Raw genomic sequence first — 144179 nt, forward strand, 5'->3', positions numbered from 1 at the left:
ACTGGTAATAAAGATCATTCAACTATCATAAGAATGGAAATCAATTAAGATGAACCACTTTGCATAAAAAGTTAGGCAAAACAGTTGTGAACAGCATATCGCATAATAAGTTATTCATATATCAAACATAAATAAATGACTCCACTGTACAAAAGTGCCAAATGGTAACTCAAACATTCATTCAATAACATATAAACAACTAAAAACTGTATATCACTTTAAGAATATAAGAAGAAATGGTCAAGAGATAAAAGTACCATTTATGACTGGTCCTACTCATAAGCTTCAAGCAACAATGATTTATCTCTACTTGTTCTAATATCTAGCAAGAGTACAGAAGTGCAACATCAGTGGCAGATATCAAATGAAAACATTAATAAACCTTGATCCATTCATTCATCAAAACCTCCTCTGAGGGTGCAAAAGTGCATGTTTTGAGGACACGTTTTTAACAAATTTCTGGACCCTTCTCTAAATGCCTGAGAAGGGTTTAAATACTGCTAACTAAATAACTTAATTACATAAATTTAGGATACGGTTTAAATGACCGCCCTTTATCTAAGCAAACTTATTTCTAAAAATTGAATCTAATTTCTAACTATTTCTGCATTTTCTCCTTAGTGTTGCGAGCATGCAACATTTGCCTGGGAAGAGTCGGTTGGTTGTCTTCTGCTTTTGCTTGGGCTACGAAAATAGAAATGGCAAGCTCTGGCACCACTTTTAGTAAACTAGAAGATATTTTTGGGAATCATCTTCTGGCTGGGTGAATTTATTGTGTATATACTTGGTAACAACCCAAATTCCTCTTAAATTGCCTCTGCTTTTGCTATCTCGGTTTCCGGACTCGTGGATGACTAAGCAAGTTAGGGACTTTTCTTTTTGAACAATTTTCTTAGCGATACGCGATTAGCGCCTAGCGCTAATCGCCCATCAAAAACTGCTTCCGTTCTTTGATCCGGGCCTTTTTGGTGTGTTTTCCGCCTTTAGCGCTTGTTGCTTTACCGAGCATAAGCTTCAGAATTTTGTAAACATGATGCTTTTGTGAGCTTTTGACCTTGAGTGTCGAATCGCCTATTGATATCAGCATCTGTTCAGTAATACTCTGAAATCTTCATTTCTGTTGCATGCGGTATCCGTTTATGAGGGCATCCCTTCTCTGTTCTCCGAGCATTAACTCTTTCCCTTTTTCCTTAGATGTTTCCTGCACATTGCTTCATGTTGTTTCCTGTTTTTAATTCCTGCAGTTCATGCAAAGGAAAAGAGTAGTGATAATAAATTTTTACACGAAAGCTTTAAGCTCTACAAATGTATAAAATCATGACACCCACAGTGAACTGACTCTTCGAAAAACACAAAACTATCCTTCATGAATACTTTGGCGTACATTCATTAATTTCTTTTAAGGCGCGCGCCCAATTTTTGGTTTAGGGACAGCTTTTCTTGAATGCTGAGCCAAGGAAAATTTGAGATGGGTGATTTCTGCGACTCGCATCGCATCATCGCGGATCGCATTATCAAGATGTGTCATCGTAGAGTTTCCTGATCAGTTTAGTGCAGAATCACGCAGATCACAGGATCGCAGCATCGCAAAATCGCAGATCGCATTTATCGCAGATCGCATTTATCGTTGCAATTTGTTAAGTTATTGTGTGTTGTTTATGCGATGTTGCGATATGCGATGTCGCATATCGGCCATCGGAGATTTCTTAAGATTTTCATTTATGGGCGCTTCTTAATGTATGCGATGCGATGAATTTCGCGTCACTTCTTTGCAGTTTTTTATTGTGCTCATAAAGAAATGTTTCACCCTTCTCCGTGTGATGTATTTTTTTGAGGAGTATAATACAAAAAAATTTATAAATTTTTTTGGATCTTTTACTAAGGGTCCCCACTTCTTTAGTGTTGTTGCTAATACTAAAGAAGGAGGGGGGTTGTTAGTTGTCACAACAATGGCGATTCACTTGGAAGAACCAGTTATCTCTGCTTTTCTATTGAATTTTTTAAACTTCCAAAACAGAAACATTTTCATAAATCTAAACTTTGTTATGGATAGATAGAGTACATTATGCTTTATTCTATCAATAATATTTTGTTTCAACCTCTTTCTATTCTAATTGTTTGCTTCCTCAGGCTTGTCCTTGTATTTATATAAGCCATTACTTGGTCTTGTAAAGATAAAATAAAGTCTTCTCTATTTGCTAGCCTTAAAATATGCTCGTTTGCCGTAGGTAGAGCCTCTGCTGCCAGCAGGCGTCCATAGCCTCGACAGGGTTACCTATTACCTAGCAATGATCCTTTATCCTGTTTAAGGTTATCTACAACCTTCAAAGAAAAATCCATGTTGACACTTTTTTCTTTTTTATTCTTAAAGAACAATGTCTTGGTTTGGTAGCCAAATTATGACACAGTCATTCACTTGATTTACACTCTTGTTGAACAAGCTGGCTCGTGATGAGACCCCTTGTCTTTTGATTTCAACAATCTTGAGTCATTGCCCTGTTTTGATGGACAGTGTTTGGCAAAGTCAGCAAAGTTATAATATCTGTGATCATGATAAGCCGGCTCGTGATGAGACCTCTTATTCTTTGAGATATAGTATTTCTTGGATTGTCCCTCTGAATGCTGCGATTTTCTTTAACAGGGAGGAAATCATTGTTTTCCTTAAGAAAGCTCTGGATGACAATAATAGATTTTGAAAATAGTTGTTTTACAGAGAATCTTTATTCTTTTATTGATACCTTTCATTGTGTTGATATAAAACAATTCCTTCGCTAAAGGTTGCTTTCATCAAATTTTTTGAAGTTGAAACTAGTACCATATCTAGGCTAAAGTTTTTAACTGTATCTGTCAATAATAAAGATCAGATTTTCAAAAAATTTGTATTTATACAAGCGAAAAGCTCAAAATCTGAAAGAGAATTGGTGTCTTTTCACGAATACCGATAGTAACCATTAACAACTGGTTTTATTATGAAAAAAAAAAGAAAAAAAAAAAGAAAACTTTTCTACAAAATAGAAGAATAATCTTCTATCGAAAATATACTTTAAGGATTTGACCATTAACAGGCAAAGAATCCCTTCTACCTGCTAGATCTTGTAAGACAAATGTTGATGGACCTATGACTTCAACAATCTGAAAGGGACCAAGCCACATCTTTTGAAATTTTGTATGTTTGCCCTTTTCTTCATGAGCCTTATCCCATTTTAAAACTAAATCTCCCATCTGAAAAAAAATTCTGGTCATTATGTTTGAATCAAAAGAGGATTTTATTAGCGCTTGATGATGAGCATGGGTTTTCTTAGCTCGTTCTCGTTTCTCTTCTAATTTGATTATTTCCATTTGTCTTAGTTGTATGGAGGAAGTAGGCACTTCATCAATGTATTGTATTAAAGACAAAGAGGGAATGACTAAGTGAGTTGGAAGAAACACTTCTTTCCCATAAACTAAATTAAAGGGAGAAGTGTCGATTGAAGCTTTTTTTGTTATTCTATCTGCCCATAAAGCATTTACCAAAGCTTTATGCCAATTCTTTTGGTTCTGGTCAACTGTTCTTTTAATAATCCTGATTAGGTTTTTATTTGTTGACTCAGCTAACCAATTACCTTGCAGATAGTAATTGGCTGAATATTTTAGTTTGAACCCTCTTTTAAGTGCGAACTTAGTCATTGCATTTCCAGAAAATTATGATGCATTATCAAACATTAAAGCCGTTGGCAATCCAAACCTAGTGATTATAAATTGATCTATGAATTCGATAATATTTTTAGAATTAGCTGTCTTGAGAGGAACTGCCTCTACCCATTTAGTAAAATAATCTGTTGTCATGAGGATGTATCTATGCTGCTTAGAATAGTGAGGAACGATCTCACCTATTATGTCCAAGCCCCACTGGCTGAATGGTTGCTCGATGTTTACGGGTTGTAGTGGCAGGGACGGCTTCTTTTGTCTTCCAGCAGTAGTTTGGCAGACTTGACATTTCCTCACGTAACTGTGTGAATCTTTGAACAGCGTAGGCCAGTAATATCCTGCACGTAAAATTTTATGTGTAGTAGCATCTCCAGCATAGTGTCCGCCTGCTGGTCCATCATGGAGTTCCTGCAAAACTTTTTCAGCTTCAGTTTTCTCAAGACATCTAAGAAGAATAGAATCATAATTCTTTCTGAAAATAATATCATTTATGAGCTGATATTGTTTAGCTTTCAATCTCAGAGCTCTTTTCTTAGTATGATCCAGGTGTGATGGAGCATACTTGTTCTTAAGATAATAAATGATATTAGCATACAATGATTCTTCATCGTTTAGGCTTACCTCATACATTTTTATCTCTTCAGGTGAAATTTCAGAGATTTGCGATGCTCCAGCCAACATTTTGCAGAAGCCTTGACTTCTTACAATGTTTGCTGGTTTAATCTCAAGGTCGTATTCCTGTAAAGTAGTGATCCAATTTGCTCTTTTCTCACCCATATCCTTTTGTATTAGAAGATTTCTTACCGCTGGAAATGGTACTATGATCTTAGTGTGGGTTTTGAGTAAGAAAGGTCTGAAATATTTGATCACTTTGAAAACAGCATAGGCCTGTTTTTCTACGTTTGAATAATTGAGTTCAGCACCTTGTAAATTTGAGCTAAAAAACGCAATTGGAGCTTCCGCTTTTTCTTGATTGGTTTGAGTTAGAAACACAGCATATGATTTCTCTGAGGCAAATGTGTATAAAACAAAAGATTCTAAAAAATTTTGGGTTACTAAAGATGGAGCATTAATAATAGCTTGTTTGATCAGGTTGAATGCTTCATGTTCATCTTGACCCCATTTGAAATTTGAATTTTTTTTAATCATGGTTTGCAAAGTAGACACAATTTGTGAAAAATATGGGACAAATCTCTTTACAAAATTGATTTGACCAAGGAAAGATTGCATGGCTTTTTTATTATGAGGTAGAGATATTTCAGAGATTTCTTTGATTCTGTCAGGATCAATGTGAATACCGGATTTTGACACTATGAATCCTAGAAGTTTTCCTTCACTTATTGCGAAAAAAGATTTCTTTGGGTTAAGTGAAATCCCATACCTTAAACATTCTTGAAAAAATTGCTTTAAATATTTGAGATGGTTGCTTCGCTTCTTGGAGTAAATTGTTATATCATCTAAATAAATCACTACAAATTTATTGAATAAACCCTTAAATGTGATGTCCATGGCTCTTTGAAGTGTAGCGCCGCCATTAATCAAACCAAATGGCATCTTCTGATATGCATATGTGCCCCATTTAGTCCTGAATGTGGTTTTCAACTGATCATTGGGATGCACCAGCACTTGATTATATCCTGAAAATCCGTCCAAGAAAGACATCAGTTATGAGCTTGCTACTGCCTGTAATATCTGTTCCATAGGTGGAAGAGGAAAATTATCTTTTTGACAGGCTTTGTTAAGATTCCGAAAATCGATACAGATTCTAACATCTCCGTTTTTATTTCTAACGGGTACCATATTGGAGACCCATTTGGAATGTCTGACGGGGAAAATTATTCTGGCTTTTAATAACTTATTTAGCTCAGTTTTTATCTGATTTTCTAAATTGGGGTGGATCTTCCTCAGTTTCTGTTGGACAGTTTTTTCGTTGTCAATCATAGGAATAGTATGCTGAATGATAGAAGTGTAGTACGTCTTCAGCTCATCGTAATTCCAGGAAAAAACATTTTTATATTGTCTCAAAAGACGAATATATGCTAGTTTTTCTTCGGGGACTAGGCCGATGCCTAGATTAACGTTTTGTGGTTTATCATCGGTTCCTAGGTTTACTAATTCATAGTTCAGAGTTGGACTGTAGAGCTTTGAATTGGTAGACCTTTTAAACCAGTTTTTCAAATCGTATAAGTCTTCTAACTTAACCACCGATTTTGGTATAGCATTATCAGTGCTATTTTGTTGTATTTGTCGATCATGATGGTCTTCGTCAATTATATGATTGGAGTAGGATCCTTCAGAAGTGAGGAAATTTACAATATCAGGATCGTCATTGAATACTCTCCAATTTGTAATGTTGTCAGGGATGGACGGTCTAAAGATTAATTCTATTGAGAATCTATCTGGACTAAAGTCTTCGGAGGGAATAAGCCTAGAGGCTACGTTAGCCAAAAGGTCTATGCTTGTGTTTTGGAGTCTCGGGATTGAAGAAATATTAAATGCCATGAAATGCTCAGTCAGATCTTGTACTAAAGATTGATAGTGTTTTAAATAACCTGATAGGCAATGTATAGTGTTACGTACTTGTTTGATGATAATCTCAGAGTCTCCGAAGACTTGAAGATACTTGACGTTTAACCCGATTGCTTTGTATAGGCCTTGCACCAAGGCCTCATATTCTGCTGTATTGTTTGTGTAATTGAATTCGAGTCTGCACGTAAGCATGGTCTTGTTTCCTTCTGGACTAATCAGAACGCATCCTGCTCCTGCTCCTTCGTTAGATTTAGAGCCATCGAAATATAATTTCCAAAACAAAGATGTATTTACAGGTTCATCTACAAAATTAACACACTTTGAACTATCAGTTTGGGAAAAAATTTCGACTTGGGACAAAACTGAATTTTCTAAGTAAGGTGATGTGTGAGCATTGAAATTACCGAGAAAAGAATCTACCGAGTAATTTCCTATGATACTGTTGTTATACGATACTACTTCATTTTCTCCCTCTAATTCCATTACTATGTACTTCTGGTGTAACTCTCGTTCAACCTTTATTTGATTCGGTTTACCATTGTAGGGTAACCACATGTGCGACCAGTCGGTTGCAAAGTATCCATGGAGTTTCTCAGACCAATCCCTGTTAAGAATTAAGCCATATAATTATGGGATATCAGCCAGTAGAATGTCAATAACCTGACATACCTTCGGGTTAGATGACAATCTTATGGTTACTTGATTAATTTCACCAATCACTTCGACTTGAGATCGATCAAGCTGAACTATGCGCACTGCGGATTTTTGTGGTTGAACATTTAACTTAGCACATATTGATCTGGGTAAAATATTCGATGAAGCACCGGAATCTAACAAACAATTGTGCACATTTTTGTTGAAAATCTCGTAAGTGAGAAGAAACGGGGGAGTGTGAGATCTTGATCTTCCTCCAATCAAGGTGATATCATTTGGATCAATCTTATTGATCGTGTTAGTTGGAGGTCTTCCCATGTTGTGGGAAGGTAGGCAAAGGTACAATAGGCACAGCATGTAATTCTTTCATCATTATCTTCTGTTGATGCTTCAATTTTCTCAATTCATAAAGGGTAATATTAGCCCTAGTCTTTTTCATGTCATCAATAATATTGTACTCCATTTCATCCGACACTATCAGTGTTTTTGATGGAGTTATTTGATCTGCTCAAACTGGGCTAGATTGAGTCGCTTTAGTAGTTTTTTTCTTTGTTGCGACTTTATCTTTGTTGTAGGGCTTGCACTCTTCTACTAAGGGGTAGTTTGGGGAGGATCAAGCTGATTTTTGCTTCATGTGCTAACCGGAAATACTTCTTGATCTTCTTCTTGTGGGAGGATGAAATCCCACATTCCTTGTAATTCCACAACTTCTTCGTCATCGGTCTGCCCTTCAGTGGCGCTTTCTTCTTCTTCCTCTTCCTCAGTTTCAGCATTGGAGATGGCATTGGGTGGTTTTGCATCCGTTGAAAGACCTCTTTTAAAAGCTCTGTAGGGCTTTTTTAAAGAAGTTTCTGCTACTTGTTTTTTTATGTCAACCATCTCATTAGACATGGTCTTTAATACTTTCTGCAATCCTTCCAAATCGAAAGGGTATTTTGTTTGTTTCTTCTTGGAGTCTTCCTTGAAGGTGATTTTTTTAGACTTGCATTCCTCTATCGCGGATCTCTTTTCCAGGGCTATTATGCATTTCTCTACTGTTATCGCCTCTGTCATGTTTTCAACTAAGGTTGTTTTATTCGCTCTATCCATGAAGATTGCTATGTTTGATGGTAAAGCAGTAATATACCATTCACATCGTACTTCTTCACTGGGTTGGGAAGCAGTGGGAATTTTGTTGAGAATTTTATTGAACCCTAAATCGAAATCTTTGATAGGTTCTTTAGCTTAGGCCTTAAGATTGGATAGGTAATTAATTAATGTTGGTGTTGATCTTTCATCACCAAACTTGATAAGGAATTGATTCTGGAAGATATCCCAACTTGTGATAGACCCGGAGGGTAATGAAAACTACCATGACCCGGCTGTCCCTTGCAGTGTATAGGGAAAAAGCCGAACAACCGCATCTTCGTTAGTAACTCCGTTAATATTGATAGAAAGCATGAAATTGCTTATGTGTTCTTCTGCTAGCATGCCTGCTTCTGGATTGAATTTGGGTAGCCATTTCTCAGGATGGGCCGGTATTTGACTCAAGGGCGCAGGCATTAAAACTGCCCCAGGGTTGTTCCGTGGAGACTGGGCCATCGTTGAGCTGCTAGTAGAGAAAAGTGCAGAAGATGATCTATGTGGCTGGGAAGATTAGGATATTATGATCATAGATGATTAAAGAGGGGTTGTGGGAGTCCCGGTAGACGGATGGATGATGGTTTGGAATGGAGGTGTGGGTGGTTGACTTCGCGGTGAGGTAGTTGAAATGGGTGATGCAGACGAAAGAGTCTCACTGTCAGAGTCTTGTGGTGATTTCCTCGTTCTTTTCCTAGTGGGAAGAGGCAACTTAGTTGGCTGGATGCCAAATTTTTCACTCTTTAACCTAGTTATGGGATGAGCAGGATTGTACTGCGAAGTCACACTGCTTTGAGATTTATCAGACCTCTGAGGAGAAATGGAAAATCCTTGAAGTTTGTGAATCAGAGATTCAACTCCAGGAGGTTTAATGGTAGACTGGTCTGAAATATCAGGGTGTGTAGCAGCGATTGATACTCGAGCGACTTCTGACTCTGGATTCAAATATACTGGAGAAGTCGGGGGAGATGATGAGGGCGATTTACTCTCAGAATGGTATTTTGATTTTGATTTAAGTGCCATTCATAGTTCAGGCCCTCCTTCTAGCGCCAAATATGTTGAAGCCCTGAAAATTAGGTCGACAACAAGGGGGATACCCACCCAGTCCGGACCTTGGTTGGCAACTCCTTATCCGTTTGGTTTAGCAGGTCCGACTGGGGATAATGGGACCCGTTTCCTAATCTAATGGTGTGTGTGTGTGTAGAGTTGGATGATGCTGATCTAAGGGTTCTAATCTAAGCTACTTTAATCTAATTCTATGCTATTGTAATCTAATGAAAATAGCACATCTAATCTATGCTAACCCATGATATATTTCTTCTATTATGCGATCTAAAGAGATTTCAAATAATAACTGGTAATAAAGATCATTCAGCTATCATAAGAATGGAAATCAATTAAGATGAAACACTTTGCATAAAAAGTTAGGCAAAACAGTTGTGAACAGCATATCACATAATAAGTTATTCATATATCAAACATAAATAAATGACTCCACCGTACAAAAGTGCCAAATGGTAACTCAAACATTCATGCAATAACATATAAACAACTAAAAATTGTATATCACTTTAAGAATATAAGTAGAAATGGTCAAGAGATAAAAGTACCATTTATGACTGGTCCTACTCATAAGCTTCAAGCAACAATGATTTATCTCTACTTGTTCTAATATCTACCAAGAGTACAGAAGTGCAACATCAGTAGCAGATATCAAATGAAAACATTAATAAACCTTGATCCATTCATTCATCAAAACCTCCTCTGAGGGTGCAAAAGTGCATGTTCTGAGGACAAGTTTTTGACGAATTTCTGGACCCTTCTCTAAATGCCTGAGAAGGGTTTAAATACCGCTAACTAAATAACTTAATTACATAAATTTAGGATAGGGTTTAAATGACCGCCCTTTATCTAAGCAAACTTATTTCTAAAAATTGAATCTAATTTCTAACTATTTCTGCATTTGCTCCTTAGTGTTGCAAGCATGAAACATTTGCTTAGGAAGAGTTGGCTGGTTGTCTTCTGCTTTTGCTTGGGTTACAAAAATAGAAATGGCAAGCGCTGGCACCACTTTTAGTAAACTAGAAGATATTTTTGGGAATCATCTTCTGGCTGGGAAAATTTACTGCGTATATACTTGGTAACAACCCAAATTCCTCTTAAATTGCCTCTTCTTTTGATATCTCGGTTTCTGGACTCGTGGATGACTAAGCAAGTTAGGGACTTTGCTTTCTGAACAATTTTCTTAGCGATGCGCGATTAGCGCTAGCCGCTAATCGCGCATCAAAAACTACCTCCGTTCTTTGATCCGGGCCTTTCTGGTGCGTTTTCTGCCTTTAGCACTTTTTCCTTTACCAGGCATAAGCTTCAAAATTTTGTAAACATGCTACTTTTATGAGCTTTTGACCTTGAGTGTCGAATCGCCTATTGATATCAGCATCTGTTCAGTAATACTCTGAAATCTGTGTTTCTGTTGCATGCGGTATCCGTTTATGAGGGCATCTCTTCTCTGTTCTCCGAGAATTGACGCTTTCCCTTTTTCCTTAGATGTTTCCTGCACATTGCTTCATGTTGTTTCCTGTTTTTTATTCCTGCAGTTCACAAAAAGGAAAAGAGTAGTGATAATAAATTTTGACACGAAAGCTTTAAGCTCTACTATTGTATAAAATCATGACACCCACAGTGAACTGACTCTTCGAAAAACACAAAACTATCCTTCATGAATACTTTGGCGTACATTCATTAATTTCCTTTAAGGCGTGCGCCCAATTTTTGGTTTAGGGACAGCTTTTCTTGAATGCTGAGCCAAGGAAAATTTGAGATGGGTGATTTCTGCAACTCGCATCGCATCATCGCATAAAGCATTATCAAGATGTGCCATCGCAGAGTTTCCTGATCAGTTTAGCGTAGAATTGCGCAGATTGCAGGATCACAGCATTGCAAAATCGCAGATCGCATTTATTGCAGATCGCATTTATCGCAGATCGCATTTATCGCAGATTGCATTTATCGCAGATCGCATTTATCGCAGATTGCATTTATCGCAGATCACATTTATCGTTGCAATTTGTTAAGTTATTGTGTGTTTTTTATGCGATGTTGCGATATGCGATGTCACGTATCGGCCATCAGAGATTTCTTAAGATTTTCATTTATGGGCGCTTCTTAATGTATGCGATGCGATGAATTTCGTGTCGCTTCTTCGCAGTTTTTTACTAAGGGTCCCCACTTCTTTAGTGTTATTGCTAATACTAAAGAAGGAGGGGGGTTGTTATTGGTCACAACAGAACCCAAAGTTCCATGATTGAACCAAGCACATCAATACTGAATATCATCTGATTCGACATCATGTTGAGGCCAAAACAATCCATCTCCGTCATTGTTCCACAAATGAGAAAATTGCAGACATATTCGCCAACGCACTTGGAAGAGAAAAGCTTGAAAGATTCAGAATGATGCTTGGAATCACCAAAATCCCTTCAGATTAAGGGGGGGAATGTTGACACCTAATCCTTGTGATTGGGTGAATTATTGTAAATAAATAAGCAAGAAATGTGAACAGTCATCGGGAGATGAATTGAACAGTCTCCCCCTCATGTATATAACAGACCTACCTGATTGAATGAATATACGAATCAGTTATTTGTTTTGTGGAGTTACTGCCTGGCCTAACAGGTTGCAAATCAATAACTCTTATATAAAACATAAAAAAACAATAACTTCTATTTTGGAAAAAAATCAACTTATACAACTTTCATATTTTTATTAAAATTTTGAATATAAAGATTGTTTATTTAAATTTATAAAAAAAATAAAAAAATAAATATATTTAAGTATCTGTAAGATGTATAGTGTCGAATTTTTCCCGTATTGAATTTTATAGAGACGAATTTTTCCGTATCATATCGAATTCGAATTCGAACCCGAATTCGAATTTGGTAGAGGTGGCTACGTCAACAATCCGGCAGAGTAAATAGATTGGATTGACCACTGAGACTTAATGGATGGAAATACCAGATGGTGTGGAAATACACTTGTGGCCTAGTCAGCATAAAGCCAACGATCTAGCAAAGACGGAGGTGGCACAGTCCAGGTCCACATGCTAGATGCTAAAGGTCGGGTTTTCTTCATTTACTGCTGAGGAATCAATTAATGATCGATTCAGTCATCCCATGGCTAACTGTAGTAGCAACAACAACGGTCGTGGCAGTAACCGAGAATCACAGAAAGAGTCTTGGGCATGGAAGAAGGGGCCAGCCCGACCATCGTCGATGCTCAAGCCTTACCATTACCCCTCTACGCAAGACCACTTGGCGGAGTGGGCACTGGATCACTACGTGGGCTCTACGCTCAGGCAATGTGTGATTGTTGAAGTGGATGCAATGGTGACATTGTAGCAAATTTGAACCGTTGCGTTCTCAGATCCTTACACCCCCTCGATCCATGGCCCTCTTTTCACCACTGCATGAGATATCAAGGAGGAACTAGAATGTTCATGTAATGAAGTGGTTTTTCAGAAGCAGATGATATACACTTGACTGTATTTTCTTAATCATTCAACACTGATTTGTTGACTGACGCAGGAGAAGATGATAGGGTTTCAACAAATTCATCGACAAATATTTAGCGAACACTAGAACACATGCCTGCACCGTCGGGTTTTGTTGGTTGAAATTGATATGTATTTTGGTTAAATTGTTTCATACATGCCACTTGTACTGAGTAACGAAATATATGTGGTAAGACAATTTGGTCTTCCGGAAGTGCTGGCGATTAAAGTCCATATATCCACTTCACGGATCATCAGCCACATGTACAACAGGTTCAATGGTTTGCACTTTTAGAACCTTTTCCAATGTCTACGAAAATTGTATTAAGTGCAAACTATTAATATAGTATTCTTATACTATATTAAGAAGCACGTAAATACATTGAGATGACTCATTGGCCAGCAATGAAATTTGTTAAAATAAACTCTCTAAAATTATAGTTTTGAGGGATTATAGGAAGGCAGGAATGCACCAACCATAAGAAGAGGGAGTGCAACAGACTCATTTCGATTTTAAGAGTTGAAATTCAAATTTAAGTGCAGAAGGTAGAGAACCATTCAGGGCATCCAAAAGCTTGAAGTCACGATCCAGTCAGTTTTGGAATTTCCGGAGTCATACGAAAACCAAATGGAGTGATTCAAAAGCCTAGATAGAGCTTTCAAGGTGCTCCAAAGACACTCGAAGGGTTCTTTCAGTGAATAAAGCAGCGGAAATTCTAGATTTTAGGGAGGTTTGATTTGTAATCTCGTTTCTGTTGATGTTTGCTTGATTTCAGTAGAGGCCCAAGTCTGCATTCTAAGACTCGTTTGTTTTACTGCAATTGAAAAATTCAGTGGTTGAATTTCCATGTGAAGTTGCGAGAGCTCTTTGCACTAGAGCATTTCCATTCTAGGGAAATTGCCGCAACTGTCGCAGCAAATGTAACATACCTCTTTTTCACTGAAATAGAAGCGGCCTAGCCTTCTTCCGCAGGGCCTAGAGATGTAGCCTAAGAGGGGTGAACTCTGTCATCAACATTGGTTTTCTCTATCTTGTTGATTTGCGTAAATTTTGTTTAAATTTCTTTACAAATAATTTCATTTCTGATGAAGTCATCTGTAATGAACAACTAATTAACAAATTTGTATGAAGCATCATTTTAATCATTTTTGAAAAGGAGAGAGAACAATCTAATTTCTACATTTCAGATCAATAATTCACATTATCGGCCCCATTTAAAACAACACACTGGTTCATTTAAATCTCAACAACTAACCTTCAATGGTTTTCCTAAAAACAATCTAGTCTTCTTGCAACAATTAAGCTAAACTTCCCAAGCAATTTACCTCCCCTAGTCCGTTGGTATCCATGTCCCTTACTCAACCCATTTGAAAATTTTAAAATTAAAATACAAAACCAAAAATCATCACCTGGAATTCATAAGCCAAATACAACTCGAGTTCCACATTCCCCTCCACATGCATACCTCACTTTAGCTTTTATTCAACAGGGTTGTGCATTTGAGAACTGTCCAACTTTGACGACGACATAATCTTTAAACTATAGCTCTTGTATGTGTGTCACTAATGTTTGAAATTGGATACATCTAGCACTAGAGTATGTAATTTGTTTTTCGTACCTGGTATTCTCTATGGAATATGGATTTTACTATTAGATCCATACCCACTCTTCCAACATACCTTCTCCTCCATTTAATGGTCCATATTTTCCTCTGTCACCTCCACGTCTTCCATTTTTTGTTCTACTACACCCTTATGGCCCGACACCTAGGTTCTAGAGGCTACCCACCAATGTGTCCCCCCCAAATAGAAAAAAATCATGGAAGCCTCTAGATCCTTCCATACGGAGGCCATCGAACATGACAAAATATCCTCAAGATGTTAGAGGTAGAGCTCAAAGTTGATAGAGCTTCACTAAATGAAGATGAAATTGGATTTTAGATAGAAGAATTCTCTTGATGTGAGATTTGTCATGCCTCAGACACAAATTGTTTCCACACTTTAAAATTATACCAGCATACAATGTCATTCATATCTCATGCACTCTCTAGCTAGGAGGCTAAGCATATGGACCTCTAGGTTTATTGAATATGATGGAAAGAGAGGGTAGGATTCTTGTCACCCTCTATTCATAACTGTAAATGAAATAGGGTGGAATTTTAGTGACACGAGTAATGATGGAAATACAAGCACATCCCATTTACATCCAAACAAATTACTCAACCAAACTGGCTTCTCTAATTTCTTAGTTTTGGTGGTTTATTTCTTTGCCTTTTAGGAATTATTGATTTCATTTTTTTTACATGCCTAATTCCTCTAGTAAATAAGTTCTAAGAGTTCATAGTGGTTTTTTTTTCATTTTCAAAATTTCACCCTTCATATATTTTGTATGTATCAATCCTTAACAATGGTAAATTATATTCAATGTAGTTTCCATTAGGGTAGCCCTGTAGTAGTTACTTAATATTTTTATCAATGCTTTTCTTAGACTAGAGTGTAGACTTTCATGTTTGTAGGGAGACAAAGTAATTTAAACAACCTCAATGTCATACATAAATGCCTAAATATCTATTGATAGAATTAACATCTTACCAATGTTAAAATAAATTATTTTAAGAAAATAATAAATGAATTTATAGTGATGTTTTTATCCGTAGTGATGTTTTTATGCTCCCATTTGAGTCAAAGGGCTACCATGTTGGATGTGTTGATTTATGGAAAAAGATTAATGGTTCAACCCCAAATTCGTAGGAGTTTTCAAACAACCAACTTCATCCTCAACTTTCGTGCATATGAGAGCGATTATAAAAATTATGGGACATGGTTTTCCTCCCAGTATAGAAAATTGATTAAGGCATGGGATTTTTTCCAAAATTCATCATGATCTCAGAGATGCAATAGATTTTGTGAGGCAGATTTGTTAAAAATGCACAAATTTCCAATTGTTTTAATCATGCACATATTTGAAGAAAATCGGTAGTTACAACCTAAATTTCTAATGTAATATGTATAAAAACACCTGTGCTGGAAGAGAGGATGTTATTCTAATTTCATATTTCTGGTTTGGACCTTGAGCATATGGTTGTTGATGTAAAAGACTGATTGATTTTTATTACAAGAATCCTAATGTCAAGTTCGTCTTCTCATTTTTGGTGTATTTTATGATATTTTCTTCTCTCTTATTTAATATTTTAAAAGATGGTGCAAGCTATACTAATAGAAGAATTCTAATGTCAAGTTCTTCTTCTCATTTTTGGTGTATTTTATGATAGTTTCTTCTACGTGATTTAATATTTTAATAGAGGATGCATTCTGGACTGTAAGACACACCAGATCAACTCGACACCTCCCTAGTTGTATATTTTTAGTGTGGTTTGTAGATCTTGTGAATAGTTTGTGTTAATTTACAAGTATTGGTATATTGACCATGACGACTTTCTTATATATTTACTAGATATATGTGTGCTACTTATTACACTTTGTTTCCTTCATATTTATACAACACTTTGACTTTGCTCGTTTAGCACTTATTTCTCGAAAGCTGCAAATATAAGTGGGACATATCTCCTTAAAATTATCACATTACTCAATTGCACGGATAAAAACCATAAAATATAACAATATCTCTATTATATGCTTGTAGGTGATTTGTTAGGCAACACATTGATGCAATTTGTTTCAAGGTTTTAGCCTTCTTGCGGATCTAAGATATTTTAACAAATCGCATAGTGAAACATAATTATTATTAATTGATGCCCTAAAGAAAAAAAATGGAAACACTGAGTAAGCAATCTGAAAGTTCTAATATGACACATGCGGAAGATGATGAAATGAAACATGATATATCAATATTACGAGGCCAAGTGCAACACATTTTTCTCTCACAAAAAGTAAAAGAAGCTAAGATTGATGGTATAGAAGAAAAACTGAAAAACAACATGGATGATTTGAAGAAAGACATGGAAGGTTTGAAGGAATGTTTCACAAAGTTGCTACTAGAAATGCTTCCTAATGGTGAAAAGGTAGTAGAGAAAACTCATGATGAGAACAAAAGAAATGTGAATCATGATTTCATACCATAACGTTGTATTGAAGACCCACCATATTCTGAAAATCAATATGACGAAGTTTGATGGCAAGGATCCCGTAACATTGATACTACAGATGGAGCAATATTTTCACCTCCATAATGTGCAAAAAACACAAAATGTACACATTGCAACTTTATACTTAAAACCCAATTAGTTTGTACGGTATCAATGGATTTTCTCTCATAAACAAATTGTCACTTGGTCAATTTTTATGAAGGAAATTATAAAACATTATGAGGATACAAAGAAAAACACCTTCTTTAGCCAACTGATAAATCTCAAACAAAAGGGGTCAATGGTGGAGCACATTCAGGACTTCCAAAAATTAAATATAAGTGTAAATAATGCCTTCAACAATTCCATTAGCTACAATGTAAAGTCAATGCAACCATGGATCACATTGTATGAAAAGAAAAGAAAAAATGAGATGGTGACAATAAATAATTTATATGATTTAATGGTAGAACATGCTTTATCTTGATCTTTAAAACAAAATATGTCAAATATTTGTCTCTATAGTTGACTAGATATCTAGATCATGGAAAAATATGACATATTTGGTTGTTGTTCACATGGATAAGTGGATGTACTAAACATAAGGGTATGGTGCAACAACTTTGTAATATGTGAAATTCTTCTAAATCCATCACATAAATAGTTTTAGTATCGATGTTTCAAACTCTCGAGTTTTGTTCATCTTTAGAAAAAAAGAACAAAAAAATATGATCAAGCCAAAGGAATGAATAAAAAGAGTAACAATAAATCTAAAATATTGAGAAAATAATCAAATTATTTTTATTTATTTAAGCAATTTCATTTTTGAGATAAAATTTGATCACTTGATCACACCTCCCAACTAGGAACTTTTGGACTCCAAAATTTTACTTCCCTAGTTAATATAAAGAGGCTAGAACTCAAAAACACCCAAAAACTCAATCTAAAATGGAAAATTTTCAGTTGGTGCCCTTCAAGCCCCAATCAAGGCACTTCACCTATCTTCTTCATCAAGACCTGTTGTCTTGGAAAAAAATTAGTGAAGATCCTTATTTTTGTTGCAAGAACAAAAAATTGATGAGTGGAATATGAACATTCTCTTTGCTCCAATCTTTACATGGCGCAAAAATAGTGCATATTGAATTTAAACTTTTGAAGAAAAACTTAGCTCCATCTTGCAATTAAAAAGAAAAATAAACTTTCTTTAATGTCTTGAAGGTGAGCTTGTACGTAAGAAGTACAGTGCTGCAAAATGTTCCATAATATGATTGACCTTGCCTACAAAACATAGTCATCTTAGACAATCTTGAAAACACAGATTCTATACACACAAGTTTGAAATCGAATACTTGTATGAGTGATCATATGACAAACATGTAGACATCTTTGAATGACAATCTTGTACATTCATAAAAGTCCTATAACATGTGGACTATAACGAGAAAATACATACATCAATGAAAAACTTCTACATGTTGAACATAGTGATAATGATTGTTCCCTTTACAAAATTACCTAAATAGGTAATCACAACAAGTAATTACAAAATTTACAAAACAAATTTACAATAAATTATACCCAAACTTTGCCTTTCTTAGGCTTATGGGTTCTCTTCTTTCATCAGCATTGTCTTGAAGGTCGCTTAGGATTGTTATGAGTCTTCTTTACCACCTCTTATTTCCCTTGCATCATGTAGCACAATCTCTCTACCTTTATTTGAAAGAATCTTTGAATGTAACTTCAAACATCGTTCAATGTTATGTCCATGCATCTTGCAATGAGTACATAAGAACTTCCTCTCGTTTTCTCACATAGAAGTTCTCTCATGTGAAGGAGAGTCATTATGCTTGATGCCAAAAATTTGATTCATTCTTTTAACCATAATCATATGTTTCTCACATATATCAACACAATCGTCAAATGCATCGCAAAATGTACAAGGGTACTTATTCCACAATTATTCAAAATTTCCATGCATTGGAAAACACCTTTGAGAGTGATACATGTCTCTAGGGTTGTAGCCTTGACAAAGTGGAGTGGATGATGCCATGCCAGATCCCTTCAGGTATTCATCCCACTTGTGAGATGAATTAACATTTTCACAAGGTGGTCACATCTCATCCTCAGATGGTTGATGTTCCTCAAGCTATTTGGGGCACTCTCCAAACTCCCTTCATCCATAACCCAATCCCTGATACTTTGGTCTCCCCTGAGCCATAAATGGATTGGTAATATCTTGGCCATTTATGTCGAGGCATCCAGCTTCATAATCCATCGTGGAAAGAAAATTCATACCCAATCCTTTGGTATGTTGATCAAGAGTATTACGAATGAATTCGGTAAATTTAGAGTATTGTTGCACGAATAAATTTAGAGTTTGGATCGTCGCAACTTGATGCTTTCTTTTGCTAGGTGCCATGTTTGTTGTATCCACCAGTTGAGAGCCTTCTTTTCCTACGAAAAGCTCATAAAGTTGCAAATGAGGGCATGCTCTTGCATATACACCCTGTACGCAGCTATTTTAGGGTCTTTGATTTCTAGTGTTGGTATTTCTTAGTTTTTGGTTTGCACAAGTTTGGGGCCAATTGTTGAGCCCAGGTCCTCCCACTGGTCCATGCCAAGGTGTTGCTTGGTTGATGTTCAATGGTTTTTCCTGCCGCCCACTCTCTTGAGTGGTTGGATGAAGGCTTTTTGAAGACATTGTGATTGGTAAGTTTGGTGGAGGCCTCCATCTCTTTTAATTTTCCGGGGACAATTGTACTCAAGGAGGGGTGTCAGATCCCCCTCCTGACAGTACTATGGAGTGTTCAAAATTGAACACGTCATAGCTCTTCAAGAGGCTTTTGGCACGTTAGAGAAGTGATCACCAAAATTTACCCATAAAAAAAAAAAAAAAAAATTGATTTCTACCCATTTAAAATAAAATTAACATTATAAAATGTCATTTGAAGGGTTTCTTGTCGACCTAATATTTTAGAAAATTCAGGTTATCTCTGAAAATTCTGGTTACCTATTACCGTGGTTCTTCGGGCCGGCTGCCGGCACCGGGCTCTAGTTGCAACTTGCCTCGATGCCTTGTTCTTTGACTGTCATGTAGAGTCACTCTAGAATCTAGGGTAGTGGTATGGAGGGGAGATTGTTGCATCATTAAAAAAAGTAATGGGTAGCTTGTAATGGAGGTTGTAGCATTGAATTTGTAATGGATGTTGTCGCATTGAATTTTCGAGGCCAACATTCATAATGGCGGGCATGACGCTGATATTTTTCCCTATTTTGCATCTAGTGGGGTGTGTCTTCTCGTTGGGTGTGTCGTGTGGTTAAGAAGATTAAAATATATTTACATTAATTAGTTTTTTTTCTTGCTCTCACATACCTTTGATATACCTTGTCTAGGAAGACAACTTCTCATTACTGGAGGAAAGCCTAATTATCGATTCCCCAAGATTAGCTGATTAGTATTACTCAGGGCCAGTGACCACTGCCGAGGATTCCTTTTATATCACCACATTTAACCAGAGAATTGCGAGCAGCGAAGGAGCCATTTTCCTTTTTTTCAATTGCGAAAGACCCATTTTTACAGGTAATTATGGATAACCCAAAATAGCTTATCTATATGCCACTATTTTTACAGATATTTCTTGACAAACTGCAAGAGTATTCATTTGTATGAGAAGTCTCAAAACCCAAAAGCAAATATTTAGTCATGTCAATTCTATCGCCTTTCAACCTTGGTCTCAAATGGGTTTTACAATTCTTGCCATCATTCAATCTCATTGTGCCATAAAGATTGATTTTTGATGATGTTGAAATGGTTAATTATCTTTTTAAGGAGCTGTATCAGGTAGGTGCTCACACATTTCATGTACCTTAGCTTCCAACATACTTGCTAACATGCTTGCTCTCTTGATGAGATCATTATTGATTCTTGACATGACATTTAGTTTTATACCTAGTGGATTTCCTTGGGAAACACATTATGATAAAAAGTATTGTTTTTCTTCAGTAGTGTATAAATACCTAGTTGGTTTCTTAAAAAAAAACATATAATGTAAAAGTAAAAATAAAAATCTAGTCCACCTTGAGAAATACATCATGCAAAAAAGAGGTTCAAATTGGTCTAGCTTGAGTCATTGCAGGAAAATTATTAACCTCCCCACTTGAATTCAAATCTACCTTATGACATAAATCTCTTTTTCATGTCCTATAATTGTTATATTAATACATGTTTCCCCCCATGATACATTATTTTACCCCTTTTTTCACCAATTTTAACTCTTATACCACGCACTTCCTTTTCATTTTAACATAAACATGAAGGATTGGGTTTAATGTGTATTTTTATATGAATGAGAAGTTCCAACACTTATTTGGGGATCGATATATTGGCACATTTTCTAGAGAAAACTGAAGATGGGTTTTATCTGTAGTGATGTTTTTATGCTACCATTCGATTCAAAGGGCTACCATGTTGGATGTGTTGATTTATGGAAAAAAATTAATGGTTCAACCCCAAATTCGTAGGAGTTTTCAAACAACCAACTTCATCCTCAACTTTCGTGCATATGAGAGCGATTATAAAAATTATGGGACATGGTTTTTCTCCTAGTATAGAAAATTGATTAAGGCATGGGATTTTTTCCAAAATTCATCATGATCTCAAAGATGCAATAGATTTTTTGACGCAGATTTGTTAAAAATGCACAATATCCAATTTTTTTAATGATGCACATATTTGAAGAAAATGGGTAGTTACAACCTAAATTTGTAATGTAATATGTATAAAAACACCTATGCTGGAAGTGAGGATGTTATTCTAATTTCATTTTTCTGGTTTGGACCTTGAGCATATGGTTGTTGATGTAAAAGACTGATTGATTTTTAATACAAGAATCCTAATGTCAAGTTCTTCTTCTCATTTTTGGTGTATTTTATGATAGTTTCTTCTCTGTTATTTAATATTTTAAAAGACGGTGCAAGCTATACTAATAGAAGAATTCTAATGTCAAGTTCTTCTCATTTTTGGTGTATTTTATGATAGTTTCTTTTGTGTGAGTTAATATTTTAAAAGAGGATGCATTCTGGACTGGTAAGGCACACTGGATCAACTCGACACCTCCCTATTTGTATATTTTTAGTGTTGTTTGTAGATCTTTTGAATAGTTTGTGTTAATTTACAAGTATTGGTGTATTGACCATGATGATTTTTTTATAGATTTACTAGATATATGTGTGCTACTTATTACACTTTGTTTCCTTCATATTTATACAACACTTTGACTTGTGCTCGTTTAGCACTTATTTCTCGAAAGGTGCAACTATAAGTGTGACATATCTCCTTAAAATTATTACATTACTCAATTGCATGGATAAAAACCATAAAATATAACAATATCTCTATTATATGCTTGTAGGTGATTTGTTAGGCAACACATTGATGCAATTTGTTTCAAGGTTTTAGCCTTCTTGGAGATCTAAGATATTTTAACAAAGTGCATAGTGAAAAATAATTATTATTAATTGATGCCCCGAAGAAAAAAAATGGAAACAACGAGTAAGAAACCTGAAAGCTCTACTATGACACATGCAGAAGATGATGAAATGAATCATGATATATCAATATTACGAGGCCAAGTGCAACACATTTTTCTCTCACAAAAAGTAAAAGAAGCTAAGATGGAAGCTAAGATCGATGGTATAGAAGAAAAACTGAAAAACAACATAGATGATTTGAAGAAATACATGGAAGGTTTGAAGGAATGTTTCACAAAGTTGCTACAAGAAATGCTTCCTAATGGTGAAAAGGTAGTAGAGAAACTCATGATGAGAAGAAAAGAAATGTGAATTATGATTTCATACCCTAACATTGTATTGAAGACCCACCATATTCCAAAAATCAATATGATGAAGTTTGATGGCAAGGATCCCGTAACATTGATACTATAGATGGAGCAATATTTTCACCTCCATAATGTGCAAAAAACACAAAAGGTACACATTGCAACTTTATACTAAAATCCCAATCAGTTTGTACAGTATCAATAGCTTTTCTCTCGTAAAAAAATTGTCACTTGGTCAATTTTTATGAAGGAAATTATAACACATTATGAGGATACAAAGAAAAACACCTTCTTTAGCCAATTGATAAATCTCAAACAAAAGGGGTCAATGGTGGAGCACATTCAGGACTTCCAAATATTAAATATAAGTGTAATTGATGCCATCAACAATTCCATTAGCTACAATGTAAAGTCAATGTAACCATGGATCACATTGTATGAAGAGAAAGAAAATAAGATGGTGACACTAAATCATTTATATGATTTAATGGTAGAACATGCTTTATCTTGATCTTTAAAACAAAATATGTCAAATATTTGTCTCTATACTTGATTGGATATCTAGATCATAAAGAAATATGACATATTTGGCTGTTGTTCACATGGATAAGTGGATGTACTAAACATAAGGGTATGGTACAAGAACTCTGTAATATGTGAAATTCTTCTAAATCCATCACAAAAATAGTTTTAGTATCAATGTTTCAAACTCTCAAGTTTTGTTCATCTTTAGAAAAAAAGAACAAAAAATATGATCAAGCCAAAGGAATGAATAAAAAGAGTAACAATAAATCTAAAATATTGAGAAAATAATCAAATTATTTTTATTTATTTAAGCACTTTAATTTTTGAGATGAAATTTGATCACTTGATCACACCTCCCAACTAGGAACTTTTGGACTCCAAAAGTTTACTTCCCTAGCTAATATAAAGAGGCTAGGACTAAAAAACAACCTAAACTCAATCTAAAATGGAAAATTTTCAATTGGTTCCTTTCAAGCCCCAATCAAGGCACTTCACCTATCTTCTTCATGAAGACCTGTCGTCTTGGATAAATATTAGTGAAGATCCTTATTGTTTTTGTAGGAACAAAACATTTATGAGTGGAATATGAACATTCTCTTTGCTCTGATCTTTACATGGCTCAAAAACAGTTCATATTGAATTTAAAATTTTGAAGAAAAACTTAACTCCATCTTGGAATTAAAAATAAAATTAAACTTTCTTTAATGTCTTCAAGGTGAGCTTGTACATAAAAAGTACAGTGTTGCAAAATGTTCCATGATATGACTGACCTTGCCTACAAAACATAGTCATCTTATACAATCTTGAAAACCAAGATACTATACACATAAGTTTGAAATCAAATACTTGTATGACTGAACATATGACAAACATGTAGACATCTTTGAATGGAAATCCTGTACATTCATAAAAGTCCTATAACATGTGGACTATAACAAGAAAATACATACATCAATGAAAAACTTCTACTTGTTGAACATAGTGACAATGATTTCTCCCTTTACAAAATTACCTAAATAGGTAATCACAACAAGTAATTATAAAATTTACAAAACAAATTTACAATAAATTATACCCAAACTTTGCCACTCTTAGGCTTATGGGTTCTCTTTTTTAATCAACATTGTCTTGAAGGTTGCTTAGGATTGTTATGAGTCTTCTTTACCACCTCTTATTTCCCTTGCATTATGTAGCACAATATCTTTACCTTTATTTGAAAGAATCTTTGGATGTAACTTCAAACATTATTCAATGTTATGTCCATGCATCTTGCAATGAGTACATAAGAACTTCCTCTTGTTATTTTTAGAAGGTCCCTCATGCGAAGGAGAGTCATTATGCTTGATGCCAAAAATTTGATTCATTCTTTTAACCATAATCATATGTTTCTCACATATATTGACATAATCGTCAAATGCATCACAAAATGTACAATGGTACTTATTCCACAATTATTCAAAATTTCCATGCATTGGAAAATACCCTTGAGAGTTATACATGTCTCTAGGGTTGCAGCCTCGACAAAGTGGAGTGGATGATGCCATGCAAGATCCCTTCAAGTATTCATCCCACTTGGGAGATGAATTAACATTTTCACAAGGTGGTGACATCTCATCCTCATATGGTTGATGTTCCTCAAGCTGTTTGGGGCATTCTCCAAACCCCCTTCAACCATAACCCAATCCCTGATACTTCGGTCTCCCCTGAGCCATAAATGGATTGGTAATATCTTGGCCATTTATGTCGAGGCATCCAACATTATAATCCACCATGGAAATAAAATTTATACCTAATCCTTTGGTATGTTGATCAAACATTGAAAAATAAGTGTTATGCACATAAATGGAAGGAATGGTACATGAGATGTTGATTACCTCCTTAAACTTGTCATTCATATTTTCACCTTTTGATCATCAAGCCCTTGCTTTCATGAAAAGCATATGTTCCTCTTCTCCTCTTCATATATTTATAACATCCTTCTCAACTCTATGTTGTCCATATGAAGAGCCAAATTTTGCTCCTCTAGCTCTTGGAGACTCTTGGCTTCCCATTTTTAAAACTTGGTCAACTGCTGCTCTGATACCAAATTGATCTGAAATTAGAGTAGTTAATTTTTTTCTTTTTTTCCAAAATCGAATAAAAAAAAATTAGGACCATGTTGACACTTTACAAGGTAAAAATGGGCCTTGAAACAACAAGTTTTTCCAATGTCTCTTGAAGTCATGAATTAATATTCATATGTAACTTAACATAATGAACATAAAAACACATAATCCATGTAATCATAATAAATAGCATAACAAAATGTTTCTTGATGGAGTTCACCCCTCCTGGGCTTCATCTCTGGGCCTTTCAACATGAGTACACCACTCATATATTTAGTATCAAATGAAGTACATAAATGTTTTCTACAAGTAAAACCCATAAAACCTAATGTCCTCCTACAAAGAACTCTCACAAACAACAACAACAAAACATATCTCCTAAAAAGTGCATGTGAACGCTTCAATTCCACATTGAAGCACATAAATAAGACTTGATGTTGAGAGAAATTAAACCTGAGATGAACCCTGTAAGTTACAATTGTTGTAGTAGACTTATGAAGGTGAGAATACCCCTACAAGGTCTTCTCCAAGCCTAAATACCTTATAGAAATGCTTCCAAACCTTGACTGATCAATACACCTTTATTCTAAAACATGCACAAAGGCTACGTAGATGTGCGTAAATTAGACATTAGAGGTCACCAATGGATTCAAAACATCGAAAAAATGCTAAATGGACTCTTTCTGAGCTCAATTTGGCCTAAAACTCTAAAATCTATGAGCTCTTCACCTCTGTCATGAACAAGACTATCAATCGTCCTACAAATTGGACCTTATGTGTCACTGTTCTACAATTTCACCCAAAAATTTGTTAAATGAGTGACAATTTCGCTTTCCACCGATGCATTTTGTTGGATGATTAAATTTTCCAACCACCCCATAAGTCTGAAAATTGTGGTCATATTGGCACACGGGGCCGAGGGTTCTGCCTTAACGCCTGCCCCCATCACTTAATCCCCTCAATGTCATACATGTGGTCATATTAGTGCCATCAAACTGAGGGTCAGACTAACAGCCTAGTCTTCCCATCGAGCTTCGTATCTCCTTGTGTGCAGTGATGTAATGGTCCATAGGAGTTGGGGTTGGCCCCTTACCTCAATCTCCTATCGTTGGCACCTAAATCTGCAAACGATGGTCCTATGGGTGTGCATCAGAAGGAGTAGGGCCTTTCCCTACCCCCACCATCGAGAGCTCCTTTTGCTCAGTGTCATGGTTGCAAGTGGTGGACACAACTGAGGGCTAAGGGTCATTACCAAAACCCTCTTTGGTGAGCTCCTTCCAAAACTCAATCGATGGTTGTGTGGCAATAACGTGACCGAGGGTTGGGACTAGCATCCTGACCCCTCTTTCCAAATGACAGAGACATAATGTTTCAAGTATTGGTTCTGCCCATAATATAAAAAGAACCATAGTGAGGAGAGTTGGTAGAGCGCTAGAATGATAGCTAGGAGGTGAGGGGTCTGAATATGGTCGGGCCTTCGACTGACCCACACCAAATTTTTAAGTGACCTTGGGCTGCCAAATGGCAACCCATGACTAGGCCACGTGGCACCCATTCATTGGTCCACTTCAATCAAGCATGAACCAATCAAATACGCCCAAAAACTAGCGAACCAAAATTTGCCATGTTCTAACTTGTCACTGGGTCATACCCTACAGAGTCACCTTGGTAACTCAGCGATACAAAATCCGAGTCCGCTGCCCTTCTCAATTTTAGTTGTCTTGTTAAATGATCATCACAAGATAACTTGAGAATACAGTGTCGAATTGAGGTTAAACGAACGTTGTTTGATTCATAATGACAAGCACTTATATTTGGCAATGGTTTCAAGACTTTCTAATAACTTTTATTTTTGAGTTAAAAATTGATCACCTGATCATATACAATTGTTGTAAATTTCCATGTAGGTTATTACAAGAGTTGCTATTGTTACAAGTTCCATCATAGGCTCTACTTCAATTACTACAATTCCTATCATCCAGTTGCCACAACACCTACCAGTGAATTGCTACAACACTTATTAATGAATTGTTATAATATCTATTAGGTAGGTGTAGGTATGTTTCTTTTTCTTTTATTTAAACTAAGTTCATTCAATTTTGTGGATTTGTATTCGGAAAGACACTTATAATTCCATCCTAATTCGACATCCATTTCCATTTCCTTTCTCAAAGGTGGACACTCTCTTCAGTTTGTGAGGTATCATTACCTTTTCATTCTATAACATTCCCTCACCATTCTTATCAATCTCCACTCCAATATTCATACATGAGAAGGGTTCAAAATTTTCAATAGTAAAAGAAATTGACACGACCACACAAGAACCCATAGTAAGAATGATAAAAGTCCTTATTGGTTCCACACAAGAACTAGTAGTAAGAACAATAAAAGGTCTTGCTACTACCACACAAGAACTAGTAACCATAAAAATAAGATGGTGTTGCTCCAATTTAACCAACAATGGAAAATTAACCAGATGAAAGAGAGAACCCACATTTAGAAATGTGATATATCTCTTGTTTGTCCATGATCATTTTCAGATCTACCATTTTAAGTAGCATATCCAACTTATTAGTGTGTTTAATATGCAAGCAAAAACAAGGACATTTGACAACAACAATAAAATAAACAAGACCTATTCTTGCTACACAAAACTAAGAATAGGAAATGAAACATCATCATGTCACAAGAATTTAGCTATTAGGATGTTGTTGTTACTACTCTTATAACAATATTCCTGCTGCTATACTTTTTATGTGCAAATAAGGGTTTGTCTATATCTCAAAATTTGTGCACCCGATGGTCATGATTTGTTTTGAGGGAAAATAATAAAATATGATAACTATGCTTGCATAACTTTATACTAAATTACTTTGTAGATAATGGATAAAAGAAGTTTTCCACTACTCTTACAACACTATCAATGCAACTCCTTATACATGGTTGTTAGAATCTCATTAAATTTGTTCCAGGATGTTAATTTTGAAGTTTCAAAGATGCTATATAACAATTCCCAACAAGCATTTGAGGGAAATGAAATTTTTTCACAATGGGGATAGGTTTTCAATGGGCAAAAGAAGTGTCCCCCCAGTATGGCTAATAAGATGTATTACATTGCATGAGGACATGCAAAATTTTTAGTACGGAGAGATGACAGGCCTCGTAATGGACATATTTCTCTACACTCTTTTCCCTATTATTAATTCCTTTTCACTTTCCTATGACTGTATATTAGTCCATTCTAATGTTTGTATGTGAAATTTAGACATAAGTTGTGTTCCGTTGCATTTCCTTGGTATTTTAAATGATTTTATGATTACACGTTAAAAAGTTATCATATTTCATTTATCTTTGACTTAATCTGCAAAAACAACATGCCAAATGTTTTGTTATGAAAGTTATGATGTTTTCACAGGGGATGTTCTGTTTATAGTTGTTGCAACTCTGAACTCTATTTCTACAACTATAATTCATGTTGTTGGGGAAACTCCGAACTCTATTGCTACAACTACAATTCATGTTGTTGTTGCAACTCTGAAATCTATTGCTACAACTATAATTCATGTCCTTGCTGCAACTCCCATTGTTGCAACTCCAATTCATGACGTTGTTGCAACTCCAATTCACAATGTTGCTGCAACTCCCACTATTGCAACTCTATTTCACGATGTTGTTGCAACTCCCATTGCCACAAATACAATTCATGTTGCCACTGTTGTGGCAACTCCAATTCACATATTTGTGATAACTTCCATTGTTGCAACTTTGACTCATGTGATTGCTATAACTTCAATTCACGCCAATGTTGTAACTTAGGAATTATGTTGCAACCCACTGCCGCAACTCCCAAAACCATGAGTTGACAGTAGAATGTTGAGGCAGTGGAACCTTGCGATGGTCGGAAACTCGAATTGATGTTGTAACACAATTGTGATTGCATTATTTTAATATGGATCAATATTACTCATGGTTAACTAAGTTATCAAAATTATTTTGGAATTATGTATGATTCGTTTATTGTTTACTAGTTATTATCCAATCATGTGAGAGGCTTCTAGAGACATATTTATTATTTTCTAATTGTTAGCAAACCAAATGTGAAACTTGTGCATCTCATTTATTGGTTATTATTTATTTTTAAACAAATGTCATCTATAAGTGGAGTTCCTCTTTCATTCCATGAGGACTTTTGGAGAAATATCCATATCATAATGAAACAATAGCCACGTGGTGGCATGTCATTGCTTATTTGCATACATGAATTGTGTGCATCTAGTTTATATGGTTGAAATGATATGTGTGAACATATCATTATTTAAAATAAAAATGTTGCATTGAAAATTTATATGTTTAAAATTTGGATTATATTTTTTATTTTGAAAGTGTCCATAGCTTTAAAATAATTGATTTTAGATAACAATAGAAGTATATCAAAGCTTATACAAAAAAGTACATTGAAATGTATATAAGGAAAAATTCTTCTAGAGATATTTTTTAAAATATTTATTTGAGTAATATTACAAATAATTTGAGGGTAGACTACCAAATACCAATGCCATTACTAGTGAAATCAAATTAAAATAAAAAATAAGGGATAGTAGCTAGTACCTGCATTTAGCTTAAATATATTTTAATTAAACTAAAAAATAATAAAGACACTTATTTCATCACAAAAATAAAACAACAAATAATAAAATGTTTTTTGTTGAATGGCAACACCAAAAATTAAGAAATATTATTAACTAATATTGTTTCTATTAAGATATATACCATTTCATACACACACACACAGATATATATATATATATATATATATATATATATATATATATATATATATATATATATATATATATATATGTTGAATTTATTAAAATATGTTTTTAATATAGTAATAAGTTCTCTTGAATTGAAAAAGAAGAATTATAATTCACAAAAATAGCAAAATGAAAAGAAAAAATCAAGAAATTAAATAAAAAGGAAATAAAACTAAAAACAAAAAATTAGTAACTAGTAGAAATGGAAGTTACTAAAGAACCTATAATAAGACCTCAACCAATCACCTTACAACTAAATAAATTTAAATATTAACAAAAATTGAATTCCTAAGGTTAAGCTATGGATAAGCAACAAATTTGTTTTGTCAAAGACAAAGTAGTCAAAGCAAAGACCAAAAATTTATGACGATTATCCATAGTTTAACATTAAGAATTCAATTGTCTAATTTTATTATTATTATTTAAATTTATTCCTTTTTAAGGTGATTGGTTAAGCTCTTATTATGGGTTGTTTAGTAACTTCCATTTCTATTAGTTACTATTATTTGTTTTTTTTTAATTTAACTTTTTCCTTTTTATTTTTTTTCTATTATTTCCATTTTCATGAATTATAATTTTTCATCATATTTTGAATTAAAGATTACTTATTATTATATTAAAAATATATTTTAATAAATTCAATTATAAAAAATATATTTATTAATTAAAACAACACACACATATATTAAAGTGTATATATGCTAATACCAACATAGATCCATCTTAAGTATGAATCTAACATAAGCCGAGTGGGATCAAATTTCTTCATGTGCAAAGTTCTTTAGAGTGAAAAATATAATGTTATTTTTCTTTATTTAAATTGTATTTTTAAATGCTAAATAAAGTATATATAAGACTGAATAAGTGTTTTAATAAAAAAAACTTAATTTTTTCATGATATATACATAATTTTCTTAAAATCATATATACTAGCAACTGTACAGGAAGTTGCAAAAATGTGGTAAGCCATTAGTGTACAAAAGAGTAGCATTAAATTGTTACTCTTCCATGATGACACTGAAAGTGTCACGATATGTTGGGTCCCTATAATACTAGTGATTACCCCATTACTATTATAGTTATACCCCTTATTTATATTGTTGTGCCCCTATTACCCCCATATTGTTATTTTTGTGCCCCATAGAATCCATCGATTGTTATTTTTGTGGCTATATATTATTATTGTTAGGTTGGCTGGATTATATTGTGACTCCTTTGACTCCTTAGACTCCTATATATAGAAAGAAGGTTTTGTCATTTGAATCATCGAATAATTGTTCATTTATGTAATGTAAAGGAGGTTTCCCCCTCGAAGAGGCTGAATTCTAAGGCGTTGATCTATCTTTTCTATCTTTTCTTGAGCTGGTTTCATAACATTTGGTATCAAAGCTTTGGATTCTAGGGTTTCACTGCTCCAAACAGGTCATCATGGAATTTTCGCTATAACTTGTTTTCTGTGAAGTTTCCGAAGTCGCAACAAAAACCCATTTGAGAAGAAATCGTGTTGAACCTTGGGTCCAAATTTCAGAGATTTTGACGCGATATTTACGGAGATATGATCTGAGGAAGTTGGTCTTTTTGCAGACTCCTGAATTAAATTCAAAACAGGTGACCTGGGGAAAATCGTCATAACTTTCTCTCTGGGTATCAAATTGAAATTTCGTAAGAAGATATAGAAGGATGACTGACTTTAGTTTCTTGTATATCCTTTTTAAAACCAAATATCGAAAATTGTACACGTGGCACTTCATACAAGTTTGCTCTCTTGGACAGGTCTATAATCAGGTGATCTTGGGAGATTGTGCATAACTCTTTCTTGGAGAATCCAATTTGGATCAGACTGGTGGCATTGGAAAGAGGACACAAGGCGCTACTACAGATCACAAATTCAAAACTAGAAGATTGGAAAGTATAGAGATACATCAGAGGCAATATCGAGCTCCTACAAAGTGAAAAAAGATGTGTAGATTTTTTTAAATTTTTGCTTAAGCTTGGTTTGAAAATTTATTTTGAAGGAATTCAAAGGGCATAGTAGATAATTATTATCAGTAACTGATGCCTCGAGGAAAGAAAATGCAAACACCTAGTAAGGAACCTGAGAGATCTAGCATGTCTCATGAAGAAGAGGAAGAAATGCCACATGATATATCAAAATTACAAAAACAAGTGCAAAAAATGTCACGGTCACAAAAGTTAACAGAAGCTAAGATAAATGGCGTGGAAGCTAAGATGAATGGCATGGAAGCTAAGATGGATAATTTGAAGATATATTTGAACATAAATTTGAAGACAGGCATGACAGATTTGAAGATAGATTTGACAAATTTTCTACAAGAAATACTTACTAATGGTGAAAAGGTAGTAAAGGAAACTCATGATGAGAACAAAAGAAATGTTAATCATGATTCCATAGACGCTAATGTTGGATCGAAGAATCACCATATTCCAAAAATCGATATGAGGAAGTTTGATGGCAAGGATCCCGCCACATGGATATTACAGATGGAGCAATTCTTCGATCTCAATAATGTGCAAAAACACAAAAGGTACGTATGGCAACTGTATATTTGGAACCAAATCAGTTTGTATGGTATCAATGGCTTTGTTCTCGTAAACAATTTATCACTTGGGCAATTTTTACGGAAGAATTGATAGCACATTATGAGGATACAAAAAGCAACACTTTTTTTAGCCAATTGATAAGTCTCAAACAAAAGGGTTCAATAATGGAGCACATTGAGGAGTTCCAAAAATTGAACATAAGGGTAAAAGATATTCCAGAGGAGCATAGGATTGATGTGTTCATAGGGTCTTTAAAGGATAATATCCAACATGATGTTCGCCTTTGGGAACCTGATTCATTAGAGAAGGCATTCAGGTTAGCAAGAAAAATGGAAAGCAAAATTATGGCAACTAGGAAGCATACCACTCACAACTATAAAGATGGAAGTGTTGTTGCCCCTAGTCTTCCACAACCTACAAGGTTGACACCACAAAAATTGGAAGAAAAAAGAGCAAAAGGGCTTTGTTACAGTTGTGATAGCAAATACACAAAAGGTCATAAGTGTGCTGAGAAGAAATTATTCTACATAGATTGTGAAGAGGAAGAAGAAAAGGAGCAAGAAAGGTCAAAAGAAGAGGATATACTCCAGGAACAAAGCCTAGATGAAGAACAAATAAATCCGACCATATCTTGTAATGCATTGGCGGGAATTACCACTCCTCAAACCATCAAGATAGAAGGACAAATCAAGAAGAAAAAGGTAATAGTGTTGATTGATTCAGGAAGCACCCACAATTTTATTCATTGTAGGGTAGCAAAAGAATTGAATTGCTTCCTATATCCAGCACCAGAGTGTCAAGTGATGATTGCAAATGGAGGAACAATAAATTGCTCTGGAAAGTGCCATAATATCAAGCTATCCATGGGAGAATATGTATTGACTAGCCCAATGCTTTCCATTCCAATGGGAGGTGCTGATGTTGTACTAGGAGTCCAATGGCTACAATCCTTGGGTACAATAGCTTTTAATTTTCAAGAACTTTTCATCAAATTTTCTATGGAAGGAAAGGAAGTTGAATTAAGGGGTATTGCAGGGAAACCAGGAAAGATAATCAGCTCTAATGGCATGACAAAGCTTCTAAAAAAGGAGCAAAGAGGTGTAATTGCACAATTATGTTCGCTAGATGTTTCCACATTGGAATCATCTATTTCTCCAGATCTCCAAAAAGTCCTGGACAATCATTCCAAGGTATTTGAGACTCCCAAAGGTCTCCCACCTATGCGTGATCATGATCATGCTATTCATCTGATTCCAGGAAGTGTTCCTCCAAACATCAGGCCGTACAGATATCCCTATGTCCAAAAAGTGAAATTGAACGTATGGTTGCAGAAATGCTAGAGGCTGGTATAATTCAACCGAGTCAAAGTTCTTTCTCAGCTCCAGTAGTATTGGTGCACAAGAAGGATGGATCATGGCGCATGTGTCCGGATTATAGGGAGCTCAACAAGCTCACTATTAAAGATAAGTTCCCCATTCCTGTCATTGATGAATTACTGGATGAATTGCATGGATCAATTTACTTCACCAAGTTGGATCTTCGTTCAGGATATCATCAAATCAGAATGAAGATTGAAGACATTCCGAAAACGGCATTTAGAACTCATGAGGGTCATTATGAATTTTTGGTCATGCCTTTTGGCCTTACCAATGCACCTTCAACATTTCAAGGTTTGATGAATTCAATTTTCAAACCATTCCTTAGAAAATTTGTGTTAGTATTTTTTGATGATATACTAATCTACAGCAAGTCTTGGAAGGATCATGTTGAACATGTTGACAGGGTGCTACAACTATTGGAGGAGAAACAATTATATGCAAAAAGATCCAAATGTTTCTTTGGAGTCCAGGAGGTGGAATATTTGGGTCATATTGTATCTCATGAAGGAGTTAAGGTAGACCCTAGCAAAATTAAAGCCATTAAGGAATGGAAAATCCCCACATCCATAAAGCATCTGCGAGGATTTCTTGGGTTGACAGGGTATTATCGCAAGTTTGTTAAGAATTATGGGAGAATAGCAGCACCTCTAACAACATTATTGAAGAAAGATTCATTTTCATGGACTCCGGAAGCAACAAAGGCCTTTGAACATCTTAAAGAGGCAATGTGCCAAGCACCGGTCTTAGCTACACCGGACTTCACAAAAACCTTTATTGTGGAATGTGATGCTTCAGGAAATGGAATTGGTGCTGTTCTAATGCAAGATGAAAGTCGTCCAATCAAGGGAAAGTTTTTAAGCAAAGCTATTTATGAGAAGGAAATGTTGGCAATACTCCATGCACTTAAGAAATGGCGACCCTACCTAATGGGAAGACACTTCAAGGTAAAAACGGATCATGATAGCCTTAAATACTTTTTAGAACAAAGATTATCCTCTGAAGAGCAACAAAAGTGGGTCACAAAGATGTTGGGTTATGACTTTGAAATCATCTACAAAAAAGGGAAGCAAAATGTGGTGGCAGATGCACTCTCAAGAAAGGATGAGGATGTGGAAGCATTGTTGTGTGCCATTTCTATTATCCAACCAGATTGGATAAACGAAGCAAGGGAGGAATGGAAGAATGACGAAGAAGTGTGGGCACTTATTCGAAAGCTACAACAAGATTCCAGTACTTCTGATACATTTAGCTGACAAAATGATTCGTTATGGTACAAAGATCGCTTATACCTCTGTAAGAATTCCCAGCTAAAACAAAAGATTCTTATGGAATTGCACACTTCTCCCTTAGGAGGGCACTCAGGATTTTTTAAAACTTACCACAGGGTTAAGAAGGAATTTTTTTTGGATGGCCTTAAATCAGATATTCAAAAGTTTGTGGCGGAATGTTTGGTTTGCCAACAAAATAAAGTTGAAACAATTAAGACACCGGGTCTATTACAACCTTTATCCATTCCAAGCCAACGTTGGGAGGAGGTTTCAATGGATTTTATCACAGGTTTACCCAAGTCTGAGGGAAAGAGTGTCATCATGGTGGTAGTTGACAGACTTACCAAGTATGCACACTTTTGTGCATTATCACATCCATTTAAAGCCAGTACAGTTTCTACTGCATTTATGGAAACAGTTCAAAAGCTACATGGAAACCCAAAGATTATTGTAAGTGACAGAGATCCCATTTTCACTGGAAATTTTTGGACAAAATTATTTTCTTGTCTTGGTACTCAGTTAGCTCATAGCTCATCTTATCATCCTCAATCTGATGGGAAAACTGAGATAGTAAACAAATGTTTGGAAGGATATCTTCGTTGCTTTGTATCTGATAAACAGACACAATGGGTCAAATGGTTGCCTCTGGCTGAATGGTGGTATAACACTTCCTTCCATACAGCAACAAAAATGACCCCATTTATGGCACTTTATGGGTATCAACCACCATCCATCACATCATATTTAAGAGAAAATTCTAAGGTTCAGGCAGTGGAACATCACATCGAACATCAACAACAAGTCCTCCAACTCTTAAAGGATAACCTCGTGTTGGCACAAAATAGAATGAAACAACAGGCAGATCAACATCGCAGTGAAAGAAGTTTTGATGTAGGTGATTGGGTATTCCTACGGCTACAACCATATAAGCAAATGTCCCTAAAGCAAGCTAAGAAGGATAATAAATTATCACCAAAGTATTATGGTCTGTACAAGGTGTTGCAAAAGATTGGTACTATGGCATACAAATTGGAGCTTCCTGCAGCTTCTCGATTGCACCCAGTTTTCCATGTTTCATGTTTAAAGAAGGTTATAGACGACAAGCTCCCAATTCAAACAATATTGCCAGAACTTGAAGAGGAAGGAAAAATTATATTGGAACCGAAAGTAGTCACAGAAACAACTCGACAGCTACGAAATCGATCAATTTCAGAGTATCTTATCAAGTGGAAGAACTTATCCGCTGAAGATTCCACATGGGAGGATGAGAATTTTATGCAGAAGTATCCAGAACTACTCAAGCGTTGAGGACAACACTTTTTTGAAGGAGAGGGGCATGTTGGGTCCCTATAATACTAGTGATTACCCCATTACTATTGTAGTTATACCCCTTATTTATATTGTTGTGCCCCTATTACCTCCATATTGTTATTTATGTGCCCCATAGAATCCCTCTATTGTTATTTTTGTGGCTTTATATTATTATTGTTAGGTCGGCTGGATTATATTGTGACTCCTTAGACTCCTATATATAGAAAGGAGGTTTTTTCATTTGAATCATCGAAGAATTGTTCATTTATGTAATGTAAAGGAGGTTTCCCCCTTGAAGAGGCTGAATTCTAAGGCGTTGATCTATCTTTTCTATCTTTTCTTGAGCTGGTTTCATAACACGATATGTTCCCAAATGGTGTAAGTAGAATTTTGGATCCTAGTTAAAGAGGGGGGTCTCATGAATTACAATCACGGGTATCCACAATGTTAGGTTCTCTCTGTTTGGTCATTTATTGTATTCTCGGTGGAATGTATGCATGTGTGAAGGAGAAAGTGTTGTTGTGTTTTTCTCACGGTTTTATGGTTGTTGATTGTAAAGCAATTCATACTTTTCAATTTTTTATGACTGACATATACTTCAACATATTTCCCTGATGGGATGTTTATGATTTGATGGCAAGTGGTTGTTAACTTTTAATTGTTTTACTTTATGTAAATCACATATGCTCTAGCCTATTTGATTGCATTGATTAGCGCCATTATGATCAGGGGTGTAGTGACAAAGAGAAAATTATGGCACATACTTGTACATTAAACAAGACTTAGATGAGTTAAATTTGAACTCAGTGAATTGGCTTACAGTAGTTTCTTGCCTAGCTCAATGAATTTGGATACTTGTTTCAAAATACCTATCATTATTGTGAAATGTCCTCAATGGATGATTGCTTAGGCATGTCTTTTCTTTTAATAAGATTGGCCTGACATATGTCCTTGTAATAACAAACTGGAAACCTGGATGTAAGCTACATAAAGAAAAATCAGATTTGTGAAGTGTCATAAATGTATGATTGCTTAGGCATGCTTTTTCTTTTAATAGGATTGGCCTCACATATGTCCTTGTAATAAAAAACCGAAAACTTGGATGTAAGCTACATAAAGAAAAACCAGATAAGTATTCTAAATGCCTGTTAATCTGCTAAAGAACACCCAACGGGTCTATAAAGTAATGTTATCTTTGTAGCAAAAATTATCTTCGTTTTCTCAACAGGATGCATTGTAAATGTTTCTAGATGAGGTTTATTCATGGGTCTTCAACCTTGACATGTAGCATGTGGGAAAACAAATGCAATCTTGGGAATGGTTCTTTGTTTTCTTACTAGAATAAGAGTTATCAGAGATGCTTCTATTGAATTTGATCTTTGAAGCCACATTTTTCGTATTGCAATTGTGCAGGTCTAGTCTTTTTTGTCTTTGATTTGATGATGTGTTTGTTTTCTCTCTTTTCTCACTTCTATTTACTAAACTTATATGAAAAGAAATTTGTTGAGTTTTCTTTGAAGTTTATTTGAAAAATGCAAAGGAAATGACCATGTAAGTCTTCTCCATCTTTGCTGGAACAAGTTCTAGCATGCCATGGATAATATATGAGGACATGGCAGGATAAATGAATCACAAAACTTTTTGGATGGAAAGTTTATTCATGGCTTTTAAACCTTGACTTATAGCATTTTGGAAAATGAATGCAATATTTGGAATGGTTCTTCATTTTCTTACTAGACTGGAAGTTGTGGTAGTTGCTTCAATTGCAGTTGATTTTCAAGACAGCATTTTTCATATTGAAATTGTATAAATTATATTATCTATACAACATTTTAAATTTTTTAAAATAGTTAATTATAATGTTTATTGTTGTATAATGAAATAATGAAATAAATATTAGGTTAAATTTCATTTGATTTTTTTTAATGGTAGAAAAGAAAACTTGCTTTCATTAAAGCAAAAGTAAATTATATCTACATAGTTCTTTCTTCTATACATAGTTCTGGTTAACTTTTATTTGTTTTTAAATTCAAGAGTGGAATTTCAACCGATGATTTTTGGTACCTCATACTTTTGTGTTAGTGGATTGCATGTAATAAGAAAAGACATGGAATATTCCATGTAAGGGCTTTAGAAATGATGAGCGACGCTTACTTGGTGAGCTTGGACAAATTTGGTCAAAGATATTAATAGATTTGTTTATGTTGTAATTTTTTATTTTCTCTATTATTTTTATTACTAACAACCAATAACCATGTTTGTCAACCACTATAAAAATTAAATGGATACGTTAATGTATGTGGATCTATACTAAGAGATTTAAGACTTGTCTGCTAAAGGAAATGTTTGGAGTAAGGGATCATGGTATGGAAAAGGAGACTGTAGTTTCAATTACACTAAGAGGATAACAACATTTATAAGTGTTTTTAAAAGAAAAATTGGTATGGTGAGATTTAAAGGCGATAGCAACAATAAAATAAACAAAGTATAATTTTAATTTTATAATAGAGATTTTTTTTTTATAAATTAGATGTAAATGGATATACAACTTAAGATGTAGGATCAAAGATAAATTTTCCTCTTTGGATAAGAATATAAATAAATTTATTGATCTTAATTTTTTATATGGATTTTGCAAAGTAAAATTATTATTATTATCACTATCATTATCACTACGTTGTATCTTTTATATTCTCTCCTAATTTATAAATAATAAAAAAGTAATTTTGTTAAATACAAAAAATATATTAAAATTTTTTGAAATTAAAAAAAAATAGTTTTATAATTTATTTTTATACAATCAAACATTTACATTTGAATTAAATATTATTAAATTGTAACACCCCTCTCTTCTGTGTTAAATAATTGTAAACTTAAGTTGAGTTAAAGCTAGGTGTGATACCCTCTCTTGTGGGTTCAACCATTTTAAACCTAATCTGAGGAAAGCTAAGTGTGATATGTAATATGAAAAGAAAATATGTTATTAAATAAATAAATCACTTGGAGGGTGGAGCACCAAGAGAGATGAGATTCTTGCCAAATCCCATTACTCTTCTCACACACATTATTGGCTGTGGACTTTTTTACTCTTCTCAAACACATTATTGGAAATCTGTTTTATGTATCTCTTTGTAACCTCGCTTGATACCAATTTGTTAGAAACACAGAAAAGACAAAGCATGAATTCATACAAAACATGGGCTGTTATTCTTTTATTGATCACACAAAATATGATGATTACAATTAAACCGGTGAAGGGTATTTAAATCTTTTTGACTAGCTAACTGTCTTAAATATCTTGACATGCAATCACACACTCAAAGTCATTTATCACTTGACTTCACTCAACACTCAATCATACAATCACTCAATTAACTTTAACTAACTCTCTAGGTTTAACTAACTCTTGATGCAAGAGCAATTATCTTATTTTAACCCAAAAAAAAGTTCATTTAAAAATTTTAAAAGTAAAATACGTTCAAAATACCCGTCAAATTCCAACCCTGCTGAGGAACCATGGCCACGGAAAGCAAGGTGACTTTGAAACGCTCAGATGATGAATTGTTTGATTTCACTGAGGCTGTGGCATTTGAATCTCGACTGGCACCGCCAATGCTATTCCGCTGCCAAACGTTTCTAGTAAGATACTCTCGAAGGTCATCGAATACTGCAAGCACCATGTGGAGGTTCAGAAGCCCGCACATGAGAAATCAGCCATTTCCGAGGACGAAATCAAGACTTAGGATCAATAATTCGCTAAGGTCGATGACGCCACCTTCCCCTACCTAATCCCGATATTCTGTCAGAAACCGTTATTTAATTAGGAATTTGATCGTTTGGTATTCTTTGAACCAAACTAACGTTTTTCTTATTTGGAACCTGAATTGCCCCAACCAAATGGTTTGGAACCTCTGAGGACAGTTATCGATGGCTTCTCCAATCAATCAATGTTCCATCAATTTTTTGTTTTTTTTAATTTCTGTTCTTTTTTAAAAGCTAGAAATCTTATGTCGATGATTGTTTCCCATGTATTCTGAGATCCTTCAATTATCTTTGTTTCCCTGTAGTCTCATTCCATGTAATTGTTCCGTCGCTTTGTTTAGTAATGTTGTGCACATGTATATGCCTATCCAGGCTATAGATACATTTGTATATTTTACGGAAATTTTGGATTATTAAGCTTTTCGGGTTTTTGCAGGCTGCTAATTACCTAAACATAAAAAATCTGCTAGATCTTACATGTCAGAGTGTTGCCGACATGATAAAAGGGAAACGCCAGAAGAAATACGTAAAACTTTCAACATAAAGAATGATTTTACTCCTGAAGAGGAGGAGGTCAGGTGTGAAAATCAGTGGGCCTTTGAATGATTGTAGGGAATTGGTGCAAAAACAGTATATATATTTTTGTGCCATGGTGTTTGGTTTTATTGTAGTCGAGAATTAGTGGAGAATGGGCTCCAACTGTGTGGCATGCTATATAGTTTTTACTATAGTAATTTAGAAGGTGCCGACTGATAAAAATGCAATTTGGTTTAAAACATTTTTTAAATTTAGAATGGGGGATTGGCAAAAATGCAATTTGGTTTAGAATATTTTTTTTCCAAAGATTGTTTTAGCGAGTAGAACATAGCGTTTTATTCAAAGAAAATTCACACGTCTTATGTGGTTTTAACATTTCGAATTTTTTTTGAATCTATGTGCACTGGATGGCTTTTCTATTTTTAATTTCCTTGTATTGCACGCATGAATGCCCTCAGTTTAGAGTATTATTGCACGAATCAATGGCCTCAATTGCCTCAGTTTAGAGGATTATTGCACGAATGAATGGACTCCAACCGTGTGGCATGTTTGTATATTTTCTACTATAGTAATTTACAATGTGGGGACTGACAAAAAGGCAATTTGGTTTAGAATAATTTTTGCGAATAGAATATAACGTTTTATTAAAAAAAATTACTCACATGTTTTATCTGGTTTTAACATTTTGATTTTTTTTTTAATTTATGTGCCGTGCATGGCTTTCATATTTTTAATTTCTTTACTATTATAATTGCACAAATGAATGCTCTCAGTTTAGAGTATTATTGCACGAATGAATAGCCTCAGTTTAGATCCTAGCTACAGCTTGATGCCTTCTTTTGCCAGGTGCAATTTTTGTTGTATCCACCAGTTGAGAGCCTTCTCTGCCTGACAAAAGCTCATAAAGTTGCAAATGAGGGCATGCTCTTGCATATACACCCTGTAAGCAGCTATTTCAGGGTCTTCGATTTCTAGTGTTGCAATTTCTTAGTTTTTGGTTTGCACGTGTTGGCGGCCGATTGCTGAGCCCGGGTCTTCCCACAGGTCCCTACCGCGGTGTTGCTTGGTTGATGTTCAACGCCTTTTCCTCCCCCTCCCTGTCTTGGGTGGTTGGATGAAGGCTTTCTGAAGCCATTGTGATTGGTAAGTTTTGTGAAGAAGGAGGCCTTCATCTCCTTTTATTTTCCAGTGACAATTGCACTGGAGGAGGGGTGTTAGATCTCCTTGCTGACACTACCATCGTATATGTCAGATCTATTGGCTCCCCGTTTATGGTGGTGTATAAGGTCAATGCTCCCCGTGTGTTTAGTGGCATGTGCTTAAATCTAGAGATGTGTTTGTTTACTAACACCTGGGGGTTTTGATGTAACGGCAATGTGACTCCAACAAGTGGTATCAGAGCATACATAACACACAGAGGGCTCTCTGTTAATGGTGGTGTAGAAGGTCAACGCTCAAGGTCAACGCTCCCCGTGTGTTTCGTGGCATGTGCTTAAATCTACCGATGTATCTGTTTACTAACACCTGTGGGTTTTAATGTAACAACGATATGACTCCGACAAGCGGTATCAGAGCATACATAACACACAAAGGTCTAGAGTTCAAAACACACTGGCTCCCCATGTGTTTCATGGCATGTGCTTAAATCTAGCAATGTGTCTTTACTAACACCTACGGGTTTTGGTGTAACGGCAATCGTGACTCCAAAAAGATAAAAACCCAATTTTGCAGATGCAGTAAAGCTATTCTCTGCAATTCACATTAAATATGTGGCTAATTATATATATATATATATATATATAATTTTTATTTAAAAATTTAATGTTATTGTAACAATATCGTACTAAATAAAAAGAAATGTTACAAAGAAATCTATTTGTGAAATAATAATGACGATGATAACAATGATACTAATAATGATAATGACTATGACAACAATGAAGAAGAACACATGATGATGATGGAAACAATGATGAGAATAATGCTTGGAACATAAGAAGGTAAGAGATTACTTACATTTCTGTAGAAGTTTATTTATGTGCTTATATTATAGAATTGTCCAATGCCCAATTTCATTATGGATTTTATGATAATTTGTCATTAATTTAGCAATGTGAATCATTTTTCTTTAAATTAAGTCAAAATAAAGACATTTTTAATATTATGGTTTAGGATTAATCACTTCCTTATAATATCCTTAAGTTTATTTTTTCCTCTCCTTGTTTATCCCGCCATAACTTTTCCGTAAATTTAGAAGCAATAAATTATATGTAGAGAGATTTGTGCCTTTATTCCCTATTGGTTTAGCCGGTATCCTTATTCCATCCCCGCTTGAAATGAAGATTGTTTTGGATAGAGTTTTCTAACCTGGTGAAAGTTCTATCCGAATAATAAGATGGCCTATATTACTTATAGTTTTGCTATTATAAATTGTAAAAGTCTTTTGGATCTTCTCTATCTTTCTCCATGATCATATAAATATATTGCATCCCCAAACTTCACATATATATAGGTTATTAATAATACTAATTTTTCTTATTAGATATCAAAAAATTGTTGATTTATAATTATTTTCAAACATATAATAAACTTTTAATCCGTATTTATTTGTTTTCTCAATACCAAATGATCCATAATAATTTTAAGAAATTGCTATAAAACTTCTTTAAAATTATTATACATCTGACTACGAAATATAACTTTCATATATACATTTATAACTTCATTAATCATTTAAAAAAAAATACACATAAATTTATTATATTACTCAATATATAAATTTATTATATTGCTCAATATATATAATCAGAACAAAATAACATAATCATTATATTAAACAATATCGTATAACTTATAATAGAATTAGGGATAAAATTTCATTAGCATGTCTTTAAAGTATTTATGTCAAAAATTGATCAAACTACTTACTTTATTTTTTGTATTCAATCTTTTGTGATCCATAATGAATTAAGCAAATTTTTTAGGTAGAAATTACATAAGAAATTTTTTTGGCCAACCCGTTTGGAACCAACAAGTATGGTTTATCATCAACCCCACAAATATTTTGTAATGCCACAGTGTGGCACAAAGTCAACACTTTTAAAAGGTATTCGTTGGTGTTATATCTACTCATTTAATTTGCTGGTTGTTGAAGAAGTAGAGGTGCCCCATGCAAGTGAGTATGATGCCAGGTTTTCCCTGCTAGACATATTCTGCTCTGGTCAATATATCAATGTTAATTTGAAATTCCATACTATATATTAATGTCAATTTGAAAGAATGGAAATAAATGGTATTTTTTTTTCAAAAATTTGCATGTTGTTTGCAACAAATACATCAAAAATTAATTTCAGAATTTTCAAATTGTTTTTTCTTCTAAGTAATTTTACTATTATTCCCTATGGTGGTGTCGTTCCCAACAGTCACCCAAAACTCTACTCAAGGCTGATAACGGGAACCCAACAAGGCTGGTAACGGGAGACTAATAGTCGATGTAGTCCAATATTGTGTGCTCTTATCACATGAATGTCTATTCTTCACGGTTTGAATTCGACAGCTCGTCCTGTTGGTGATTCCTTACAAGAAAGAAATTCAATTTTCTTGAATTTCTAGGAGGAGACATACAAAGTCTTGAATGAAGTAATCCAATTGTTTGTTCGCTGCCAAATAAGGCCCATCTAGCTCTACACGGTGGATAATATAGTTTTGTAGTTTGCGTTAACCGTTGCTGCAGTGGAGCACTGGAGTGCAGCGCCTAACCAGCCTGCCATAGGGCATTAAATGCCAGGGGATATACACGCAGCTTAGCCCCATAACACGCGAAAGCCTAAATATTATTTAATGCCAAAATTCCCCGCTCCCGTGTTATCGCGTTAACCAGCGTGCATATCCCCGGGATTTAATGCCCTAAGGCAGGCTGGTTAAGCGCTGCCGCACTGGAGCAGCAGCAGCAGAAGCCTGTACAGTACCTGCAAAATCAAAACAAACGCGATCATCCAATCTTAAGTGTTTAAAGAAATTAGAACTTTGATCTTACAGCGCATAGAAAAATAGAAAAAAAATATTTAATATATATAATGAAATGGTTTTTTGACTATTATTTTTCTGGTTAATTTTTATCAATATTATATAGAAGTTTCATGCATAATTGGAATTTTTTAGGATGTTGAATCTATTTATACATTCAAATATGTATTTTGAAAAATAATAAATAAAAAATTTGTATTACCAAACTTTAGTGAAATTTGATAAAAAAATACTATATATATATATATATATATATAGATATATATAATTTTTTTTTCTATATATTTATATAATGGGAAAGACCTTTATATAAACAATACATATCTTTTCCTTCTTAGGACACTAAAACTTGATAACAAATGAAGAAGCTACGACAAAAGTAGACATTCTCCATGTGGAAATTGAATGTGGGTTTGGAAAATAAATATCATTCCTCCTAATTATTTAGAATAGATCAAACTCACTTTTTGATAATGATTATTATAATTTTTAAATTTTTAATTAATATAAAAAATAAAATAATAATTTTGTTAATTTTTTAAAATTATAGATAAATAGGTAATTTAATATATAAATTCTTCATGTATCATTAAAAAAATTAACATTGGATAATATAACAAAACATTTAATTTTATCTAATTCAATATATAATTTATTATTGGGTTGAGTCTAGAAGAGCTTTACAACCTATGAGGGAGATTTTGTGAAGTAAAATTACATTTAAAAATAAAAAAATAAAAAATACATGAACAAATTAAGAAAATATCAATAACAAAAAAAATCAATGTGCCCCATAAATAAAATATATAAATTTCCATCCTAATTTTCATGAAACATTATATAGAGAGATAAAGTAATTAAATGTAAAAAGGTTTTAATTTAATTTTCAGTATGAGGGAAATGTGTAATTCCTTGAATACCTAAAATAGATTGTACTAATGACACGTGAAAATAATATTCTTTATAATATTATTTAATATCAGTTGTATATTTATGTCGATAGAAGTTTTGAGGATGTTGGAATCAACTGACTATTGAGAGGGCACTATTGAGAGGGCGCTGGGGGTGAATTAGTAGTGATATGGTTTATTATTCTTTTAAAACTTTTTGTTATGAATATACATCATCAACACATAATCACGCACAATGAGACAAAAGGATGTCTGGTAGAAAAACCCTTTGACCCACCCGTATTTTTGTTGTTTCTCTCTTTAAATTCTATTAATCAATTGATCATCTCTTTACAATGTTTGAGTTGGACACCACCAAAATGGAGCCACTAGCTCTTCTATAATTGAGCTAGCCACCAATGTGCAACATCAGAGGAAGATTGCATACTTCTTGATTATAAGGGACATTGAATGGATCCTAGATCTGTGCCATGCGTAGTTACTACTTGGGAGAGGCCTTGGACTCCGCAATGCATAGTTGCAAGGGGAAGAGTGGCCTCACTACTAATTGTGACTATGGAGTGCGTATATGGGGACCTAGTGATTGCACAATGCAAAGTTGCAGATGGAAAGCGAGGGTCACTACTCGAAGAAATTATGTCGTAATGCACATTTGAGGAAGGAATAAGGCTTTGGGCATTGCACAATCTTCTCTAGTATATGAGTAGACTTCGGATATGCAGACTGAAAAGGGGAAGGATGTGCATTGACCCAAGATTCATAAAAAAAAAGTCACTTACATTGAGCAAGTAAGATAATGAAAGGAAATGGGCATGAATGCATAAATACACCTAGTACCAATAATCAATAATGGGCAAAAAGACAAAATGTGATGCAATGCTTGAAAATAAGTTAAAATGTCTAAAATGACACTTATAAGCTAATAATAGTAGAAACAATACTTATTATAAGAAAATAAAGGGAAAATGAAACTTGTGAAAGCGAAAACAACATAAGAAAAAGCGGCAAAAAGTGATAGTTGAGAAACTTGCCTAGAAAAATAGTGCAAATGGAACCTAAAGAACCTTTTTCTTGTGAAAATGAGTAGAGATCCAAATGAAGTGTTAGAATGAGCTTTAGGAAATATTTCTTATATAGATGAGAACCCACAACATTAGGGTTAGGGTTTTTGAGTGTGCATGCGTAAAATCAAGGAGACACTCCTAGTTAACTAGAAAATGTCAAAAGATCAAATTAGAAATGAGTGCCACACTCCTGCATGGAAGAGAACACTCCCTATTTTACAGGAATGTATACTTGTTTAACTCTGGAAATTGTGCAATTCACTGGCTGAATGGGATGCACAGTTCACTAAGAGAAGGAGTTGCACAATTTTATTTCTTAGTGGATGGCATACTTTACTGCCACATAGGGTTATACAATTTTCTCTCACAATTGTTTGTGTAGTTTATTGGTGCAAGGGATTATGCAATTCAATCCAATAAGGAATTTCACATTTCACTGTGATAGTGGATTTCACAATTCCTCAAGGAAAAGCATGCAGTCAATGTAGTTAAGGTTATACTTAGTTTTCTTCACAAAAGGTGCTTTTTCTATCTTCAGAAGCTAAGTAGCTACTATCGACAAGGACTGACTGTGATCAAGGAGTGCCCAGATGTTAAAATGAAATAACAATTAAGATAAAAAAATATTAACATTAGAAACTGCATCATTATAACACTTAGTAAAACAACAAGAAAGGTTTAGTCAAGTCCCGCAGGCAAGGGTAGGAATGCACTGGACCAAGCAGCAAGCTAGTCATGGGTAGAGGAAAAAGTTGCATGTTAACCAGACGGGGAAGGATATCAGCATTCATTATTTATTGGAGGATACGAGTCATGGTTGGTCTATGATTTACCTATGATATGAGACATTTTCATATGATATTCCATCTTGCTGACCTATCGGAGCTACAGGTCTGCGTGAAGAAGGGAGGCTCGTATATCAATGCATGGGTAAATTTTTTTAGTGGTGTTGCAGTAGCTACAATAGACTTTTAGAGTAAGAAAGGTATGCACATGGCATACAAAGTGTCACATATTATATATATTCTCTCTAGGTCTATGTAAATTTCAACAAGAATCTTGGCATGCTACGTCATGGTGAAGCAGAAGGAGGATGAATGCAACCTTGACATTCGATCAAATGCAGAAAGCTATACAGATTAGGGGGTTCCATTTTCTTGGTAGAAATTCTCCTCACATATTGTTGTACGTTGCACCTTTACACTATTCAAAAATTTCACAAGAATCCTTTGCAATCCTCCTCTATGTGCATGCTTTTTTTGATCACTTTTTTTGTGTTCTTACATGAATTCATTCTCTAATCTAAGAAAATTATCTCTGCTTATTTTTGTGCATATTTATTCTTTTCCACCCTCTCCATCTCCCCCTTCTCCAACCATGCATTTCTCCATGAAGTCTCTCTGCATTGCATACGAAGTAGTTGTGCATTTAATTTTGTTCTTTTCCTATCCTATGCAGTTCCCAAGAAAGTATGGGTTATGTACCTTCCTTATGCAACCCATAATTCACATTATTAGCCCCATTTAAAACATCACATTGGTTCATTTAAAACTCAACAACCAGCCTTCAATTGTTGTCCTAAAAACAATCCAGTCTTCTTACAAAAATTAAGTTGAACTTCCCAAGAAATTGACCTCCCTTAGTTCCTTAGTATCCATGTCCCGTACTCAATCCACTTTAAAATTTTAAAATTAAAATTAAAAACCAAAAATCATCACATGGCATTCATAAGCTAGATACAACTGGGCTTCCACATTCCCCTCCCCATGCATACTTGACTCCATCTTTTATTCAATAGGGTTGTGCATGTGAAAATCATCCAACTTTGATGATGCCATGATATTTAAACTATAGCTCTTGTACCAGTGGCACTAATGTTTGAAATTGGAGACATCTATCACTAGAGTATGTAATTTGTTTTATGTACCTGCTATTCTCTATGGAATATGGATTTAATTATTAGATCCATTCCCACTCTTCCACCTTACCTTCTCCTCTTCTTAATGGTCCATATTTTCCTCTATCACCTCCACGTCTTCCATTTTTGTTCTACTACACCCTGATGGCCTGACACCTAGGTTCTAGAGGCTACCTGCCAATGTGTCCCGCCCATTTAGAAAAAAAACCATGGAAGCCTCTAGATCCTTCCATAGGGAGGTCATCCAACATGACAAAAGAAACTCCAGGTGTTAGAGGTAGAGGTCAATGTTGAGAGAGATTTACTAAATGAAGCAGAAATTAGATTTTAGATAGAAGAATCCTCCTGATGTTAGATTTGTCATGCCCGAGACACAAATTGTTTCCACACTTTATAATTATACTAGCATACCAAGTCATTCATAGCTCGTGCACTCTCTAGATAGCAGGCTAAGCATATGGACCTCTAGGTTTATTGAATATGATGGAAAGAGACGGTAGGATTCTTGTCATCCTCTATTCATAACTATCAAAGAAATAGGGAGGCATTTTAGTGACAAGAGTAATGATGGGAATATAGACACATCCCATTGATATCCAAATGAATTCCTCAACCAAACTGGCTTCTCTAAATTATTAGTTTTAATGTTTTATTTCTTGGCCTTTTAGGAATTATCTATTTCATTTTTTTACATGCCTAAGTCCTCTAGTAAATAAGTTCTAAGAGTTCATGGTGGTTTTTGTTTCCATTTTGACAATTTCACCCTTCATATATTTTGTATGTATCAATCCCTAATAGTGGTAAATTATATTCAATGTAGTTTCCCTCAAGGTAGCCCTATAGTAGTTACTTAAGTTTTTTATCAATGCTTTTCTTAGACTAGACTGTATACTTTCAAGTTTGTAGGGAGACAAAGTAATTTAAACAACCTCTATGTCATACGTACATGCCTAAATATCTATTGATAGAATTGACATCTTACCAATGTTAAAATAAATTATTTTAAGAAAATAATAAATGCATTATATAGTTTTTATTGTTGTTTTTGGTGCTATGATAATAATAATAATATAGATGTTAAGTGGGTGTAGCTAGAGTGGTTTGGAGGAAGGGTGTTACATTCCGCTACACAAATTCAAAGCCTATTTTCTAACATTCTTGCACTCTTAATGAGGTAATTATTGATTCTTGACATGACATTTAGCCTTATACCTATTGGATTTCCTTGGGAAGCACATTATGATAAAAAGTATTGTTTTCCTTCAATAGTGTACAAATACCTAGTTGATTTCTTAAAAAAAGATAGAATGTAAACATAACAATAAAAATCTAGTTTACCTTGAGAAATATATCATGCAAAAAAAAGGTTCAAGTTGGTCTAGCTTGGATGGTTGCAGGAAAATTATTAACCTCCTCACTTAAATTCAAATCTAACTTATGACATAAATCTATTTTTCATGTCCTAGAATTCTTATATTAATACATGTTTTTCCCCCATGATACATTATTTTATCACTTGTTTTCACCAATTTTAACTCTTCTACCATGCACTTCCTTATAATTTTGACATAAAAATGAAGGATTGGGTTTAATGTGCATTTTTATATGAATGAGAAGTTCCAACACTTATTTGGGGATCGATATATTGGCACACTTTCGAGAGAAAATTGAACATGGTTTTTATCCGTAATGATGTTTTTATGCTCCCATTTGAGTCAAAGGTCTACCAGGTTGGATGTGTGGATTTATGGAAAATAATTAATGATTCAACCTCAAATTCACAACAATTTTCAAACAACCAACTTCGTCTTAAGTTTTTGTGCGTATAAGAGTGAATATAAAAATTATGGGACATGGTTTTTCTCCCAGTATAGAAATTTGAGTAAGCCATGGGAATTTTTCCAAAATTCGTCATGATCTCAAAGATGCAATAGGATTGCTGAGGCAGATTTGTTAAAAATTCACAAATTTCCATTTTCTTTAATCATCACATATTTGATGAAAATAGGCAGTTACAACCTAAATTTGTAATGTAATAATATGTATGAAAATCCCAATTCTGGAAGAGAGGATGTTATTCTAATTTGGTATTGCTGGTTTGGACCTTGAGCATATGGATGTTGACATAAAAGAAAGATTGATTTTTAATACAATAATTCTAATGTCAAGTTCTTCTTCTCATTTTTGTTGTATTTTATGATAGTTTCTTCTTTGGGATTTAATATTTTAAAAGAGGGTGTGAGCTAGACTCATCCAAGAATTCTAATGTCAAGTTCTTCTCAATTTCTTTGTATTTTATGATAGTTTCTTCTCTCTGATTTAATATTTTAAAAGAGGGTGCAAGCTAGACTGGTAAGGTACACCAGACCAACTTGACACCTCCATAGTTGTATATTTTTAATGTGGTTTGTAGAACTGGTGAATAGTTTGTGTTCATTTACAAGTATTGGTGTATTGGCCATGATGATTTATTTACAGATTTACTAGATATATTTATGCTACTTGTTACACTTCGTTTCCTTCATATTTATATAACACTTTTACTTGTGCTCGTTTAATACTTTTTTCTCGAAGGGTGCAACTATAAGTGTGACATATCTCATTAAAATGATTGCATTACTCAATTGCATGGATAAAAACCATAAACTAAAAAAATAACTATATTATATGCTTGTAGCTGATTTGTTAGGAAACACTTTGATGCATGTTGTTTAAATATTGTAGGCTTCTTGTGGATCTGACATATTTTAACAAATTGCATAGTGGAGCACATTTATGCTTAATTGATGCCCCAAAGAAAAAAATGGAAACACCTAGTAAGCAACCTGAAATCTCTACTATGATACATGTGGAAGATGATCAAATGCAACATGATATATCATTATTACGAGGCCAAGTGCAATAAATTTTTCTCTCACAAAAATTAAAAGAAGATAAGATGGAAGCTAAGATTGATGGTATAGAAGAAAAACTGAAAAACAACATGGATGATTTGAAAAAATACATGGAAGGTTTGAAGGAAGGTTTCACAAAGTTGATACAAGAAACGCTTCCTAATGGAAAAAAGGTAGTAGAGGAAACTCATCAGGGAAAATTTTAAAACCCCCCCCTAAATTTATAAATATAATAAATGGGCGAATCTTCATGATATATAGGAAAAATGGAAGGTTATTTTATCAATAATATAATATGTATATATAATTTTTTTGGCGAATCTCTCACCAGGCATGGCGAATATTTTACTCAATTATAAAATCTTGTACGATCTTCGCGAGTCTTTCACTAAATAATAAAACTTTGTAAAGTCCTAGTGAATCTTAGCATAGGCTACATGCCGGTTTAATTCCTCCATTTAAATAGGCTACATTCCAGGTGAATACCATGGGTCAATACCATGTGCCATTTTTATTTTTATTAATTCTAATATTAGGGTTAATAATGGTTTTTTGCATGGTATTAATAACAATCTAGTCCATGGTATTTGTCCCATAGTATTTTGGCCATAGGTTTCACCTAAATATAACCCATTTTTTGAGTGTTCGTAAATATAAGGTGACTTATGGAGTAAATATAAAAAAATGTTTTATTTGTTTACCATACCTCTCGTTTATTTATATTTTTATTAATTTACCATACCTCTTTTACAAATATGGTATTTGGCCCATAGGATTCACTTAAATAAAACCTCTTTCTTGAGCCTTCATAAATAGAACGAGGGTTATGGACTAAATATAAAAAGAGGTTTTATTTATTTACGATACGTCTAGTTTATTTATATTTTTATTTATTTACCATACCTTTTGAGTAAGTATAAAAATACGTTTTATTTATTTACCATACCTCCACTTTACTTATATTTTTATTTGTTCACACCCTTACATGTATATAAGGTGACTTATGGAGTAAATATAAAAAATGTTTTATTTATTTACCATACCTCTCATTTATTTATATTTTTATTAATTTACCATACCTCTTTTATAAATATGGTATTTGGCCCATAAGATTCACTTAAATAAAACATATTCTTGAAAATGGGCGAATGGATTCACTTAAATAAAACCTATTCTTGAAAATGGGCGAATGGAAGGTTGTAAGTCCTAATTTCAAGGGCTAAATTTACCTTTTTACCCTCTCCCTTAAAATAAGGTGGGCTATTTGAGGTGATTTGTAAAAATGTACTATGATACAAAATATTCGCCCACTAAAAATTTAAAACCCCTTAATTTCGCCAAAGGGCGAACATTCGCCCCTAAAATTATCCTTGAAACTGATGATGAGAAGAAAAATAAATTTTAATCATGATTTCATACTCTAACGTTGTATTGAAGATCCACCATATTCCAAAAATTGATATGAGGAAGTTTGATGGCAAGGATCTCGTAACATGGATACTATAGTTGGAGAAATATTTTGATCTCCATAATGTGCAAAAAACTTAAAAGGTACACGTTGCAACTTTATAATTGAAAGCCAATCGGTTTTTTATGGTATCAATTCTTTGCTCTCGTAAACAAATTGTCACTTGATCAATCTTTACGGAGGAAATTATAACACATTATTAGGATACAAAGAGAAACACCTTTTGTAGCCAATTGATAAATCTCAAATAAAAGGGGCCAATGGTGAAGCACACTGAGGACTTGCAAAAATTGAATATAAGGGTAAATGATGCCATCAACAAATCCACTATCTACAATGTAAAGTCAATGCAACCATGGATCAGATTGTGTGAAAAAAAAAATGCAATGGTGACAAGAAATAATTTATAATATTTCATGGTAGAACATGATTTATCTTGATCATTAAAACAAAATATGTCAAATATTTGTCTCTATAGTTGAGTGGCGAACTAGATCACAGAGAAATACAACATATCTAGTTGTTTCTCACATGGATAAGTTTATGTACTACACATAAGCGTATGGTGCAACATCTCTGTAATATGTGAAATTATTCTAAATCCATCACGTAAATAGTTTTAGTATCGATGTTTCAAACTATCAAGTGTGGTTCATCTATGGAAAAAAAGAACACAAAAATATGATCAAGCCAAAGGAATGAATAAAAAAGTAACAATAAATCTAAATGATTGAGAAAATAAATCAAATTATTTTTATTTATTTAAGCACTTTCATTTTTAAGATAAAAATCAATCACTTGATCACACCTCCCCACTAGGCACTTTTGGACTCCAAAATTTTACTTCCCTAGTTAATATAAAGAGACTGGAACTTAAAGACACCAAAATGCTCAATCTAAAATGGAAAATTTTCAATTGGTGCCCTTCAAGCCCCAATCAAGGCACTTCACCTGTCTTCTTCATGAAGACTTGTTGTCTTGGAAATAATTGAGACAACATCCTTATTGTTGTTGCAGGAACAAAATATTGATGAGTTGAATATGAACATTCTCTTTACTCTCATCTTTACACGGCTCAAAAACACTTCATCTTGAAGTTAAATTGTTGAAGACAAACTTAACTCCATCTTGGAATTCAAAAGAAAAATAAAATTGCTTTAATGTCTTCAAGGTGAGCTTGTACATAAAAAGTATAGTTCTGCAAAATTTTCCATGATATGATTGACCTTGCCTACAAAACATAGTCATCTTATACAATATTTAAAATAAATATTCTATTCTCACAAGTTTTAAATAGAATACTTGTATAAGTGAAAATATGACAAACTTGTAGGCATATTTTAACGACAATCTTGTACATTCAAAGAATTCCTTAAACATGTGGACTATAACGAGAAAATGCATACATCAATGAAAAACATCTACCTGTTGAACATAGTGACAATAATTTTTTCACTTCAAAAAATTACCTAAATAGGTAATGACAACAAGTAATTACAAAATTTACAAAACAACTTTACAATAAGTCTACCCAAACATTGCCTCTCTTAGGCTTGTGGGTTATATTCTTGCATCATCTTTGTCTTGAAGGTCGCTTAGGAGTTTTGTGAGTATTCTTTACCACCAATTGTTTCCCTTGCATTATGTAGCAAAATCTCTTTACCTTTCTTTGAATTAAGCTCTGGATGTAACTTCCAACATCGTTCAGTGTCATGTGCATGCATCTTGCAATGAGTAGAGAAGAAATTCCTATTGTTTTCTCACATAGAATTTCTCTCATGCGAAGGAGAGTCATTATGCTTGATGCCTAAAATTTGATTCGTTATTTTAACCGTTATCATACATTTCTCACATATAACCATGCAATGGTAAAATGCATCACAAAATGTACAAGGGTACTTATTCCACAAGTACTCAAAATTTCCATGCATTGGATATTGCCCTTGAGAGTTATACCTATCTCTACGGTTGTAGCTTCGACAAAGTGGAGTGGACAATGCCATGCAAGCTCCATTAAAGAATTCAACCCACTTGGAAGATGAATTAACATTGTCATAAGGTGGTGAAATCGCATCCTTAGATCCACTGGCCTATGGTGTGCTTCTTGAAAATGTTTGACCAGATACTCATTTCATTCTTGAGGATTCTCTTCCTAGTATAGGAGTAGAACATTCTGCAACTTGTTCATCAAGCACTTGGTGCCATGCAAAGCGTATGTGCCCCAAATCCTCTTCTGATATCTCTAACATCCTTATCAACTCTACGTTCTCCATACGAAGAGCCAAAATTTTCTCCTCTAGCTCTTGGAGACTCTTTTGGCTTCCCATTCCTACAACTTGGTCAGCTGGTGCTCTGATACCAAACTGATTTGAAATTAGAGTAGTTAATTTTTTCCCTTTTTTCCAAAATCAAATAAAAACAAAAACTAGGACCATGTCGATGCTTTGCAAGCTAAAAATGGGTCTTGAAACAACAAGTTTTCCCAATATTTCTTCAATTCAAGAATTAATATTCATATAACATAATGAACATAAACAACACATAATCCATGCAGGCATAATAAAGAGCATAACAAACTATTTGTTGATGGAGTTCAACCATCCTAGTCTACATCCCTAGACTTGTCAACATGACTAGACCACTCGTATATTTAGTATCAAATGATGTACATAAACGTTTGTTGCAGGAAAACATGTGGCTATTACCCCTACAAGGTAATGTTCTCCTACAAATAACTCTTACAAACAACAACAACACAACACATCTCCTACAAATATGACATACTCCAACCAAAATGAGCTAAAAAGAGAATTTGAACACTTCAATTCCACATTGAAGCACATAAATAAAGCTTGATGTTGAGGGAAGTTAAATCTGAGATGAACCTTGTAACTTACAGCTACTGTAGTAGACTTCTAAAGGTGAGAATACATCTACAAGGTCTTCTCCATGCCTAATCACCTTCCAGAAATGCTTCCAAACCCTAACTGATCCATACACCTTTAGTCTCAAACATGCACAAAGGCTACTTATATGTGCTTGAATGAGATATTAGAGGTTGCCATTGGATTCAGAACATCCAAAAAACCCTAAATGGACTCTTTCTAAGCTCAATTTGGCCAAAAACTGCTAAATTTATGAGATCTTAAGCTCTCTCATTAACTTGATTGTTAATCATCCTACAAATCATACCTTATGTGTAACTATTCTACAATTTCACCTCAAAATTCGCTAAATGAGCACCAATTTAGCTTTCCACTAGTGCATTCTCTTGGATGATTAAGTTTTTCAATGACCCCATAAGTCTGAAAATTGTGGTCATATTGGCACATGGGGCCGAGAGGGTTGGGCCTTAACACTCGCCCCCACTGGTTAAATCTATGAATGTTGGACACGTGTTCATATTAGCGCCATGAGACTAGGGTCCGACTAATAGACTGCTCTTCTCATCGGGCCCCGTATCTCCTGGTGCATGGTGATGTAATTGTCCATATGACTTGGGGCTAGCCCCCTTCCTCAATCTCCTGTCATTAGCACATAATTTTGGAACCGGTGGTGCTATGGGTGTGGATGGGAGCAAGGCTTAGAGCCTTTCCCTAGCCCAACCGTCGATGGCTCCTTTTGCTGAGTGTCGTGGTTTCATGTGGTGGACACGACAGGGGTTTAATGGCCATTCCCAAAACCCTCTTTGGCGAGCTCCTTCCAAAACTCAACCGAGGGCATGTGGAAAAAACATGACCGGGGGTTGGGGCTAGTAGCCTGACCCCTTTGCCAAATCACGCGAACATAAATTTTTAAGTATTGGTTCTACCCATAGTATAACAAGCACCACCATTAGCAGAGTTGGTAGAGCGCTGGAATGATAACTTGGAGGTGAGGGATCCGAATTTGGTTGGGCCTCTAACCGACCCATTCCAAATTTTTAATTGACCTTGGGGTGCCACATGGAAACCCATGACTAGGCCACATGGCACCCATCCATTGATCGGCTTCAATCAAGCACGAACCAATCAAATACGCCCAAAATCAAATGAACCAGAACTTGCCAAGTGTCATCTTGTGATTTGGTCATACCCTACACAATCACCCCACTGACTCAACAATACAGAATCTGAGTCAGCTACCCTGCTCAAATTTTGGTTGTTTCGTTAAATGACTAGCATGCGATAACTTGATAATACACTATCAAGTTTAGGTGAAATGAATGTTGTTGGATTCATAATGACAAGCACTTCAATTTGGCCTTAGTTTCAAGAATTTCTAAGAACTTTCATTTTTGAGTTAAAAATTGATCACCTGATCGTATATTTGTTGCAAAGTTACATGTAGGTTATTACAAGAGTTGGTGTTGTTAGAAATGCCATCATAGGTTATACTTCAATTACTGCAATACCTATCAGCCAGTTGCGGCAACACCTACTAGTGAGTTTCTACAACACTTTTCAATGAATTGTTATAATATCTATTAGGTAGGTGTATGTATATTTCTTTTTCTTTTATTTAAACTAATTTCATTCGATGCTGTGGATTTTTATTTGGAAAGACACTTATAATTCCATCCTTCTTCCTCATCCATTTCCATTTCCATTTCTTGAAGGTTTAGACTCTCTTCAGTTTGTGGGGTATCATTACCTTTTCATTCTATAACATTCCCTCACCATTCTTATCCATCTCAACTCCATTATTCATTCAGGTGACTGATTCAAAAATTCCAATACTAAAATACTGTGTTGCATCCACAAAAGAACCAATAGTAAGAACGATAAAAGTCATTATTGCTACCGTGCAAGAACTAGTAGTAAGAACAATAGAAGGTCTTGCTACTGCCACACAAGAACTACTAGCCATAAAAATAAGATGTTGTTGCTCCATAAGAACCAATAATGGAAAATTATCTCTTCTGATATATCTGTTGTTTTTCCATGAGCATATTCAGATCTACTATTTTAAGTAGCATATCCAACTTATTAGTGTGTTCAGTATGCAAGAAACAACAAGGAAGTTTGACAACAATAATAACGTAAAGAATCCCTATTGTTGCTACACAAGAAATAAAAATACAAAATGAAACAATGTCATGTTATAAGAATTAAGCTATTAGGATGTTGTTGTTACTACTCTTATAACAATATTGTTGCTACTATAATTTTTATGTGCAAGGATGGGTTTGTCTATATCTCAAATTTGTGTATCAAATGGTCATGATTTTCTTTGAGGAAAAAGAATGAAATAGTATAATTATGCTTGCAAAACTTTATAGAAAATTACATTGTATATAATGGATAAAATAAGTTTGCCACTACTCCTACAACACACTTAATGCAACTCCCTATACAGGGTTGTTACAATCTCATTAAATTTGTTTCATGATGTTAATTCTAAAGTTTCAAAGATGCTATATAACAATTCACAACAAACATCTGAGGGAAATGGTTTTCTTCATAGTGGAGATAGATTTGCAATGGGTAAAAGAAGTGTCCCTCTAGTATGGCTAATAAGAGATATTACATTGCATGAGGACATGCAACATTTTTAGTAGGGGGAGATGGCACACCTTGTAATTGACATCTTTTTACACACTCTTTTCCCTATTATTAATTCATTCTCACTTGTCTATGACTCTGTATTAGTCCATTCTAATGTTTGTATGTGAAATTTAGACATAGGGTGTTTTCCGTTGCATTTACTTGGTATTTTACATTTTTATGATTACACATTAAAAAGGTATCATATTTACATTTATCTTTGACTAAATCTACAAAAACAACATGCCAAACATCTTTTTATGCAAGTTGTGATGTTTTCATAGGGGATGTTCTAGTTACAGTTGCCGCAACTCCGAACTCTATTGCTACATCTATAATTCATGTCGTTGCTACAACTCACATTGTTGCAACTCCGATTCATGACATTGTTGAAACTCCCATTGTTGCAAGTCCAATTCATGATGTTGTTGCAACTCCCACAACTACAACTCTAATTCACGATGTTGTTGCAATTCCCATTCCCGCAAACACAATTCACATTGTTACTGTTGTGGCAACTCCAATTCATGTAATTGTGATAAATTCCATTGTTGCAACTACTCTCAACTCCCCCATGGGTCTATTATGTTTGTAAACTGAGCTATGCCACATCTTTCTGACAACAATTACTTCTTCTTCAATACCTTGGATTGTGATTATGTTTGCTCCTTTTGGTATGGTGGCCGAAATTTACTGTTGCATTCCTTTTATTTATGTTCAAACTTGTTACACGCATAGCATCTTACATGGTTCATATTCCTTCTATTGCAATCAATAGCTTTGTGTCCAAACATATTGCAAGCAAAGCAATATCCCTTAAAGTACCTGGAAACTGATGATATTTATGTGTGACGATCTTGAACCATTCTACTTCTACATCTCACTGCAACATGTCCAAAATTATGACATTTAAAACATTCAACATTATTTGTCAAAGAAAAGAAAATATTATCCCTTCCATAGTTAGGTGGAAATGTTTTTCTTGGAAGTCTTCCTTTCCTTGGTTGTTGATGGGGTTGACCTTTTATCTCCTTGTTGAGCATTTCAGATTTTGCATTGGAGTTCCTTACTTCATTTTGTGATCTATATTCTCCTTCATGAAAACCAAGACCAACCTTTATAATAGGCGAACATTGAACTTTGATGATTTCATCTAACATTTTCAATCCTTTAGCAAATCTAAGATTCAGAGTATTTGTCTTTTCAAGTTCTTTTCTTAGACTTACCACTTCACATTATAACACTTCATTGTGTTTGTCTTTTTCAGTGAGTTGATGTGTCACTGTGTTTATGATTGTATCCTTTTCTGCCAAACTGATTTTGAGTTTACTGTTTTCTTTAAGGAAAACTTCCTTTTCTAAGGCATAATTTTCATACGCCATGAGTAGTTTAATTTCTTGATCATCTTCAACACTATTGGACAAGCCATCACTATCATCATGAGTGTAATAACTTCTATTACCTTCTGCATACATATTTCCTTTGACATGAGGGCATTTAGCAGTGTAATGACCCACTCTACCACAAGAAAATCATTTGAATGGTATCTTACCTCTGAATCTTCCAGAACCCTGTTGAAGCTTCTTGACAAAATTTACCTCATCTTCTTCCTATGAAATGTGTCTTGATTCATTGTTCTCTTCCTTTTCTTTTCCCTTTGCTGATGATTTAAAAGTGACTTCTCTCATATCTGATGGACCTCCTTTCTCATTTCAAAGGCAGTTGGGATTCCATGGAGTTGAGTCACAGTAATAGTTTGAAGATCTTGTTTTTCTTCTATGAAAGACACTTTTGACTCAAATTTAGAAGAAAAAAGTCTCAAAATTTTCTCAACTAAAGTAGCTTCCTTTATCTCTTCACCCAAATTTCTCATATTATTTACAATCCCATATGCTCGCAAGAAATAACTAGAAATGCTTTCATCACTATGCATCTTGAGAGTTTCATACTGGATTATGAGAGTTTGTAGTTTAGCACGTTTTACCTGGGAGTCACCTTCCTAGCTCTAAATAATTTTGTCCTATATTTCCTTAGCTATGTTGATCTACATGACTTTGACCAATTTTGATTCTAATAAACTTCCCAATAAGGCGTTGAAAACTTTGGCATTGATTTCATATGTTTTCCTTTTTGTTGGATCTATGGGGACTACAGCTGGATATTGATATCCTTTTTCCACAATTGCTCAAACATCAGCTCCAAGTGACTGAAGATACGCTCTAGTTCGTCCTTTCCAATATACCAAGTTGTTCCCATTGAATATTGGTGGTCTGATAGATCCCATACCTTCGTGATTGTTCATTTTGAAATATCTCCCTTCGAATGGTCAAGCTTCTTCTTAAGGACCTGCTCTGATACCAATTGTTGGAAATAATACTAGGGGGCGGGGGTGAATTAGTATTATAAAATCAATAAATTTTTCAATTCATACTCAGATTTATATATGCTACTTCAATGAAGGTAACTCATGTGTACACGCAACTGTCTTTAAATCAACCAGCGTATATCCAACAAACTTATGATTCAGTTAATTCATCATATGTTGATCTTTAATCAGTCCATCAGTACTTCATTATCCATATAAATAGTAACCATGTGTAGCAATAATAGAATAAACCATCGCACATAAGAAACACACATGAACACCAAGATTTAAGTGGAAACCCAATGCAGGACAAAAACCACCTGTTGTTGTCTTCTTTTAATATAAAAAAAACTTGTTTACAATCTTGTATTAGTGCAGTCTCATACCAGTATGCAAGCACCCACCTGTAGAAGGCTACAACCTTCTCTCATTCTCTAGCTTCTACGAGAAGGGAGATACAACCCCCTAGCTCCTTTACTAGCCGATATGTTTACTAGTACGTAGGTGCTAGCCTACAGAAGGCTCCAACTTTCACTCATTTTCCAGCTGCTACTGGAAGGGAGCTCCAACCCCCTAGCTCTTGTACTTTCTGATATGTTTACCAGTACGTAGGTGCTGGCCTACAGAAGTCTACGAACTTCTCTCTTCCTCTAAGGACCATGTTTCATAAATTTTCAGACTTGATACTCCTGGAACACAACACCACAATCTAAAGGCCATGTTTCATCAAATTTTCATACTGGACCCATCAGCAACAGTGAAGCTCAAAATCAATCACTACTGCAATACAACAATCACTGAAAACCCATCATCACTGAAGCAAATCACAATCAATCATTCTGAACATTTAGAACACTGTCACAAAAACATAGAGCAGAACCCAGAACTCTGCATCGACAACCAGAACCAACTGCAACTTCAAATATCATATTTTATAATGTATATGCTACTTTGATGTGCTGAACCAGCATGTATATGCGCTTTTACCAAAGCGAACTAGCGTACATATCTGCAAATGCTAACTTAAAACATCACAAATATCAGAGACTTCAGTCATACCCAGATTAGAACATTTACAGTGTAAGTCGTGCGTTAGAATTCAGATCTAGACTATCCATGATCAAACCATATAATAATATTTCATTTCAGGCATGATGATCCCGATCCATCATCCATCATCAACCACATAGGTGCATCCTTAGTTCAGATCAAGCAAAGCATCAGAAACCCATAACTTGCATATTTGATCTAACACTTCATAAGATATTCAATACTTGCACCCCTTGGCCTAATGATCTTCTCCTCCTTATATAGTCTTAGGCCTTTCTCAATACCTCGGACCAATACCTCTTACCAATACCTCGAACCAAAATACCTTGGACCAAAACCTTGATTTTCCATCCCATATCTGCTTTTCCTTTTGTGAAAGTGCTTGTATACGTATACTCTCCTTTGTTTTTGTTAACCCATGTGTATACGTTGCTTGGACAAAGTGAACCAGCGTATACTTCTTAAACCACTCTCTTTCTTCAATCTCTGGAGTTTGATCTGTAATCCTTTGTTTTTAACCTATTGCACTATGAACTATCATCTGTGTGAGTTACCATGAAGGACAACACCTGTATCATTATGCCAAGAGCAATTGTTAACGACAAATGTAGTTAAAAACCAAGTGGAGACGTCATTTGTTAGTATGAAAATTCTAAGCATGTGTACCAAAAATACTTCACTTATGTCACTAGTGACAAGTGACCCCAAAAACAAGATGTGGTTGCTTATGCTTTAGATTTGCAATAATAACATGAGAAAACCCTGCAGTAAAAAGATATATGTGATCCAAAACAATAAACAACAATAGATTTCCAATGTAACAACCCAGTATGGAAATACTTTTCAAACGAATAGTCTTTATTAATAACACTTGGTAAAGGAGATCTAAAAAAAGGGTCTGCAAATCCCCCTCCATGGGATGGGTCCTTTGATGTCCGTGTGCTTTAGCGATCTATTTTCTCTCTCCATATGTGAAAACCCAAAACAAATAATGGAACTCAAGTGGGAGCTCAGATGTTAGAAGAAAATAATGGTGACAATGATAATGATCATGGTGAATAATGAATAGAAAAACTTCTTATTTATAACAAATTATTGGGTTGATCTCGAATATGGAAAATAATAAAATAATATTGACCAAATAAAGATCTAACTATTAGGAATACTTTATTATATTTTTTGGAGAGGGAAAATATATTCAAAATGGTCATCTTTATTTAGAATAATTAACAAATAAAATTATTGATTAATTATTTCGAGAGGATTAAGAATGGTGTGAAATTGAAAGAATTATTAAATAGTGATTTAATAATTATTCCAAAAATAGAATTAAGGAATAATAAATAAATAGTGATTTATTTAATTATTCCTAGGTGATTTAGTCAAATGTGACCAGAAATAATTATCAAACAATGATTTAATACTTATTTCTAGAGAAAATTAAATAAATAATGATTTATTCAATTATTCTCATGGGAGTTTTAAATTTTACTAAAAAATAATTTAATTAAAATTATTTACTGAATTATTTCCCATAGTGAAAGTGATTTTACTATGGTAAAATTAACCTCACATGGTTTATTTCGATCCACCTAGTTAGAAATTACTAAGTGATCACTTTTTGGTGATAACAATATGCATTTACATTGGAACACTTCCATTCATTGTATTGACTCCTTCAAATATGTTTAATCGTGGTTTGCATGCTCATAATACCTGTAAGGATTTTTTTTAATATATTGAATATGTCAAACATGTTTGAATCTTGGTTAGAACTAGGGGAATTCTCTTTCTTTATTTCAATCCTATCTTTTATTTTTGTGCTCTTGTTTAAACATGTGGTAAATAAGGAATTTCCGCAACTTGGGTAATGCTTTACTGGTTTGAAGATATAGTGAATATTTTTACTTGGTCGGGAAAAGCAATGTTTGGTTTGTGAAATGTGGATTTAATCTTGAATTCCTTTCTGTCACTAACTTCAAAATCTCCCTTCAAATATGCCATACACTTCTGGTCAAAAATTGTACCTCATGTAGCTGTGATGAAAATATATGTTTTTGTTATGTCACTACTAGTGACATATAGCGATGGTGTTTTTCTATTAATCTAAACCATAACCAATATATATATATATATATATATATATCTATATATATATATATATATATATATATATATATATATATATATTACATAGCTTAACTTTGGGTTTTTGGGGTTTTGGGCTTTCCAAAGTAGTGATGTTGAAAATCTCATTGGCCAAAACAATTGTCCCCAGGAAAATAGATGCAATGCCTACAACGGTTATTGCTTCAAGGACATCCGTTTTATACCGTAGGATTTTTCAGGTTCAATATGATACATAGTTTTTTTACACTTAGAGGCAGGAAGATGTAGCCAGTAAGTACAAAACGCAAAAGCAAACACAAGAGTCACCTTAGAAAAAGTAGGGACATTGCTACCACATGGCTCTTGTTTTTCTTTCTTTTAACTTTTATTATTAATTGAGCCAACATTTAAATGTTTACACTCATTTACTAACACTAAAACATCTCTTTCGTACTAGGTTCTATATCACTTTTAACCTTTTATTTTGTATTTGAGCCCACATGTAAATGTTTAAAAACATTTACACCACTATAACATCACCCTTATACCTTATTGTAAAGTGCATTTTGGTGCAATAAATTAATAATAACTAATAATTCATCAATGTTCACAATCCATTTACCCCATGTCAAATTCCTTCTCTATCTTTCCTCCATTTATACTTGGTCCGACACTCTTTGATTCATAATTTGTGCTTTCTACTCATGTTCAAAGAAAACTTTAGAGAACTCAACGAGATCACATAGTGTTCCACAAGTTCTCATCATTGTGTACCCAATTGTGAAAATCTACATGCTAAGACAAAAAAATTTAACCTATATCAGCTTAATACATCTAAAATTGTATTCTTATATAGTAGATTATTATTTTAATTTTAATTCATCTTTACATAATTATTTTTTATTTTTAATCGAGCTTAATTTTAATTTAATAATTCTATTTTAATTTTAAATCTTTTAATTAATATATATATATATAGAGTATTATTTAAAATTTTAAAATACTCCAATTACGTAATAGTAGTTATTATTGTTTTAAAATTATACATAAATATAAATATGATGAACCATTGGATTTTGCATTTTCAAACTTATAAATGCATTCATATTGATATTATAATGAGGTGTTAAATTAATTTAAATAATTCTTTTAGAAATCTAACACTTTCAAAGGATGGACCTTTTCCACATCTTCCAAGGACACATAAATAGGTTAATAAGGATGCTAATCATAACTTCACCACGTCTAGGATGTATAATGTGTGTAGATTTTGTGCATATTTCTTTATATGTTCACAAATGGTACCTCATGTATTTTCATAAAAAAATAAGCATAAGACACATAACAACTATTTATTACTAGTGAACAAAATACAACAAAGATACTATCCTTCAAGCATTTTTCTTGCTTTGCACTTTGGATGGGCGATGGTCTCATGAAATAGACAATATTGAAATAAATTTTTCTTGTTTTGCACTTTGGATGGGCAATAGCATCATGAAACATACAACATTGAAATACAAAATAATATATGATGTCCAAGGCTATATAAAATATGTGTGTCTTACTGTTATTATAAACAGCCAAAAAGAATTAAAATTAATGAGAAAGCAAATAAGCAAGCCAAGAATAATTCTATCAATATTTAAAACTACTTTTTGATATTCTATACGAAAATCACAAACTTACAACTAATGATTGTACCCACACAAATTTCCATTTTATTAATAAATATTTATGCTTGCAATCTAATGTGATTGGATTTGAAAGCCTCTTAACGTAGCTAGTCAAAAGGCGGAGTGATTTCCTTATATTCTCTCAGTACCTTTATTCTATGGAACATTTTGTTCTAATGAGTGTAGGAAATTTGTTTTATTCAGATTAATGTTTTAATGCTCATTTTTATATTATTAAGTTAAATTTTACTATGAATATAATTTAGATGTTAAAGAATAATTTTGTAAAAGCAAGAGGTATTGTGATTATTATGAAATTTTATTTTAAATTATTTTTAGGCCAATTTATTGAAGCATGTGTGGTACATTAGGGGAATTTTGAGGTCCAAAATAGGCTTCCTAAGGAAATTGTAAAATAATAGTGGAAACAATAAAAAAAGATTAGATTACATCATCAAATTTTAGAGGCAAAAAAGAAAACTATTTTTTCAACTCATATTTTCAACATATCTCCCTATGAGTTTACTCAAATTTCGAGCAAAAACAATCGTCAGATGCATAATTTGATTCATCATCTAAGGAGTAGCAATGTTGCATATTTTCGATGGACCCTGCTACATGAAAAATGAGAAATACATGAAAAACGTGATTGCAATCACATTTTTTTCATGTATTTCTCATTTTCCATGTAGAAGGATCCATCAAAACTATGCAACACGGGTACTCCTTGAATGATTAATTAAATTGTGTATCCAACAAGTACTCCTGCTCGAAATTTGAGTAAAACCATAGGGAGATAAGTTGAAAATATGAGTTGAAAAGTAGTTTTATTATTTTAATATTTTTACTACTCCAAAAATGGTGAATCATCCCTCATGGTTGATATCATCATCTTGAATCATATTGGTTCTTATAAAGTTTATTTTGGTTGTACATTTATCTTAAGAAGCCCATTTTAGACCTCAAAATTCCCCTAATGATGGATTCATAGAATAAACATTAGTTGTGAATGGATTGACTATAAAAGGGAATATTTTTGGATCAAATTTGAAACATAAAACCAAATATTGAACCTAATAACAATGACTTGTGGGCTGTGAAAAAATACAAATGATGATAGGACTCAAGCAGTCTAGTGTAAGTTTTCTCTAAAAGATCATTGCATGTTTATAGATTAAATGATGATGATGTCGTCGTGACTCCATATAATCAAATTATACACCAATAGCTCCATTAGTTTTCCAAATTCTCCTGAGCGAATCGAAAAGCCTCTTATCTTATTCCTTTTAACTTTGCATCATGTTAGGATAAGGTTTGTCTAAAGAGATTTTTATACATTTACAACCTCAAATGGTTCTTCCAAGGAAATTTTATTATGAATATGATTTAGGTAGGCTGAAGGAAAATGTATTATAAAGGTTGAGAAAGCTTGAGTTAGAACTTGATATTACAAATAAAAAATTTCAAAATATTTACATTCAAATTGAAGTTCATTTCTCATCAAATGTCATGGAAAAATATGACTCAGTGGTAGATGTGGCTAGGAACTTAGTAGTGGATGAGGTTCAACATAATGTGGATACCCGAGGAAAAAAGGATGGTGTGGAAGAAGTTACGTGTATTGAAGAGGTGAAAGAACAAGGAAAGGAAGATATTGATGATAGAATAAGAATGTCATATTCATAAATTCAAGAAAAAAAAATCATGCCTTTAGAACAAGGCTAATTCTAAATTGTAGTCATATGTGAAGTTCATTAATCCTTATCTTTTGAATTTTTTCCTATAGTTTCTATAACTAGTAAACAAGAGGATGGAATCACAACAAATAGATGGATTTAATCCACTAAAAAGCAACCTTAAGGGGAATTCATAATAAACAACTTCATTCTCTAACCTAAGGGAGATGACAAGAGTAACTGACTCTAAGGAAGTTAATGTTAAGTATTTATTAGAAAATGTTTGATGTCAATTTTTAAACATTAGCATCAAACATGGATTTCAATTAAAACATAAATCAATGATTGTTGGAAAGATGTGTATAATAACAATTAGGAGGAATCTATTCATGCCTCCCAAGTATTGGATAATCTACTTCTAGATGCTAAAATTGAGCCTAGAAGGGTATCTATTGGAAATTTTATGGGTGGTTTAAGATCAAGATAACTTAGGATAAAATACATAAATATAGGAGAGAACCGAGGAATAGTTCTAGGACATATTATCACAGGTGAAATGTTTTTTAGATTCATGGGGGTAAGATATTTCTCCTATATATTCATGTATTGAGCGACACATGGAAACATGAGTAAGTAGGGATTTTTCATTTAAGTGATAATTCAAAGGTTTTCAAAAAGTGTAATACAATTATAAGAATGGGACATTGACACCTAGCCAATGCACATCAATATTTATAAAACAATTCTCAACTTATCTAGCTACAAGAAAAACTACACATTATGAAATAGGGAATAATACATGGAGCTTAATTGTAGCCACCAAAATGTTACCTAGATATGTGAATAAATAAGAATTATGAAACAAGGAATGATACACAAGTAAAGAATTTAATGGTAGCAACTAACAAGTTCATTTGCATACCTATTCAAGTGATCTCCCTAGCTTGCAATTCATGATATGTCATTCTTCTTTAGTTTTGTTGTCTATGTCATCACCATTTAAAGGAATTGAGGAAAATAAATCCCCAGGAATTGATTGTGTTATTACCTTTACAATCATGGAAAACATATGCAGTTCATCTAATCCACAAGGTTATGGTTACTAAATAGAGGCACTGAAACATTTGCACTACCTTTATATAACTGTGAATCCACAAAGTCGACCACCAAATTAATAGTATGCGTGAAAATCCTCAACATGGTTAAGGGACATTATATATATTGAAAACTAACACTAGAGTTGTACAAAATCCTTGTTAAATCTATTTCAAAATGTAATCCATCTAGGAAACATTCGGAATTATAGTTAATTTGGTACCAACATGAGAAAATACCAGGGGCACTTAATCATGTCCAAAATGAAATATATGTTGGAATCAACTTCCTTACTTGATAACAACAACATTTCCACTATATAATGTCTATGGAAAGACAAAATTATAAGGATTTGAAAAATATCCACCAACCAAGAAGTTTGTTTAATCTACTGGCATGTATTAAAGGAGAAGTGTTGATATGTGAAGTGATGGTATTTGTAAACTATCAAGCTTATACACATTATGTTTTTTATGGCATACATGGGGAATTTGTACTAGGAAAAATATTAAAAATATATGGAGAATTATGTTCATATAAATATACAAGGTGAATGAGTTATTAATAATAAAATTTTCATGAATGGTAGAAAATAAGCTTTGGGGAACATGGTTGGACCATAAGTATGGATAAATCAAATAAACTATTCTTGTAGAAAGAAAAAAAAAACTATAATTTAGCAAGATGTCATGCCAAAGAAACAACCCATGTACTTAGTAGTTCAACATAAAACAAAACCTTCAAAAGGCACCCAATAAGAGACTCAACATTAGAGTATAAAAGGAAACACAAATAACCAAAAGTAAAACTTTTACAACCTTCAAAATCTAGGATGACCAAGTAAGTAAACCTCACCACAATTGTCCTTATCCCAATTAACTAAGTGATTTCCCCATTTAAGATGGAATTAGGGAACATTTTACCCATCCTAAGTAAGAGCTATGATTAAAATTAGCGAATCATGTTTTTGTAGTGAACATGTATTAAGGGTGATCTCATAAATATGATATGCAATTCTAGTGCAATGGGAGTGCATGAGTGTAACTTTTTAGGAACATGCATGCATTCTCATAAACTTGAGCACATTCCTGAGTGTTTGGGTCTGGTTATTGCTGAACCACCACATTAAGTTTCTAACATGGACTAAAAGTGAACACCCATTATTTTAAAATTGAAACACATTTTCTATTTTTAAACTAATGTGCATACGCTATTTTAATGTGCATTAAATTTTAAAAATAACGTGTGCACGTTTTTTCATGCATAAAAAAAAGGGACCCATGGGGTTTGATTATTTCCCTCATCAGAATTTCCTATTCACAAACTATTTATCAACACACATAGAGCATGTGCATGCCCTTTAGAGGTAATTCATGCTTTAGAGGTTCCTTGGTCATTTAGATTTAGAGGTAAGTCATTTTTCATTTTTTATCTTTTTTTATATGGACGAAAAAATCAAAATATTAAATATTTTTTTAATTATAGATTTATTATATGTTATTGTGATGATTTAAAACCTTAAACCAAAACACACAATACACAATTATCTTGAAGGAAAATCCCAACCACTAAACACAAATTATGTAAATTTTAAATCAATTAAAAATATTGATTGAAGAGCTTAGGAGCACAAAGGAACCATCATGGGTTCCATTGGAGATATTCATTAACACTTCCATTACCTCCATTAATCATGCCCATGGTCAATTGACAAGTACGACTTAATATAGGTCCATGATGAGAGGATTCTACTCGACTAGTGTTAGCAAAGAGTAAGTTAAATATTTAAATATCACCAAACATATGATTGTGAGGTTATTTATTTACGCAAGATCCAACCAACTCCCTAATCCAAGGAAGAGATGTAATTGCATGAATTTGTGCACATTTCATCCATGGAAAGAGAATCAAATTATTCATTGGTTTATGATTTTTCATAACCTCCTTGCAATAATAAGGAGGTGTCATTATATTATCTTCTCAAATTGTTGGTTGAGTTCAAAATTGGTCTCCACATGGACTATTTTGAAATTATTGGGTTCCAAGAGGGTGGTCTTAGCTATTCCTAGGTTTGACCAAATGTTAGGCATAATCCATTGAGAGGGCCACTTGGTTTTAGGCATATTCCCAACACTTTCCCCATAGACACCTCAACCTTTTGGATCACCTTGATGACACTAACACTACAATAACATGTCTCACATGTAGCCTGATATTGAATAGTTCATTTGTGGAAGCTTCTAGACAAGATCCATCATAGGAGTATCTTATACCTTTATGTGTAAATCCCTTGGTCCACAATAATTGTATACCACTAACTCCATGTAGAAATACCAATGTCTTGGGTTCGATTCGAGTAGCACCACATATATGCTCTCATTGAGAGCATACTTGCCAAGGCCTAATGTAGGATAATAATATATTTATGGATAAAGTTAGTATGATTTTTAATTGATGTTTAATTATTTCTTTGATATATAACTGTTCATATGACAAATTTTAAATAAATTTAACTTTAAAGTACTTCATTTTACCTTTGTATTTTTCCATGTATAGATGCTACAAGAGAAAACACCACCATTAAGGTGGGAATATGCTAGTTCTCTCAACTTTGATGTAGCCATGGTGTTATAATTTGACATTATGACACCTCACACATAGGTATTTAAATGAATTTATGCATGTATACCTCCATGATAACTTAGAAAGATTTAAAAAATTATGATTTTGAAATTTCGAAGTTATTTGAGAGAAATTAATATTACATTTTTGTGTTTTCAATGGTGTCTACTGAATATTTAAAGAAACCATCTCCACTTGTTATCAACAAACCACCTCCCACCCAAGTATCATATATTAGATTCACTATCTCAGTCTATTTTAATTTCATGTTTTTGTACTAACCAAACATATAAAAAATGTTTATGCAAGTGTTGTCACCCCTAATTATTCCCCTTGTACACCCGCCCAATTCCATCCTTCACCTAGCCCATTTAGTCCATAATGCATTCCAAGTCCAGCCATTGGGTGCAACCCTCTAGCCAACCCACCCCAAGTCCTCCCAAGGGTGCTTCCCCTTATCATAAATTGAGTGGAGATATATTTCTTCCAATGTTGAATACCTCTTCCTTTACACCCTTCCACCATAACCACATCCATTCACCCTCCCCCACTACATTGTTAGGACCCCTCCGATTACTTCTTTTGTTATCACAATAGCTAGTATTGCATCTACTGTAGATACATCTACAATGGGTACATATACAATTGCTACAATTACATCCTCTCCAACCCTCATCATTACCTCAGAGCAAGTTGTATAGCTAAGTGTTCCAACTCCTATCAGTGCATCACCTATTGCAGTGACAAGTATTGCATTTATTATAGCTACATCTATAATGGTTGCATCTATAGTTAATGTAGTTATATTATCCCTAGGCCTGGGAGTAGGTTGTCTAGAGAAGTGCTCTATCTATAATCTAGAAATGGAAATATTCTCCATTGCCTTAGATCTTCAAAATGAGATTAATATTTGATCAAAACATTATCAACCATGAGTGAAATTGACTTTTCACATTTTGACAAATTTTCAATTAATTGATTGTTGTAATTGTCGTAGGAAGCCATTGTTGAGAGGCTTGGATCATGAAGAAGGACAACCCTGTAACACGTTCCCCCACATCTACCCAAGAAACCAACCTACTGGAGTAAACATGCGATCAGAGGCCATTATGATATGATTTGACCTCCTAAGTCACGTTGAGGAAGTGGAACTGACAGAAGCACACCATATAGACATTCAACACTAGCATTAGGAACCTCTGGAACCATCCCAACTCTACTACCAACTAGCCCATGGGTCCCATTGACATTTTGAATCACTTGATCCCCAGACACTCTCATGCTACAGGCCTGCTAGAGCCCAAGAGGCTCTGAATGTTCTCATGTTATAGGCATGCCAACATCTAGGGACTATTTTGTCCAATTCTATGCTAGTGTCCTCGAGATTTGAGCCACTCTTTTAGGCCCAAAGCCCAAGTCACTTCCCATAATGGAATGGAATCTTCATAACAGTAAAATAAGAGGGAAACAATGATGCAAAAGAAATTAGTTGAATGAGCCCTTAACCAGACCCCTACTAGCCATGACAGGCATTTCATCAAACATATCACAAATATGTAATCTACAAGTGTAAACAACATATTTAAGCATAGGTATCTCATACTTATCTGAGAATCACTAAGAACCATTGTTCCCTCGTGTAATTTGCTTCATTATCATCTATTAGGTCATAGATACATTGTCCATTCATTTACAAGTAAAAACATAATGAGAGCCATACATAGTTGTTGTCATAAAACATATACATAACCAGCATAGTAACAATAGGAATACCATAAATACATCAACCATAGAATCCACATATAAACCAGTACATTTACACATGAAAACCAAGGGAATTAATTTCTCATTAATGAATGTAGTAACCAACCAGGGATGGGAATACCACATTCCAACCCGACTATAGATTGGTTGAGCCAAATTCTCTTCAGCCATTCACCCGTGCTATATTCCAAGCATGAATGTGGGACTCATAAAAACTCGAAAAGAACCAAACAAGCATGGATGCTACCTAAGTTCTCCACCTACACGATGAGGAATTTGAGTGCCTCCTAGTCTCTTAGGCTTTACCATAATCCATAGTCTGATCCAGGGATCACTAGTCCCTACACCGAGACCCACTCTCCAGGATTTACCGTACATTCCATCACAAGACTAGTAGGCCCAACAGAGAGTAATCCATCTATTGGATTTACCGTATATTCTGCCATTCACCGGCAAGGATTCCTAGGCCCACCGAGGCACACAATCATGGCTTTATTGCAACCCACAGTCTAGCTTAGGGGTTACTAGGCTAGTAGCTTTATCATGATCCACAGTCTGGTTCAGGGACCACTAGGCCATGTGTTTTTCATTTCAGAGATCCACCCCACTCAACTTCAAATCCATTTAGAAATCCATCTCAACCGAAGTATGAGAACCCATCTCATCAATGCTATCAGGAAATGGCAAGGCTAGGTTGAAAAACAATCTCACACGTGGAAAAACCCATGCCATAACAACAAAATAACCACATGCAATACCATGCATGCCAAATCTAGCAAGGAAAATACACATGCAAATCAATACCTGCAAAGAATCCTATTGTAGCTACTTGATCCTACTTGTTCTTTCTTGATCTTCGCTTCCTCTTACCTTCTTTTCCTTTCTTGATCCAATGCCCAAGTTCTCCAAGAAAACTCTAAGTGCCCGAGAGTGAGAGAGAGAATAATGAGAGAGCTCCAAAACTGAACTGAAAAAATGTTACCAAGTGATCCTAAGAAGCTCTTTTATTAATGAGGCCTCTATTTTCCTCATTTTCCATTATTTTCCTTCAATTTCCTCCTCACATGCAACTTGTGACCTTTCACCTCCCTTTTATCCTAATTTCCATTATTTTCATAAATAAATGTGCCAAAAATGACATTTTGCCTTTCCAAAGCCTTATCCATTGCCTTTGCCAATTTCCTTAGGCATAATAAACCAAATAAACACCCCCTAGGATGTCTTTCCCAACATTCAACTTGGAATAAGTGTCCCATCAACCATGGTTATTATTTTTCCTTTATTAACTTTTATTACATGGAATTTTCACTAGGGTTGTTACAAAACCCTCCCATTGGGGAACATCGTCCTCGGTGTTCAATCACACATACACCTCAACAAAATTTCTAAAAAGAAGACATATTGCTCATGGAGCTTTATAACATAGCTCGATGCAGTATTTATACTGATCACCCTATTGAATTCCAACTTACATGACAACATAACAACATGATAACATAATAACATAATAATATAATAACATGACAACATGACACCCATACTGCTTATTGGAGCTTTATAACATGGCTCATGGCAGTATTTACATCCATATACATATGTACATATATACCAAAACATCATCAAAACATGTACTAAAACATATACCAAAGACATGTACCAAAACACAATAACAAAACAACTTTGCCTCAGCTGGAAAACAAGGAAGGATACATAGCCTACATCTGATCCACCATCTCCCATGTAGCTTCATTGGGCCCAAATTTCTTCCACTACACTTTAGCTTGCTCGATTGCTCCATTCCGAAGCATGATCACCTTTTTCTGCAATATACACTGAGGCTCCGGCTAGAATTCTCCATCTAGTTCCACCTACAATATAGACCAGTCAATCACATGATCAACATCTTTAACATACTTATTAAGCAATGAAACATGGAAAACATCATGGATGTTCACAATTGGAGGCAGTGCAAGTCGATAGGCTACTGGCCCAATCCTCTCAATAAAATTGAAGGGTCCCTAAAATCGTGGTGCCATCTTGGCACATGATCCAATCCGCAAGGAGCTCTTCTTTGGTTTGATGTGTAAGTACACATGTTCCCTAACTTGGAACTCCTTGAAAAGCTTGTTCCAATCTGCATAGCTCTTCTGCCTATCTTATGTTTCCTTTAGATTCTTCTTTATAACCTGCATCTCCTGTTCCATGCTTGCCAACATGTTCGGTCCAATCAACACCTCGTTAACTCGATCGCTCCAACTGATGGGAGTAATGCAACTTTTCCCATACAATTCCTCGAAAGGACTCATCCTTAATGACTCTTGATAACCATTTTTGTTTGTTAACTCAACCAAGAGAACATACTCCTCCCACTTCCATTGTTAATGCATCACATACATCCTCAACGTGTCCTCGAATATCCTGTTGACCCTCTCCGTCTGTCCATCAATCTACAGATGATAAGATGTACTGAAGGCCAACTCTATGCCCAAAGCTGCAAAAAAATCCTTCCAAAACTTGGAAGTGAACTTAACATCCCTGTCTGACACAATCTTCCTTGGAACACCATGCAATCTAACCACATCTCTAATGAATATTTGTGCTGCATTGCGAGCTAAGAATGTAAAATTCACTGGGATGAAGTGTGAAACCTTTGTCGACCCGTCCACAACAACCATGATGGAATCATGCTATCTCACTATCCTCGACAACCCTGTTATGAAGTCCATGGAAATGACCTCCCATTTCCATTCTGGAATTGCAATTGGTTGTAGAAGTCCGCCTAGATGGTTACACTCTTCCTTCATGCACTGATAATCAAACCACCTAGCCACAAAATCTACTAGATCCCTCTTCAGATTCGGCTAATAATAAAATTTCTTTACTGTAGTCAATGTATTTTGATAGCCTTGGTGACCTGAATATGGTTTTACATGAAACTCCATCAAAATTACCTTCTTGAGCTCACTACTGTCTAGCACATATATCCTATCTTTGAATCTAACCAATCCATCTATTGTAAGGCAATAGTCCACATCCTGTTCACTTGCACTTGTACCTATACCTATGCCACTACATGTACCTGCACTTGTAGCATCAATTGTATCTGTACCTACACCCCCACTTGTACTTGTACATATACTTATACTACTACCTATACATGTACCTGTACCAACACATGTACATGTACCTGTACTCTACTACAACTTGTGCATGATATCCATATACCTCATATATTGTTGACTTGCCTACAAGATCCTATCATGTAAGTTTAACCCATAGGAGCTCATAGTTACTAAGTGATTTACTTGTATCCACCTACTAAGCGCATCTGCCACCCTATTCTCTTTTCCTTTGATGTACCTGATCTAGAAATCAAACTCATTAATCGTGGCGAACCATCTAGCTTGCCTGGCATTCAGATTCCGCTAGTCAAACAAATACCTAACCCAGTATGATCACTCATCAGTTCAAACCTCCTACCAAGAAGATAACGCCTCCACGTCTTCAATGCATGTATGAATGTTGCTAATGCAAGATCATGCATCGGGTAGTTCTACCCATTCTTATTCCATTTTTGCAACTCATAGCACACCACCTGTCCATCCTGCATAAGGATCCCACCATGTCCTCTCTTGCAAGCATCTGTGCATACTACAAACTCCTTGTCTTGATCTGCAATCTTTAACATTGGAGCATGTGTCAATAACTGCTTAAGCTACTCAAAATTGGCCTCACACTCCTCCTTCCATTTAAACTTCTTAGCTTTCCTTTGCAATGATGTGATAGGATATGTAATCTGTGAGAAGTTCCTGATGAACCTCCTATAATATCCTGCCAACCCGTGAAAGACCTTACCTATTCTTAAAAAGGCTTATGAAGGTCAGTGGGTAAGCATGGTTAGTTCAGTGTTGGATCTCTCTCTCTATTCCCTCTCTCTCATACTCTTGGACACATAGAGTTTTCTTGAAGAACTCTTGGAGAGTGTGGCATACTTGGATGATCTGGATTTAAACTGGAACGCAAAAAATTACAGAGATAACCATATACACAAAGATGCAGTGGAAATAATACTTCATTTCATTAATGGAAAATACTGAAATATGCTTACAACCAGACATGGAAATAACCCAGCTAGGGCAATGGTAGTTTATCTCTGAGAAGAGATGTGATGGCTACATGCCTCTGAACTGTGTTACAATGAGGCTCGAAGGCCTATTTATTGTTGAGAAACAATGGAAAACCCTTAACATTCCAAAACCTAACCCTAGGAGATGAAACGCCAAACTGTGGGCCCCGTTTGGGGGTAAATTGGTACATCAACTTCCCAGGGTTCTAACTTTGGCATATGATCTCCGTTTGACGCGTACAATAGCTCATTAGAAAGATCCATCCGAGCACTATCATTTTTGGAACGAGCAACATCAGTCCATTCCATGGACCCATGTTGCCCTCGGATTCCCCGAAAAACGTCGTTTAGGGCCTCAAAACGGCTCCGGAAGTTCAGGACCCGAAAAACTGCTAAAAATAGTAAGTTGTGCTACAATTAAGGAAACTGAAAATGCTGAGAAAGACAATGGTGGGGGTCCAGGTGGACTTGGCAGGTGGCCACCAATATCCACCTAGATCATTCCTCCCCCCTTAGGAAGCAATGGTCCCCATTGCGTTAAGCTCCTCCATGGGACGAGGAAACTTCTGTTGAACTTGTTTCCTGGTGAGCCACTTGCCCTGCTGAAGGAGTTGGCCTGCTTTGACAACTCGATACAGTTGGATATTCTGTTGGCGAGTGTTCTTGATCTGTGTGTCCATGATCCGATCAGTTGCAGCTTGTTCCATGAAATCTGGATTTAATTCTGTGGGTTTGAGCTGTTCTGCAATGTTGGATGTGTCTAGCAATGGTGGAAAGTATGGCCAAAGGCGGTCCACATTGAACACTGGGTGCAGGCGAAGGAATGGGGGAATGCTGAGCTCAAATGCATTGTCTCCCATAGCCTTAGTAATGGTGTAAGGACCATATCGGAGTGGTCTCAATTTCCGATAGGCTCCAGTAAGGCGTTCCTTTTGCAAATGCAACCAGACTTTGTCGCCCACCTGAAACTTGTGTGGTACTCGGTGTTGATCGTGTCGCTGCTTGTACTTGGCATTTGATTTCTCAAGAATGTCATGGACCTGCTGGCGAATATGTTGGATGCGCTCAATGAAGCTGGTGGCCTTATCTGTTTCGGACTGGACATGAGTTGAATTCATTTGAGTAGCTGCAAGGGGCATGGCCACATCAATGGGGCATAGTGGCTGGAATCCCAAACCCACCTAAAAAGGGCTATGGCCAGTGGAGATGTGAAGAGCCCGGTTGTAGCTGTGTTGAACATAGGGGTGGCTCTCGTCCCATGTGCGTGGATGCTTTGAGTTATACATGCGCAGAATGTGCACAATCATCCTGTTGACAACCTCTATCTGGACATCAGTTTGAGGATGGAAGGTTGTGGACTTCATGAGTTTGGTGTCCAGCATTGACCATAGACTGGACCAAAATGTGCTGAGAAGCCGACTGTCCCGATCTGAGATGATAGACTGTGGGATCCCAAAGTGCACCCACACTCGTTCAAAGAAGAGTTTAGCAGTGGCTTCTGCTGTGATATTCTTCTTGCAGGCCATCATAATGGCCATCTTCGAGAACCTGTCGACGACCACAAAAACACAGTCATTTCCATGCTTAGTGGAAGGAAGGCCTGACATGTAATCCATGGAGATGGATTCCCAAGTTCGACTAGGGGTAGGCAACGGGGTATAGAGGTCATGCTTCTTAATGGTCGGTTTGGCAATGGCACAGGCAGTACATGATCGGATGTACTTCCCAACATCCTATCGAAGATTCGGCCAATAGAAATAATTTTGCAGTACTGCCACTGTTTTCTCGACCCCGAAATGCCCAGCAGCCCGACTATAGTGTGCTTCCCAAATCATCTTGGCACGCTCGCTTGAAGGAACACAAAGGTGACCGAGGTGGCATAATAGGGCGTCCTGGAGGTGAAAATCTGCAACATGCCGACCCTCCAAGAGTGTCTGGTATGTGTGGCCGAATTCTAGGTCGCTTTTGTAGAGAAGTGGCCAATCAGAAGTCTCGTGCCCACAAGAGTTGAGCACGGTGGTTAGCACCATGATCGGTGGCCGACTGAGGCAATCGGCAACATTATTGGTGATGCCCTTTTTATACTTGATATTCAAGTGAAACTGTTGCAGGTATGTAGACCACTTCTGATGGCAATCATTCTGCAATTTCCCTTGGGTCTGTATGAACTGCAGAGGTCGGTGGTCTGTGTGGATGACCATTTCCTTCCCCAAAATGTAATGCTTCCATTTTCGGCAGGCCTATACAATGGAATACATCTCTTTATCATAAGTGGCGTACTTCCGGACTGTGTCTGAAAGTGTTTCACTGTGATATGCCACTAGATGTCCATGTTGAGTAAGGACTGCCCCAATAGCATAGTCAGAGGCATCTATCTCAACCTCAAATGGTTGTTGTAAATCTGGTAACGCGAGCACTGGTGCCGTGCAGAGATGATCCTTCAACTCCCTGAATGCCTTCTGTTGAGATTCAGACCAAAAGAATTTTGCTTTCGCCCCGCCCTTGGTGAATTGACTCAAGGGCCAAGAAATATGAGAAAACCCCAACACAAACCTGCGGTAGAAGTTGGCAAGACCTAGAAAGCTGCGGAGCTCTGTTAGAGTGGTTGGAGAGGGCCAATCCCGAATGACTTGGATCTTGGCTGGATCGACATGCACCCCCTGTTCATCAATGATGTATCCCAGATACTGAACCTGGGTCATGCCAAAAGTGCATTTCTCCAAATTGGCACATAGCTTGTGTTGCCGCAGTGTTTGGAGAACCTGTCGGATGTGGTGGAGGTGCTCTTCCCAACTCTGGCTGAAGATCAAAATGTCATCCAATTATACTACTACAAAGGAGTTGGTGAATGGCCGCAAGATGTCATCCATTAGCCTCATAAAGGTTGCAGGAGCATTCGTCAATCCGAAAGGCATGACCAACCATTCGAAGAGGCCCTCCTTGGATTTGAAGGCAGTCTTCCACACATCAGAGGGTTCGATTGGTACCTGGTGATATCCTGACTTCATATCGATCTTGCTGAAATATTTCACCCCCTTTAGTTGGTCTAGGAGGTCATCAATCCGCGGGATCGGGTACCTATTACGGACAGTGATCTTGTTCAGCACCCGATAGTCAATACAGAGTCTCCACGTCCCATCCTTCTTCTGTACCAACACGATCAGGCTCCAACAGGGCGATGAACTCGGACGGATGTGACCTTTCTGCAGGAGCTCCTGAATCTGCCTCTTGATTTCATTGTTCTCCAGAACGGAGCGCCGATAAATTGGTCCATTGGGTAGCGGCGCACCTGGGGTCAGATCGATGGAGTGCTTGACTTGACATTGCAGAGGAACCCCTGTCGGGGAGGTGAAGATGTCCTCGTACTCCTCCACAACCTTGTCCAGCTGTAGTTGTCGTGCAGAGGGACCCCGTTTGCAGGCCGCGGCCACTGTCTTCTTCTTTCCTTGAGGGCGTATCATCAGGAAAACAAATTTCCTAGTTTTGGAAATGATCTTACTGCATTGTTTTGCAGTAATCAAAGAGATGGCAGCAGGTGGTGCTACCTCTGGTATCCTGAACAACTTATTTCCCAATGTAATAATAACAGCACGGGGCCTTGATTCATACACAGCATGTCGCTTCCACAAGTATGGTTGTCCTAGTAATACATCACAAACTTCAAGGGGAGCAATGTCACACAATACCTCATCTGTGAAGGGCTTGATGTTGTATGGAAGGCAACACTGCTGGCTCACGCGAAGATCTCGTCCTTGGTGAAGCCACCCAATGGTGTATGGTTGTGGATATGCTGTGGTCGGTAAGCCCAACCGCTTCACGACCTCTACCGAAATGAGGTTCTTTTGACTCCCGCTATCAACAATGAACTGTATCGGGGAGCCCTTTACCCACATCTGGGAGTGGAAGAGACGCTCCTCCTCCTCTGGATCTTCGAGTTCATTTTGCTGGATCTTTGCGGTAGCAATAGTGGCGCTGGGATCCGCATCAATGATCTGATTCCCTTTTTGATACCCCTTATTGGGTTATGACTCAGAATCGGAACATGCATCTGATTCTGAAACCTTTAGCTCAACCACCAGTGACTGCTTGGCCCGACACTCACTTGTGTTGTGAGTGGAGCTCTTATGGAACTCGCACCATTTTCCAGTGTCCTTTCTCGGCTTCGCGGAGCTGTTCTTTGCTTGCAGCTTCGGCTGGTTGTCTTGGGTTGTCCCGCCTTAGCTTTGTCCTTTGTTCTGTGGTTTAGGGGCACCTTTCCCCTGCTTTGGATTCGCAGATCCAAAGTCTCGCTTCTTTTGTTTAGACTTCTGCTCGACCTTGACGGCATATCGGTATGTTGCGCCGAGCGAGGGGATGTTTAGGAATTGTATTTCTTCTTGGATGTACTTGTGCAGGCAGCCACGGTATTTGAGTATCAAATGTTGCTCTGAATCCTTGATACCCAACTTTATGCGAAGGGTATGGAAAAGATTGGTGAACTCCGGCACGTCTTGGTCCCTTCCCTGCCGCAGCGTGGTCCACTTTATGTATTCATCCTCATAGCTTCCGACAGGGTAGTACTGCTCCTTGATGGCATCCCGGAACGAATCCCAGGTGGGTGCGGCTGAAAATAGTGAGCCAGTACTTTCATCCTTCTGCTCGCAGTAGGTTTCCCACTAGTCCTTGACGTGGGGGGCTGCTTTGAGAAGAGTAAAAACAATCTTTTCCCGACTCGAAAATTCATGAACAGAAAAATAACCCTCTAGCAGATTTAACCATTTATCTACAGCATCTGCGTCTATCTGACCCTCGAATATGGGGATTTCACAATTAACTTGTACCTTAAAGTGTGTGGCGATTCCAAAGTAGCTGCAGGAAGCCGATGCGTTGCTTCTGGGTAGCCGCTGAAGGATCTGGGCAAAGTTGTCCATCATCGCATTCCGTTGTTGCTCAAGGGCTTCTTCGAGCAAGATTTTGATGGGATCTCCTGCCCCCTCGTCTTTCTTCTCGTCCACCATGGGAGGTCGTCGGGATTTGCGAGGCTGGTCTTGCAAAGGTTCAACCAGTTCAAGCCCTAACTCCTTATATCCCGACCTTGTTGGGGACATGCAAAGAAAAACAGAGAAAAAGCAGACCGCTCTGATACCACTGATCCGGATTTAAACAGGAACGATGCAGTGGAAATAATACTTCATTTCATTAATGGAAAATACTGAAATATGCTTACAACCAGAAATGGAAATAACCCAGCTAGGGCGATGGTAGCTTATCTCTGAGAAGAGATGTGATGGCTACATGCCTCTGAACTGTGTTACAATGAGGCTCGAAGGCCTATTTATTGTTGAGAAACAATGGAAAACCCTTAACATTCCAAAACCTAACCCTAGGAGATGAAACGCCAAACTGTGGGCCCCGTTTGGGGGTAAATTCGTACATCAACTTCCCGGGCTCGTAACTTTGGCATATGATCTCTGTTTGATGCGTACAATAGCTCATTAGAAAGATCCATCCGAGCACTATCATTGTTGGAACGAGCCCCCGGATTCCCCAAAAAACGTCGTTTAGGGCCTCAAAATGGCTCCGGAGTTCAGGACCCGAAAAACTGCTAAAAATAGTAAGTTGTGCTACAATTAAGGAAACTAAAAATGCTAAGAAAGACAATGGTGGGGGTCCAGGTGGACTTGGAAAGTGTCCACCAATATCCACCTGGATCATTGGAGTTTTCGAGCAAGAAGGTAAAGACAGATCAGGAAAGTGCAAGAGGACATCAAGATTAGCAGCTACATCGGGTGTTAATTGCGGGTACCAAGTTGCATTTATGTTTTCCTCACTAGTTTGGGCATGCATGGCACATGCATATGGTTTCTTGGTTATGAGTTGTTAGTGGCATCGAAGATTGCTTGGATTGATAGTGGATTTGCCTAACCTTAGCATTTCCTGGATAGCCATGGTGTTGTGGATTTATTTCTTTGTTTTTCTGGTTGGTTCTCATGTTTCCTTTAGCTTGGGTTGAGTTATTAGTTCCTAAAGCCTTGGTTAGAAAAAAAATTTGGAAGCCCTGTAATAACTTGGGTTGAGTTACTAGTCTTGGAAGCCTTGGTTGGACAAAAGCTCTGGAAGCACTGTAACAGCTTGAGTTGAGTTACTAGTCCTGGAAGCCTTGGTTGGACAAACACTATGGAATCGCTTGGTGGTTTGAGTTACTAGTCCTAGAATACTTGGTTGGAAAAACACTCTGGAAGCTTGATGGCAGCTATGGGTTGAGTTACTAGTCCTGGAAGCCCTTTTTGGACAAATGCTCTAGAAGCTCAATGGTAGCTGTGGGTTGAGTTAGTAGTCATGGAAGCCAAGTTGGAACAAATTCTCTAGAGCCCTGGAAGGCTTGGGTAGAGACCAATCTGATGATGGTTGATATCCAACCCTGAGGTGGAATCACTGTTTGATGGGTTGAGGTGGTTTGGCCTCTGGAAGGCCTAAATGGTTTTGATTGATGTGTTTTATGAAATCCCACATTCATGCTTAAAATATGGCATGGGGGTGAATGGCTAAAGAGATATTTGGCTCAGGCATTCTACAGTTGGGTGGAACATGGTAGTCCCATACCGGGTTAGCTTTTGCATCACTAATATGAGGTTATTTCTCCTTGTTATCTCATGAGTATTATATTGGTTTATATGTGGATTATATGTCTATTGTATTCTTGGTATTTCTGTTATAATTATGTTAGTTATGAATATGTATTGTGATAGTGGCTATGTATGGCTCCCACCATGTTTTTACTTGTATATGAATGAATAATGTATCTATGGCCTAATGAGTGAAATAACAACTAAAGTGATAAGGAAACAATGCCTCATAGCAAATCTCAGATAAGTATGAGACCCCTATGCTTAGATATGTTATTTAAACTTGTATATTTCATTCATGCTAACTATTTGACAGAATGTCAATCCCGATCGGGATGGTGAGGCCTAGTACTAGAGTTAGTTTTTAGTTTATTAGTCTTGTAACATAGCTACCTATGAAATGAGAAAATTACCAAGTACTTGTAACATTTTTTTAAATGTTAGTGATTTTCATGCTACTTTTAAAAAGTGTCGATGCAACATCAACAAAATTTTTTAGAGTGTTTATTTTTAACACTTTAATTTTTTATGTATCAAGTATGAATATTTTTTTTTAAATGTTAGTAATTTTCATACTGATTTTGAAAAGTGTTGATGCAACATCAACCCTTTTTGTTTAGAGGACTTAGTTTTTACACTTTAAATTGTTTAATGTATTAATTATGGATAATATTTTTAAAATGCTATTAATTTTGATGGTCGTAATAAACCATAAAAATGAAATTAAAAAACATGACAAAAAAATCAAATATAAAAAATTATGTAGAATAAATAAATAAATAAAACCATAACAATAGATTAAAAAACAAAATAAATTTGTATAAATTAAAAATTTAAACAAAAAATAAAAACAAAAAACAGAATAATAAATATAATAAAATAATAAGTAATAAAACATAAAAAAGAAACAAAGACTAAAAAAATTCAAATATAAAAAACATATAAAAATGAATATATATATATATATATATATATATATATACACACACACGAATGAAATTAATTTTTCTTTTACGAAATTAATTTTTTTTAAAAAAGGAAAAAATTAAAAATATGAAGAAAAAAATTAAAAGGAAAACATTAAAAACAATCACATACAAAATATATATATATATATATATATAAAATAAAATAATAATAATAATTTTAAAAAATTATAATAATATAAAAAACAGAAGATTTAAATTAAAAAAAAAAATGAATTAAAAAAAAAAAATTAAAACAATTTTAATTACAAAAAAAATATGTATAAAAATTGGCCCTGTGCGGCTTAGGTTGATTCCTGGAATCGACCTAGGCTACCCTCGGCCATGACAATGGGACCTCAGGCCTGGCCGGGGTGGCGTTGTGCAGCAGCGCCTTGGCCAGGCCCGAGGCCACGCGACCCTGGGTGACCTAGCTCGATTCTGGGAATGGACCTAGGTCGCCCGAGAATAAATTTTTTTTGTTAATCAAAATTGTTTTAACTTTACTTCTTTTTTTTTTTTTTTTTTTTTGTTCTTTTTAATTTTTATTTTTGTTCTTTTTAATTTTCAAATTTTATTTATTTTAGTTTTTTTCTTTTATTTTTTTTTATTTTCCAATTTTTTTACTTTCTTTTTAATTTTAATTTTTAATTTTTAAAATTATTTTATTTTTTCCCCATATATATATAATATTGTTTTTATGTTTTATTTATTTATTTATTTTACTTTCTTGAATTATATCTCTTTTTTTAATATTGTGCCCATTTTTTTCATATTTTTCATTTTTTGTTTATATTTTTTATTTTTACAAACCAATTTTGTCTTTTTTTGTGTTTTTATATGGTTTTCTATATTTGAATTTTTTTTGTCATGTTTTTAAAAAAAATTGTTTTATTACTTGTTATTATTTTTTAGTCTTTTTTGTGCTTTTCTTATTGTTTTAATTTTTTTCAATGTTTGAATTTTTGTTTTCTTTTGAATATATATATATTTCAGCAAGTCCGTGTTGATGTTCGACTAGCAACCCGATCCCATTATGTGCAATTTGATAGATGATTTTAAAATTTTCGTTATAATGAATAGAGTCTGCCACACAATGTGTCAATTTCATGGTTGGTCTTTAAATTTTCATTACAATGGGTCAAGTTTACCTACATTGCGTGTCAATTTGATGGTTGATTTTAAATTTTTTGTTGCAATGTATCAAGTTGTCTTAGGCTAAGATTTTAAAATCTCTATACATTTAACATTGAAAAAATAAACTATTGTTGCTATAATAACTCTTTCATTCAGGTGTTCATTTTGAAAAGTTTTTTAGTCATAAATTTTTTACAGAATGTTATGCTTGAAATATTTTGAAAACTTAATGTTTTTTTATAGCCATAATCTTTTTTTAATTCCATAGTTGAAAAATTGTCAAGTTTTAATGTTTTTCTAAGTCATGATATTTTATCTTTAATGCTATGGTTGAAAACAGTGATAAGTATTTTTTCTTTAGCACCATAACTAAAATTGTTGGAATTTTAAGGTTTTTCAAAGACATCATATTTTCCCTATAATGTAATCATTGCAAATATTGGAAATTCAAATTTTTTCGTTGTCATCATATTTTATCTTTAACATCATTATTAAAAGATGTAAAAAATTTACCCTGAAAAAAAAGACGTAATTCTAGCATCAACACTTTTCGTTTTCAAGGTGTCTTTTGCAGAAAACAAATTGGTTTTTCTTGCCATTTTTTAAAAATGTTGAAAATTTACTCCAAAAAAAAATGTTATTCCAACATCAAAACTTCTCGTTTTTAGCCTATCTTTTTTTTGGGGGGGGGTTGGCTAGAGTTCTCATTTTGAAGTAATAGTTCTCGTTTCATCAGTGCATTTGTTTTTTCATCAAGTCTTTAATGGGTTCTGGAAGTTACAGCAAGTTCTCAGCAGTGGCCCAGATTCTAGGCTTGAAAAGTGCCTTAAATTCCTTAGACTCTGGCATAGGTCTGCTAGAAATTGTCCCTTGACATAAGCATTCAGGCTTGTGGGAGCGTCCAGAGATGAATGGATGCTGGCATGCCCATAGTATGGGAGCAGCCAAAGATTTAATATCTTAAAAACCCAGTGGGACTCAGGGCATGATACCAGAAAAGTTGGGATGGTTCCTAGGAGTCCTATTCTTGGTGTTCAAGGTCTGTATGGTGTGTTTCCATCAGTTCCACTTCCTTAACATGATTTAGGAGGTCGAATCATATCATAGTAACTTCTTGGCACATGTTTACCTCGGTTGACTGGTTACTTGGGTAGATGTGGGAGGAGGGTGTTACAGAGTGGTAACAAAGCATGGTTCACCCCTCGGACTAGATGGGCAGTGTGTTGGTCATGCATTCATGTTAGTTGCATGTGTTTCTTATACTTGTAGTCCATGTGCTTGTTGCATTTGCATGGTGTTGATCATGGGTGTAGTGATGTTGCCATGTGAAACCTGATGGTGTTGTTGTGGAATATGTCATCATGAGTGTATGGGTGTATATGCATTTTTTATGCATGTTAGTGTCTATTTATTGTTATGTATGAATTTTCATGGTTATGGTTATGCCCGTATGGTAGGTCAGACATGCATTTTGAAGTCATTGTATACAATTAGGTCATCATGATGACATGGTATGTTATAATGCTAATGTGTTAGCTGAAATAGAGCAGGAGATGCACACTATCAAGATGAAGTTTCAACATTGGACGTCGAGGCCAGAGAATGTCATCATATAGTTTTGTATGTTCAGCATGCATGTATCTAGGTTGAGGATTGTTATATGCATTATGATCATGTGTATTCCTTTAATTCTATTGATGCTATGATTACATAGATTATAGATGCTAATTGAGCAGTGTAGTCATATACACGTGTCAAATAGTCATGAACAATAGTAACATGTAGTTGTATGCATTACTATTGTTGTTTCGTGTTAGATAACTTCATGATTAGGGTTATTACATTAAGATCTTGATATTATATGTATAATACGAAGTTGGATTGGTCTATGTGAATGGTTAGGGTTATGACATTTATGTATGAATTAATATGTTGTGATATTATGTCATACTAATATAGACTGACTGTGCAGATGTGATTATTATGTATGAATGATAAATGTTTATGAACTTATGATGTGGACATGTTAGCTAGTGACTATTATGGATATCATGACCTTATTTGTGGTCTAGTTGATAGCTTGTGAAGTTATATCATGCTAATCTAGATTGATTGTGCAGAAAAGATTGCCTCCCCTGAGATACATTAAGGTAAGAACTTTCTTATGTCATCTACTTTGTGCTTGATTGTTTGATTATGACGTCTATTTGGTGTTTGAGTGTTTGGTGTCTATTATGTCATCTAATTGATTTATTTAACATGGTGTGTTTGCAAGTTGGTTGAATGTTTGATGAATTGCATAATATGAGTGTGGGTTCCAATGATATTGTTTTAAGATGATTTTACTAATACATATGTGTTGAGATGGTTGATATGTACTTGAGTGTAGTAAATGATGGTTATAGTATTATGTCTAATGATTATGAGTTGACTATGGATTTTGACATGATTGTTAGTATTGGTAAAGGTTGATTTCAAATTGATAGATATGAGTGTCTTGATATTCGGAATGTGTGGTTGACATATGTGAAGAGTTGCAGGAACCATGCTTGGTATTAGCATAACAAGGTAACAATGGATGTGTTTAAATAACTAGTAGTTGGGTGATGTGACATTACATAATAAGCCTCGATTGCAACAAGGTAAAAGGGTAAAAGAAAGGAATTGGACAAGAATTCCTTTGTCTATGTTTGGAAACCCTAATTCCAAATGAATGAGTGATTTGCATACAGGAAGTATTCTTAACCTTAATATTGTCTAACATTTTGTGGATATGTGCTAGATTCATGAACTTGTATTTGACAAGTATATTAACTAGTCTCTAGTTACAAGTGGATTTTTCAAGGGAAACAGAATCCCTTGAGAGATGGCATGGATGTGTTAAGTTGCAAGTAATGTGCTTGACACAACAAGGTAAGGTAACCAATGTATTGTTAAGTACATTTAATCACTAACAATTATGTATTGATGGCAGTATGATACAAGGGATTGCATGGAAATAAAATTACCATGGAATCTTGAAGAAGGCTCGGGTTGAGCTTTCTTTTGGAAGAACTGGCAACCATGGGGATTGAGTCATGTTATTCATTGTTAGTCTTGTGCCTTTTATCTTTTGTGATTTGATTGTGTTTGATTTGCAGTTTTATTATGTCTAGTGCATAATCATGCCACTTTGGTTGTGGTGACGTATTGTTGTTGGTTTGCCATGGTTTTCTTCTTGTTTGTTTCTTGTCTTTCCTTTTAAGTTTGGAGTTTGGGGAAGCTCAGTGCATGTATAAGGGCAGTTGAAGGTAAGTGTATAGCAACTAGTTGGTTTGGTTGAGCCCATTGGTGTATATGGACGATGGAGGAACAATCATGAGAAAAGTAATCAGCAAAGGTGAAGTAAATGGATTTGAAGCATCAGATGCCTTGGGTATGTTGGTGACGATTGTTCTCACTGTTGTGCATGGTGTGCATAGATAAAGGGACTTCTCTTAACCTTGACCTTATGGTATTTGGTAATTATGTTGTGATCATGATTATGTTGATGTCTATATATGTATACATGTATGTATGTTTGTATGTCATGTATGACAGGGTCATCATGGATTGTGATTATTAATACTAATATTTATATGTATGTATATGTATGTATGTATGGCGTTTCTTGACAGATTGTTTAATGCTAATATTTATATGTATATATATGTATGTATGTATGTTGTTGTCTCACATGTCGTTAGGGATCATTCTTATGGAGGAATGATTGATTATGCAGGGGAATGGCAAGAAGAGATTCCTGGTTCATGAGGAATGAAGTGGGAAGAGCAGCATGACAGATCGGTGAGGTCAACATCATGTGGATATGAATTGATATTATGTGATTATACTATGTCTATGTTTATGTTATGGACAGGATAATACTGAGAGACACATCAGTGAAATGAAAACAACACGATGCGCGACATGCTAGGATAAGCATGGAGGCAGAGACACTCTAGAAGCAAGGTTGCTTGGTAGAGACAGTATGGTTTTGGATGTGTCATACTATTGTTGTGAATATATAGTACATGTTTTATTTGTGATGTTGTGCACATGCAGTGTTGTGCATATATAGTGTATACATGTTGTTTATGCAATGTGATGTACATGGTGGTATAGATAGTATTGTGCGAATATTGCCTATGGAGTGCTAGGTATAGATGGTTCTATGTACATGTTGGATATGCAGTGTTGTGTACATATTGTATTGTGCCCATGATGGATATGTGGTGTTGTGTGCATATGGTGTTGTGCGCATGTTGGATATGCAGTGTTGTGTACATAGGGTGCTATGCACATGTTGTATATGTAGTGCTATGTACATATGGTGTTGTGTGCTTGTTGTACATTTGGTACTATGTACATATGGTGTTGTGTGCATGATTGTACATGTGGTGTTATGTGCATGTGGTGTTGTATACATGTTGTACATATGGTGTTGTCTGCAGGTGGTGTTGTCTACATGTCATGCATATGGTGCTATGTACATATGGTGTCGTGTACATGTCGTGCATGTGGTTCTATATACGTTTGTCATTGTGTACACGTTGTACAGGTGGTATGATGTATATGCAACGTTGTGTACACGTTGTGCAGGTGGTGCCATGTACATGTGATGTTGTGAACACGTTGTGCAGGTAGTTCTTTGTACAGGTGGTATTGTGTATGTGTTGTACATATGGTACTGGTGTACATGTGGTATTGTGTGCATGTCGTATATGTTGTGTTGCGGGCATGCAGTACTATGTATGTGCATTGTGTAGTCATGGTATCATGACATGTGTATTCATTATGTTTTACTCTGTGTATGTATATGTAGTGTGTGAGGTTGTACATCAGGTATGGATGTATGTATTGCATTGTACGTGAAGTGTAGGTTTATGTATTGTGTGGTGGTGTACACTGGGTGTAGGCGTATATATTGTGTTGTGCATTGAAAGTAGCAACAAGAAATGTTAAATATAGAAGTGCTAAATTTAGCACTGCTATAAATAGCATTTCGGGGTACCTTTCTATTTTAGTTAGTCCCTGAATTAAAATAGAGAAGTAGAAATTTGAATTTGATCTTCGCAGTTGTTTGTAAAATAATTAATTAATTCACCATGAGTTAATTAGTTGTAGAAAATAAAATATGAAGTCTATGTGAGGACATGCAATAGTTTCTCCATTGGTTGAGGAATTTATCCATCAGTTAAAGAGATAAGGATGAGTTGTAATATTGAGTTGTAATAGTTGGCTCAATTAACTTAGCCAACTCCAGTTAGATTAATTCAAACAGTTTGTTGAAATAATTGTGAGTTCAGTTAGTTAATGCATGCATGCATGTAACTGTTGCAATTCAGATAACTGAATATTCTCTCATAAATAACTCATGCATGCCAGATCAGACAGAGACCCAGTTGAGATCAGATGGAGTGACAGTGTACTATTAGTTGCAGGAATATTCCATTGGGAATATCTCTTGCATGCAAAAGGAATTCATTCCTTGGAGATTGCGCAATTACTTCTTCAGTTTAGTGAGTGTGTGATGAGGCCAATCACACAGGTGGCATCATTGGACCCCAAGAAAAACTGCACAATGAAATAGGAGGCTTGGAGGGCTGGGGAAAGGCATATCTAGTGTCTGCTCAGTATGTAAGCTATATTGTTTGATTGCGGAGAGAGCAAGATAACTTGAGAGCTGATTCTTTTTGTAATACCAAACATATTTCAACTTATATGATAATACAGAGATTCGGGTTTTAGGCTGAGGCTTTCCCCAAGTTATTCTTTTGTGTTCACGTGTGATTGATTTCTCATTCTCAGTTATATGTGTTCTAATTGATCTTGCTCATATTCGATTGAGCTTCTGCAAAGTTTGTTGTAGAAGTAGATCTTATATTTTGCTTTAGTATACTAGATAATCTGTTGATCTACAGTGGGAATTTCTACATGGTATTGGAGCAAAGGTGATCGAAGGCGAAGAACAATATAAAAGAAGGGAGAAGTTCGAAGTTTGAGGTTCCTGAATATAGAAATCAAGTTCTTATCACATCTCAATTTTACCAATGGCATTCAATGGTTTAAGGCTCGAGTATGCGCTTGATGGAAGCTCAAAATATATAGCCTAGAAGGATCACATGGAAGTATTGTTAGAGGATAACGGTCTAAAGGACTTCATTGATCAAGAAGTCCCCAAGCCAACTGATGCTACAAAATTGGTAGAATGGAAGAAATGTGTGGCTAGAGCAAGGAGAATCCTTCTGGAGGGAGTTTGAGACCACATAGTCTTGAGTCCCCATGGGAAGGAGACATTGTTTTCGATGTGGAAAACATTGAAAGATCTATATCAAAATAGCAGCGATCAGAGGAAGTTGGCACTAAAAGACAAGCTTCAGAAAATCAAGTGTGAAAAGGGCGACACAATCTCTACATATCTGAACAAGCTCACCACCTGCAGGGATGAGCTTGGAAGTGTAGGGATCATGATAGCCAATGATGACATGGTGAGTCTTGCACTCCTCAGTCTTCCTAAGAGCTAGCATAGCTACCAAGACTCGGTTAACGGAAGAGAAAAAATGCCAAATTGGGAACGACTTTCATCAGATCTAATGCAGGAAGAGATAAGGAGAAGCACCAAAGATGGATCCTCATCAAAGAAAGATGATGAGGAAAATCTAGCCTTAGCGAGTAAGGTGAGGAAGGGGAAAGGGAAGGCATCCCATTCCAAATCCAATTATTCCAATGGTGGGAAGAAGTTTGAAAAACTGAAAGTGCGATGCTTTCATTGTCATGAAGTGGGCCATTATGCTACGAATTGTCCACAGAAGAAATCTAAGAAGGGTTCCTTAAAGGGATCTGATGGTGAGGCACTAGCCTCATAGTTTGAGTTGGATTTATCTCTTATCGCATGCATGGTTTCATCCATGGTGGGATGTGTGTGGTGCCTGGACAATGGAGCTTCATTCCACATGTCAGATGACAAGAATATTTTCAGTACCTTAGAGGAGAAGGATCTCCAGATGCGGATCGACATGAGCGATGATGGAAAGTACCATGTTTCAGGTGAAGGTACGGTTGTGTTTCAGAGGGAGCATGGAGCTCGTCTCACCTTGACTGATGTAAAGTATGTACCAAGAGGTCAGAAGAAGAATCTTTTGTCTGTTGCTATGCTAGAAGATAAAGGCTATCATGTAGTCTTTAGTAAAGGAAAGGTATTCCTGAGGCATATCGGTACTGGACAAACAAAGTGAATGGCGGTTCGAGTAAAGAATCTTTATAAGCTCGAGGTAGATGACTGTGCTGCATTAAATTCCAAAGGTGATATGGTGCAGAGCCAAGATGTTGGTGAGATATGGCATAGAAGATTGGGCCACTTGCACCAGCGAGCTCTAAAGATCATGCAGCAAATTTCTACTAGGCTACCCAATGGAAAAATGGAGCAGATGAATACATGAAAAGGTTGTACCTTGGGTAAGTATGTGAAATCTTCCTTTCTGGATCGAGACAGTAGAGCTAGAGAAATCTTGGAGCGAGTTCACTCAGATGTTTGTGGACCATTCTCTACAGCCTCCACCGCTAAAAAAAGGCATTATGTTATTTTTATTTATGATTTTTCTCGTAGATACTGGATCTAATTTATGCAAAAGAAGGATCAGACCTTCTTAAGGTTTTGTGAGTTTAAATCCTTGGCAGAGAAAGAATCTGGAAAGAAAATAAAAGCCTTGCATAGCGAAAATGGTGGAGAGTATGTCTCCCAACAGTTTAAGGAATTCTGCGCTGCAGAAGGAATTAAACGAGAGTTGACGGCACCCCATAACCCACAACAGAATGGGGTGGCTGAAAGGAAGAACAAATCGATTGTGGGAGCAGCTCGAGCGATGTTGCATGACCAAAGCCTACCACTGCATTTGTGGGTTGAGGCATGCAATACAATAGTATACTTGCATAACAGAAGCCCGCACAATATACTGGGAATGAAGACGCCTGTGGACGCCTTTTCCGGGAAGCGACCAGATGTGATTCACTTTTGAATCTTTGGATCATCAGTTTAATATCATGTGACCAAAGATGCCCGGAAGAAGCTAGATCCAACAGCTGAGTTGGGAATACTTGTGGGGTACACGGATACACCCCACAGCTATTAGGTGTACCTGCCTACCAGTCAGAGGACAGTGATACGCAGGGATCTGATGTTCGACGAGCATAAATCCGTGCAATTATCACTGGAAAGGGAGCTCAAGTTGCATGCAGAGGAGGAACTTTTAGTTCCTAAGGAGGAGGAGCCTTAGATTGATGCGGAGCAGCCGCATGCAGAGGATCTGGGAGTGGATACATCCACTCATGTTGAAACTTCCATAGATGGGTGGAAACGCTCAAGGGAAGCTGACAGGTTGATTTTGGATGCGCAGGAGAATGTGGGATAGCCATCTTCTCAGTGTAGACAGAGGAGGTCGCCAGAGTGATACACTGGGTACATGGCCCTAGTTGGGGAGTGTGTACATATCGAACCTTCGTCATTTGAGGAGGCAGTGCAGCAACCAATCTGGGTTGATGCAATGGTAGAGGAGTATGACTCTATCATTTGCTACAGTGTGTGGGATGTTGTCCCAAGACCTCAGGACAAGTCAATGGTGAGTTCCAAATGGCTTTACAAGGTAAAGCAGGAAGCTTATGGCAGTGTTGAGAAACATAAGGCAGGGTTTGTTACTCGAGGTTTCTCACAGGTCGAGGGGATCGAATATGATGAGACCTTTGCTCCTGTAGCAAGGCACTCATCTATCATATCGATGTTGGCACTATCAGTTCAGATGGGTTTGAAGATCCATCAAATGGACGTGAAGACAACATTCCTCAATGGGAAGAATGAGGAGGAGGTTTACATTGAGTAGATAGAGGGTTTCGAGACCTTCGATTATGAGTCACATGTGTGCCAAATCAAGAGGGCTTTGTACCGGCTGAAGCAAGCACCCTGTGCTTAGTACACCAGGATCGACAACTATATCACTGGGTTGGGCTTGACCAAGAGTGAAGCAGATGCAAACCTTTACCACACCATGGTAGAAGGTAAGCCATTGATCATTGTTCTTTATGTCGATGATTTGATTTTGACAGGTGATGATTAGCTGATCCAGTCTTGCAAGGAGAACCTTGCAAGAGAGTTTGAAATGAAAAACATGGATCTTATGCACTACTTTCTAGGCATGGAGCTGTGGCAAAAAGATGGTGAAGTATTTGTGTCTCAAGACAAGTATGCCAATGAGATACTCAGGCGCTTTCACATGTAGAGGTGCAAGCCCATGCAGACTCCTCTAGCTGGGAACTGGAGGAAGGAGGATGCTACTTCAGGTGAGGTAGTAGTTGCTACTGTTTATTGTCAATTGGTGGGTTCACTTATGTATTTGGTGAACACACGACCCGACTTATGCTTTGCGGTGAACTAGATGAGTCAAGCTATGGTTCAGCCTACCAAGCTATTTTGGAAGGCAACAAAGCATGTGCTGAGATACCTCAGAAGCACATCACAGTTCAGATTATGCTACAGATAGATAGAGGGTGTGAAGCTTTAGGGTTTCACAGATGCAGATTGGGCAAGGAGTCCATTAGACCAGAAGAGCACCTCTAGAGGAATCTTCAACCTTGGTTCAGCTACAATTTCCTAGTACAGCAGGAAATAGAGGTCAGTTGCACTTAGATCAGCAGAGGTTGAACACATGGTTGCTAGTCAGGCTCCATGTGAGGCCATTTGGATGCAGAAGATTCTAGTGGGATTGTTTGGTTAGAGGATGGATCCAACCGTGATCTACTGCGATAATCAAAGTTGTATCAAACTCTATGAGAATCTAGTTTTTCATGAAAGGTCCAAGCACATTGATATCTGGTACCACCATCTTCGAGACTTTGTGGTCAAGAGGATCATGTTGTTGCTGTATGTTTCGACCAAGGAAAAGGATGCAGATATTTTGACGAAGGCATTGTCAAAATGCAAGTTCGAGTTCCACAGAGACAAGATTGGGGTTTCTGATAATCCCTTTCTTGTTGAGAGGGAGTGTAGAAAATAGCAACAAGAAATGCTAAATATATAAGTGCTAAATTTAGCACTGCTATAAATAGCATTTCAGGATACCTTCCTATTTTAGTTACTCCCTGAACTAAAATAGAGCAGTAAAAATTCGAATTTGATCTTAGAAGTTGTTTGTAAAATAATTAATCAATTCACCATGAGTTAATTAGTTGTAGAAAATCAAACATGAAGTCTATGTGAGGACATGCAACAATTTCTCCATTGATTGAGGAATTTATCCATCAGTTAAAGAGATAAGGATGAGTAGTAGCTAGTTGGGTCAATTAACTTAGTCAAGTCCAGTTATATTAATTCAAATAGTTTGTTGAATTAATTGTGAGTTGAGTTATTTAATGCATGCATTCATGTAATTGTTGCACTTCAGATAACTGAATATTCTCTCATAAATAACTCATGCATGTCAGTTCATATAGAGACCCGGTTGAGATTAGATGGAGGGACAGTGTACTATCAGTTGCAGGAATATTCCATTGTGAATATCTCTTGCATGTAGAAGGAATTCATTTCTTGGAGAGATTGCGCTATTACTTCTTTAGTTTAGTGAGTATGTGATGAGGCCAATCACACAGGTGGAATCATTGAAACCCAATAAAAACTGCCCAAGGAAATAGGAGGCTTGGAGGGCTGAGGAAAGGCATATCTAGTGTCTACTCAGTCTGTGAGTTGTACTATTTGATTGCAAAGAGAGGAGGATAGCTTGAGAGCTGATTCTTTTTGTAATACTTAACATATTTCCACTTGTATGATAATATAGAGATTGGGGTTTTAGGCTGAGGCTTTCCTTGGGTTATTCTTCTGTGTTTATGTGTGATTGATTTCTCATTCTCAGTTATATGTGTTCTAATTGATCTTGCTCATATTTGATTAAGCTTCCGCAAAGTTTGTTGTAGAAGTAGATCTTGTATTCTGCTTTCGTATATTGCATAATTTGTTCATCTACAGTGGGAATTTCTACATTGTGTTGTACACTCAGTTTAGGCACATGTGTTATGTGTTAAGTGTAGATGAATGCATTTCACGGTATTGTATGTCGTATGTGGTTGTATGTGCGTGATGCACACTGTGTATGTGCACATGGTTGAGGAGAAGGCATTGGGTTTTTGTTGGGTGTGGCAACTGATCGAGTGTGCGTACAAAACAAGGACAGAGGTAGAAACTAAGGATTGATTAAAGGATAAGTATCAGTATTTTATTTCATTTTTATTATGCATGCGATTTATTATTCTGGTCTATGATGATTACATGTGATCTATGATTCTGGTTTATGATGGTTAGATGTAATTATGATTTTGATCTATGATGGGTGTGTTTTGAGCTAACCTAATGTAATATGTTTATACATGATGATTTAATTAAAGATGCTAGTTTGACTTATTCTGATAGGAAGTGAATAGAATTGAAAGTGTACCTTATTGGTAAGCCACCAATGAGGTATGATTTGAATTTATTTCAATTCATTTGAATCTAATGGAGATTAGGTGCTTGGTACAGGAAAGCATGAAATTCTTGGTTGGGTGGTTGAAACTAAAATACAGCATTAACAACAACAACAAAAGCAATTTGAAAATGCAAGAATATGCCTGTAAAATATTCAGGAGCAAGACCATTGTGGGACACTAGTACTCAATAATCTCCATTGATTTCCATGAGAATTGGTATGATGGTTTGAGGCAGGGATATGCCATGGTTCTTGTATCTTCCAATGTGACGAAGCCTTGCTGATGGATAGACTGCATGGGAAGGGGTGGTAGTGAAACTTGGAAGGTGTGTGAATGCACGGAAGGGGTTGAACGCATTTCCCGAGGAACTATGTAGTAGAGAAGGGAAGGCTAGGGATATATTTATTTTGGTCATTAGCATTTCCAGATGGAATCAAATGCACATTGGGAGTGTGCCCTGGATGTTAACGGGAAAAGTGTCTATTCAGAACGACCCTATCCCACTAAGGTGTGACAGTACCTTAGAAACAAACAGAGAAAACTACTTTCGTATTCTTCTTTATGAACTATAAATGAAGAGGAATAGGATGAACCAACCTGTGTCTTGCGCTAGTCCTTTGATCCAATCTCTCTCCTCTTTGACAGCTTCCAGCTACCTGCTTCCTTACTTGTCCAACTTCACCAAGTTCCTGTAAGATCATAGAAGAAGAAAACTACACAAAGACATAGATTTATATTCATAAATAGCTTAGGATCAGATTTAAGCTAAACATACAAATGTAACAAACATCAATGATACACAAGCATGTAGGAGAAACTCAAATAGTTCTATTGCTATAACAAGAAGATCCAGGAGGAGTTACAACTGATGATTCCTAATCCAACATCAACCTCCCAGCAAAGAAGCCCCTCTTCACCTCCAACAAAGCATAAATCACCCAATACTCTGATATCTATCTCAAAACCAACAGCAATTCTCTGCAATGTACAAAATTCCAGCCTCTGGATCTCTGGGATGAGGGATCCATATATAGATGTATGCAAAGACGATGAGTCAGCTTATGATTTGATTAGTGGCTTCTCTCTTTCAGTTCTTGTTTCCACTTGGAGACTGAGAGCCTCTTACTCATCCTTGGTCGAACTCAGTGAGGCAAGTGTCATTGGAGAAGATTCTAGAAGCTTCCATTGTCTTTCCACCTCGCGGAATGGCACTGCCATTTGTCATTTCCCGCTCAACGCACCCTGGTAGTGCATTTAGGTGCGTTGCAATGCACCTAGCTAGTGTATTTGGGTGCTATGCAACGCAGTTAGCCAGTGGAGCAGCTGAAATGATCCTGATTTGACTGATTCTGAGCAGTTTCTGGTGGAGAACTTCTGGGAGAAGCTGTAATTTGTTTACCTTGTTCCTTTAGGGGTCGGAACAACACTTTTAGGGACTTAGGATCCCTTGGTTTATGGACATTTCATGCTTGGAGCTGCAAGGCACAAAAATGTCTATAACAGTTGCCCCCTAAAGTATGAGGTCGTTTATCGGGTGAAATGCTTTATTAGGAGGATCCGAAGTTCTTTCAATGCTGGGAGGAGACCTGTAATAAGATACAATACAATACATTATCTTCATACTGTTTTCATGATCTAGCTGAGGCGGGCATTCCCATGATCAGCTTTATAAATTCATTTTCATGTACATAGGACAGACAATCGTCTGATGGTAGACTGATGATTCTGATAGAGCCATCATCCTTTTGGTAGGATGATTATCTATGCTACAATGCTGTACATTTCAATGTCTTTATTTTCCTTAATATATATCGCAGCCCGGATGGATGAAACTAGATCCGGGGTCTTCAATCTTGTCCGATCTTCACTCGAAGTACAAGTCGATCCATGTGAGAAATGTTTTGAAGTCGAACATGGAAAGACATCGCTTGATCACCAGTCAATGATGTAAACCGTTAACAAGCGCGAGAGGAATCACCGATAATGATGATGACCCTCAAGGTACTGGAGTACAATTCATGTGGTGTGAATAAAGGACTTGGCGTTGAACACCACGCAAAATCTTTCGGTCGAAGTTCATTGATGTATACCTGTCGCCGGAAGTGAGAAACTTGCCATTGAGGCATGCAAGCTTCAAAGTACTGAATGGGGTGTTCCTAGATCCACTTCTTGGATAATGAGCTGATGTCGACAAGAAGCGATCCGTCAAAGGAGGGCCTTAATGAATCCCACATCAATGACACGGAACAGAGCGAATGATTTTGATGGAGGTGAAAATGATCTGATGATATATGGTTCAGGGTGGCGGTCATGAAAGAATGAAGTATAATGTATGGTAGTGGATGGGACACAGGTGACTTCTCTGGATGACTTCTCTTGAACATGTCGGTGACACTTATGTGATGGATTGGTAGCATTTACCCCAAATGTGGATGGTATGGCGTGACCATGGTGATGTGACCGATGAATGAAACAACCCAACCCGACTCGAACACGGAGTGGAAGTGTCATGTTCAAGAGCGACTTGCTACCAATAAAGATTCTTTGAGTTTTCTTCCCAATTTTTCCCCAGTCATTGCTGACCAGTACCTCTTTATTTTTTTCAAGCTTGAGGAGGATAACATATGCTTGTTCTATAATTTTCCCTTCGGGCAAACCCATCGCTATGTTTTAACGAGCCTAGCGATAGTGAAACTCGTTCTCGTCTAAAGACAAGCTTATCGCTATTAATCTTTTTAATGAGTTTAATGACAAAGATAACTCGGACCTTTTCATTTTTAGAGAGTCTAAAAAGGTACGTAAAGGTAACTCCAAAATTCCTTTTTCGTCATCTAATCCCTTAAGTCTGAAAAAGTATAAAACAATATAGAAGGGATGAATTTTCGATAGTTTTAACGAGCCGAACAAAACAAGCGCTCAATCTTTTTGTGCAATAATCCCTCAGGTCCAAAAAGATTAAAATCTAGAGGAGGGATAGCACTTCCTGTCGCTTTAACGAGCTGGAAGGCCAAAACTCGGCAATCTTTTCATATTTTACGAGTCAGTTGAAAAGAGCTTAAAGAAGACTCGTCTTTTGAGGAACGAGTGATAAAATGGGTAGCAGCTGGTTCCAGGTAAGGGTTGGAATTTCCCAATCACGGCAGTGTCACAAGGATGGCTAGTGAAATCACTCTTCGCAGTTGTTCCTCAAAATGGGTAAACAATCAAATGGAGGTGAATGATCGACCAATGGAAAAGTGGAGGTGACGGTGCAAACACGACCAAGGCTTTAATGGCTGAAATGCTACATTCGCAGTGGTTATTTCCCGGGGAATAGTTCATTTTTTAACGAGCTTAAACGCGGGTGGAAACATTTGCTCATGTCTTATGTTTATTTTTTAACGAGCTTGAACTATGTGCTAAAACTGCTCGATTAATCCAGTCATATGATAAGAATGTCTCATATAAAAATGGCAATTTTTAGATTTTGCCCCACATCCTTTCTTTATGCAAGTTAGGAAATGACTAATCCAAAAAACAGATAAATAATCGCTCTTTGCTTGCACTCCAAAAGGTTTGCATGCCCCCAGGTATAAAATATGGTTTCAAGGTTACCCCTTAATTTGCAGACAAAACATTTGTTCTATCAGGAGAGGCCTACCTCTTACAGGTTACCCAAAGATTTTTCTATTCACACAGCAAACAAAACACTTCTTTGGCGATGTCTACCGAGATAAACAAAGGTGAGCGACGATGCCCGCCAACTCACATAACTTTGACAAGAGAATCTTATTACAGAATAACCCCTCTTCCACTGACGGACAGGGTACAAACTAGTCATATTCTCTCGCGGAAACCTACCTATACCCGAAGTTTTCCTGCCGAAGCAGACCAGGACGCATGCCCCCTGGGTTTCATTCATATCCCTCCGAATTACTCGCACTCATCGGGAGGACGAACTGGGGATGGAGACATTTCTTGCGTGAAGAGACCATTTAGGGATGGTATATGACTATTTGCTATGCGTGATCCGGGAAACGAAAGCTGGTCCACGAGCTTGACCACTCTTCCTTCGTGCGGAAAACACATTACTCTAAAGAGTGAGGAGATGATGGCTCCCATGCAATAAATATAGTCTCGTCCAAGGAGTAGGTTATAATCCAAGGGTCCTTGAACTACCATGATGTTCATACGAACTGTCTTCCTTTTCAATGTTATGGGCACATCGGGAAGGATCCCTAAAGGTCGACTGGTTCCTTTATCAAAGCCTGTCAGATTTCTCATTCAGGCAAAAGCGATGGCGAACCAAGCGCTTTCCAAGAAATAGAGGAAAGGATACTCACAGAATCCCCCTCATCTATGATGGTACCAGCCATGACCATTCTATATATTTGAACGATAATTCGGAATGGTACACTTGCTGGTAAACGGGGTCTGCCTAGTTGATTCCAGTCGAAGGAGACAACTAGGTTGCTTGGAGGTGGGACCGAGTAGACGGCCGGGTATGGATCTGACGAACTTCCTTCCTGCGGTAAAGGAATGGGTAGATTGCCCCCATGTTCGTCGGAGTCTGTGTTGATGAAGAGAATTTGGACGGTGTCATCCTTATTCTCTTCAGTGACTGTATCATCCGAAGATAAAACCTCTGAAGGCAAGACCGGGTCAACTGCCGCATCGACCTTTTGACTTTCGTCTGGTATGGATTCAGTTGGTTTATCTTCAATGATAGGCGCTTCAGCCGACCACCTGAGCAGGCCAGCTGTATTCTCAACTAGTGACGGACTCGGAAAGAGTTTTTTACATCCAGGAGGAAGTCGTAACGGTTAAACCGGACGATTATCCAAAACACTTTTAGCTTTGTCTAAGAAGGGACAACGGTGGACGCCATGATTGCCTTCGCACAGTTTACAGGGAAATCTAGCTTTCCCTTTTTGTCCTGGGGCTTCACTTTCACTAGTTGACGGTGTGCTTTCAACATGATCACCAGAGGTCGATGACACCAGGTTGTGCAAACGAGGAGACCAGTCCCTTAGTATCCAGGGGATGCAAGGACAATCTCTGTGAAGGTGGTCTCCTTTGCAAATGACACATGGTCATTTAGGCCTGGTCGGTGCAGTGTGTGGATTTTCATTAGATGACACTTGTTTTCCCCCATTCGCCTTTGGCTCCTTCTTCTTCTTCTCTTTCTTCTTCTTTTCCTTCTTCTCTTTAGGAACTTGACTTTTGGCTTTGCCAGCCCCATCAAGCGAAGAGGAAGGAGGAGAGGAAGAATTAGAGGAAGTAGAAGGCTGGTGGGCAACTCTAGACTGGTCTAATTGCTTATTCGATTGTTCAAGAATGGTGGTGTTCTGAACGATATTGGTTGAGAAGAGCCATACTGGCAAGCCACTTGTCAGTCCTGGAAGCGACAATGTGGCCATATGGGGCGCACCAACATCTCCCCAAGAGGAGAAGGGACTAGGATTTCCACCAAGGGGAATTCCTTGGTTGGTAGGCTCCATTTTCTCAACCCAAGATCAACGTAGGAAAAGGGTATGAATATTCCGTTTAAAATAAATTTTTAGACGCTTTGACATAACTTGTTTTTTCAGTTTTTAAGAGTCGAGAAAAAACAAAAGATGACTCTAGTCTCCTTCAATTTTTAATGAGCCTGAAGTGACAAGTGCTCAGATGGAACTTTTCCGTTAAGGAGTCTGAAAAGGAACGAAAGGGACTGATCTGGAGATCTAGGTAGAGGGAGTACCAAACCAATCGCAAAACTGCAGAATACTTTTTACGGTACGGCAGTCAATCTTCCCGAATGCTGTGTTCGGTGCATTGCGATCAGTAGGGCGGCTGACACGACTTCCTATGGATAAAAGGTTTTAAGCCTATAGGGGTCTCCCAATATATACTCGACGGTACGTGGGAGCACAATTCCGTACTGGCACTTATCGTCTCAAAGTGGAGGAATCACCCAACCATCGGTGAGGACAACAGTTACCAGGCTTTACGACGCCGGAATAAGTCTCTAGCCTAGACCCCTAAATGTTGTGCGTTAAGTTCCAAAGCGTTGTTAGGTTCATTGGATTTATTTTAAGTTGATCTTTCTTATGAAGTTTTCCTTTTGGGTTCACCACGAGATCTAGATGTAATTCCTAAAATGCAATCTAAAGATGATAAGCAAACTTTTATCTCTTTTCAACAATGAAAATCCTAGCTACAAGGGGAAAAGAAAGACACAATCTTTTCACAAAGAGCAAAGAGCACACTGTAAATGCACTTTCCTAAATCAAGCCAAACAGACTATCAATATGCAAATGCACATGTGCATGTATTTGCTTTTCACTTTCTTAATATTGATGCCTAAAAATAAAGTTGATGTACAAATCTGAATTTGCTTTCAAGTGACAAACACAAACAAGCTCCTTTTCGAAATCAAAAGGTAGAGATGATTACGACACTTTATGATTTTGAAATAAATACTCGTTTCGACACCAGAAAGTTACAAATTCAAACCAAAGGCAAAAGTAAAAGCATAATCGACTGTCAACAGCAAATAAACTTTCTTCTAAGATCAAAATCGACACTTGTGACAGATCTAAATCAAAGGACGACAGTATGACTATTCTACTTTTGCAATGGAAAACTATAAATGACGCCACAAACACATAAAAACATCTACAGTCTTTTTGTACAAAGGAGGCAGAATTACGGCAAAGAAAAGGGGTTTTTAAACAGACACATACACTGATCACAGGCTGCAAAAATCAGAGACAAAACTGGAAAGAATGAAGCACTAGAACCTCAGCTGCACAGGGCTAGGCTGATTACCGCACCTGTTACACAGAGAAACTGGATTGCAGCGCAGGTTACCCTCTCGGGAACTGCACTGAAATGCAGGAACTCTTCACAGTATCTGTGCTGGGGCAGAAACGAGAATTCTATCCGGGTTCTGGGTCACGGTTTGCAGTTTAACCTATGGTTTTTGGCCGAGTAAAAGCAATCAGTAATGCACAATCTGAGGGTAGATTTAAAGGAGGTCTAAGAGCTATCACAAAGGGCAATCAGATCATTTGTGAATCAATTGTTCAAATCATAAACAGATCCAGTGAATGGATTGAAGTAGCAGATGTCTACTTTGCATTTGTTAATGGCAAATGCAGTTCGATTGCTACTTCTAAGTTTATGAAACAAACAACAAGAGAAACACAAACAAACTAATTAGACACGATCCCCAGCGAAGTTGCCATTTTGTTAACAAGAAAAGTGTCTATTCAGAACGACCCTATCCCACTAAGGTGTGACAGTACCTTAGAAACAAACAGAGAAAACTACTTTCGTATTCTTCTTTATGAACTATAAACGAAGAGGAATAGGATGAACCAACCTGTGTCTTGCACTAGTCCTTTGATCCAATCTCTCTCCTCTTTGACAGCTTCCAGCTACCTACTTCCTTACTTGCCCAGCTTCACCAAGTTCCTGTAAGATCACAGAAGAAGAAAACTACACAAAGACATAGATTTATATTCATAAATAGCTTAGGATCAGATTTAAGCTAAACATACAAATGTAACAAACATCAATGATACATAAGCATGTAGGAGAAACTCAAATAGTTTTATTGATATAACAAGAAGATCCAGGAGGAGTTACAACCGATGATTCCTGATCCAGCATCAACCTCCTAGCAAAGAAGCCCCTCTTCACCTCCAACAAAGCATAAATCACCCAATACTCTGATATCTATCTCAAAACCAACAGCAATTCTCTGCAATGTACAAAATTCCAGCCTCTGGATCTCTGGGATGAGGGATCCATATATAGATGTATGCAAAGAGGATGAGTCAACTTATGATTTGATTAGTGGCTTCTCTCTGTCAGTTCTTGCTTCCACTTGGAGATTGAGAGCCTCTTACTCATCCTTGGTCGAACTCAGTGAGGCAAGTGTCATTGGAGAAGATTCTCGAAACTTCCATTGTCTTTCCACCTCGTGGAATGGCACTACCATTTGTCATTTCTCGCTCAACGCACCCTGGTAGTGCATTTAGGTGCATTGCAACGCACCTAGCTAGTGTATTTGGGTGCTATGCAATGCAGTTAGCCAGTGGAGCAGCTGAAATGATCCTAATTTGACTGATTCTGAGCAGTTTCTGGTGGAGAACTTCTGGGAGAAGCTGTAATTTGTTGACCTTGTTCCTTTAGGGGTTGGAACAACACTTTTAGGTACTTAAGATCCCTTGGTTTATGGACATTTCATGCTTGGAGTTGCAAGGCACAAAAATGTCTATAACACTGGAACAATGAGTTGGTAACTGTTCACTGAGAGGACAAGTGGCATTGGATTGTAGCATTCGACATTGGATGTAGATTTGACTTTGTAGTGGATTCTAGACTTCCTGGGAAGGAGGTGAATCCTGGTATTAATTTGAGGATGGAGGTGTGAGCCTCTGGATTCCCTTGTTTCAAATACAGGCATTGTATCTCTTTATTTTCTGGTTGAGAAAATGTGCATATGTGTATATGTGTATATTATTGTAAATATTGTATCAAGCTAGATTTATAAAGCTCCATAGATAGTATGGTTATTTTTCTAGTTGAAGCAAATGTGTATAAGTATATGTGGTTGTTATTGTAAATATCGTAATGAGTATTGTTATAAAGCTATAGTAAAGTGTATGTTTGTTATGTTTTAGCAGATGGTCATTGTAAATACTACAATAAGCTATGTTATAAAGCTCCATGGGCAGTATGTTTTGTTTTCAGTAGTCTTGTTGGTTATAGGTGTCATTGAACATCGAGGAGAGTGATCACCCAAGGGGGAGTGTTCTGTAACATCCCTAGTTAAATATCCATGTAAGAAAATATATTAGACCATGGTCATGGGACACATATTCCAAGTTGAATGCTGGGAAAAACATCCTAGTGGGTGTTCATTTTGGTTATTACGGTTAAAGGAAATTGACAAAGGCGATGGAAAAGGATTTGGAAAGGCACGAGGCATTTATTGGCATTTTATTTATGAAAATAATGGAAATTATGAGAAAAGGAAGGTGAAAGTTCACAAGTCACATATGATGAGCAAGTTGAAGGGAAATAATGGAAATTGAAGAAAATGTAAAAAGGCTTATGAGGATCAATGGGTAAGATTGGTTAGTTCAGTGTTGGAGCTATCTCTCTATTCCCTCTTTCTCATACTCTTGGAAACTTGGAGTTTTCTTGGAGCACTCTTGGAGAGTGTGGCATACTTGGATTTTTGGAGCAAGAAGGCATAGGAAGAGCAGGAAAGCGTAAGAAGACATCATGATCAACAACTACAGTGGATGTTAATTGCAAGTACCGAGTTGCATCTATGTTTCACTAGTTTGGGCATGCATGGCACATGTATATGGTTTATTGGTTATGAGATATCATTGGTATAGAGGATTGCCTGGATTGACAGTGGATTTTCCTAGCCTTGCCATTTCCTGAATAGCCATGGTGTTGTGGATTTATTTCTTTATTTTTCTAGTTGGTTCTCATGTTTCCTTTAACTTGGGTTGAGTTATTAGTTATTGAAGCCTTGGTTGAACAAATGCTTTGGAAGCCTTGTAATAGCTTGGGTTGAGATACTAATCCTGAAATCCTTGGTTGAACACATGCTCTAGAAACCTTATAACAACTTAGGTTGAGTTACTAGTCCTGGAAGCCTTGGTTGGACAAATGCTCTAGAATCCCTCAGTGGGTTGAGATACTAGTCCTAGAAGCCTTGGTTGGATAAACTCTCTGGAATCTCGGCAGCAGTTGTGGGTTGAGTTACTAGTCTTGGAAGCCTTGGTTGAACAAACACTCTGGAAGCCCAACGACAGTTGTGGGTTGAGTTACTAGTCCTGGAGGCTAGGTTGGAACAAACGCTCTAGAGCCCTAGAAGGCTTGGGTCGAGACCAATCTGATGATGGTTTTGTGATGTCCGGACATGAGGTGGAATCATTGTTTCATGGGTTGATGTGGTTTGGCCTCTAGAAGCCCTGGATGGTTTTGATTGTGTTGAATGTTCAAAATTCTCTGCCTCAACATTATAAGGGAGACCACCCAGTCGAGAACTTAATACAACTCCTTTTTTGTTGAAATGGTGGTTCTAACTTGTCCAATTGGGTCCAATTACCCTCTTTCCCTTCTGCTAACTTGTGGTGTTTCTATTTCTTACAGATAGAAAGAGAAATATCGGATCTATCTTGTTTCGAAGTTCTTGCAAATAAGTAAATCCTTAAGCTAAATTAATGGCTTAGCTAAACCACACCTATGGTCAACCTATGTGAATCTAAATATTAGTCTGACCTATATGTATTATACTAACCTATTCATTACTATTTTAAGTTAACAATAATTTTTAATATTAATGTACAATTATATTAATATGTGTTAATATTATCCTAATACTTAGGCTATGTTAGTAATTAACCTAAGTTAATATAAATCTTATCTATTAGTGATAACTAATATATATCTAGCTATTACATATGCTACAATGTTATTTATTATTAAAATACGCCATCTACTTTATCATATAATCTAACTATGTTATTATTATAATGTTAAAAGGTTAGTTCTAAAGGGATGCTAATAAATAAAGGTAAATTAGTAATATTGATTATATTATCTTTCAATCATCTAATCTAATTAAATGCAGCTTCTAAAATCATCTCTAATTATTTTAAGTTAACTTTTCAACCTTATCAATTCTAATTAAATTGTTAAATTAAATATCAAAGTTAATTCTAAAAGTAAATGTTACAAAGAAAAGAATCATAAAACTATCTAAGTTAAACTATCTTAAATAAAAAGGACAAATTAGTATATACAAAATGTACAATACCTTTTATATTGATCTTTTAATTATATTGATAAAAGATTTGGATTAACATAAAAGGTGATTTACTTGAGGGTTCAATCAAACAAACACTATGTGTTTGCCTCTTTATGAGAGGACTTGACACCAAAACTAAAAATGTAGATTACTCTAAGATGCGACGAAAGAAAGACCTATCTTGAATAGAAGAAATGTAGCTTTACTCCTACCCAAGAGCAAAATGTTTCTAAAAAAAGAGGAGGAACTGGAATCGGATCTAAAATCAAGATGAACCTATATGTCATTAAAATAGTTCAATGACCCATAAGTTATTTAATCAGATATGCAAAAACATAATTTGAATAATTAGTTATTAAAACTAATTCTACATATGTTTTAATCCAATTTAAACATGAGTTCATTTGAAGTTTTATGTAGTGTAAGGGAAATAGATCTCCCTACAAAACATAAGATTTAGCAAAACAAATTTGCAAGAAACAAATAAATAATTATTTATCACCACAAATTAATTTCCATGAATTGGTTTTCAACCTTGGTATAAATCCTGGTAGCCCTCCAAAAGATAGCTTCAACAGAGCAATTGTTAGGTCCCTATACTACTAGTGTAGCCCCTTATTTTTATTAGTACAACCCCCTTATTATATTTTTGTGCCCATGTAGTCCCCATGTTGTTATTATTGTGCCCCATAGAAGCCCACTATTGTTATTGTTGTGCTCCTACAATATTATTGTTATGTAGGCTCTGATTAGATTGGAACCACTTAGATGCCTATATATAGAAAGGAGGTCTTGTCATTTGTATCATCCAATAATTGTTCATTTGTGTAATGCAAAGGAGTTTTACCCCTCGACGAGGCTAATTTTGAAGTCATTGATCTATATTTCCTATCTTTTTGTGAGTTGGATTCATAACATTTCGTATGAGAGCTTTGGATTCTAGGGTTTTGCTGCTCCAAACAGGTCATCGTGGAATTTCCGCATTAGAATTTTTCCATGATGTTTCAGAAGCTAAAATTAAAACCCATTTGAGCTAAAATATTAATAATACTAGGTTCCAAATTTCAGAGCTTTTTTCGCTATATTTTCAGAGATATGATCCATGGAAGTTAGGGTTTTTGTAGGCTCCCAAATTATATCCCAAACAGGTGACCTTGGGAAAATCATCATAAATTTCTCTTTGAACATCATATTTAAATTTATTAAGAATCTATAGAAAGAAGGCGGACTGTAGTTTTCTATGTATCATTTTTGGATCCTAAGGTCGAAACAATGACACATAGAACTTCATACAAGTTCGCTCTACTGAAAACGTATATAACCAGGTCATCATGGGAGATTGGGCATAAATCTTTCTTGGAGAATCCAATTTCAATCAGAATGGTGCCATTGGAAAGAGGTCATAGAGGGCTACCATAGATCACAATTTTAGACCTTAGAGATCTGATATTTTACAGATACAACAGAATCAAGATGGAGCTCCTAAAAGCAAGAAAAAGAATGACTCGAATCAAGAAAATAGAAACACCTAGTAAGAAAAATTGAAGGGATGATTTGAAGAATGTGATAGAAGATATGGTCAATAACATAAATGGTATACAAGAAAAATTGAATGGCAACATGGAAGATTTGAAGAAAGACATCGAATTTTTGAAGGAAGGTGGGACAAATTCACTACAAGAAAGGCTTCCTAATGCCGAAAAGGTAGTAGAGGAAACTCAAGATGAGAAGAAAAGAAATGTTAATCATGATTTCATAGACTCTAATGTTGGATTGAAAACCCACCATATTCCAAATATAGATATGACGAAGTTTGATGGCAAGGATCCAGTAACTTGGATACTACAGAAGAAGCAATATGTTGGTCTACATGATGTGCAACTGCCACAAAAGGTACATATTGCATCTTTATATTTAGAACCGAATCAGTTTGTATGGTATAGAGGGATTTGTTCTCGTAAACCACTTGTCACCTAGTCCATTTTCACAGAGGAAATGATAGCACATTATGAGGATACAAGGAGAAATGCCTTCTTTAGCCAATTGATAAATCACAAACAAAAGGATTCAATGGCAGATCACATTGACGACTTCCAAAAATTGAATATAAGGGCAAATGATATTCCAGAGAAGCATAGGATTAAAGTCTTCATAGGGACTTTAAATGATAACATCCAACATGAGGTTCTCCTTTGGGAACTTGATTCATTGGAGAAGGCATAGAAGTTGGAAAGAAAAATTGAAAAAAAAATTATGGCAACAAGGAAGCCTACCACTCATAACTATAAAGATGGAAGTGTTGTTTCTCCTAGCCTTTCACCACCTACAAGGTCGACAACGCAAAAATTGGAAGAAAAAAGAGCAAGAGGGCTTAGTTAAAATTGTGATAGAAAATATAATAAAGGTCATAAGTGTGCCGAGAAGAAATTAATTTACATAGATTGGGAAGAGGAGAAAGAAAAGCAACAAGAAACGTCAAAAGAAGAGGATATACACCAGGAACGAATCCCAGAGAAAGAAGAAATGAATTTGACCATATCTTGTAATGCATTGGAAACAATTACGACTCCTCAAACTCTCAATATAGAAGGGCTTATCAAGAAGGAAAATGTAATAGTGTTGATTGATTTAGATAATACCTATAATTTTATTCATTGTAAGATAGCCAAGGAATTGAATTTCTTCCTATATCCAGCACCAAAGTGTTAAGTAATGGTTGCAAATGGAGGAACCATAAGTTGCTCTGGAAAGTTACATAATATCAAGCTATCCATGGGAGAATATGTCTTGAATAGTCCAATTCTTTCCATCCTAATGGGTAGTGTTGATGTTGTACTAAGAGTCCAATGGTTACAGTATTTGGGAACGATAACTTTCAATTTTCAAGAACTTTTCTTCAATTTTTTTTGGGAAGGAAAGGAAGTTGAATTACGGGGTATCGCAGGAAAACCAAGAAAGGTAATCATATCTAATGGCATGAAAAATATTCTAAATAGAGCACAACGGGGCGTAATTTCGCAATTATGTTCACTAGAGGTTCAAACAGTGAAATCATCTATTTCTCCTAATCTCCAAAAAGTATTTGACAATCATTCTAAGGTTCAAGTAGTGGAATATCACGTCAAGCATCAACCACATCTTCTCCAACTCTTAAAGGATAACCTTACTTTGGCGCAGAATCAAATGAAACAACAGGAAGAACATCATAGCAGCAAAAGAAGTTTTGATGTAGATGACTGGGTAATTTTATGGCTACAACCATACAAACAAATGTCTCTTAAGCAACCTAAGAAGGATAATAAATTATCACCAAATTACTATGGTCCTTACAAGGTGTTGCAAAAGATTGGTACTATTGCATACAGATTAGAGCTTCTTGCATCTTCCCAAGTGCCCCAAGTTCTCCATGTTTCATGCTTAAAGAAAGTTATAGGTGACAAGCTCCTAGTTCAAACAATATTGTCGAAATTTGACGAGGAAGGAAAAATCATATTGGAACCCGAAGTAGTCACAGAAACCAGAATCCGACAGCTATGAAATTGATCAATTTTAGAGTATCTCATAAAGTGGAAGAACCTACCTGCTAAAGATTTTGCATGGGAGGATGAGAATTTTATACAAAAGCATCCAGAACTACTCAAGCATTAAGGACAACAGTTTTTGAAGGAGAGGAACATGTTAGGTCCCTATACTACTAGTGTAGCCCCTTATTGTTATTAGTGCAACCCCCTTATTGTATTTTTGTGTCCATGTAGCCCCCATGTTGTTATTATTGTGACACATAGAAGCCCACTATTGTTATTGTTGTGCCCCTACAATATTATTGTTATGTAGGCTCTGATTATATTGGGAACACTTAGACTTATATATATAGAAAGGAGGTCTTGTCATTTGTATCATCCAAGAATTGTTCATTTATGTAATGTAAAGGAGGTTGTACCCTCGAAGAGGCTGATTTTGAAGTCATTGATCTATCGTTTCTATCTTTTTGTGAGTTGATTTCATAACAACAACAATAAGCATGAAGCAATCAACAAAGCAATAGTGCTCCAATTGATTATTAGTATACTAATTGGCACAAAATTTAACCCAAAATTGGTTTATGGCATTAAAAATGTACAAACTCAAAAATTCTTACAAAAGTGCAAGAAAGATGAAACTTGTAATAGAATCTGATTGTCATATACATTCAATGTTCAAATCTTGTTTTCCTTCAAAAAGCGTTTAGGCAATAGTGCCAAAAACTTCCTTGTAGAATTGGAAACCTAAACAGTTTACAAAAAAAAATTGCCCTCTCTACAATAGTGCATGAAAGCACAATTTATTCTACAGCATTTCCTTCTCTCATAATCTCTCGAGTCTCTCCTCTCTCTTAGATTTGAATCCCTTTCTAATGTGTATTGATGTCTCCTTTATACCCTTAGTGAGTTTATTTTCTTTCCCCTAGAGCTTAAGCTTCAAATTTTCCATATCTCCTACAATTCAAAACCATCATTTTAATTAAAACAAAAATAACTTATAAAATCAAATTAAATCTAAATTTTAAATAAATCCAAACCAAACTAAATCAAAAATAATATTCAAAAGTAAAAGAACTTAATCTTAAAATGAAAAATCAATAAAAAGTAAAAATACATCATTTAAAATAAAAGTATACAACAACCATTTAAAAGAGTAAAATTAAACATTTAAATTAAGTGAGATTAATATTAAAATTACTAAAATAAAATTAACATCTAATATATGAATTAAACTAGATAATAAAACAAAACTGCAAAATATACTAACTAAAACTTGAAAATTAAACTAAAATTCACACACTAAAGTAATCTAGACCTAAAAACTAAAAGTAATAAAATTAAAAGTTAAACTACATTATAATTAAACTAAAATATGAATTTAGGAACTAAATTTAAACTAGATTAAATAAAATCAAAGTCTATGCTACACTGAATACGATGAGATTGAAAAAAATATGATGAGACCGTCGTGAATGAAACTGTGAATTGAAAGGTTTAAAAATTACTTGGCGTGCACCGATGACTGTAAATAATTGGAAAGGTTGTTATCCCTTGCGCTTTCGTTGTTGGAGCATAATTGGACCCATTCCATCCATAATGCAGCGGTGCAGTCTTATCTTGCCACCGAGCCAAAATCTCTCCTGTAGGCTGACCATTAATCTTTTATGGTTTGCTCAACACGATCTCAATTTGTTTTAATGCTCTGTCATCTCTTTAGTAGTCTGGCAACGAATGGTGGTTCTGCACTAACATCGGCATTTTCCAAATTGTGCATGCGCCACGAAAACTGATAGAGTCCTTTTCGAGATTGATGCCACGTGTGCCAATGTGCATCGGGATACTAAATCCTTTTCTCTAGCTCGCAGTCCCTGCAATCCAATATAGACTTGCGTTAACTGTGATCATTAATAAGTTCAAATTTACTCGGTGTTATTTGGATAAAATCGACATTCTGGGTCACAATTTCAAAAGCAATCCCGCAACTATTGCAAGACTTGTTGGGATTGAATGACGAGATAGAGGTAATATGGTTTTTTAAGATCCCACATCTATCGGCGCACTGTTGAATTTTTGATAGCAAAAGGATTTATTTGCATAGAATTCGTTTATCATGGCACGTCCTTTTGCAAATCAAAGATATATTTCACATAAATAAAACAACCATGATTTATATCTACGGTTGGATTAAACGTTCAGAAAGGAATGCAATGTGGGAAATGTGTAAATGTTGATGGTTAAGTGGCATTGTTGATGCTCGAATGGTGGATAAAACAATGTGGCACAACATAAAAAATTTATTATTATCCCACATGCAATACATCATGCAAAATAACACCAAGACCTATGCGGGATTTGAATTGTGTGTTGGCTTAAATGGGATGATGGTCGTGTGCACATGGGGTGATATATTGTGTTGGCATTTGAGTTGTATATGATTGACGTAGCTTCATGGTCGTGTGCACATGGCGCCATATATTGTGCTGGCATTTGAGTTGTATATGATTGACGTAGCTTCATAGGAGTTCATTCACTTTGTGTTTACAAATCAATTACAAACTTAAGCCCTTTTTCCAATGAATATAAACCCAATCACTTTATAAAGTTCACGTTTCATTCATATTTAACTCTTTATCATCTTTACCTTAGATGCTTAAGGTAGAATTATTTATGAGGTGAATTAGTATTTTATGAAAATAAAGTGTGTTTATTTACATGATACCATACATTTACAATGTAGTATATACATTCATAGTGTTATCACAAAATCATGCCCTTGATAGGCTGCTGATCAGGAAGACCTTATGTAACTCTTTCAAACCAACTTTTGGCTGAGGCTTAGCCTCCTCAACTTGAGAGGGCTCTCTCAAAGGTTAATGATTTTGATAAAGATTAGATGGCTAACTCTATGAAACAAGTGAAAAATATGAATGGTTGAACATGATCAGTAAACATCCATTGGGCTTATGGAGTCAACAACACCTCAATATAACAATGAACTCAACCCTCAATGGAAGTCAGGGCATTCAGCGTTTAAACATTCAGAACATAAACTCATATGGGACCACACAATTTATAAATGTATACAGGAAGTCAGAGCACATTCAGTGAATTCTGAGTGATTATACATCCATACCACTGTAAGAATTAAGAAAATGACAACATCACATATTCTGAACATAAAAAACCGTTCATGAATCCTGAGAAGTAAGGTCAAGCATGTATTACTGAAAATGAGTCTTACATAGGCCAAATACAAGCTTTTCCATAAAATGTTCCAACCCTGATTACATTGCTGTTACAGCTATATATAGAGCTCTTATTCTAACTGATCGATATTCCTCCTCCAGCATGAGGGGAATTCGAATACTACTTCTAATGACACCTATTAACCCTTTAACTAACTAATAAATACAACAAAGTGTTGACTGGAGTTTTTTAGAGATCTAAATCAAGTAGGATTCTAACACCGTGACAGTCTTGGTCTACAATCATCTTCGTTCTTTGACATCTGGTCCCCTTCTAGTTTGGCTGTGATGGGTCTTCAAGGCTCCATGTTTGTCTTCAATGTCACATGTTTTCCAATACCCTGAAATATAGGAAACTGCCCCTGTTTGTCGGTCCTTGGTTTGCCTCAAAATACCTTCTCAACATAAGGTTGGCGAATCCATAATAATAAATAGTTGTGATATGGCTTCCAATCACTGAATTGTAGACACCTGTCTGGTTAACATCTATAGGTGCCAAGCACTTGAGTCCACTGTAATAATCTCCAAGAAGGCAATGTACACGAAGTAGACCAATAATACTAAAGTATCCCAGGACCTTCAGAACATTGCTTCCTCCATTGTAGTCATATCCATCAGTTGCAGTAAATGTTAAATTACCTTCTTTCTCTTCCTCTAGGATCTGGATGATCACAGACTTCTCAACAAGAGCCTGTAAATAGTTGAGCACACCATAGACATTCCACACCTCATCACATTCCCGCAGAAAAACTAGTTCTTGATCAGTCTTCTGTGTTAGTAGAAAACAAGGGGAAGATATCTGTCACAGGCATTGCTGCTTTTTCCACCAACTCTCCAGGAAGACCATCCCCCTCAGCTTTGAACAGGTTTTTTAGAGCCATGAAATCTTTCTCTATTATTTCAGAATCGGACTTTGAAAAAGCACGAGAAGGACCTCCCCCCAGCAATACCAACCTTTCTTTACAGTCTCTTTTTTCAACAATCTCAGATGAATCTGTCTCTTTATCTTTAGGAGTTTCCTTTTGTGGTCTATTCCCATTGGCTGCTGGTGAAGGTTTTGAAATGTCTACAGGTATAGATTTCAAATTCTCTGTTGGTGCAGATTGATGTGTGCTGCCACACTTTTCGTCTTCCAACTTCTGTTCTTCTGGCAACTGATAGACAGTTGTCTCCTTATCAAACTTCAAGACATAAGCCTGGTTGCACCCTTCAAACAATCTTTCTCCTAGGGTGTCAATGATGTAGTATGCCTCCTTTTCAACCTTGAGCACAAAAAAATTGGTCATTCCAGCTGACAATATAAATCTGTGGTTCACTGTTCTCAGCCTCCTCAGTACATGCACTAGTAATTTCTTCCCAGATATTGTCAAAAGACATAGCCCCTTGTAGAAATTCAAAGGAATCTCCCATTCCTTCATCTTGAAAGAAACCAACAAAGGACTTCCCTGGGGCCACAGAAAGAGGACGTACCTTTGCCTGTAATACTGTCTCCAGATCAAAGTGTCTGTCTGGGAACTTCTCTCTGTAAGCTTCTACATCACAAAGATTCCTCCACTCTAAAGATCCATCTCGTATCAAGGTATCAAACTGAGATTTTATAGGCATGGAATTGGGATTATCATGCAACCAATCAGCAATAACAGTCACCAAAGCAGTACAAGCACTCTCCCCGGCAGCCTTTTCACTACGCTGATCAATTGAAGCAAAAAAAACTTGAGACGACAACTTCATCTAACCATCTCTACTAATAAAATCTTTCTGTTCCCAGCTGCCTATGGTGAAATGGTCATCGCCAAAGTCTAAACATTCACATCTGTCCTGCGATACTCCATTGTCATTCTTATGATACAAAGGAAGAGAGTCGATAGGGCAACATAATTGTCGGTGGTCAAAATCAATATCATCTCCACCCTCTTCTCCATATGCTTTATTCAACAGCGTCTCTCCCCTTGCTTGTGGTGACCGAAAATTCAATTTCCTCTTTTTCCAAGAAAGAAGGCTCCGCATGGAAGGAGGCTGTACAAGAGTATAATCAGAGTCTGATGAACATGGCTCCTCAATCACCTTGGAACTTGACTCTATATTTGCTTTATGATTGATGATCCAATTGTCATCAACTCCATCTTCTCTAAAGTCCAAATAGAGAGCTCCTTCAACACGATTAGCTGCAGCCAATGTCCCATAACTAAAGGAATTCCGAAAACTAAATCTATCCTTATCCTCTGGTGTTCCTTATCAATAAACATATATGAAGGCTCACGATAAATAACAGAAAGACTGTTGAACTCATCAAATATACGGTCCTTGACTTCACTGCTCTGAGTATCAGCAAATACAGAAACTGCTTGTTTAGGTGGATTAATTACACGCTCTGCGGATACTTCCTTAGAAGGTCTTTCATGAGAACCAGAGTTTCTGCAGTGACATAATCCTTTTCCATCTCTAGGAACTGAAGAAGGCAGTCAACAATGGCATTGACATCATACTGCTGCAATGCAATTTTTCCAACTGCTCGGACAGACTCTCTTGCAATGGCCACATCAACATTTGCAGCATATTCACTGAGCTCCGTCACAATATCATATGTATTACTCTCATTTGCCACGGCTGTAAACATCTCAAGCTTCAATTTCTTCACATATGAAGGGTCACTGTAGCGACAATAAAAATGCTTATAATCTGATGAAAACAGTATTGGAGCACGTGTCACCAACAGATGTAGATGGCTCAAGACTAGACGAAACAAATTGATTGTAGCTAGCACTACAGCACTATCGGATATGATAGACGAAGTGTATAGGCTGACAACTGTTGATGGATTTTGATGGATATGACAGCTGTGAAAGAATGGATATGGATTCGAACAAATCCCCAATTTCGTAGCGCAGCCAGTGCAAAATATGAATTATGCGCTACGAAATCATCTAAAACATATTGCGCTGCGAAACTACTAAAAAGGATTTATGTGTTGCAAAACCACTTTAAAATGATTACAGGCGCTACGAAATCACCTAGACAATTTCGGCTTTGAAATGAGTTTGGACATATGATATCCATGTGAGATGTGAGACCAATGATAGACTAAAACAGAGAATTGACCCCATTATATATACCAACAATACTCTTAACAAGATTCCTATTCAAACTATTTAGACTCTAAAACCAGATGAAAAGACTAGACCCAAAATTGACACCAACCCTTTGGCAAACAATCGAACTGATGTGAACAATTTAGAAATTTTTCTTCAGTGATAACACATAGTAGTAATATAATGTAGTATATACATTCATAATAGTAATGTAACTTTACAAACTTTCCCCACTATATTTATATATTATTTTTTTGTGTAATAATTATATGTTTTATGAATTATATATGTGTAGTTTATTATTAATTATATAACTCATAATAACATAAAGAATTTATGATATAGTGTTTTGTTAGTGTAATGTTTTATTTTATAATTTTATTTTATTACATACAATGCAATAAATTTTATAAGTTATATATTTACATTATATGTTGAATTTAGTTGATATTTACAAATAGTGTGGGAACAAATTTTTTTATTGATGTGGGTAGGCACCTAGTGAAGTGGAAAAGAAAAACAATCAATGTAACAAAATGTGAGATGATGTGGCAACCAAAAGCGCCACATCATCTTTTTTGTAATCATTAAGAGGATGTCTCAAAAGGTAACCATCAGGCAAGCAAAGTAATGACTAACCCTTAAAAATGCCTCAAAGTCAAGCAATTAAACCATAAAAACCGTAAGTCACCAAAATACCAATAAAGAATGAAGTTTTGCAAAATGCAAAGTGAAGCATCTCCATGATTTTGTCCAAAAAAAATTATGGGGGGGTTGTGACCAACAACAGATTGATGTGTTCTATGAAATCCCACATTCGTGCTTGGAATATGGCACGGGGGTGAATGTTTGAAGAGAGATTTGGCTCAGTCATTTTACGGTCGGGTGGAACGTGGTAGTCCCATACTCTGTTGGATTTTTCATCATTAATATGAGGGTATTTTGCCTTGTTATCTCATGAGTATTATATTAGTTTATATGTGGATTATATGGCTAGTGTATCCTTGGTATTTCTATTGTTATTATGTTGGTTATGAATATGTATTATGACAGTGACTATGTATGGCTCCCATCATGCTTTTACTTGTATATGAATGAACAATGTATCTATGGCTTAATGGATAAAACTGCAGCTAAAGTGATAAGGAAACAATGCCTCATAGCGAATATTAGATTAGCATGAGACCCCCATGATTAGATGTGTTATTTAAACCTGTAGATTTCATTCATTCCAAGTGTTTAACAGAATGTTAGTCCCAGTCGGGGAGGGTGAGGCCTAGTACTAGAGTTAGTTTTTGGTTTATTAGTCTTGTCATCATGTGTTTAATGGATTCTAGAAGCTACAGCAAGTTCTGGGTAGTGGCCAAAATTCTAGGCTTGAAAAGTGCCTTAAATTCCCCGGACTTTGTAAAGGGTATGCTGGAAAAAGTCCCTGGACAGGCATCTAGTCTTGTGGGAGCATCCAAAGCTCTCTAGACGTTGGTATGCCCATAGCATGAGAGCCTTCCAGAGGTTTAATAGCGCAAAAACTCAGTGGGATCGAGGGGCATGACACTAGAAAGGTTGGGATTCTTCCTAGGAGTCTTATTGTTAGTGTTGAAGGTATGTATGGTGTGTTTCTGCTGGTTCCACTTCCTTGATGTGACTTAGGAGGATGAATCATATCATAGTAACTTCTCATCACATGTTTACCCTGATTGGTCGGTTACTTAGGTAGATGTGGGAGGAAGGTATTACAGATTGGTATCAGAGCATGGTTCACCCCTCGGACTAAATGGGTGATGTGTTGGTCATGAGTTCATGTCAGTTGCATATGTGTTTCTTATACTTGTAGTCCATGTCCTTGTTGCATTTGCATGGTGTTGATCATGGGTGTAGTGATGTCACCATGTGAATGTTGATGGTGTTCTTGTGGAATGTGTCATCATGAATATATGGGTGTATATGCATTTGTTATGCATGTCAGTGCCTATATGTTGTTATTCATATATTTTCATGGTTATGGTTAGGCATGTTTGGTAGGTCAGACATGCATTCTGAGGTCACTGTATATAGTTAGGTCATCATGATGATATTGGTATGTTATGATGCTAATGTGTTGGCTGAGATAGAGTAGGAGATACAGACTATCAAGGTGAAGTTGCAACATTGATCCTCAAGGCAAGAGCATGTCATCATACATGTTTGTATGTTGGGCATGCAGGTATGTAAGTTGAGGATTGTTATATGCATTATGGTTATGTGTATGCCTTTCATTCTATTGGTTTTATGATTACGAACATGATAGATGTTAGTTGATCAGTGTAGTCATTTACACATGTGTCAGATAGTCATGAACGATAGTAACCTATGGTTGTATGCATTAATATTGTTGTTTTATGTTAGATAACTTGATGGTTATGTTATATGTTGTTGATGAATATGTTATAGGTTAATTTGTTGTTATTATATCCTAGTATTCATGATTAGGGTTATTACATTAAGATCTTGATGTTATAGGTATCATACTAAGTTGGATTAGTCTATGCGAATGGTTAGGGTTATGACATTCATGTATGACTTAATATGTTGTCATGTTATGTCATAATAATATAGATTGACTATGTAGATGTGATTATTATGTATGAATGATAAGTTTTTATGAGCTTATGATGTGGACATGTTAGCTAGTGACTATTATGGATATCATGACATTATTTGTGGTTGAGGTGATATGTTGTGCAATTATATCATGTTAATCTGGATTGATTGTGTAGAAAATATTGCCTCCCCTAAGATACATTAAGGTATGAAATTTCTTATGTTGTCTAATTTGTGCTTGACTGTTTGATTATGAATTATATTTGGTGTTTGAGTGTTTGGTGTCTATTATGTCATCTAGTTGATTTATTTAACATGGTATGTTTTCAAGTTGGTGTAATGTTTGATTAATTGCATAATATGAGTATGTGTTTCAATGATATTGTTTTAAGGTGATTGTACTAATACATATGTGTTGAGACAATTGATATGTACTTAAGTGTAGTAGGTGAGAGTTTTAGCATTATGTCTAATGACTATGAGTTGAATATGGATTATGACATTATTGTTACTCTTGGTAAAGGTTGACTTAAAATTGATAGATATGATTTTCTTGATATTTGGAACGTGTGGTTGACATGTGTGAAGAGATGCAAGAACCATGCTTGGTATTAGCATGACAAGGTAACAATTGATGTGTTTAAATAACTAGCAGTTGGGTTATGTGACAGTGCATAGTAAGCCTCGATTGTAGCAAGGGAAAAAGGTAAATGAAAAGAATTGGACAAGCATTCCTTTGGCTATTTTTGGAAACCCTAATTCCAAACAAATGAGTTCTTTGCATACATGAAGTATTCTTAACCTTAATCTTGTCTAACATTATGTGGATATGTCCTAGATTCATGAACTTGTATTTGAGAGGTATATTAGCTAGTCTCTAGTTACAAGCGGATTTGTCAAGGGAATTGGAGTCCCTTGAGAGATGGCATGGATGTGTTCAGTTGTAAGTAATGTGCTTGGCATAGAAAGGTGAGGTAACCAATGTATTGTTATGTTTATTTAAGCACTGACAATTATGTGTTGATGGAAGTATGACGTAAGGGATTGAATGGAAAATAAATTTCCATGGAATCTTGAAAAAAGCTCAGGTTGAGATTTCCTTTAGAAGCACTGGGAACCATGGAGATTGAGTCATGTTATATGTTTTCAGTCTTGTACTTTTGGTTTTTTGTGATTTGTTTGCGCTTGATTTGCAGTTTTGTTATGTCTAATGCATGATCATGCCACTTTGGTTGTGGTGTCGTATAGTTGTTGGTTTGCCATGGTTTTCTTCTTGTTTGTTTCTTGTCTTTCCTTTTATGTTTTGGGTTGGGGGAATTTGTTGGGAAAGAGGAAAGATAATGGAGCCCATCGAGAGCTCAATGATACCAAACAAGTGATTTAAGGCCTAGATGAAGCTCAGTGCATGTATAAGGGTAGTTGAAGGTCAGTGTATAAAAACTAGTTGGATTGGTTGGGTCCATTGGTTTAAATGGACGATGACGAGACAATCGTGACAAAAGTAATCAGGAAACGTGATGTAAATTGACTTGAGGAGTCAGATACCTTGGCTATGTTGAGGACAATTGTTCTCAATGTTGTGCATGGTGTGCACAAATAAAGGGAGTTCTCTTAACCTTGACCTTATGGTATATGGTAATTATGTTGTGAACATGATTATGCTGATGTCTATATATGTATACATGTATGTATGTATGTATGTCATGTCTGACAGGGTCATCATGGATCATGATTATTAATGCTAATATTTATATGTATGTATGTATGGTGTTTCTTGACAGATTTTTTAGTGTTAATATTTATATGTGTATGTGTGTGTGTGTGTGGTGTTGTCTCACAGGATCATTAGGGATCATTCTTGTAGATAAATTATTAATTATGCAGGTGAATGGTATGAAGAGGTTCCTGGTTCATGAGGAGTCAAGTGGGAAGAATATCATGACAAATTTTTGAGGTGAGTATCATGTGGATACGAATTGATATTATGTAATTATACTATGTCTTTGTTTATGTTATGGAAAGGCTAATGCTGAGAGATACATTAGATAAATAAAAACAACATGATGTGTGACATGCTAGGATAAGCGTGGATGACAAAGAGACACTGGAAGAAAGGTTTCTTGGTATAGAGAGTATGGCTTTGGATGTGTGGTACTACTGTTGTGAATATATTGTGCATGTTGCATTTGTGATGTTGTGCACATGCAGTGATGTGCATATATAGTGTGTGTACAAGTTGTTTATGCAATGTTATGTACAAGGTGGTACATATATTGTTGTGTGAATATTGCATATGCAATGCTAGGTATAGATGGTGCTACGTACATGTTGGATATGTGGTGTTGTGTAAATATTGCACTATTCCTATGACGGATATGTTGTGTTGTGTGCATATGGTGTTGTATGCATGTTGGATAAGAAATGTTGTATACATAGGGTGCTATGTGCAAGTTGTATATGCACATATGGTGTTGTGTGCATGTTGTACATTTGGTACTATGTACATATCGTGTTGTGTGCATGTGGTATCGTGTACATGTTATACATATGGTGCGTTGTGCAGGTGGTGTTGTGTACATGTCGTGCATATGGTTTTGTGTACATGTGGTGTCATGTACATGTCGTGCATGTGATGTTATGTACGTCTGGTGTTGTGTACACATTGTATAGGTGGTACGATGTACATGTGGCATTGTGTACACGTTGTGCAAGTGGTGTCATGTACATGTGATGTTGTGCACACGTTGTAAAGGTAGTTCTTTGTATAGGCGGTACTATGTACGTGTTGTACATATGGTACTAGTGTACATGTGGTATTGTGTGCATGTCGTACATGATGTGTTGCAGGCATGTGGTAGTATGTATGTGCATTATGTAGTCATAGTATCATGATATGTATTCGTTATGATGTACTCTACGTATGTATGTGTATTGTGTGGGGTTTTACATCAGGTATGCATGTATGTATTATGTTGTATGTCAGGTGTAGGTGTATGTATTATGTGTTGGTGTACATAGGGTGTCGGCGCATCTATTGTGTTGTGTTTTACACTAGGTGTAGGTGTATGTGTTGTGTGTTAGGTGTAGATGCATGTATTGTATGGTGTTGTGTGTCATGTGTGTGATGTACATTATGTGTATGTTCACATGGTTGAAGAGAAGGAACTGGGTGTTTTTCATGTGTGGTAACTAATCTAGTGTACATAGAGAATAAGGAAAAAGGTAGAAGCTAAGGATTGATTAAAGGATAAGTATCAGTATTTTATTTCAGTTTTATTATACATGTGATTTATGATTCTGGTCTATGATGGTTACATGTGATTTATGATTTTGATATATGATGGGTGTGTTTTAACCTAACCTGATGTGATATGTTTATACATGATGATTTGGTCAAAGATGCTAGTTTGACTTATTGTGAGAGGAAGCGAACATAATTGCAAGTGTATTTTATTGACGAGCCACCAATGAGGTATGATTTGAAGTTATTTCAATTTATTTGGATCTAATGGAAATTATGTGCTTCATACAGGAAAGCATGAAATTCCTGGTTGGGTGGTCGAAACTTACAATAAGCATTAGCAATAGCAACAAAAGGAATTGGAAAATCTAGTAGTATGCTTGTAAAGTATTCAGGAGTAGGGCCATTATGGGACATTGGTACCCAATAGTCTCCACTGATTGACATGAGCATGCTATGGCTGGGATGATGGTTTGAGGTAGGGATATGCCTTGGTTATTGTATCTTTCGATGCGAGGAAGCATTATTGAGGGATGGACTGCTCGAGAAGTGGGTGCATTAGGGGAATTTTGAGGTCTAAAATGGGCCTCCTAAGAAAAATGTACAACCAAAATAAAATTTATAAAAACTAATAGGATTCAAGATGATGATGTCAACGATGGGGGACGATTCACCATTTTTGGAGTAAAAAAGTAAAAAGATTAAAAAATAATAAAATAATAAAACCACTTTTTGAACCCTTATTATCAAATTATCTCCCTAAGTTTTTACTCAAATTTTGAGCTGGAGTACTCATTGGATGCAAAATTTAATTCCTCATCCAAGGAGTACCCATGTTGCATACTTTTGATGGACCTTGCTACACGAAAAATGAGAAACACATGAAAAAACTTGATTGCAACCACATTTTTCATGTATTTCTCATTTTTCATGTAGCAGGGTCCATCGAAAGTATGCAACATGGGTACTCCTTGGATGAGGAATCAAATTATACATCCATTGAGTGTTGCTGCTCAAAATTTAAGTAAACCCATAGGGAGATAAGTTGAAAATACGAGTTGAAAAAATAGTTTTTCTTTCCCTCTAAAATTTGATGATGTAATCTAATACTATTTTATTATTTCCACTATTATTTTATAATTTGCTTAGGAGACCCATTTTAGAGCTCAAAACTCACCTAATGCTAGCGGAACTTGGAAGGTCTGTGACTTCATGGAAGAGGGTGACCGGATTCCCTGAGGGACTATGTAGCAGAGAAGGGAATACCAGGGATATATTTGTTTTGGTCATTAGCATTGCCAGATAGAATCAAATTCACATTGGGAGTGTGCCTTGGAACAATGAGTTAGTAATTGTTCATTGAAAGGACAAGTGGTGTTGGATTATAGCACTGGACAATGGATGTAGATTTGACTTTGTAGTGGATTCTGGACTTCCTCGGAAGGAGGTGAATCCTAGTATTACTTTGAGCGTGGAGGTGTGAGCCTCTGGATTCCCTTTTTGCCAATATGGGCATCGTATCCTTTTATTTGTTGGTTGAGAAAATGTGCATATGTGTATATGTGTATATTATTGTAAATATTGTATTGAGTTCGAATTACAAAGCTCCATAGACACTATGGTTATTTGTTAGTTGAAGCATATGTGTATAAGTATATGTGGTTGTTATTGTAAATACCGTAATGAGTTATGCTATAAAGATTGAGCAAAAGGTATGTTTGCCATGTTTTCGCAAATGGTCATTGTAAACACTGCAACGAGCTATGTTATAAAGCTCCATGGGCAGTATGTTTTGTTTTTAGCAACCTTGTTGGTTATACGTGTCATCGAACACCAAGGATGATGTTCCCCTAAGGGGGAGGGTTTTGTATCATCCCTACTTAAAAATCCATGTAAAAATATATATATAAGACCATGGTCATGCTACACATATTCCATGCTAAATGGTGGGGAAAACATCCTAGTGGGTGTTCATTTCGGTTATTATGGCTAAAGGAATTGGCAAAGGCAATGGCAAAGGCTTTGGAAAGGCATGAAGCATTTCTTGGCATTTTATTTATGAAAATAATGGAAATTAGGAGAAAATCAAGGTGAAAGGTCACAGGTTGCATTTGAGGAGGAAATTGAAGGGAAATAATTGAAATTGAAGAAAATAGAGGCCTCATTGATAAAATGGCATTTGAGGATCAGTGGGTAAGCTTGGTCTAATCAGTGTTGGAGCTCTCTCTCTATTATCTCCCTCTCATACTCTTGGACACTTAAATAATTCTTGGAGCACTCTTGGAGAGTGTGGCATACTTGGATTTTTATAGGAAGAAGGCAAAGGAAGAGTAGGAAAGTGTAACAGCCCTGGTGAAAATTCCATGTAACAGATGTTAAAAACAATAATCACGGATGAATGGGACACTTATTCCAAGATGAATGTTTGGAAAGACATCCTAGGGGGTGTTAATTTGGTTGTTTGTGTCTAAGGAAATTGGAAAAGGCAATGGTTAAGGCATTAAAAGGAAAAAAGGCATTTTTGCCACATTTATTTATGAAAATAATGGAAATTAGGAGAAAAATGAGGTGAAAGGTCATAGGTTGCATTTGAGGAGGAAAATGAAGGAAAATAGTTGAAAATGAAGAAAATAGAGGCCTCATCCATAAAAAGGATTCTGAGGATTAGTTGGTACCCTTTTGTCCATTCAGTTTTGGAGCTCTCTCATTATTCTCTCTCTCTCATACTCTTGGACACTTAGAGTTTTCTTGGAGCATTCTTGGAGGGTGTGGCATAATTGGATTCTTGGAGAAAGAAGGCAAAGGAAGAGTAGGAAAGTGCAAGAAGGCATTGACATCATCAATTACATCAGATTTTCTTGCAGGTACCGAGTTGCATGAATAATTTCTTTACTAGTTTTGGCATACATGGCATATGCATGTGGTTTGTTGGTTGTGATCTGTCATTGGCATGGAGGATGGTCGGGATTGATAGTGGAGTGCCTAGCCTTGCCATTTCCTCGATAACCATGGTAATTGTGGGTTTATTACCTTGTTGTTTTCTTTATTTGTTCTCATGATTCCTTAGCTTGGGTTGAGTTACTAGTCTCGTAGCCTTGGTTAGACAAATGCTTTAGAGCCCTGGAACAATTAGGGTTGATTTACTAGTCACGTAGCCTAGGTTGGAAAAATGTTGTGGAGCCCTTAGTGGGTTGAGTTACTAGTCGCATACTTGGGTTGGAAAAACGCTTTGGAGCCCTCGATGACTGGGATAGAGACTGATCTAATGATGGTTTTGGTGATGTTTGACCATGAGATGGAATCATTGTTTGATGGGTTGAGGTGGATGGCCTCTAGAAGCCTTGGATGAGTTTTGAATGATTAGTGTTTTATGAGATCCCACATTCATGCTTGGAATATGGCACGAGGGTGAACGGTTGAAGAGAGATTTGGCTCTGCCATTTTGCGATCAGGTGGAATGTGGTAGTCCCATATCCGGTTGGTTCATTGCATTCATTAATGATAAATCTATTCCGTTTATTTTCATGTGTAAAGGTAATGATGTATTTATGGATTTGATGGATGATATGTTTATTCTATTTTGTTCCTATTATGTTGGTCATAGGCACCTTTTATGACAACAGCTGTGTATGGCTCTCATCATGTTTTTACTTGTATGTGAATGGATAATGTGTCTATGACCTAATAGATGATAATGCAGTAAATGGCACAAGGGAACAATGGTTCATAGTGATTCTCAGACAAGTATGAGATCCCTACACTTAACTTTGTTATTTACACTTGTAGATTACATGTCGATGATATGTTTGACGAAATGCCTATCATGGCTAGTAGGGATCCAATGAAGGTCTTGAACAAGTATTTTCTTTAGTACTTTCATTTCCTTGTTACTTGATTGAATTGAAGAGATGGATCAGTTCTAGGCATTGACATGGGATTTGGCCTGAAAATTTCTCAGAGTCGCTCGCATAGCACTAACAATTTCAGTCCACATTCACTCGCAGGCAATCCTGTGAGAGAAAATTTAGGTTGTTGATCACTCCCTTGCCCATATTATGAGAGAAACCATGGCCCAAGAGACCTAAAACAACAATGGGACCCAGGGACAGGTTGTCTGAGTGGTTGACTTGTCTTCTAAGGGTTCCGTGGATGTGTTGGATGTCTATATGGTGTGTTTCTGTCGGTTCCACATCCTTAATGTGACTGAGGAGGTCGAATCATATCATAGTGGCCTCTCGTTGCATGTTTACCAAGGTTGGTCATTTTCTTGGGTAGATGTGGGAGGAGGGTGTTACAGAGTGTTAAGTTATGGTGTGTTCTATGCTTATAACAGTTTACTTCTTTTCCTTATTATATTCCAAATATTAGCAATCACACGTACATAAAGTAAAGTGCAGATAGAGCATTAAACGATCGACAGAAAACAAGCCAAGACAAGAGACACAAGATGTGGCGGCTAGCCAGGGACAAACCCCACAATGTGTGGGGAAACCCTTTGATCAAATCTTCTTTATCTTCAATAATTCAGTAGAGAGAAATAGTACAATAAATCTGATTCATATCAGCAGTAGCAAACCCTAGATCAACAACATCAGCATTAGCGGCTTCATTATCAAACTAGGGCAGACCATATCTCACAAATCGACCGTCGGATTGACTTCATTCCACCACCAAAAGTGTCGGCTTCCAGAGGAGGTTCAGATGAACCTACAGCGCAGTTCAGATGAGGAGATCTTCTAGGCCACGCAAGTCAATCTTTACTTCTGTAGTTGCAGCTTCAGTTTCAGCAGTTTCCGGCTTCAAACTAGGGCAGTCGATATCTTGCAAACCGTTCATCAGATTGACTTCATTCCACCACCAAAAGTTGCGGCTTTCGGAGGAGGTTCAGATGAATCTACAATGCAGTTCCAAAGGGGAGATCTTCTAGGCCACGCAAGTCAAGCTTTACTTCTACAGTTGCAGCTTCAGTTTCAGCAGTTTCCGACTTCACATGTGTGAGAGAGAGACCCATTTCAGTGCATTAGAGAAGAGACTCATTTCTGCGTAGTAGAGAGAGAGAGAGAGATGTGATGAGATGAGTGAGTCCAAATGAGGAAAAGTCCTCTTATATTTATACACAACTTTGGTGGGTGAATAGATGCGACTGTTGGGCTTCTGAGCCTACATGAGTTGTAGCTCGGCTTGATAATAATTCCATAATCAAAATAAATTCATATCTCCATGAATACTTATCGAAATCGGATGATCTTTATATCAATCCTACACCTCTTAACGAGAGGAATCTAATAAAAATATTATTAGCCATGAATAAGATGACCCACATGAAATTTTTCCCTGGTTGCCAATTTTAACACAGAGTGTTATCAAAGCATGTTTCACCCCTCGAACTGGATGGGCTATGTGTTGGTCATGCATGCATGTCAATTGCGTGTGTGTCTCTTAAAATTACATACTTGTTACATTTGCTTGATGATTGATTAAGGTTTTAGTATGGTCATCATGGAGAATTTTTTATTGGTTTCATGAAATGTATTTGAAATCAGTACGTGACTGACTGTATATGGATTGTATGTCACTTACATGTTGATTTTACGGTGCCTACTTACATCCTTGTATGTTAGGTTACATTTTGAATATTTTGATTACATGCATAAGTCTTGTAGTTTGATTACAAGAAATAATCGAGTATGTTCAACTACATGTGTTTATGCATATTTGTAGTTGGTTTAGCATTGCTTATGCATACTGCTGGTTGCATGTGAAAATGGGTACAATGGAGTAATGGTTGTTGTCATGCATGAGGTCATAGCATGCATTATTGATATGGCCTTGCATTGATGATTGGATCCTAGTTAGAGTGATATTTATGAGTTGATACATTTACTTGCGTATGTCTATATGTTGTTATGCTTATGTCATACATGTATCACATTGATTAGGTAATATTGTAGGTAAGGTATCTTCCCCAAGTTATGCTAAGGTACATGATTTATTGTGACTGGTTTATCTAACATTCTATGCTTGCAGGAAGAAATGTCGAATGGCTAGAAATATGGTTGATTGGAGAGATTATCCCTACGAATCCGAAGAGCAGTATGGTGTTGGGAAATCTTCCGACTTGGCAGTGACTCAGAGAAGCCTAAAGGAAGAGATAAGGAGTTGTAAGGAAGATAATGATAGAATCATATAGTCACAGGAAAAGTCAGCAAAGGTAAATGTAGTCATACTTTAGAGCTTGTCAGATTTGCAGCAGCAAGGACCACTTCGGATCAGTCATGAGTAGGAGAACAAAACTAATGGGGCATATGGTAATAGATCGCATGGAAGTCACCAATCAGATAAAGAAGACACCACCTTAGATCGTATATTCTTGGACACTTCGGAGAGGAGAAGGGATATACACATGTATGATTCTAGTTCTGATTCAGATAGGCACTGTGATCGTCATCATTATCATCCTTACATGAGGAATGATAGGGGATAATTTCCATATGATTTTAAGAAGGAAAATCCACCTACTTTTAATGGAGAGATAAAGAGATTACAGGATGCAGAGGCTTGGTTACTCGGTATGAAGAAGTTTTTCACGTTGCATGACTACTCAGAGAACATGACAACTAGAGTGGCTACTTTCAGTCTTAAAGGTAAAGAGGACATCTGGTGGGAAGATGTGAAGAATGTTAGAGATATAAATGAGGAAGATTTGACTTGGAGTGAATTTGAGCATATATTCAAGAAGAAGTATTTGTCAGAGAGATACTTCGATGATAGGCAAAAGAATTCTTTGAAATAAAGATGGGTTCCATGACAAATGATGAGTATACCAGTAAGTTCCTGGAGTTGTTGAGGTATATGCCTTACCTCAAAGACGAGAAGGATAAGATTCAGATATTTGTTAGTGGGTTACCGGTTGCATTCAAATATAGGATTGATTTTGACGAGCCTAGATCATTGGAGGAGGCTATCTCAAAATTTAAGCATTTGTATGAACAATTGAAGTGCTGAACTGAGACAAATCCAGATTGGAGAGGTAAAATAAAGAACAAAGGAAAATGGGACAAGAAGTGACTAAGGCCAGAGGATCAAGTAACAAGGAGAATATTGCATCATTTAAGAGGTTCAATGCATCAAATAGAGGATAGGGACACAGATATTAGGAGCATGATAAAGAGCTCGTGCAATGTTGGACTTGTGGAGGAGATCATCCCAAAATAGATTTCCCACAGTACAAGAGTGGTGGGCCTAATATATATACAATGCACAGGAGGAATGTACTGTTGGAGATTTTGGTCAAAGAATTCCACGTATCTATGCAGTTGTGGATAACATACAAGCAAAGCATTAGGCATCTATCATCGAGATGTACGGTAAGCTTTGTGATCAAGTTATTTCTATTTTGATTGACCCTAGATCTAATTATATCTACGTTAGTCCTATCTTGGTGGATAAGTGTGGTTTGAGTAAGGAATTGCATGAAAAATGTTGGTTAGTGCAGTTGATTATAGGTACGAAGAAGCAAGTTCATCATTGGGTAAGATCTTGAGCATTTGACTTAAACAGTATGCCTATAGTAGCACATTTGAATGTCCATTAGGTCCATACAGTGTGTTGTTGGGCATGGATTGGTTGTATCTTCATAGAACCAAGGTTGACTACTATGAAAAAGATATTGATTGTGTCGATGACAATGGGGAACCAAGAGTCTTGCAAGGTAAGAAGAAAGCCAGATCAGTTAGGATGGTGACAACTATGCAAGTAAAGCGTAGCCGTAGGAAAGGGTGTAAGCTATTTGTAGTACATATTTCTAATGATAAGGGTAAGGAGGTTGAGGATGTAGATCTATTGATCAAGTACCTGGTTTTACAGCAGTTCAGGGATGTATTTCATGAGGACATCACAAAGTTGCCACTTCATAGGGAAGTAGAATTTTCTATCGAGTTAATGGCAGTGACATCTCTAGCATCGAAAGCACCTTACAGGATGATAACACCTAAGTTGGTTGAGTTAAAATTGCATCTGAAGGATATGTTGGACAAGGGATACATTAAGCCAAGTGTATCACCTTGGGAAGCATCGGTCTTGTTTGTGAGGAAGAAAGATGGTACCCTCAGATTATGCATTGATTACAGGAAGTTGAACAAAGTTACTATCAAGGACAGATACACTTTTCTGAGGATTGATAAATTGTTTGATTAGCTGAAGGGAGCAACAATGTTCTTGAAGATTGACTTGAGATCTGGATACCATCAAGTATGTATCAAAGAGGAGGAAATTTACAAGAGTGCGTTTAGGACCAGGTATGGGCATTATGAGTTTGTTGTTATTCCATTTGGATTAACTAATGCTCTAGCTACATTCATGTGTTTGATGAATAGTGTGTTGTGTCCATATTTGGATAAGTTTGTTATTATGTTCATTGATGATATATTGTTATATTCTAAAAATGAGGAAGATCATGTTGAGCACTTAGCACTAGTGTTGAGGTTATTCAAATAGCATCAGTTGTATGCAAAGATAAGCAAATGTAGTTTCTTTCAGACTGAGGTACACCAATTAGGACATGTTGTCTCCAAGGAGGGCATTGCAGTAGATCCAAAGAAGATAAGGGCCATCATGGAGTAGGTAGCTCCTAACAGTGTGGATGAGATGAGATATTTCATGGGTCTAGCAGGATATTATAGGAGGTTCATTAGGAACTTCTCACATATTACTTGTCCTATCACATCATTGCAGAGGAAAGTTATGGAGCTTGAATGGATTAAAGAGTGTGAGGCTAGCTTTCAGCATCTTAAGCAGTTGCTAACACATGCACCAATGTTACAGGTTGTAGATCTGGAAAAGAGTTTGTAGTATGTACAGATGCTTGCAAGAAAGGGCTCGATGGAGTGCTTATGCAGAATGGGCAAGTGGTATGTTATGAGTCCCGGAAACTAAATGAGCATGAGCAGAACTATCCCACGCATGATCTCAAGTTTGTAGTGATTATACATGCATTGAAGATGTCGAGACACTATCTTCTTGGCAGGAAGTTTGTGCTTATGAGTGATCACATTGGGTTGAGGTATTTGTTTGACCAACTGAATCTAAATGTTAGGTGGGCTAGATGGTTGGCCATGATCAACGAGTTTGACTTCGAGATCAGGTACATCAAAGGCAAGGAGAACAAAGTGGAAGATGCTCTTAGTAGGAGGGTACAATTGAATCACTTAGCAACTATGAGCTAATATGGGATGGACTTACAGGATAGGATCTTGCAGGAAGGACAGCAGGATGTCAGATGTATGGATATTATGCATAGGTTGTAGTAGGGTGATAGTACAGGTATAGATACAAGTCATGGTACAGGTACAGGCACAGGTGATGGTACAAGTAGAGGTACAGGTGTAGGTGTAGGTGCACAGGACTTACACTATTGTCTTACAGCAGAGGGATTGGTCAAGATCCGAGACAGGATATATGTGTCAGATGACAGTGACCTCAAGAAGGTGATATTGAGAGATTTTCATGTGAAGCCATATTTAGGTCACCCAGGTTACCAGAAGGCACTAATAGCAATAAATAGATCTTACAATTGGTTGAATCGGAAAAGGGATGTAGCAGAGTTTGTGGCGAGATGTTTCGATTGTTAGTGAGTGAAGGTAGAGTGAAAAATCCAAGTGGACTTCTACAGCCAATCATGATTCTGAAATGGAAAAGGGAGCTCATTTCCATGGACTTTATCATAGGGTTTCCAAAGACAGTGAAGCAGCATGATTCCATCATGGTCATTATAGACAGGTTAACAAAGGTTTCACACTTTGTTCTGGTGAATTCTACCTTCTCAACTAGTGATGTGGCACAGGTATTCATCTGAGATGTGGCTAGAGTACACAATGTTCCAAAGAAGATTATATCAGATAGGGATGTGAAGTTCACTTCCAAGTTTTGGAAGGAGTTAGTTGCAGGTTTGGGCACAGAATTGGCATTCAGCACAGCTTATCATCTGCAAACATATAGACAGAAATAGAGGGTCAACAAGATATTATAGGATATGTTGAGGATGTATGTGATGCATCAACAGTGGAAGTGGGAAGATTATCTTCCACTGGTAGAGTTCGCATACAACAGCGATTATAAGGAGTCACTAAGGATGAGTCATTTTGAGGCCTTGTATGGGGAGAGTTGTAACACTCCCATCAGTTGGAGTGATTCGGTTAGTAGAGTATTGATTGGACCAGATATGTTGGCATACATGGAATAGGAGATGCAGGTGATCAAGAAGAATCTGAAGGTAGAATAGGATAGGTAGAAGAGTTATGCAGATAGGAACAGGTTTTTCAAGGAGTTCCAGGTTGGGGAATAGGTGTACTTGTGCATCAAACTGAAGAAGATCTCCTTGTAGATTGGCTCATGTGCCAAGTTGGCACCACGGTTTATGGACCCTTTAGTATTATTGAGCGAATTGGGCTAGTAGCCTATCGACTTACACTACCTTCGACAATGAAAGTCCAGGATGTTTTCCATGTATCTTTGTTTAAGAAGTATGTTAAAGATGTTGATCATGTAATTGAATGGTCTATTTGTAGGTGTTGGCTTAGTGGGTCCTGACCCAAGTTCAGAGTTAGTTTTGCCAAACAAATCCCTACACTACTAGCCCTTTCTACATCAACCCGCAGAGCGCGGACTAAAGTCTTACCTGAACTAGTATGGGGGGATGCTGGAACCAAGTTTTTGCACCCAGAGATTAGTGTAATGTCGTTTTATGCCTTGAACCTTCCTTCACGCAGATCGATAAACCCTTAGGACTTATCGATATAACTTCCCTTAATCAGATTCTATACCTCTGCCAACGTTCATGACTATCTTTCATGCACCCTAAACAAGTGAAACAACCACTTACGTTCCTTTCTGATTACCCTTAATCCTGTATTTACCTAGATCAGCTTAAGTGTTCGATAAATTTAACATGCAACAAGATATTATTTGCATAAACAATTACTATTACTTGCATCCATATAACAATATAAACCATGTAAAATCACACATCAATACAATATTAATTCATAAACCCATCATTCATTATAACATAATAGCACATTCATTCATAACATAAGGAAATGGATAAACACAGGAATTTCTAGAATAATCTCTTTATTAATACTTCAATTCTACTTATAGACTCAAGACTTCCCTGCGCACTCAGCTACAAGGGTCCACGCACTCAGTGGCAGACTCTACTCTAGGCCTCTATGCACACAGCTGTAGAGCCTCTCTTCTACTCTAAAACTTCTTCGCTCTTTCTTCTACTAACCCATTACATTTTTCTTCATCATCTTCGTTATATGCCTCAGACTCTTGAAGACTCTCCTACTTATACAATCCCATGGTCCGTGGACCATGGGTAGATCTATAAAGCTGACACAACTTACATAAAATAAGGGTAAAACCCTTTATGACACTTTACTATCTACGCGCTCCGCGACCACAAGTTACAGAGACTTTACATTCTTTACAACAAAACTTGGGCTTTTGCTCCAAAATTGACCCTAGGGGACCTTATCCCAACAGGCCCCCAACACAAATATCATGACTCGCCCCCGAGTCACTTTGCTGGCACGAAGATATTACTCTAGGGACCTCCCAACTCTACTTGTGCCACTTCTACCTCAGTTGCACTCTATGTGGCTTCTTATTTGATCTGCTCCACCAGCTGCTCTATTGTTGGTCCTGCACTGTCTTCCTTGATCTTCTGCTGCATTCTCTATGGGCTTGCAAATTTTTCCTCAATGTTGGTGGAGATAACATAGGTCTCATCTAGCCAAGGCTCCAATCTGGCCTTGAGGACCGCCTCTGTTATGAAACCAGCTCAAGAAAAGATAGAAAAGATAGATCAACACCTTAGAATTCAGCCTCTTCGAGGGGAAACCTCCTTTACATTACATAAATGAACAATTCTTGGATGATTCAAATGAAAAAACCTCCTTTCTATATATAGGAGTCTAAGGAGTCACAATATAATCTAGCAGACCTAACAATACTAATATAAAGCCACAAAAATAACAATAGAGGGATTCTATGGGGCACAGTAATAACAATATGGGGGCAATAGGGGCACAACAATATTAATAAGGGGTATAACTACAATAGTAATGGGGTCATCACTAGTATTATAGGGACCCAACAACATCTTTCCTTTCCACTGCCTCCACCTATTCAAACAATTATTCAGCCTCATGCAGCTTGGTCAATCGTTGTGCTATAGCGACGTTGTGCGACGTCACTCTTGCTTCATCATACCACTACTGCAATTCATGGGATTCTGTGTTTAACCTCTGCAGGTTAGGATCTTCCTGCAGTGTCTTCACTACCTCCATGGATTGCTCGAAGAGTGCGGTGCAATCCACCACTGCAACATCCACTGTTGTGACTCCATCTTTCACAGCAGCTTCGCGCTATTCTCTGACCTCTGGCAGAGTTGAAGGTTGTTACTTCAACTCTAACTCGGTAATATTTAGGTTCAGTTGAAACTGAACCTTGGCCACTTAGATTTTCACGTTGCACACACCTACAGCCAATTTCTTGATCTTCACGTCCACTAGTGCTTCCTTTGGGATATGTAGTTCAGGGACTATTGTACATGCCTTGGCAACCACGGCTACAGTATGCTTGTTTTTCCCTTGAAATTTCTTCCATGCTTCCAGCGCTGCTAACTTTTCCACGAACATATGTTCGTTGTTGCCTTTGTACTTGATGATCATGCTCAGCGCGCGCTGCTCCTCGGCTTTAACTTCTTCTATCACACCTGCTTACAGTGTGTGAAGGAACTCACTAGGGAGTGTGGCCAGGTTGAGGCCAATATTCTTCAAGTAGCTGAAAATAGCCTTGTCAGCGGTCGCCTCCGCACTCAAAGCTCCATCAGGAAGCGTGACTGCTCGAAGATCCATTGAGTGAACCATCTATGTTTCTTGAGTGGTCCCTGATGCCAAACTAGTTGATGCAGCAGTGCTCTATCCTGCAGCTACCTGGAATCTCATTGTTTGGAATGTCAGCTTGCGCAAACCCGCCTGGATGGTGCTCAGTGCCTGCCTTTGCTGCTGCTCAAACTGCTACAGTAGTTTTGTTGATGTATCCCACACCTTATCTCCAATATCATCCAAGTCACCCTCCGTCAAGGTAATTGGATCTAGCGACGACTTCGTGGTTTTTCCTTCTTATGTTATCCTTCCTTTTCCTTCTCCCTATACCACTTCGGAAGGGACTGCTCTCCTACTGATCTCCATCACCTTGCTCTGACCGCTTTTCTTCCTTCGTTTGGGGTGAAGGAGACTTCTGACTTCTTTCGAATCCACGCTCTTCCTACTCTACCTATTCCTTTACGACGTAGTCCCCTTCTATGCAGGCCTTCTCCTCGGCCTCTTTCTTCCTCTTTTCAGCCAACTGTTGAACCTTCTACTTGGCTGATTCCCTTTTTTTTCTCTGCATACTTTCTAGTCCTGATGGCCAAATCAGATGCAGAATGCCACTTTGTTGGCCAACGCTTGATGACCTCTGCAATAATGTCATCTGTATCTAGGTAGGGTAAGTCGAACCATTTCTTCTTGGGGTCCTTTCATGCCCGAATGTAAACATGATGGAAGTCCACTTTGAACTCTGCGTACCCTGACAGTTGCTCGAACACGGTTGGTGACAACTACGTCTTTTGGTTAATGGCAATGCGAATGCTCGCCTCCATCAGTACCCAAAATAATTTTCTCTCTTTGACCCATGCAACATCTTTTGTGGCCCAGAGAGATGCAAACTTTGCTACTTCTAGTAATTCCTTCTCCACAGGAGGAAACTGGCTATCCTCTAGCAAATCCCATGTTACCAGCACAATTAAGAGTAGCAGCCACGAATAGTGAAAGGTCTTACTATCATTCTGTGCCTCTATGTTCATGAGGAACTCGCTACACAGGTAGCATGCCAAGTTGAACTGTACGCCCTCCGTGCACTGAGCTGCTAATGAAACCACTGGTGTCGGCACCTCATCTATGCGACGCTTTCTCATAACTTTGCCAGCCAAAATCTACATGCCAATCTTGACCGCGAGATCAGTAATGCTGGTAATCGAATACCTGCGTGGCTTTTTGACAAGTTTAAACTTGTCCTTCATCTTCTTAGCGAGGTCGCACTCGCTCGTCTTTCCGCCAAATGCCTTGGCCGAATTCTGTCCGGAATGGGGTAATAATGTGATCCGATGGATTAGCATATCTACGATAGGGATCGACTCATTTAACCACAAGCACCTGTCATGCACCAGGCACAACATCTACTTAATGAAAATCAAGTTGATCTTTGACAGATGATAGTGCGACACCCACAACAGGTTCAACAACCCTAACTTGTTGACTCCGCAAATCCAGGCTCCAATGCGATGACACCAGAATCCTTGTAAAAAACCCTCTACATGAAGGTGTCGGTAGCAAGGTGGGGAAACTGCTCGTGGTCCGTCAAATCCCATTCTTCAAGCTTCAAGTGCGGGACCCGTGCCAAGCGTGGACCTTCAAAGGTGATGTTCTCCAGCAACAGGGTTGTGTTAAGGGAGAACTGTCCAGCATCTAGGTCCTTCGGGACTTTCACCTTTCTTTTGCATGGAGGGATATACTCTAGGAGCTTAGAAATAGGGTCCACCCCCTCAATGTCAATATCTTATGCGCCCTCTTCAGTCTCTAGATCTACCACCTTCCCCTTCTCCTTCGCACGCAGCTTTTCTTTTCTCTGAGCCTATGTAGCTACATGCTTTCTTAATGACTCACACACTAGCATCGGCTTCTTTTGTTTATCCTTCTTCAGCTTGGGGACCTCTCTCATCAGCATAGGCTTCGGCCTAGGCGAACTCAGCACCGTAGGCACTAGTATTGGAACCTCTATAATCACAACCTCTGGAGCAGTTCCATCAGAGGCAATAATCCCTCCAGTGCTTGCAGTTTCTATGGGACCTGGTCCTAAAATGATGTCGCGGATAAGCTTTCTATCTGACTTGGGATATTGATCAAACATGGGGCTTGTCAGAAAATCCTCAAAGAACTCACATTTCATACATAATAGATAACAGAACTCAGAGATTCTCAGACCGCAAAGTGTTTCACACTGGATGGCCACGCATATTTAATAGGCGGACTTGAATTCAAATTCTTTAGTTCCCCCGAAAATTCGTCCATAAATGCTAGATTGGCGACATATTTCCAAAGATTTCACTCTCAAATTTAGCCTTAAATGCCTTAAATGTCAGTCGCCCGCTCCTCTTAACCATCTTCTAGTAGTCAAATTATGAACAGTGACGGTAACGGTCACTTTCTGGTGGCACTGCATGGTCTCCTATCTTATAGTGCAGCTCCCTTCGCGCTCTGTCTGGTACTGTGACACCCTCTTGTTTCGTGCAGAACCCCCGTCCCGTAGCTCTACACACCGGGCAGGGTATTTGATAGTCCTGCACCTCCTTGCAGCTACCTAGAGCACTAAGACTATGCTACTATCATGTGGTCATTGGGCCAGATCCCCATTGTATGGCTTCAATTGACTTCCATTTACCTTACCCGGAAATGGATCTCCATTCAATTTCACGAGATGAACTACTCCACCATCGGTAATCTCTTTAATGATGTATGGCCCCAGCCGATGGATCTGAAATTTTCCTGGAAACTTATCAAACTTACTCTAATATAATAAAACTAAATCATTTAACATGAAGGTATGCAGTTTGATGTGCCGATCGTGCCATGCCTTTTTGTGTTTCTTCTGAACCTGTTGATGGAATCCAGCCAAAAATCTATCTTCTTCGAGCTCTGCTATTTGTGCAAGCCGTTCTTCTAAAGATTCGCTGTCCACCATCCCTATGAATGCCACTATGTATAGACTATGCACGATATACTCCATAGGCATCACAATCTCTACGCCATACACCAACCTAAAAGGTGTCTGACCATTAAGCCTTTTACAGGTAGTTCTATAAGCCCACAACACAACTAGTACATGTACGTCCCAATCATTCCTCTATGCATTGAAAACCTTGTCAGTTTGTTCTCCAATATCTTATTAAACGCCTCAATTGTCCCACTTGCCTAAAGATGATATGGTGTACTCTTATGGTGATAAACCTGGAACTCCTCGGTCATCGCGATGATTGTTTCATTGAGGAAATGTGTACCGTGATCACTCATCAAAATATTCAGGCAACCGAACCTGGTTAATACATATTCAAATAATAACTTCATAGTTTTTGCCCCTATGCAGTCCTTCACGGGGTGTGCCTCCACCTATCTGGTCAAATACTCAGTTGCGGTGATGATATGCCGCGCGCCCGTCTTCTTACCTGGAGGTTGAATCAATCCTAAAAATTCAGTTGCCCATTTCTCAAATGGCTACAATGACACTTGTGGATTCAAAGGCAGCTCATCCCTCCACAATGGCCTGCCGGTTCTCTGGCATGCATCGCACACCCTACAATATGCTTTGGAATCCTTATGCAATGTTGGCCACCACAACCCAGTGCATAAAATCTTCTGTGCTGTTGATTTTCCTGCATAATGGCCTCTCGCAGCCCCTCCATGAGCTTCAGCTAGGATATTGTTTCATTCAAAATCAAGCACATAGTGTTGTAGTATCTTGATTGATCCAATTTTATACAAGTGGCCTGCAATAACAGAAAATTCTATCGCGTGCACCACCAATTCCTTCTTCTTTTTACTAGTGTATCCTTCTGGAGTCGTTCCTGTAGTCAAGAAGTGGATAATGTCTGCAAAGTGATTGTCGGTTACGTGCACCACAAAGAGTTACGTGTCAGGCAACCCTTGTTCTAAATTGGTAGGCTCCTCTCCTGTTTCAATGCGCGACAGATGGTCTGGCCCTACATTCAATCGCCCTGGCTTCACAATTACTTCAAAATCATACTCCTAAAACAACAACAACCATCTGCATATTTTCCCCCCCAACATAGGCTTGTTGACTAGGTACTTTAATGCAGAATGGTTTGTATACATGTTAAAGTGTCCACCTAGTAGGTAATGTCTGAACTTCTGGAGTGCATACACCATATCCAACCCTTTGCACTTGGTCGTCAAATAATTATTTTCGGCCTTAGACAACTTCCTGCTTGAAAACGTGATAGGGTGATCCTATTCTCCTTCACTGGCCTATGTCAGCACTACTCCTAGCGCAATACATGAAGCGTCCACATGCACGAAATTCCTTATTCCAATCGAGGAAGACTAGGATCGGTGCAGTGACCATTTTCTCCTTCAATATATCTAGACTCTACTGACATTCTTCATCCCAACAGAATGTAGCATCCTTCTTTAATAGTTTTTCTGTCAACGTGGTAATCTGGGCATAGCTCTTGATGAACTTTCGATAGTATCCAATATGACCCAGTGTTGCACGCAGATGTTTAACACTCCTTGGCACCTCCAAATTAATGATGACCATGATCTTAGCAGGGTCCACCATTAAGCCTTGTCTGCACACTACATGACCCGGAAGATTTGGAAGGGGATGCAAAATAAGCACTTCTTCAAGTTTAGTGTGATCTGATACCTCTGGCATGTATTTAGCATCAATCGCAAACTAGCTACATGGCATTTTACCAATCCAAACACTATACAATCATCAAAGTATACCTCCAAAAACTTGTGAATGAACTCTTTGAACACCACGATGACTACGCACGAGAAGATTACCGACACATTCTTAAGTCCAAAAGGTATTATCATATACTGAAAGCATCCCCACTCAGTCACAAAGGTTTTCTTACTCCTATCTTTTAGTGTGATCTTGATATGATGGTACGCAAAGAAACCAACAGTGAGCGAATATGGTTCTTGTCCTCCAAGGTTATCCAATACCTCATCTATGAACAGAGTTGGGAAAGGATCATGAATGTAGGCATCGTTGAGCTTCCTTAGATCTACGTAAATTCTAATTTCGTCCTTTTTCTTCTTTTCTTGAAATACCATTGGACTCACCCAATTAGATTCTTCCACCAGTTCAATAATACCTATTGCCAACATCTTGCCCAACTCCAAGAAAACCTTTTCCTTGTACTTAGGATTAAGGCGATATGGCCTCTTCTTAACAGGCTTCCCGCTGGTTTCAAAGTTATTTTCATCACTCCCAAATCACCTATGTTGCTTTTTAAGTCTAAAAACTTTGTGGGAAACAAATCCTGATATTCGCGGAGAAACTCACCGACCTTATCCATTGTAGCATCATACTAATAGTCCCCTATCTTCGTAAACTTCAGCTCTGCCTTTGTACCAATGTTCACTTGTCTTGTTTTTTGTGGCACGGTAATATCTGGATTCTCTATCTGTGGTCCCTTAACTTTGCAGTGACCTTCTGCCTCTGGGATATTAATGTTCCTTGGGTCCTCGTCTTCTTCTTCAACAACCACATTGTAGCACTCTAGCGCATGCGTAGCTAGGTGGTCCAATCTGGTTGAATCAAATCTAAGGGATCCTATCGTATTTTGAAGATCATTTCCTTGACCTCCTACAATGCTTCATCGATGCATTAGAATCCATCCTCAAAGCTGAATGTCATTAATAATCCCTGTCTTAAAATATCCCACTCTTCAGTGCCATGGCGGAGCTCTATTCCTAGGTACCAATTCATTGGTATTACATCCTAAGTATGAAAAAATAAATGTACCCACTCAAGTCGTGGATCCACTCCATAAACATCAGTCCATTTAGCTAAATGATCGCACGGAGAAAAGGGCGCAGCCTCAGTAGCCTACCTATAACTTGTAGATGATGAGGGTTGAACCCCGCAAAGAAGATCCTAATGTAAATATCATGCTGTGAAGTGGAATGATGACTGGCGAGGATTCTGTCGCATGGTCAAAATGAGTATAGTATCGGCATGACAGGCATGTCGGGTTCATACATTCCCATGCGTAGTGTCCTGGCACTCCACAATTGTAGCAAATAACTTGTCCCTGACCTCTCGCAGGTCCTCCTCCACCTCGGCCTCATCCGCGTCCCTGATATCCTCCGGGTGCTCCCCCAGTTCCTTGATTTGGAGGCTGAGTTTCTATTTGCATTCGATATGCAGGTGTTCTCTCCATCATTAGCTCATAGCTATATAGTTACGCTCGTCGTGACCCACCTATTTACAGAAGTTGCAGAAGAGTTGTTGCAGTGTCTGCACAAATTTCTCCAGCAAGTGACAATTGTCTATTACATGTTTTCCAGCTACTTGACAGATAGCACACCCAAGTGTTGGCCCTGTACTTGGCCTGGCTTGAGCTTCTGGCCTTAGAGGCATCAGCCCTCCTCCTGCAACATAATTCATGAAGACACAGCAGTGAAATTTATCATGCCCTTGACTCTTACATTTCAGACACCAAACTTCTTTGTCCACCTCTAGCCGAGCCGCTCTATCTTTCTTCAGACTTTGGAACTCTAGGAAAATATTCTGCAACTCCGCGTGAATCTACTGAAATCCCAAAGCACCGTCTTGAATCAGTGTCTCAAGCAATCTCATCACAATCTCCAGGGCTTCCGCCTAGATCCCAATCTTTTGCTATGATAAAGCAACCCTTAGGTGAGGCAAGAGTGAAGCTACAAACCATTCGTGGTGTTGTCCATACGTAAGTTTCATGTTAGCTTCACGGATATAGCATTTCAATATTTGATCCAACTCCTAGGGTGTTTCACTAGGCCTCATCATTATTTCCTTGAATCTGACGACTGATTGCGATTCAAACTTGGGCCTACTGAATTCCTTATTTAACGTAATCTGAATGTCTACTAACGGAGCCGTCAGGTTATCGGTACAGTACTTAATGTACCATGTTAGCGCGCGATCCTGTAGAGAAGTAACCAACATTGATTTCTTCATATGATCGTTTGTAATATTTTTGGCTATCCATACAGCCTTCACAATGAACCAAAACTAGTCTGGGTCCTCATTTCCTGAGCCCTTGAAAACAGGAAACTTCACTGTGTTTTCCATATTGAATGGTGGCAGAGGTGGTGGCAATGTGGGTGAAGGTGTATGCTGTGGAGGTGGTGTGGGAGGATGGGGTATTCGCAGGAAACCTTCCCTTATTAACTGGACAACACTTTGCGGTGAAGCCTATGCTTCTCCTTCATCGTCACTCAGAGGAGACTCAATTAGCAGACTATATTAAAGGTTTGTTCTCCCTTTGTCCTTGAATAACTTTCCACTTCTTGTAGCCCCAAACATCATGGTAATGGCATAACCCACTTTTCACACAAGAGCATTTTAATCCAAGTATTCAAAGGTATTAAATACTTACCTCGCATTTCATTGAAGAAGTGTCACTCTACTTCATTGTAGCTGACTAAGGTATCGACCACAAGTTCTGTCATAATCCTCCTATGACGTGATGAAGCCAGTGATCGACAATGCACGTGATCTTATCTTCACAGGATTCCAATCTCTGCACTAACTCTGGGGTCCACACTATTG

The 144179-nt window shown here is 36.6% G+C and overlaps 2 pseudogenes; one reads left to right on the plus strand and one right to left on the minus strand.

Moving 5' to 3' along the window:
• Nucleotides 1-39943: 39943 nt before the first annotated feature.
• LOC149171735 (SKP1-like protein 1B) lies at nucleotides 39944-40872 on the plus strand (annotated as a pseudogene).
• Nucleotides 40873-44632: 3760 nt separating this feature from the next.
• LOC149171736 (uncharacterized) lies at nucleotides 44633-116760 on the minus strand (annotated as a pseudogene).
• Between the last annotated feature and the right edge of the window lie 27419 nt (nucleotides 116761-144179).

This window comes from Pinus tabuliformis, chromosome 4_2 (genome assembly GCF_031772625.1).
Source record: "Pinus tabuliformis cultivar Carrire ecotype Pingquan chromosome 4_2, CPIR1, whole genome shotgun sequence".
NCBI classification, from domain to species: Eukaryota; Viridiplantae; Streptophyta; class Pinopsida; order Pinales; family Pinaceae; genus Pinus; species Pinus tabuliformis.